The 121,558-nt window shown below is 34.5% G+C and overlaps 25 protein-coding genes and 1 pseudogene across 26 annotated transcripts; 10 read left to right on the plus strand and 16 right to left on the minus strand.

The window, feature by feature from the left end:
* Positions 1-1,478: 1,478 nt before the first annotated feature.
* LOC148173837 (brachyurin-like) lies at positions 1,479-2,713 on the minus strand. The gene is made up of 7 exons (XM_088035662.1): positions 2,528-2,713; positions 2,450-2,477; positions 2,252-2,399; positions 2,033-2,199; positions 1,893-1,979; positions 1,704-1,843; positions 1,479-1,652 (listed from the first exon to the last, which is right to left on the minus strand). Exons 1-7 carry the CDS (start codon positions 2,576-2,578, stop codon positions 1,479-1,481), a joined length of 795 nt encoding a protein of 264 aa, XP_087891788.1. The 5' UTR covers positions 2,579-2,713.
* Positions 2,714-4,693: 1,980 nt separating this feature from the next.
* LOC148173838 (brachyurin-like) lies at positions 4,694-5,718 on the minus strand. Its single transcript, XM_088035664.1, has 6 exons — positions 5,662-5,718; positions 5,447-5,613; positions 5,227-5,393; positions 5,094-5,180; positions 4,904-5,043; positions 4,694-4,861 (listed from the first exon to the last, which is right to left on the minus strand). The coding sequence occupies exons 1-6, from the start codon at positions 5,716-5,718 to the stop codon at positions 4,694-4,696; spliced, it is 786 nt and encodes a 261-aa protein (XP_087891790.1).
* Positions 5,719-8,483: 2,765 nt separating this feature from the next.
* On the plus strand, positions 8,484-9,500 carry LOC148173839 (brachyurin-like). The gene is made up of 6 exons (XM_088035665.1): positions 8,484-8,556; positions 8,604-8,751; positions 8,803-8,969; positions 9,019-9,105; positions 9,152-9,291; positions 9,342-9,500. The coding sequence occupies exons 1-6, from the start codon at positions 8,484-8,486 to the stop codon at positions 9,498-9,500; spliced, it is 774 nt and encodes a 257-aa protein (XP_087891791.1).
* A 2,170-nt stretch (positions 9,501-11,670) lies between these two features.
* LOC148173840 (brachyurin-like) lies at positions 11,671-13,846 on the minus strand. The gene is made up of 5 exons (XM_088035667.1): positions 13,647-13,846; positions 13,432-13,598; positions 12,077-12,163; positions 11,891-12,030; positions 11,671-11,841 (listed from the first exon to the last, which is right to left on the minus strand). Exons 1-5 carry the CDS (start codon positions 13,844-13,846, stop codon positions 11,671-11,673), a joined length of 765 nt encoding a protein of 254 aa, XP_087891793.1.
* Positions 13,847-14,126: 280 nt separating this feature from the next.
* Positions 14,127-15,093, plus strand: LOC148173841 (brachyurin-like). Its single transcript, XM_088035668.1, has 6 exons — positions 14,127-14,142; positions 14,185-14,332; positions 14,380-14,546; positions 14,595-14,681; positions 14,737-14,876; positions 14,929-15,093. Exons 1-6 carry the CDS (start codon positions 14,127-14,129, stop codon positions 15,091-15,093), a joined length of 723 nt encoding a protein of 240 aa, XP_087891794.1.
* Positions 15,094-18,153: 3,060 nt separating this feature from the next.
* Positions 18,154-19,209, plus strand: LOC148173842 (brachyurin-like). The gene is made up of 6 exons (XM_088035669.1): positions 18,154-18,252; positions 18,306-18,453; positions 18,500-18,666; positions 18,724-18,810; positions 18,859-18,998; positions 19,045-19,209. The coding sequence occupies exons 1-6, from the start codon at positions 18,189-18,191 to the stop codon at positions 19,207-19,209; spliced, it is 771 nt and encodes a 256-aa protein (XP_087891795.1). The 5' UTR covers positions 18,154-18,188.
* A 650-nt stretch (positions 19,210-19,859) lies between these two features.
* LOC148173843 (brachyurin-like) lies at positions 19,860-20,920 on the minus strand (annotated as a pseudogene).
* Positions 20,921-23,266: 2,346 nt separating this feature from the next.
* On the plus strand, positions 23,267-27,594 carry LOC148173844 (brachyurin-like). Of its 2 annotated transcripts, XR_015770110.1 has the most exons (8): positions 23,267-23,375; positions 23,422-23,569; positions 23,626-23,792; positions 26,192-26,278; positions 26,328-26,467; positions 26,518-26,696; positions 26,796-26,881; positions 27,377-27,594. XR_015770110.1 is itself a non-coding variant. In XM_088035798.1 (6 exons), exons 1-6 carry the CDS (start codon positions 23,312-23,314, stop codon positions 26,680-26,682), a joined length of 771 nt encoding a protein of 256 aa, XP_087891924.1. In that variant the 5' UTR covers positions 23,267-23,311; the 3' UTR covers positions 26,683-26,765. The 2 variants fall into 2 exon arrangements, 1 of the variants encoding a protein (XP_087891924.1); XM_088035798.1 differs by lacking the exons at positions 26,796-26,881; positions 27,377-27,594 and having other exon boundaries at positions 26,518-26,765.
* A 447-nt stretch (positions 27,595-28,041) lies between these two features.
* LOC148173845 (brachyurin-like) lies at positions 28,042-29,315 on the plus strand. Its single transcript, XM_088037056.1, has 6 exons — positions 28,042-28,193; positions 28,243-28,393; positions 28,435-28,601; positions 28,649-28,735; positions 28,785-28,924; positions 28,974-29,315. The coding sequence occupies exons 1-6, from the start codon at positions 28,127-28,129 to the stop codon at positions 29,142-29,144; spliced, it is 783 nt and encodes a 260-aa protein (XP_087893182.1). The 5' UTR covers positions 28,042-28,126; the 3' UTR covers positions 29,145-29,315.
* A 5,279-nt stretch (positions 29,316-34,594) lies between these two features.
* On the minus strand, positions 34,595-36,250 carry LOC148173846 (putative cytochrome P450 6a17). Its single transcript, XM_088036732.1, has 3 exons — positions 35,150-36,250; positions 34,858-35,103; positions 34,595-34,808 (listed from the first exon to the last, which is right to left on the minus strand). Exons 1-3 carry the CDS (start codon positions 36,225-36,227, stop codon positions 34,639-34,641), a joined length of 1,494 nt encoding a protein of 497 aa, XP_087892858.1. The 5' UTR covers positions 36,228-36,250; the 3' UTR covers positions 34,595-34,638.
* Positions 36,251-40,334: 4,084 nt separating this feature from the next.
* On the plus strand, positions 40,335-45,121 carry LOC148173847 (uncharacterized). The gene is made up of 17 exons (XM_088036601.1): positions 40,335-40,594; positions 40,638-40,790; positions 40,839-41,003; positions 41,055-41,369; positions 41,674-41,916; positions 41,966-42,058; positions 42,110-42,201; positions 42,249-42,741; positions 42,792-43,030; positions 43,090-43,153; positions 43,204-43,385; positions 43,439-43,863; positions 43,918-44,104; positions 44,157-44,244; positions 44,302-44,369; positions 44,418-44,800; positions 44,857-45,121. The coding sequence occupies exons 1-17, from the start codon at positions 40,339-40,341 to the stop codon at positions 45,107-45,109; spliced, it is 3,699 nt and encodes a 1,232-aa protein (XP_087892727.1). The 5' UTR covers positions 40,335-40,338; the 3' UTR covers positions 45,110-45,121.
* Positions 45,122-50,406: 5,285 nt separating this feature from the next.
* LOC148173848 (anionic trypsin-like) lies at positions 50,407-50,747 on the minus strand. The gene is made up of 2 exons (XM_088035671.1): positions 50,634-50,747; positions 50,407-50,585 (listed from the first exon to the last, which is right to left on the minus strand). Exons 1-2 carry the CDS (start codon positions 50,686-50,688, stop codon positions 50,407-50,409), a joined length of 234 nt encoding a protein of 77 aa, XP_087891797.1. The 5' UTR covers positions 50,689-50,747.
* A 3,678-nt stretch (positions 50,748-54,425) lies between these two features.
* On the plus strand, positions 54,426-55,434 carry LOC148173849 (brachyurin-like). Its single transcript, XM_088035672.1, has 6 exons — positions 54,426-54,492; positions 54,539-54,689; positions 54,735-54,901; positions 54,951-55,037; positions 55,085-55,224; positions 55,273-55,434. Exons 1-6 carry the CDS (start codon positions 54,426-54,428, stop codon positions 55,432-55,434), a joined length of 774 nt encoding a protein of 257 aa, XP_087891798.1.
* Positions 55,435-58,887: 3,453 nt separating this feature from the next.
* On the minus strand, positions 58,888-60,286 carry LOC148173850 (brachyurin-like). Its single transcript, XM_088035673.1, has 5 exons — positions 60,093-60,286; positions 59,890-60,040; positions 59,716-59,842; positions 59,348-59,515; positions 58,888-59,297 (listed from the first exon to the last, which is right to left on the minus strand). The coding sequence occupies exons 1-5, from the start codon at positions 60,157-60,159 to the stop codon at positions 59,130-59,132; spliced, it is 681 nt and encodes a 226-aa protein (XP_087891799.1). The 5' UTR covers positions 60,160-60,286; the 3' UTR covers positions 58,888-59,129.
* A 3,649-nt stretch (positions 60,287-63,935) lies between these two features.
* LOC148173851 (brachyurin-like) lies at positions 63,936-65,054 on the minus strand. Its single transcript, XM_088035630.1, has 6 exons — positions 64,929-65,054; positions 64,731-64,881; positions 64,515-64,681; positions 64,379-64,465; positions 64,191-64,330; positions 63,936-64,144 (listed from the first exon to the last, which is right to left on the minus strand). The coding sequence occupies exons 1-6, from the start codon at positions 64,993-64,995 to the stop codon at positions 63,971-63,973; spliced, it is 786 nt and encodes a 261-aa protein (XP_087891756.1). The 5' UTR covers positions 64,996-65,054; the 3' UTR covers positions 63,936-63,970.
* A 2,726-nt stretch (positions 65,055-67,780) lies between these two features.
* On the plus strand, positions 67,781-68,782 carry LOC148173852 (brachyurin-like). Its single transcript, XM_088035674.1, has 6 exons — positions 67,781-67,844; positions 67,889-68,027; positions 68,085-68,251; positions 68,297-68,383; positions 68,428-68,570; positions 68,618-68,782. Exons 1-6 carry the CDS (start codon positions 67,781-67,783, stop codon positions 68,780-68,782), a joined length of 765 nt encoding a protein of 254 aa, XP_087891800.1.
* Positions 68,783-70,886: 2,104 nt separating this feature from the next.
* On the minus strand, positions 70,887-72,021 carry LOC148173853 (brachyurin-like). The gene is made up of 6 exons (XM_088035675.1): positions 71,940-72,021; positions 71,743-71,893; positions 71,535-71,695; positions 71,397-71,483; positions 71,212-71,351; positions 70,887-71,163 (listed from the first exon to the last, which is right to left on the minus strand). The coding sequence occupies exons 1-6, from the start codon at positions 72,004-72,006 to the stop codon at positions 70,999-71,001; spliced, it is 771 nt and encodes a 256-aa protein (XP_087891801.1). The 5' UTR covers positions 72,007-72,021; the 3' UTR covers positions 70,887-70,998.
* A 302-nt stretch (positions 72,022-72,323) lies between these two features.
* On the minus strand, positions 72,324-73,192 carry LOC148173854 (chymotrypsin BI-like). The gene is made up of 5 exons (XM_088035677.1): positions 73,066-73,192; positions 72,852-72,992; positions 72,720-72,806; positions 72,534-72,673; positions 72,324-72,488 (listed from the first exon to the last, which is right to left on the minus strand). The coding sequence occupies exons 1-5, from the start codon at positions 73,190-73,192 to the stop codon at positions 72,324-72,326; spliced, it is 660 nt and encodes a 219-aa protein (XP_087891803.1).
* Positions 73,193-76,909: 3,717 nt separating this feature from the next.
* LOC148173855 (chymotrypsin BI-like) lies at positions 76,910-78,083 on the minus strand. The gene is made up of 6 exons (XM_088037295.1): positions 77,937-78,083; positions 77,741-77,891; positions 77,524-77,690; positions 77,385-77,471; positions 77,198-77,337; positions 76,910-77,146 (listed from the first exon to the last, which is right to left on the minus strand). Exons 1-6 carry the CDS (start codon positions 77,998-78,000, stop codon positions 76,985-76,987), a joined length of 771 nt encoding a protein of 256 aa, XP_087893421.1. The 5' UTR covers positions 78,001-78,083; the 3' UTR covers positions 76,910-76,984.
* Positions 78,084-80,045: 1,962 nt separating this feature from the next.
* On the minus strand, positions 80,046-81,066 carry LOC148173856 (brachyurin-like). The gene is made up of 6 exons (XM_088035679.1): positions 81,003-81,066; positions 80,803-80,953; positions 80,586-80,752; positions 80,455-80,541; positions 80,266-80,405; positions 80,046-80,216 (listed from the first exon to the last, which is right to left on the minus strand). Exons 1-6 carry the CDS (start codon positions 81,064-81,066, stop codon positions 80,046-80,048), a joined length of 780 nt encoding a protein of 259 aa, XP_087891805.1.
* A 325-nt stretch (positions 81,067-81,391) lies between these two features.
* LOC148173857 (brachyurin-like) lies at positions 81,392-82,391 on the plus strand. Its single transcript, XM_088035680.1, has 6 exons — positions 81,392-81,455; positions 81,502-81,652; positions 81,699-81,865; positions 81,913-81,999; positions 82,046-82,185; positions 82,233-82,391. The coding sequence occupies exons 1-6, from the start codon at positions 81,392-81,394 to the stop codon at positions 82,389-82,391; spliced, it is 768 nt and encodes a 255-aa protein (XP_087891806.1).
* A 1,943-nt stretch (positions 82,392-84,334) lies between these two features.
* On the minus strand, positions 84,335-85,303 carry LOC148173858 (brachyurin-like). Its single transcript, XM_088035681.1, has 5 exons — positions 85,080-85,303; positions 84,866-85,032; positions 84,732-84,818; positions 84,549-84,688; positions 84,335-84,502 (listed from the first exon to the last, which is right to left on the minus strand). Exons 1-5 carry the CDS (start codon positions 85,301-85,303, stop codon positions 84,335-84,337), a joined length of 786 nt encoding a protein of 261 aa, XP_087891807.1.
* A 4,453-nt stretch (positions 85,304-89,756) lies between these two features.
* LOC148173859 (brachyurin-like) lies at positions 89,757-90,955 on the minus strand. Its single transcript, XM_088035682.1, has 6 exons — positions 90,822-90,955; positions 90,615-90,765; positions 90,402-90,568; positions 90,193-90,279; positions 89,998-90,137; positions 89,757-89,945 (listed from the first exon to the last, which is right to left on the minus strand). The coding sequence occupies exons 1-6, from the start codon at positions 90,880-90,882 to the stop codon at positions 89,757-89,759; spliced, it is 795 nt and encodes a 264-aa protein (XP_087891808.1). The 5' UTR covers positions 90,883-90,955.
* Positions 90,956-99,081: 8,126 nt separating this feature from the next.
* On the minus strand, positions 99,082-102,558 carry LOC148173860 (chymotrypsin BII-like). Its single transcript, XM_088035683.1, has 6 exons — positions 102,468-102,558; positions 102,382-102,417; positions 99,621-99,716; positions 99,487-99,573; positions 99,301-99,440; positions 99,082-99,249 (listed from the first exon to the last, which is right to left on the minus strand). The coding sequence occupies exons 1-6, from the start codon at positions 102,532-102,534 to the stop codon at positions 99,082-99,084; spliced, it is 594 nt and encodes a 197-aa protein (XP_087891809.1). The 5' UTR covers positions 102,535-102,558.
* A 2,404-nt stretch (positions 102,559-104,962) lies between these two features.
* LOC148173861 (brachyurin-like) lies at positions 104,963-105,984 on the minus strand. Its single transcript, XM_088035685.1, has 6 exons — positions 105,915-105,984; positions 105,717-105,867; positions 105,503-105,669; positions 105,359-105,445; positions 105,173-105,312; positions 104,963-105,121 (listed from the first exon to the last, which is right to left on the minus strand). Exons 1-6 carry the CDS (start codon positions 105,982-105,984, stop codon positions 104,963-104,965), a joined length of 774 nt encoding a protein of 257 aa, XP_087891811.1.
* An 11,742-nt stretch (positions 105,985-117,726) lies between these two features.
* On the plus strand, positions 117,727-121,145 carry LOC148173862 (brachyurin-like). Its single transcript, XM_088035694.1, has 11 exons — positions 117,727-117,787; positions 117,833-117,975; positions 118,018-118,198; positions 118,243-118,329; positions 118,376-118,438; positions 120,138-120,170; positions 120,226-120,382; positions 120,425-120,591; positions 120,647-120,733; positions 120,780-120,919; positions 120,981-121,145. The coding sequence occupies exons 1-11, from the start codon at positions 117,727-117,729 to the stop codon at positions 121,143-121,145; spliced, it is 1,284 nt and encodes a 427-aa protein (XP_087891820.1).
* The last annotated feature ends 413 nt before the right edge of the window (positions 121,146-121,558 follow it).

Here is a 121,558-nt window from a genome sequence, read left to right on the forward strand (position 1 = left end):
GTACTTTAATTTTAAAGAAAAATAACCTTTCTATTTTAAATGGAATAGCCTATACATATTTTTTATCATAGATTGGCGTCAAATTAAGATTTCGAAGAGTTTCAAATAATGGTTCAAGAGAAGAAAACATTTCTTAATGGAAATTTTATTAAATATTTGTTTGCCCTAAATAGTATATATTTTTTTATTTGTAGCAGAGGCATCGATATTATTTCTGTATTTCTGATATCAGTTAGCACTAAAGAAACTTGACACCCAACATAAAGGTTAACAGGCATTTTGTGCTATAAGTCTGGTATTTCAAATCTCACTAATTAACGTTAGTCAAATACAAAAATGACCATAAAAAGTTTATATTGATTACAGTTTTTGAGAAAAACAAAACTGAAGTTCAAGTTAGCAAAGTTAGCAAATCTATACCTAGATACCATAGAAAACAAATATTTTACATTAAAGTGTTAATGACATCAGTTTAAGAGTGTTATAAAACAAAATTTTGGCTTAGGCGAAATGCAATAAAATCCGGAAATAAAAATGTTAAGATTGAGCAGATTTCTTGCTGCATGTTTATTTGATCATAAGCGACAAAGTCAAAAAAAAAGGTTAATTGCCTATATAAAACTTTTTTGGTGGCATACATTTACCACTGATAAAGAAAATTTTGAATTTTTATTATTATTATTTCGAAGACTGTTACCAATTTGGCATTTTTCTTATCAATAGCTGTATTAAGCAAACTCAGATTAACTAGAAGTGATGATAATTACTTATGGCACAAAAAATTATTTTGGATTTGTTTTCCAGTGTTATGACTAGAATTAACAAAAATACAATTTATTCCCAAACACCAAACTTCGTCAAAAACTGCTGACGCCCGTTTGATAGCAATGCTACATCATCAGAGCGATGATTAAACTTAAAAACTAACAAATAATTCGTCCTTATTATACTAAAAGCGAGTCGACCCGTCCCCTTTGCAACAGGTAGAAAAGAGTAGAGGGAGGAGGAGGGGATGGGATAGGCAAGTTTTTTTTGACGTAATCTTTGTAGATCTAGAATTTTAAAAGTTTTTTCTCTACGAATGGATACTTTATAATTTATTTTGCCTAGACCAATTCTTTAAAATTAAAAAAAAATTTTGTGCATGCTAAATGGCATTATCTATGGGGTACTTCCTGTTGATGCTCCTAATTAAGTTAAATTAGTTAAAACTAATTAGTCTTTAGCCAATTCAATTCGTAGGCACACTGCAACGTGTGTGAGATAAGCCGTTCTTGCATAAAAGAAATTAAAAAATCTGTAACTTTCAAAATATAGATTTTTTTAGTTTTGACCTTAAAGCAATAAAATAGCATTGCAACCAAATGAATCTTTGAAAATTACCCACCTTCTAAAGCGGATAAAAGAGGTAACAGTGGTTGCTTGGCTCCAAAAAAGGGATAAAGGGTAAAACAATAATTTTTTTCTAGAATTTTTTATTATAGTGCTATGTTAGTGATATTAGTGATCCAATTCCGAAAATTATATGTTCTGGTATAACCTGATGGATCAAGACTTTCGCATCCATTCGCACTATTAAAACTTGACAGACCCACAAGGCGTAAAGCTTTACTCATGTAATCAAAATGCAAAAGGGCACCTCCGCTGTCGCCCTAAAACAACCTTTAAACATAAATAGACTGCAAAGTTAACAGAAAACCCACCGTGCACGTTCCTTCATTATAGTCACCAGCAACACAAACCATATCGTCTGTTATTTGGTCAGCATACGTCAGTTTACATTCTTCATTGGACACTACAACAAAGTTAGCGTATCGAAGTTCGTTGGACAAAGTTGATTGAGCTGCAAAAAAACACATAGATTGGTAGATAAAAGAACTGAACTGGTATACCATCACTGGTGTGACCCCATCCTAGTCCAATAACTTGATCAAAATCGTTTAAACCTAATCTAGCCAAGTACACATTTTTTATGTAGTCTACAACAAGTTTGATTTCTAGAGATTTAGAAACATGGCTCAAAATTACAGACCTGTATAAATTACAGGAATTCTAAGTTTTATCAGTCCGATGTTGTTTTCTAACGTTAGGAGATTGTAATCTGGATGAACGAAATGTTCCGAAGTGGCCAAAGTTAACCGGTTTGGATCTTCGCTTTCCAGCAAGTTAGAACCCAAATATATGGTAATTGAAGCGGCTCTAAAAGTTTTGATTTAAAATTTTCGGTAAAAACATTAGTGAAGGCTTATACTCGCTTATACACTGCGCCACAGTTAGAATCCATTCTGCACCAATCAAAGATCCAGAACAGAAAAATCTACCATCAGCCGTTGTTACGTAAATAGCTGCAGCAAAAGGGTACTGGCCGACTGTAGCGGGCTTACCGCCGATTATTCGTCCTAAAAGTACGTTTTATTGATATGGTTCTAATGTAAATCAGTTGTCTTACCATTTTTGGTCGCAAGTTTTTGCTGAAACTGCAAGAAAGTGGTTTAGATGGGAATAGAACGAAAATGTTGAGTAATACCTTGAAGGCACTTGAGGTTGATGCTAGTAGAAATAAAAGCCCGATTTTCATTTCGACAAATGGATAATGATTAGCTAGTTATTTGTCGAATGTTCATGTAATTTATGACAATGATAAAACTGCCATCAGAAATCTTGGTGTTAAAGTAATAGAATTGTGGAAAACACTTTTTGAAGTGAAGTGAGCTGCTATCTACATAAGGAAGCAGATCGAACTACATTTCAGGTTTTCTTATCATTCTAGAAATTTCCAGAAAATCTTTTTTTTTTCATGTCACTAGTAGATAAAATAACTCGAACTAGTGTTGTGTACAGAGTTGTAAAGCATGCAATTTAGATTATCAAAGCTGTTAATTTTGGAGAAGTCACATTTCGTAAATTATTGGTTATTAAATCTACTGCAAAAAAATAAGAAAACAGGAAGCAGAAGTTTTATAATCTTGATAAAAAATGGTGGTTTTGTAGATTTCAAGCTTTTTTTTGCAAATCCAAGCCAGAAAACCGCGAGAATCAGCGAGAAATCGTCGTTTAGCATCAAAATAAGCGGATTTCTCTAAGAATTGTGATGATTTCGTGCAGATTTCTGCTGTTTTCTTGCAATTCAGCCGTTGAATCTTGATAAAAATTGGTGGTTTTGTAGATTTCGAGCTGTTTTTTGCAAATTCAAGCCAGAAAACGGCGACAATCAGCGATAAATCGTCGTTCAAAATCAAAATAAGCGGATTTCTTTAAGAATTTTGATGATTTCGTGCAGATTTCTGCTGTTTTCTTGCAATTCAGCCGTTAAATCTTGATAAAAATTGGTGGTTTTGTAGATTTCAAGTTTTTTTTTGCAAATTCAAGCCAGAAAACGGCGAGAATCAGCGAGAAATCGTCGTTTAGAATCAAAATAAGCGGTTTTCTCTAAGAATTTTGATGATTTCATGCAGATTTCTGTTGTTTTCTTGCAATTCAGCCGTTGAATCTTGATACAAATTGGTGGTTTTGTAAATTTCGAGCTCTTTTTTTGCAAATCCAAGCCAAAAAAACGGCGAAAATCAGCGAGAAATCGCCGTTTAGAATTAAAATAAGCGGTTTTCTCTAAGAATTTTGATGATTTCGTGCAGATTTCTGCTGTTTTCTTGCAATTCAGCCGTTGAATCTTGATACAAATTGGTGGTTTTGTAGATTTCAAGTTTTTTTTTGCAAATCTAAGCCAAAAAACGGCGAAAATCAGCGAGAAATCGCCGTTTAGAATTAAAATAAGCGGTTTTCTCTAAGAATTTTGATGATTTCATGCAGATTTCTGCTGTTTTCTTGCAATTCAGCCGTTAAATCTTGATAAAAATTGGTGGTTTTGTAGATTTCGAGCTCTTTTTTGCAAATCCAAGCCAGAAAACGGCGACAATCAGCGATAAATTGTCGTTTAGCAACAAAATAAGGGAATTACCGCCGATTATTCGTCCTAAAAGTACGTTTCATTGATATGGTTCTAATGCAAATCAATGGTCATACAATTTTTGACCTCAAGTTTTTGCTGAAGCTGCAAGAAAGTGGTTTAGATTGTATTAAAACGAGAATGTTGAGTAATACCTTGAATGCATTTGAGGTTGATGCTAGTAGAAATAAAAGCGCGTTTTTCATATCGATAAATGGATAATGATTATAGCTAGTTATTTGTCGAATGTTTATGTAATTTATAACGATAATAATAAAATAGTGAAGTGAGCTATCTTCATAAGGAATCAGATCGAAATATACAGTATTTTTGACACTCTTGGTTCTGAACTTGAAAGATTGGTTTAATAAACAAAAAACGTGTTCAAGTGACGTATCTACATGTCAGGCAGAATTAAGTTATTTTAGTATCTAAATATATCAGGTTTTCTTATCATTCTATAAATTTCCAGATAATCATAATTTTTTCATGTCACTAGTAAATAAAATAAGTTGAACCAGTATTGTTTACAAACAGAGCTGTAAAACATGCAATTTAGATTACCAAAGCTGTTAATTTTTAGTGAAGTCGCATTTCGTAGATTATTGGTTATTAGATCTACTTCAAAAAATAAGAAAACAGGAAGCAAAACTTTTATAATCTTTTAACTGGTGCAATTCACGTTTAGGATAATGAAATATATGGATAAAGAATGTCAATAATAATTAAGTCGTTACTTTTATTTTCGTTTTACAGAGACGTTATGTTTCTTATCCACTCTCTAAAAGAATAAGTTTTTGTATAACCCGAAGGATCAGTGCTCTCACACCCATTTCCACTGATAAAACTGGCAATACCAACATGTCGCAGACTTCGGCTCACAGGATCATTGTCCACCAGAGGACTTCCAGTATCGCCCTAAATCTTCCTCAATTATTGTCACTTTTGATAATGACTTACCTGACACGTTCCTTGATTATAATCACCAGCGACGCAGATCATGATATCGGAGATTTGATCACCATAGACGGTTTTACAGTCTTCGTTAGAAATAGCAACTAGAGTCACAAATTGGAGGTCTTCGGACAATCCCTCAGCAGCTGAGGATGATAAAAAAAAAATTGTAGTGATAAGAGAAAGAGAAACTTACAATCACTGGTTTGTCCCCAACCAATTCCAGTCAAAGTTGTTTCATCACTTGTGAAATCGTAAGCCAACAAAATGCGTTGAATGTACTCTACGAAAGTAATAAAAATTTAGAGTCTAACTTAAATAAATCTCACCTGAGTAAGAAACCGGTTGTCTTAACTTAATGAGCCCTACATCATTTTCCAAAGTAAAAGGATCAAAATCTGGATGCAGCTCAAATTCGGAAGTTGCGACAATCACACGATTGGAATCGTTACTTTCCAAAGTGTTGGAGCCTAATTGGATTGTAAAAGACATTGCTCTAAAATTCTTCTACTAGTCAAACAAATAAACGAATGAATGGAAGAATCGAACCCATTAACGCATTGACCAGCTGTCAGAATCCATTGGTTACTGATAAGAGCCCCTCCACAAAAATATCTTCCGTTTTCAGTGGTAATGTAGATAGCCGCTGAGAACGGGAATTCACCTGCTCTTGCCGAGTTTCCCCCAACTATACGAGGAATTGAAAGCGGTTCCGCCTAAAACAGTCAAAAGTAGAGGCAAAAAGAAGTGATGTAGTGTCTCACCAAAGAGTAGAGAAGGGGGAACAGAGCAACAAAAAACAAGATTGCCATCGTAGTCATTGTAAGAGATCTCTGCGATAAAAGCGAAGAGAGACTAATCGAGAAATTGGCTGTAATAATTATTTTATTGTAATCTAGCACCGGTGGATTTATTTTATGGTTTTCACGACTTGTTATTCTCTCTCTATTCCTTTTAACCTTTCCATTCTCTTTAAATTTGTATAAATTTTTCAAGTATATATGCTATTTTTGAGGTAACTTCTCATCTGCTTTCAATACCTTTTTTTATGGCTTGCAGAAAACCTTCTTTCTTTATGTTTTAGACAATTTTTAATTAATTCTGTTGCCACAGACACAAGACAAGATAACCTTTTTTAATAGAATTTAAGATTTTCGGCAATAAATCTTATTTAAAGTGAACAATTAAAATTAGAATGCACCAGGAGAGTTGTCGGATGATAAGAGTGAAAATTTCCACCCAAAATTGATTTTTCGAATTTCGAAGCGGTTTTTTCTTTAAAATAAAGATTTAGTGGTCTGAAAAACTGTATCCAAATATAATTTAGAAATTATCATTTTTGATAAAGTTTTAAAGATTCAGATTTTTTTGCAGCTTACCATAAAAATGCATTTTTGTTGCAAACTACAAATGATACAAAAAAGTAAAAGAACTTTTACTGACCTACGGGTAGATTTCAAGTCACTGCGTTAACGCAAATTTGCAACCGTTGCCAAGGTATGAGCAATGTGATTGGCGTTGCAATGTTGCAAATGGGATTTGCAGTAACGCAAGTCACACTTGAAATCGACCCCCTAGTCACTATAGACACATCTATAAAATAAATTAAAATTAACAATTTATTATTTTATTATTTTGTCTGAAAAAGCATTTGAAAACATTAAAAATTAAAACTTAATAAACTTCTCATATGTTTATCTAGAAAATTAAAAGCGCAACTTATTCTACTATTTACTGTGTACAAGTTTTGAAAACAACATTTTTTTTCTCTTCACAAACAAAAAATTATATCTATTTCATATGTAGCGCGTCTAGCTACAGTCGATTTTATAGCAATGCCAAGACGGACGTGTGACATTATGTAATATATGGGGATTTCAAAGCAAAAGTCCATAAATTAGAACTAATTTAATATAAGAAAAATTTATTGTTTTAGAAAAAACACGCAAACGAGGGAAACTAAAAAAAAAACGCTGTTGACACACTCCACTTGGCTTTCCACTGTGTCAATTGTCCCTCCGCCGTGTCATTTAACGCTCTTCAAGTTTAATATGAGTTAGATTTATTGAAGCCTGTCATTCTAACGTCAATCAAATTTACAGTGGACCCGATTGTTTATACAATATTCAAGGGATAAAACTTAAACTGGTCTCCACGTGAGTGTCATGTCTTTTCTCAGTTTCTGTTGGAGCTGGAATTTTTTTGCTAGCAATTTTACATTTTCGCAGCTTTTTCCGATATTCCCGGTGTTTGGGTAGGCATGAGTTCTGGAACACCTGTATAATAGTTGTATAATATTTCAATATATAAAAAAGTAATAGATCTGTTAAACTTTTCTGATGGGGCTGAATTCCAATACAAAATAAATTAATATAACAAAATAACTTACTTAATCGCGAAAAAGAATTTTTGTATATCAGCTGAATGGAATTTTTTTGCCGCCGCCCACGGGTGAAAGAGCTTGTGATAGTGTTGGCACATTAAGGGTGTTTTGTGTAAATCAAGCAAGTCTATTTCTGCTAAATTATAAATGCATACATTTGAACATTTTTTTACTCATAATTAATTCGTATTTTTTATTGCTTTTATTCGGTAACAAATTTAGTCCTCTTGTCTTAAGGCTACGTAACATTTTTAGTCCAAACTAAACACTAAACGAACATTTGTTTGATGCATATATTAATTAACGCAAAAATATAAATTTATAGACAAAGGGCCCGATTTCATGTTGACTTGCGGCATTGCAAATCAGAGTTGCGCTTTAGCAACCCCAATCAAACTGATGCTACCTTAGCAACAGCGTCAACGCAATTTTGCGCCACTGACTTGAAATTGGGCCCTTATTGCCCACTTTTGCGGCCAATAATAAATAACTAAATAAGAAACTCAACTGCAATAAACAATAAAATCTGCTGTCGCTAGACGCGCTACGACTCCCCACCACAGATAAAATGGGTATAACTTTTTTATTTATGCCAAGAAATGTTTTTGTTAAATCTTGCATACAATAAAACGTAGAATATGTTTATAAGTGCGCTTTTAAATTTTTGGCTAAACAGACGAGAAGTTTATTAGGTTTGCATTTCTTTGTTTTTAAAATGCTTTTTTTCAGAAACAATAATTGTTTTATTGTTTAATTTAATTTATTTATTACTCATTTTATAGATGTGTCTATAGTGAATAGGTCAGTAAAAGTCTTTTTTTGTATCTTTTGTAGTTTGCAAGGAAAATGCATTCTTCTAATTCGTTGCAAAATAGTTTAAATCTTTATAACTTTATCAAAAATGATCATTTTAAAATAATATTTAGATATAGTTTTTCAGACCGCTAAACTTTTATTTAAAAAAAAAAAACCGCTTTGAAATTTGAAAAATCATGTTTTGCTCATGAGTTTTGTAAAACGAAAGAATAATGCACCAAAAAGATAGAAGAACAGGCTTCATGATGTCGTTGATCTTTCTACAGGATTAGTAGTAAATACAGCTAAATGCTTTATAACAAGATAGTCAAATAAAGGATTTAATTTAATGACCATATATCTTAGCTAATCCGATAATTACATTCAAACGTATCGAAATTGAACAAGATGGAGCTCTTCCAAGTGCTTTCGCTCTACTTCCTGTTTTTAGCTTCTAATGCTTCTACCTCCAGTCTTGATGGTAAAGTCTGTCCTAAGGTAGATCACCTTGCAACTTGTCTTTTTAAGCTAAAATAATCGGAGGAGAAGAAACCAACGCGGGTGAGTATTCATGCGTCGCTGCCATCTATGTTCAAACCAACGACAGCAAGTTCTTCTGCGGAGGCGCTGTCGTGGACCAAAGTTGGATTCTTACTTCCGCTCATTGTGTCAACAAGTAATGTTTAAACACTAGGTAGAGTAGAAACTCAGCTCAGCGCTGTTTTAGTGCTGTTCTTTTTACCATCCAAGTGGGTTCCAATACTTTGGAAGGTGAAGACCCCAACAGAGTCACTGTTGCAACTTCCGAGTATATCCAGCATCCGGAATTTGATCCAACGACATTAGCGAACGATATTGCTTTAATCAAACTGAGAATGCCGCTTACGTTCGGAAGTACGAATTGATACCTTCTTGTTCAAATTTAGATTTGATCGACTTTTAGCTTATCTTAGCCGATGCTTTTTTTCGACTTTTGATATTCATCCTAGTGATAGAGTCATTTTGGTTGGTTGGGGTCAAGTTGATGATTGTAAGTACTTTTTTCAATTGTACTAAAATAAAGTCGAAATTTGTAGCTCAAAGTGAACTTTCTAACATTCTTAGAGAGGTAAGAATCACGGCTCTGTCAAATAGCGAGTGTAAGTCGTACTATGGCGAGCAGATCAATGATAATATGGTGTGCGTTGGAGGAAACTACAACGAAGGAGCATGTGTTGTAAAATTTTGTCCAGAAGTTTATTTTTTGTGGTAATAAAATGTTGCCAGGGCGATACTGGAAGTCCACTGATTGATCCAAAGTTTTGGCCCTACATAAATGGGATTGCTAGTTTTATAAGTGGGAATGGTTGCGAAAGTACAGATCCATCTGGGTACACGAGGATTGGACCATACAAGGATTGGATAAATGAAATTATGTCAAATTGAAAATTAAATAAATATCTGATCCAGAAGTGTAGTTGTGTATCTGTTTTTAGAGAACTTTTCTAACTCGTAAATGGTTGAAAAATTATCTGATAATGAATAAGGTGTTTATTTCATCATAAATTGTTATAAACGTATCTATGACCCAGTGTCTATTGGTGTAAATGTATATTCTGCATCCCCAATTGCTAGCAGAATTGTTGAGATCGTCTTATAGTTGAAGAAACTTGAATAGTATTTTTATTCACCCAGTCATGAAATAAAAGATACTCTTTTTCGTATGCATTTTTGTACTTGTCTTTTTTGAAACATTTTGCTTTAAATAATCTTCTGGTTTGTTTTAGAAAATATCTGGAAGATCACACGGTGTTTTATAGACAGTTTAAAAGATTCGGTTTATTAAATCCTCACTCCCTTCGGTCGTTCGGATTTAAACTGAGACTTCGTCAATCTATAAAACACATAGTTATCTTAATAGCTATACAGAGTGATGAAAAAGAGGCACCCATAAGTGGAAGTAACATGTCCTTTTGTGTGAAACCATCTCAGAAATGAAAGCAAAATTAATCTAAACTTATGTATTGTTTTTTACAATATGATTTTTTTTCAAAGGAAAAAATTGACAATGCCACCCAACACTTTCGAATAAAATTTTACATTTGGTAATCACCGTAATTAATAGAAAAAGCTTTGCAATGTTGCAACATTGAAAATTTTTCTACAAAAGACAAGAAATGGTACTTTTAAAAGTTTAAGAACGTTGGTTTAAAGCATTTTTTCTTTTTTTTTTGATGCAGAATATCATTAACTGTAAACAATCTAATCACTAACAATAAAATTCTTATAAAAATTTTAATCAAATAGAGTTTGATCGTTTAAAAAAGAAAGTTTCTATCTTAAAGCATTTTGACACGATCACATTTTTTCTCAAATGCGCCAAGTGAAGAGAACAAATCCCCAAATCGCTGATTTTGGAGGTTAGCAAACAGGAAACATTTTTCTGCATTAATTTTTTGACAAATCTAGAACGTCAATTTGACAGAAAAATTGTGATCGTGTCAAACAGCCTTTAGTTAAAAAAGCAACAAATTATGTTTTGGTTTACAATTTTGGGCTCTGAAAAGAATTAGCCGCAAATAGGTAGCATGGGCGCCTTTTTTCATCACTTGTATAAAAATTAAAATATCCCTAAAAATGAAAAAAAGTGAATATTTAGCACAATATTGTAGATACAGGGTGATGAAAAAAAGGCGCCTGTGCTACCTATCATGTTGCAGTTAATTCTTTCCTGAGCCCAAAATTGAAAACCAAAAGGAAATTTGTGCTTTTTTAACTAAGATAGAAGCTTTCTTTTATAAACGATCAAACTCTGTTCGGATAACTTTTTATAAGAATTACATTGTTATACATTACATTTTTTACAGTTAATAATATTCTGAGTCAAAAAACGGACAAAAAATGCTTTAAACCAAGTTGCTTGAACTCTTAAAAGTGCCATTTCTTAGCTGTGTAAATTTTTTTTAACGTTGCAACATTGTAAAGCTCTTAGTATTAGTTGCTTAGTTACGGAGACTACCGAATGTAAAATTTTATTAGAAAGGATTGAGCGGCATTGCCAAGTTTTTCTTTTGAAAAAATCCATATTGTGAGAAGGAATAAGTTTTAATTAATTTTGCTTTGATTTCTGAGATGGTGACATGGTACTTCCACTCATGGGCGTCTTTTTTTCATCACCCTGTATACAGAGCATTTTTGAAATACACTACCAAAAATTTAACACGGTCTTTAGATGCCTTAAGGAATCGAATAGACAATTTTTAATTTTTATTAAACGATAAAAAGAGAACACCTTTTACCACTCACTTGGAACACCACTAACGAAAATATCCACCTTAAGCAGCAAACCTTGGATTGTTGCTAAACAATCAAGATTCTATTCTTTAATCCTTTAGCGAACTGGAAATTTTTGACCAAATATTCGGTTAATTTTAACTCGAAAACAAAAAGACTTTTGCATAAAACATTTTTGTCAATTGATTCTACTTTGTCTTCCCCAATTACCATGTTTGGAAATGTATATCAAAAACACCTGTTTATAGTTGTGACAGGAAGAAAATTTGCCAAAAAGGTATTTATTTATTACTCCTGTTTATTATTATTTATCACTTTTCTCTCACGAACTCGTTGCAGTAACATTTTTTATCCAATCAACGTAAGGAAACACTCTGGTAAATCCTGAAGGATCGGTACTTTCACATCCATTTCCGCTAATAAAACTGGCAACTCCAATTATGTAATGGAAACGATACATGTAGAAATCCAGCAGTGGACTTCCAGCGTCACCCTGAAAAGTCACGTTAAATTTATTGAACAAAAGGTGGTACTGAGGATACCGTGCAAGTTCCCTCATTGTAATTTCCTTCTACGCAGACCATGTTTTCGGTGATTTGGTTTCCGTAGTACAACTTACATTCATCGTTTGATAACGCCGTAGTTGAAACATATCTGAGCTTATTAGAAAGATCGGGCTCAACTGGAAAGTACAAAATAACTTTCACAAACAGAAGTACAATACATACAGTCGCTAATTTGACCCCATCCAATTGAAATGCCAGTTTCGCCATCGGCGATTCCAATGTAAGGCAGGTACACTGGTTGAATGTATTCTAAAAAATAAATAATGATATATTAAATAACGTGTTTTATAATGGCCAATTTGATGCACGAGTTTCCGGTTTGTATGGGACGAGTGCACCAATGCAATTATAAAACAAGTCTTTTATACTATTTTTTCGAATTTGCACCATTTTTTATAAGCAAAAAAATTAGGTGGATTTAACGTAGATATTTTTTTTCTATTTATTTACCCAAGATTGCACGCTTTTAGGTATTTATTTCGAAGATATTATGTATTTTGTAGAATAATTAATATTTAAGCAAATGTAAAAGATTACAATGATTTGTCAAGCTAGCGCCCTTTATATTGACATATCAAATGTTCATACCAATTTTTGTGACATTCTATGAAGATTTAGAGTATAAATTATGAAAAAAACATGGTTAAAAACCTGTTTTTTTGCTTTAATTACGATACAAAAAACTGAACCAAGTTATAACATAGCATCCTCCCTACAAAATCAAAAATTACACATTTTGATGTATAACATGTCCATATTAGTTTAAAATTAATAGCCAAAAAATCGAAAAAAAGCAAAAAAAAACACGTTTTTTGTTTTTATATTGTTATAAAAAGTGAACCAAGTTATAACATAGCATCCTCCCTACAAAATGAAAAAATACACAGTTTGATATATAACAAGTTGATATTATTTGAAAAAAAGTGGCAAAAAAAGCGAAAAAAAGGATTTTTGTCACTCCCGAGCCACCGTAACAGGAAACAGGTGACAGCCAGACTAATTGGTTCTGCCAACTTTGTAAAAACAAAATTTCCTACTTTGAGTTCTCTTATATACCACAGGTCATTACTATGGGTCCACTCATTAAAAAGTTAAGTTGGCAGCAGCCCCTAGGAATTTTTATCTGTATCAATTGGCAGTAAAAGCGTTTGACCTGAGGCCACTGTGGCAAGCGTAGAAGCTAATCGTCTTGCACAACATTGCCAAAACTTGTTAAATTTCTATTATAAACTTCCTGTTGCAACAAATGTTAAATTAGTTATTGATTAATACACTCAACTTTGACAAGGTGTTAACCTCAAAAATCGCCACCTTTAATTTTTCCCTAATTTTCTCCCTAAAGAATTGAAAGCCTGATTTACACCCAAGAATTTTCAAAAATTTACACAGGAGAGTGGACTGATAGCAATGAGCTGGACTTTAGATACCTATAAACGACTCCAAATTGAGCACTCTAATGGACCTATTAAAGCGGCAAATTCGAAAAAATATTTGCTAAGCCTTTGTCTTATACTTACGTGTATATTTCAAAGACATTCGCAGATGGATCAAGCCGATATCATTTTCCATTGTCTCTGGATTGAAATCTGGATGTACCACGTACTCAGAGGTCGCAACAGTATTGCGATTCGCATCCTCTCCTTCCAAAATCGTAGATCCTACTTGAATGGTAAAAAGAATAGCACTAAAATGTTTAATTTGGGAGTCGTTCATGTATTTTTAGATTAATTACTCGTTAACACAATGACCAGACGTAATTATCCAATCTTGATTTAGGATAGCTCCACCGCAGAAGAATTTACTGTTGCTGGTTTGGACATGGATAGCGGCGGCGAAGGGGTACTGTCCGGCGCTTGTTTCTTGTCCTCCAATTATTCTAGCTTCTGAGACGCAATTAGAAATGAGTTGTTCTTCTAGAAATGTACTCACCATGATTTTCGGAAATAACAAAGTTTACGTGTGTGATAACAATACACAAAACGCAAAAGTTTAGAAGGGTCATCTTGGTGCGAAAAATCCGCAAATATGTTTGACGACGTTAAATTGAGGTAGCATGGGCTATCTCAGAGGGATTAAATGATTAAAAGTTGATTTATTAAGCTTCTTTGGTAATAAATATCTATAGAGGGTGTTAATGGTTGATAAGATCATTTAAACACAATGAAAATTTTGTTTGCTCTTACTATAATTTTTGTCAATTTTAATTTAAATTATGGTTATCACTGTAGGTAACTTTAAAAATTTAACAAGTTTGCGATTTATCTTTTCAGCTCGCATTATTGGGGGTGAAGTGGCCAGAGCCGGAGAATTTCCGTTTTTGGCTGCTATCTACAAAACAACAGCAGATGGACAGTATTTTTGTGGTGGAACTCTGACTAACCAAAGATGGATTATAACTGCAGGCCAATGTGTCGACCAGTAATGTTCTTAATTTTGGTTAATTTAATTTTTATCTTGTTTTCCAGAGCAATTTTATTTACTATATATCTGGGAACTAATAATATAAAAAATCCGGATTCAACTTCTTTGAAGTTCGCAACTGACGAGTATGTTCTGCATCCAGAATTTGATCCAATGACTTTACAAAATGACATTGGTTTGATCAAATTGAGAATGAATGTATCGTATACTGGTAAGTGGAAGAAGCGTGAAATTTAACAGAATGGAATCAATATTTTAGATTATGTTGCTCCCATAAGCATAAGTTATTTTGATTTAAATAGTGGAGCGGGTATGCAGGCTGCTGGATGGGGACAAACTAATGATGGTATAGATACATAAATTTGTGTAGTTTTTTTACATAGTAAAAAAACATTTTTCAGAAAACGGACTTTCGGACGAGTTGCGCTATGTTAGTTATTTGACTATAATTTCAAACGAAGAATGTAAAATAACTTATGGAAATCAGATTAGTGATAATATGGTTTGTATCGTCGGAAATTACAACGAAGGAATTTGTCATGTGAGTTGATAATCGTTTATTCTGTTTATCATTTGAAAATGTTTACGTTTAGGGCGATACTGGAACTCCATTGCTCTTCTTCTATCGCACTAGTTATTTGCTTCAAGGAATTGCAAGCTTTATAAGTGGAAATGGATGTGAAAGTACTGATCCTTCTGGATATACAAGGATATATCCTTACAGAAATTGGATTGCAAACTACACTACTATTGTATAAATAATAAATTAGAAGCAAAGTAAGAATTCAGAGAGTGATAATGAAACAGAAATGTTTTTTCTGAGTTTGGCGAAAACAATTTGTAACCTTCCTTCGCTCCTCGAGCCTTTGCTACTCTTGACTTATCTCCCACCATAAAACAATCAGCTTATATAACAGAATAAATTTCTCAAAGCAGATTTTAGAACCTAGAGATGCCCTTTCTTATTTGTTTCTTTAGTATTTAAAAATACTGGATTTTTTATAAAGCAAGATGCATTTTTTTCTCGTTTTTACATCTCGGGAATGAAGGTGCGTCATAATATATTCCAGGTATATTAAATACAGGGTCCGGCAACCCTTGTGTCCACCCTCAAAATCGTCTTTAATTTTAAAGATAAAATTTTAAAAATTTGCTTACGCTTAATAGTTGACAAAGCTCTAAACGCTGACAAAAAAATTTTTGTTTATCACTGATAGTTTTGGCGTCGCGACGTCGAAGAAGTATATTTTTTAGCGATTTTTGAGTTTTTGCGGAACTATTCGTGAATTAACTTTTCTAAACATAACTGCGATACAAATATTTGGGTTTTTATTTTAAATTCAATGCAAATTGTGTTTAAAATTTGCAAAAAAAAACGCTGATTTATCAAGTTAGTTTTCAAAGTTATGACGGCGCAGTGGCAAACTACGTTTACACCAAAATTTTACAAGTCACTTGTATGAAGGTCAATTTTTAGAAACTAGAGCATGTTGCACTTTATGGACAACAGAAATTATTAATTAACATCGACAAAGCGACAATTTCACTTTTGTTACAATCTAAAGCGAACCAAAGGATAGATGACATTTGTGACACAAGATGTTGACAGATGGGTGTAAACGTAGTTCCCAATTTTGACGTAATGAAATTGGAAACTAACTTGATAAAACAACCTCTTTTGAATACAATTTGCATTAAATCTAAAATGACAACTGAGATATTTTAAGCACATTTATATTAAAAAAAATTAAACTAGCGGTTGATTTTACAAACTCTTTCAATTAGCTGAAAATTACATTTTTAAGGCGTCGTGACGCCAAAACTAACGGTGATAAAAAACAAATTTTTGCGTCGGCTTCCAGAGTTTTGTCTATTATGACCGTATGCAAATTCTCAAAATTTTATCTTTAAAATTAAAAACGATTTTGGGGGTAGATACAAGTGTTGCCGGACTCTGTGTAAAATAATGGAAAAAAGTGATTAAAATCGTGACTAACTGATTGAAGTAACATGAGAGCACAAAACTGCCTAATTTATATTTTTTAAATTAAAAAAAATCCAAAACTAGTTGGAAAACAAATATGCGCTTTTTGTTCAAATGCTTACGGCTTATGGTTGATTAAGTTCAAGAATATAAAGTTTTTTTATCACTGTCAGCTTGGCGTCGCGACGCCCAATAAGTGAAATTTAGAGTTTTTGTAGAAACACTTGCTAATCTTATTTTTTATATAACTGTGATAAAAAAATCTGTTTTTATTTTAAATTTTATGCAAATTTTGGTTAAAATTTGAGAAAAACGTTTGTTTTCACTATCAAGACGAAACACTTGCAAACTACATTTATTCCAAATTTCACAAATCACTTTATTTATTCGTCTGAAGATCATTTGCATTTGAGATCGTACTGCTTTACTTACATTTTTAGGCGAACTAAAAGATCGTTTGGTGTATAATTTGATAAAAACGCATTTTTCTTTAAAGTTCAAAAACAATTTGAATCAAATCTGAAATGACAACTGAGATAAGTTTAACCCATTTATATGTATTAAAAAAATGAATTAGCGCTTGGTTCCACTATGCCTCAAAAATGGCTAAAATTTACAGATTACAATTTTAAAGCGTCGCGACGAAAAAATTATTGGTGATAAAACACAAATTTTTGCTTTCTATTATGTATAACAAATGTATAGGAACGTGAAATAGGAAATTGTTCCTTATACAGAAATCCTTATTAATATAAGAGTTTTTTTTACATTTTTCCTGTGGTCCAATAATGCAGTGCAAAGATGAAAATACAGTTCTATTATTTTCCTATTGTTATTTTGAAGAAAAAGCTATTACTTCATAAACAACTAGACCTCTTGGCTTCTTCAAACTACCTGACCCTACCTTAAGTTTTATATTTGCGGATTATAAAATTTCAGCCTAGATTTAAAGTCTAAATCGTTTTTATACAATTACTCCCTTAATTATAAGAATATTTTTTTAAACTTTGGACGCTTGTATTCAGAACAATTTATTCTACAATCAATGCAGATACAATTTTGATTCAACAACCTAAGGCGAAGTTACAGTTTTCACCCAAAATTGATGCAGTGTAATTAATGTTAGAGAACTCATATCAAAAAATCCAATGGATAATCTGTAGACAATTGTAAGGACACCATATATTCAAAATTTCAATTCTCTATGTCAAATGGTTTTCGAGTTATGATAGGAAGATTTTACTTTGCATTGCTTATTAGGATTTTAGGTAGCGACCGCTCTTAAACAGTTAAAAACTACACGATAGGTTATGTTCAATTACAACTCTTGTTTTTCAGTCTCATTGTGAGTTATGAAGATCGATCTTTTAAACAAAAGAAGTTCTACACATAAAGAACAAAATCATTGACTTTGATAAAAAACTTGACAACTTTAATTGCTTGTAACTTGAATACTATAATTGCCTAAATTTGATAAATTTTGATTAAGAATTTTCCATTAAAGGCGAGCGTTCTGGGACATCTGTATGTTTCGGATTTCGAAAATTGTTTTTTTTTAAGAAATTTGATCGCCATTGCTTTTCCCGCACTTCTGTTGCTTAGAATCATCTCTCAGATATTCAAAATTGATGGGTTCATTTTTTTGTAAAATTGTAGAAACAATCTTCTTTTTCTTACTCGTGCGACAAAATATCTATTTTAATCCTTTGTTCTTAGCGAATCTATTTCGTTATCTTGGCAATATTTTATAATAAAACAATTTATTTGTAAAGATAACAAGTTACAGTAACACTAAACAATTGCATGATAATTGATACAATCATTTAAACATTTATCTAAACAACTTATAAAACGCAATTTTCCACAACAATGAAAAATTTACTCATTCTTGCCTCAATTTATGTCTACTTCAATTTAAGTTGTGCTCATAAATGTAGGTATTCATAGATAATCAAAATTTTACCAATTATCCTGATTTATTTCTAGCTCGCATTATCGGGGGCGAAGTGGCCAGAGCCGGACAATTTCCATTTTTGGCTGCTATCTACAAAACTACCGCTGATGGCCAGTACTTTTGTGGTGGAACTCTTACTAACCAAAGATGGATTGTGACTGCAGGCCAATGCGTCGACCAGTAAAGTTGTTAAATTTACAAATAATATTTTAATCTTGTTTTTCAGAGCTCTTTTATTTACAATCTATCTGGGGACTAATAACATAAAAACTCCTGATCCGACTTCTTTGAAACTCGCAACTGAGGAATATGTTCTTCATCCAGAATTTGATCCCTTGACTTTAAACAATGATGTTGGTTTGATCAGATTGAGAATGGAAGTGTCATATACTGGTAGGTAGAAGAAGAGTGGAATATACCTACTGTTGTATTTTATTATCAATATTTTAGATTATATCGCGCCCTTAGGCTTGAGTTATTTTGACCTAACTAGTGGAGTGGGTATGGAGGTTGCTGGATGGGGCCAAACTAATGATGGTAATGTAATAATAGGAAATATTCATGTAATAAAAAAATATTTTACAGAAGATGGACTTTCTGACGAGTTGCACTATCTTAACTATTTGGTTTCAATTTCAAATGAAGAATGTAAAATTACTTATGGAGATCAGATCAATGATAATATGATTTGTTTAGTTGGAAAGTATAACGAAGGAATTTGTCACGTGAGTTGAAGGTTCTTTCTTTTTATCTTCTAGGATTTATGTTTAGGGCGATACGGGTACTCCAATGCTGATTTTTTATCGCACTACGTATTTGCTTCAAGGGATTGCAAGCTTCGTAAGCGGAAATGGATGTGAAAGCACTGATCCTTCTGGATATACAAGGATCTATCCTTATAGAGATTGGATAAGAAACTACACTACCAATGTATAACTAATAAGTAATCAATAAACCGATTGCCGATTTCTCCATTTCTCTATTGAATCTTGCTTGTATTTCGATCTCTACTTTGCGCATACATTCTTCAAAACCGCAGAAATTTCGTGGATTTCATGCACATTTCTGCCAAAACTGTCACTAATTTTTTGAGAAAAACTTGAAGAACAATAATCTTCCGCAACCACAAATTAAAGAAGTTTTGTTGTCAAACACCTTCACGATATTAAAAAAAACGGAAAACGTCAATCAACACTTTCGTTTTTACATTTATAGGCTGATGGATTGTAAAAATATGTGAAACAAACACTTTTTCAAAATTTCTAAAAGTACCTACTTAAAAAAATAAAAAAAAATGATATTTTCTAAAACAACAAAAAAAGAAAAAAATGCTCTTAGCATCAATGAAGTATATAAACATGAAAACAAAAAACGCCAAACAAAAGCGGAAGAAAGAAATTATTTTGGAGTTACCTAAAAAAAAGGTTAGTGGGCAAATACTTTTGAACGGGAGTGTACAATATAATATTCTAAAGCTGAGAGCGAAAAGTAGACGTAACAAAGAACCAACACTTCCTTGTTAACTGACTAAAAATTAAGAAGATTGAACGCCACAAAAAAAGTTTTATTATTTTAAGTTTCATATATTACGAATCGGTAACATTTTTAATCCAATTCACATAAGGATACACCCTCGTATATCCGGAAGGATCCGTACTCTCACATCCACTTCCACTTAAAAAGCTTGCAACTCCTTGAAGCATAGGATAAATACCTATGTAAAACAATACCATGGGAGTTCCAATATCGCCCTAAACAGAAATCCTTCACTGGTAAAAAACACAGAATACTACAAACTCACGTGACAAATTCCTTGGTTATAAGTTCCAACCATACAAACCATATTATCAGTAATTTGATTACCATACGTAATTTTACATTCTTCATTCGAAATTGAAGTTAAAAAGCGAAGATAGTGTAACTCGTCCGACAGCCCGTTTTCTGAAAAATCGTTTCTATGATAATGCGAGAGTAACAGGAAAGATGAAAACTTTACGATCATTAGTTTGTCCTCATCCAGCTACTTGCAAGCCAGAGCCGGCAGACATATCAGCAAACGGTAAACTAATGGCACTAATATAATCTAGAATATTCATAAATAATCAAAATGTAATCTTTGGGAAAGCACGTTTTACCAGTGTAAGATACATCTATTCTCAATTTGATCAAACCAACATCATTTTCAAAAGTCAGAGGGTTAAACGCTGGATGCAGAACAAATTCATCAGTTGCCAGTTTCAAAAAGGTCAAGCTTGGAGTTTTTATGTTATTTGTTCCCAGGTAAATTGTAAACAATGTGGCTCTAAAATCGTATGTTAAAAAGGTATGTTAAAAATTTATAAAATTACCTTTCGACACATTGACCTGCGGTCACAATCCATCTATGATTGATCAGAGACCCACCACAGAAGTACTGACCATCAGATGTAGTTTTGTAAACAGCGGCCAAAAATGGAAATTGTCCGGCTGTGGCTATTTCACCCCCAATAATGCGGGCTAACCACAGAAATAAAATAAAAACTCGTATTATATAAGGAGCTTTTAAATTAGATTATGAAACTGGCCCTAAAATTCAACACTTACGTTTACGACTGGCACATAAATGTAAAAACACCAAGAGAAAAACAGAAGCAACGAAGACTTTCATTTTTGTAAAAAAATTGCGATTTAATGTGTTCGACAAACTTTTAAATAATCTGGTCGTGGAACTGTTGGGTACTTCTTATTTTATCATTGAGATTAAGACATGTGAACATCACACAATTTTTTCATGATGAGATATGATGATTTTGATCGGAGAAAAAGTTAGCATTTTTTTTATTACTAAATTGACCTATTAACATGAAGGAATGATTTTGATGATTTTTGTGAATCTGGTCAAAATAATACCACACAGTTTTTAATAATAAAAATGTATTATGTTATTATAAGTTGGGATCCCAACTGCTAATGTCTGAAGATTAATTGTATTGCGAGTTTAAATTAAATACAGAGTGTACCCGAATTAAATGCAAAGATTTTAACTCCAATATCAGACCACACAATTTGACATGATGGCTTAATTCCGACGCTTATGGTCAGGTTATGAAATAATAAAAAAAATAAATAAGCGAAAAAAATTAATTTTATCGAATAAAGCTCTGCTTTAATTCGGTCCTGAAAATTTTAAATTGATATACAGGGTGTTCAAAAAATAGCGGACCAACTGATAAGAACGTCAAACTGTAAGACGCTGTGAATTGGAAATGCTGTTTAAAATTTTTATTTGTTCTCTTCTTGGTGTGCGAATAGTCCTGGGTCCTCCATGATCCTGATAAATTTGGTTCCAATAGGCCCATCTCACGTATCTGTTGATAAACTCGTTGAAAAGTATTCTTGAGGGAATTTGCCAGTTAGGAAATTCACAAGCCTTACTGCCCCTTACTGCTTCTCGACTGTTTCCTTCACGAGTCGGTATATTCAGCAAAATTATACATCATTAGAGAAATAAACTCCTCTAGTTTGTGACACCTAAAAAATGTTTGACTTTTCTAAAAAAATGGTCATTGTCAGGCACTAGGCAACAATTTATTACTGAAATCTTGAAGTGAAATGTTGCCAGATTAATTTTGCACTTTTGAGCTTAATTTTAAAAGTGAAAAATAACGTTTTGCATCAACATTTAAGGCATTTAAAGACTGTAGGTATGTAAATATCACCCAAAACATGAACTCTAGTAGAATTTTGTAAACCTTGAGTTCATTATAAGGAAAAATTTGTGCCATAATTAGCGCCCCTTTAAGTGGCTGTAGATTTCTTACGAAGCACTCAATAATTGAAAAAAATTAATTTAGCTACTAGTTATTATTTGAAGATTCACGTAGTGAATAGTTGGTCCGCCATATTTTGAACACCCTGTATGTATTAAAACAAATTATCAATTAAAAAAAATATATCTCTAGGATTAAAGTTTATTTTTTCTGAGTAAATCAAAAAAAAAAACATATCGAAAATTTTTTAACGACTTATGATTTTTTAAAGTTGTTACTATCATCTTCTGTCATCTTTTTATATATTTTTTTACCTCTTCTCGAGGGTGATTTTAATAATAACTTCCACAGTTCATTTTTAAATCTTTCAAAGAATTTTATATCAAAAATTCAAGTATTTACCTCAAAATTCGTATTTAAAGGCTTATTTTCTTGGACTAATTTGAAAATCCTATTGAGCGTTTTTTCTGTCAAAATCATATCTCTTCACGAAAAAGCGTGACAATAATCACATATTGTAATTCTATAAATAAGAAAGTCAGACCACCAGTTGTCTGACAAGATTATTTAAACGTTATCCGAAAATATATAATTTTTCTACAAAATGAAGACTTCGCTTATCATTTCTCTTTTACTTATTTTGTCTATACGTTTATGTAACAGTCTGATTTATAAAATTCATAAAATAAATAATCTGTTTTCAGCTCGCATAATTGGAGACGAGAAAGCTGCAACCAGACAATTTCCATTTTTAGCTGCAATTTATAAAACTACCTCTACAGTAATCAAGTTACGGATTATATGGTTTGTTTGGTAGGAACTTATAATCAAGGAATTTGTCACGTATGTTTGTAGTTTTGAAGGGTTTTTGGTAATAAGATATTTTTGTTTAGGGAGACACCGGTACTCTTTTGATATGGTATTATATCGGCGCTTATCCCTATCTTCAAAGAGTTGCAAACCTTTTGAGTGCATTAGGATGCGAAAGTACTGATCCTTCGGGATATACAAGGGTTTATCCCTACTTGAGTTGGATTCAAAATGTTACAAATGCGTAAACTAAAATGTAATAATAAGAAAAAATATGCAAATATAAATGAAAATAAAATAAATTATCTCATACTAAAGATTCATCGACTTTTAATTTAGAAAGATAAATGGAAACATTAGCGTATAGAGAATTCGCTAGATAAGCTCAAAGATAACCACAAAAATATCTTTAATAGATTAAATGATTACCTAAACGACAGTTTGAACTAAACACGGTCAAAAACCAGTTTTCTGCAAAAATGAGAAGTTTAAATGTTCTTGTTCTTATTTGTATATGTTGGGATTCCTCTTATGCTCAACAAAGTAAGAATGACCACAAAATTTCCCTAATTTATCTAATTGTTTTTAGATCGTATTGTTGGAGGTGAAATAGCCAGAGCAGGACAGTTTCCATTTCTAGCCGCTATTTATAAAACAACAACTGATGGTCAGTTCTTTTGTGGCGGTGCTCTAGTTAATCAACAATGGATTATAACTGCGGGTCAATGTGTCGATGGGTAGTAATCTAGTGTAGTTCATTTACGTAAGTAGGTCTATTTCATTTCTGTTTTAGAGCCACTCTGTTTACAATTTATCTAGGGACTAATAGTCTAAAAAATCTAAGTTCGACCTCCTTGAAATTGGCAACTGATGAATATGTTTTGCATCCAGAATATAATCCATTGACTTTAGAAAATGACATCGGTTTAATCAAATTGAGAATGGATATAACTTACACGGGTTAGATACAAGATGTTTATAAATGTTTATAATCAAGGGTGGCTATGAAATGTTAAAAAAATTTGCCGCTTATTACAAATGCGGGTTTCGATTTTTCAACTGACATTTGCAGTTAACCTCAAACATAGAGCAAAGTAAATTTTGAGAAATAAACTGTTCTAGTTGTGGTTTAAAACCTGAAAATTTAACCAACTTGGACCAAAACTGTAACTGAAACGTCATGAATGTAATAAATAATTTTCAAGATAGTTATATTCAATATGAAAACAAAGCGGCAAAATAGTGCACGGCAGGAATTTCAGAGCCACCCTTGATGCTAAAAACATTTATAAACACCTTGTACTTGTTACTATAAATGCAGAGCGTCCATTTTATCTGCTCATTCTCGAAAATTTTTGCATAGGCAACCCATTATACATATTGTATGCAACTTTACCCAAAATATTTTTTTCGAATTTGCCGCTCTAATAGGTCCATTAAAGTACTCAATTTGGAGTCGTTTATAGGTATCTATAAAAGAACTCAAAGTAGGAAATTTTGTTTTTAAGAATTGGCAGAACTAATTAGGCTGTGACCTGTTTCCTGTCAAGTTCTTGGTGAATTTGGATTTTACGATTCGTGTTTAATAAATTGCTGCGTGAATAAAAAATGTATCAATATAATTGAATTGTCCTTTGCGGTCAACAATAATTGTACCTAAATATAATAGATGTGAATACTGGTTGTAAGGTTAGGTTACGTTAAGTCAAAATTCAGTGATAGTGAAACTCAATAAATGTCAAATTTTAAATTGAATTTGAAAATCAAGTGGCAAGTCGTGGTTACAAAACCATTACCAATCGTGTAAAACGAAAAGTCTTAGAATTTGAAAATCTAAATTTTTTATTAAAAAGAAGAGACAAATTCGAAAATGAAACGCGTTTCATAATGAACATTTTGCCGCACGCACGTTTTTAGGACACGACGAGCGCAGCGAGGAGTGTCATAGAGTAGTAAGTGCGGCAAAATGCATTATGAACAAGTATCATACGCTATTTTTTCTATTTCGCCTTATTTTAAACGAAAAAACTTGATTTTGAAATCTAGGGAATTTTAAGGTAGTTGGCAATTGCAAAATGTTCAGGGAAAAAATCGAATTAGCCAAATCTAATTTCAGTCAGTTTGACAGGTGTGACGTTTTGAGGTTACCGGAGCGCAAGAGAGCGAAGATGTTGATCATGATCATGATGGTTCTCTTGCATCCAAAGAGTTTTTCTCTGATAAAGTATTAAGCCAAGTGCAACAAGAAATAATAGTGTATTGATCGATTTATCATGGTTTTTTAAAACCAAAATCTAAATTGTCAACGTTGACGGTAGGGTGACGGTTTGTCTACTGCAAACATAAGAAAAATATAAGTTCCTGGAAATATTGACACGAGATTGGTCCATTACGATACCGAAATACGCTCAAACGCGTATCGAAATATCTTCATTATGAAAGCGAAATAGAAAAAAATAGTATAAAGGACTTGTTTTATAATGACATTGGTGCACTCGCCCCATACAAAACGAGCCGTAGGCGTACACCAAATTGGCCATTATAAAACACTATTTTTCTACTTTGCGTTAACAATACTTTCATTGTGAAACGCAAACGCGTTTCACAATAAAAACAATTGTTTTTATTATAGCACGCAAAACAGAATTTTTTTTTGGTTATGTTGGCTATGTTATTATGCCGATACTTGAACGTTGAATCAAAATCTCAATGATGATCATCATCATGATCACGAAAATATGAATTTAGGAATAATGAACCAGAAGAAAAGCAAACGTTGTAATACCTAATTTTGTAAAATTAAACAGAAAACATCAGTAATTATTTGAATTGAAATTTTGTTAGGCAAATGTCATTACCTCTTTTGACACCAACCTAACTTGTCAAAAATCCCTAATCGAAAAAAAATTCTTTCAAAAGCAATTTTTAAATTTATTAACAATGCAAAGTAGAAAAAATAGTATATTACACTCATTTCATAAGACGACTTGTAGCACTCATTCTATTTGACCACTCCTCGCTGCGCTCGTGGTGGTCAAAACTCATTCGTGCTACAATACTCGCCTTATGAAATACGTGTAATAATGTACTATTTTGCTATTTCTTCATTCGTTTTCAGTGCTGTAATATCCCATTTCGATACGCGATGCTATAATAGCTTTGTTTCCATATCAACATGGGAATCTTTAAAATACAAATTAGAATTTTTTTTTTACAATTTGTGACTACTAGATATTTGAAACCAAAAGCCACGAAGTGCTTTTATGGAACGTATAATGTGTTTTGTCTACACCAAATAGGTCAGGCATGGTCAGATAAAACGAACCCCCTGTAATAGTATGTTGTAAACATAATTTTAGACTATATTTCCTCCATGAGTTTAACAATTTTTGATCTAACCCCCGGAGCTACTGTTCAGATTGCAGGATGGGGACAAACTAACGACGGTATTTCAATGTGGTAGAATTTGTATTTGCAACTAATATATTTTTTTAGATAACGGCCTCTCGGACGAGTTATATTATATCAATGCTCTAGCTATAATTTCAAATGAAGAATGTAAAATTACATACGGAAACCAGATTATTGATAAAATGGTTTGCTTAGTTGGGAATTACAATCAAGGAATTTGTCATGTAGGTAAGTTGTCGTCTTGTTGTTTTCTATAAGAGATAATTTTGTTTAGGGTGACACTGGAACTCCAATGATAGTTTATTATCGTGGTGGTGTTCCAATGCTTCAAGGAGTTGCAAGCTTTGTCAGTGCTAATGGATGTGAAACTAGTGATCCTTCTGGGTATTCAAGAGCTTACCCTTATGGGGAGTGGATTAGGAATTACACATACACATGAGCAATGTACAATTTGTACGTAAATTTTATTCTTGCAAGATATTATTAATTATAATAAAAAACACATACTTTTCTTGTAACATATTTTGATGGATACTGACGATTGACCTATAGGCTTAAGCGAGTTGACAAGCATACAATGGCACTAGAGAAAGTGTGCATTTGCTTTCTGATTGGTCCCATGGTATAAAGAATTATAGGTAAGATATTGGGCATCTCACTATGACGTTATCTTGAGACGAGCGCCTATTAAATTAAATTAAATTAAATTCCTATAAATGTTTAAGGGTGATCATTTGCGTTTTTATCAAAACTGTTTCGTTTATTTTGCCAAAATTGTGATGCACTGTGTTTGGTTTTTATTTAAAGAATTACTTAAAGCACCCCGAAATAAATGTTGAGATTTTTTTATTCTTAGAAGACCATATAGACTCTGGTAACTTTTATGTCACGCCAAAAATTACTTTTAATGTTTAAATTATAATTGATCAAGTTGTAGAACCTGCTTACAAAAATTTAACAGTGACGTCATAATTTTCGAAACATGATAGGTATAATTCTTAAATTTTAAATACAAAATACATAAAATCTAAAGTAATAGCCTACAAATTTTTAATACAGGTATACTGAAAATTGATTAGGTTAACGATTGTTTTCATAAAAATCTTAAAATCTCTAAAAATTGCATTTTTTAGACGTCGCGACGCCAAACTGTTGGTGATAAAAACAAGTTTTTGCATAACATTCTAGAGTTTGATCTACTATAAGCGTATGGAAATTTACACAACTGTCCGACGAGTTACGATATGTTACCAATTTGACCACAATTTCATATGAAGAATGTAAGATCATTTATGGTAATCAGATAAAAGATAACATGATGTATACAGTTGGTAAGGAGAAAGAAGGAATTTGTCAGGTAATGTGCCATAATTTTGGTTCTTGATGGTAAAATATGTTGATAGGGTGATACTGGAACTCCACTGTTGCTAAATTACATTGGTAGTCCTTCATTGCTTCAAGGAATTGCAAGTTTTGTAAGTGGTAATTCTTCTGGATACCCAAGGATCTATCCATATGTGGAGTGGTTAAAGAATATAACAAATAATGAGTAAACAATGACAAAAACAATGCAACATCTATGTAAACTGTATTTAAAAAAAATTGTGAGATTTTCCGATTGGGAAGCATAAAAATATCTTCTCCAGGTTCATTTTTTTCTAGTAATAATTATACTTTCTACTGTTTGTAATGTTTGATTTTTTAGATGTGTAGCACAGCAAAAATTCCTCCTTGGAGATAGCTGCACTCGATAAATCAAACACTCGAGTTTAAGATCAAACAGATTAAACACAATTAAGGTCATAGATCAAGCAATAGTTTTTAACTATAAGTATATTAGGTACATCAGTCAGTGGCACGCTTTTCTTATATACAAACTCATAATGAAGATTTGTGTAAATTTACTGATCGGCGTTGCTCTGCTTGTAGTTAAAGTAGACGCTAAACCTGGTAGCTACTTTAAAAACAGTGAACTCTAACACAAACGACTTGTTTTTAGACACAAGGGTCATCGGTGGAGCTGCTGCTCGAGCTGGCCAGTTTCCCTTTGCTGCTGCTATTCATATCCAAACAACAGATAGCAGATATTTCTGTGGAGGTGTCCTGATCACTTCTCGATGGGTTCTAACTTCAGCGACTTGTGTCTACAAGTAAGTTATCTTATGAAGAAAGTGCTTCTATTCTTGTTCAGTGCCACTCTGTTCACGATTCAACTAGGATCGGCCAGTCTAACTCTTCCTGACGAAAATCGGCAAACTTTTACCTCGTCTGAGTATGTTATTCATCCTGAGTATAATCATTCAACACTTGTAGCTGATGTTGGACTCATTAAATTAAGAATGAATGTAACTTTCTCTGGTATGTATTTTGAAAGCTGATATAATGATAATAAATTCTCATTTCAGACTATATTAAGCCTGTTTCTTTTAACTACAACACTATAACAAACGGAGAAGACCTTGTAATTATAGGATGGGGTCAAACTAGCGACTGTAAGTACCTCTAACTTTGGTCGGTTTGAAAATTAAGAAAACACTCTAGCTGAACCTGGGCCCGTTGAGCACTTACAGTACGTTGGCGGAGCAGCTTTGACCTTCGAAGGGTGTAGTGTGTACTACGGGTCTCAAGTAACTGAAAATATGCTTTGTTTTGAAGGAAATTACAACGAAGGAGCATGTATAGTAAGAGACTACACAAATGAGTGTTATTTTAATCAACGGATTATTTTAGGGCGATAACGGTGGTCCGGTTCTTACGTACCACAACGATAATGAGTATTCAATGTATGGAATTGCAACTTTTATAAGTGGAAATGGGTGTGAAACCACTGATCCTTCTGGATATACCAGGACAAGGCCTTACTACACCTGGGTTTCAGAAACTATAAATGCAGAAACTTAGCCAGTTCAGATATTTATTATACATATAGGTGTTATACATTATACGTAGTTATCTGTAGTTCTGTAAATTTGAACGGTTGATGAGCTAATAAGGAATAATAAGTACACAGAATATCAATATGTATAAATGTACAAAATTATTTTTGATCGATAAATGAAAATTTCAGAAATTTGTGATGAGCGTGTGTTAAAAAATTGGTCTTTTTTTTATAAACATTTCGGAAGACTGCAGTAATGGCGGAACCGTGCATAAAAAGCCGAATTATACAGAGTGTCTCAGAACTCATGACCCCAGAGAGCAAGACCGGGAGCAATACAGCAATACAACTTGTTACTTTGGGTATGGAAGATTGGCAGTACTGTCCTTCGTGACTTACTTAAAATTTTGTTCAAATATTATAGATACATTTATTTCCTTGTATAAAAGATTATTTCTATCTAAAGCAAAACGTTATACCTTAATAACAGTTAAAAATTAATAAAAAACCGATAATCATTAGGTTTCTTGCACTCGTGTAATATCTACAATCACACTCGTGCGAAATTGGTCACTTTCCGCACTTGTTATGTAAGTATCTTTTCCTACGACCCCATATGAAAGTGACATTTTCCACACAGTTAATGACTCCGAAAGTTGATGTTTTCGTACATCCATTTCCGAAAGTAAAAGTCACTAGTGTGATATGAATATATCCGCACAGACCTGTCACAATTGACAGTTATTTTCAAATACAAATGTAACTCCTGAATTTTGTCTCAAATATCTAGACGATTACTGTAAAACAACATGCATAATGGTAAAAATTAATTGGTTAGGTCGTTTTTGACAAATTAGTTTTGACCGGTTTGTGCGGATATATTCATATCACACTTTTACTTTCGGAAATGGATGTACCAAAATATGGACCATCTAAATATGTGGCATACGTCACTTTTTTATGAGGTTGTAGAAAAATGGCATTTAGAATAGATAAGAAATGAACTATTGTCGAAACTTATGGTTTCTTCCTGATGATGAAAGGTCGTAGAAAAAATAGTGTACATAATTCGTCGGAAAGTGTCTTTCTTGTACTCGTGTAATATCTGAATTCGGCTGGCGCCTCGTGCATATACTTTTACACTCGTGCGAAATTGGTCACTTTCCGTACTTGTTATGTAAATATCTAATTTTCGTGTTCTGTAAAATTATTAAAATAGCATTTACAAAGTTTTGTAATGGCAGGTTTTATTTATTCAATTGCTGATATTTGAATGGTGTTATGCAAAAAAAATCCAACTTTCAAAATTTTTCACCATATCGTCAGTTAAGAGTGTTAACCTGCTAACTCCAGTCAGGCAAATTTTACAGGAGGTGAAAAAAACTTAAGAATTTTAATAAAAATAGATTTATAAAAGAACTTAGATTACGAACGGGTTAATACTATTTGGCTACGAATTATACATGGTTGAATATAAAAGCGGTAAATACAAATAACTTCAAATATTTACTGAACAATGTTTTATTAGTTGTATTCGGAAAATTTAATAATAGGAGTAGTAATAATTATTAAATTTAAAATGAATGTATTGTTGTAATAATTATTATTTACCGTTAGGTACAAAAATTTTTTTTTATGTCACGTCTTAAAAAAAAGCAGTATTAAGACGTAGAGGTTCTCGACAGTAATAAAACATTTTTGTGACTCTTATTTAAATAAATATTACAAGAACCAACTGTTATAACTATCTAAAATTTATTTTTAAACACGTAAAACAATGTCTCCCTATGCCCTGTTAAATCTTCTTTATATTATAGAAAGTGGCCTTATCATTAAGCTAATTTTCAAAAACAAATTTAATTATTAATTTTTTTGCAAACTAAAAAGAACAAGAACAACCAAGGTCAACCTTGTAGTTGTCACCCCGCTGACGTTAATTAAATTTGCAGCGGACCAGATGGTTTATTCAATTATTCAAAATTAAAAAAAAAATACAATTTATCATTTATCATCAAACAGAAATTTTTAGGTCCCAAAAGCAACCTAAAAGAAAGTCTTTTCTGGACGCAAACATAATTTAACATATTACATAAAGATACCAATATTACCCGTAATTTTATAATTATTTGGGTAAAATCAAATCGACAAACTGCTGTAAAATACAAGAAAGACGAATTATTGAAAATGAACATGTCTAGCAGGGCTGCTGCAACAATATCAAAAAGCACATCAAACCTAATTCATACAAATTGTGAAGCTAAACATGCCAAAACTGCAAATGTAGATAAAGAAAATATGAACTTTTCTGAAGGATTCATAAATATTTACAATTATTTAGTTGTTATAAATAATTAAATCAATAAATCATAAATAAAAATTAATTAACTTGTAAATTTAATATCGCCTAAAAAGTCTTGTGTGTAACACGGTCAAAAAAAAAACATTTTTTGGCTTTGGTACACAAATAATTATTGTGGTGTCACGGATGTGACGCGTACAAATTAAATTTATTGTTTTTTAACATTTTTCTATATTTCTGTGAATAACAAAACTTTGATTCTTTTGTTTCTTTTGTTTTGAATTTTTTGTCAAATGTACAACACGTAAAAAAAATAAATCCCAATTTGCACCATCGAAGGAGATTCTATATTATAGTTATCGAAATGTTCTGCTATTCTATGATAACGGAAAAAACATTTGAATAAAAATTATTTGTTAATTTTGCACTTATTTCGAATATTAATTGTCATGATCAACCTAAACCAAATATACAAATTTTAGTAGACTCAAAACACTTTTATAATTAATATAATACAGATGGTAAATTTCAAAACAAAAAATGATTAAGTTTAATAGTACCTCTTCGAGAGAGGATAAAAAATTAACAACCAATTTCGGAAACTTATTCTAGAGATTGAGTAAAATATCCTTGGAAACGAGAGTGTAATGCTCATATGACTATGTGTCCATAGTTACCGATTTTCAAATACTGTTCTGCTTCAAGATTAGCTACCGTTTTTTCGTCTTAACTCGATTATTTTTTGAGCTAAAAAAATTTTGATTCGAAATTTTGGTTTAGAATTGTTGCCTCCATAATCATTTTTCTCTGTGTTACGAGTTCTGGGACACGCTGTAAACTCCTCATTGAAAATGGCGACAAAATTCAAAATATCCAAAATAATGATGGTTTTTTCGAACATATCTTATATTAACATACTGCATGCCGTTGTTGTACTTCTTATAGTTTTATCTTGTAATAAAAGGTTTTTTTTTGGAACTTTTTCCTGTTGGTAATTTTTTAAATGTGATGCACAGCGACCAAAAATTCCGTCTCCTAGATAACACTCTATAAACCAAACAATCGAGTTTAAAATCAAACAGATTAAACACCATTAACGTCATAGATCAAGGATCATAGGTCTTATGATTGCAGTGTACAGCCAAAGAACCACCCTTGGAGTTAAGCCCCAGGTAGTGCCAATGGCTGATCGACATTGCCAAAAAGCCCTATATGCTTTTTCGGTTTTTACTTCAAGGTGTCTACTCCAGTTCAGCTTACTATCAAGTGATGCCCAGATATTTTACCTCTTTTGCAAGCTGTAAGGAAGTACCGAAAATTGAAGATAGACGCATAGGGGCGGGCCTTCTTTTGTTTGTGAAAAGAACAAGCTCTGTTTTGTGAGGATTCACTGTCAGACTGTTCTTTTCACACCATTTCTGAATTATCGAGAGAGCTTCTTGCATTGAGTTGCACAGGACTCCCTCAAAGTTTCCAGTAATCATGATAACAATGTCATCTGCATACCCGACGGTATAAAATCCATGGTCGTTTAGAATTTCAAGTAGGCTGTTAATCACTATGTTCCATAGCAACGGTGACAAGACTCCGCCTTGCGGACAGCCTCGTCCCACTACAGCCTTTGTATTTACGGCTCCGTGGCCTACTGTGATTGTCCTCCACTGCAACATGTGTCCAATTCACTCGACAAGAGTCGGGGAGACGTTATATTTTAACAGGGCGGTTCTGATTGAAGAGAAGGTGGTTTTATCAAACGATCCTTCGATATCTATAAATACTCCTAGAGTTGACTGCTTCACCTCCAAGGATCTCTCAATTCTGCCTACCACTTCGTGTAGAGCAGTTTCGGTAGACCTGCCAGGGGTGAAGGCATGTTGCCTAGGGTGTAAAGACATTTGCACTCTTTCTCTCAAGCCCGTTGTATTTAAATTGTTTCCGAAAAGTTTTCTTACGTAAAATTAATTACAAAAAGTACTTTTGATTTCTATTTTTTTAGTTAATAATAATAAAATATAAATAAAATACTTTCAAATACATGCAGACTCCGGCAACACTTGTGTCCACCTCCAAGATCGTCTTTAAGATGAAATTTTGAAAATTTGCATACGCTCTTAATTGACAAAGCTTTAGAAGCTGACGCAAAAATTTGTAGCGATTTTTGAGTTTTTGCGAAAATTCTCGCGAATTCAAATTTTTTCAACATAAGTATCATACAAATTTTTGTTTTTTTTTTTATTTTAAATCTAACACAAATTGTGTTAAAAATTTTCGGAAAAAACTCTATTTCATCAGTTAGTTTCCAAAATTATGACGGCGCAATGGCACTACGTTTACACCAAATTTTAAATCACTTTGATTTTGATTAACTCGGGCATGTTGCATTTTTTGATTACCAGAAATCGTTAATTAAAATCGACAAAGCGACATTTTCACCTAATAAGATTTTTGTTACAATCTAAAGTAAACCAAAGGATAGATGACATTTGTGACACAAAATGTTGAAAACTTGATAAAACAGACAAACAGACAAACTTGACAAAAATTATCCAAAAATACAATTTATTCTTAACACCAAATTTCGTCAAAAAATTTGGTTAATGTATAATCATCGCTCTGATGTTGATAGCATTGCTATCGAATCGCGCGTCAGCGTTTTTTGACGAAATTTGGTGTTTGGGAATAAATTGTATTTTTGGATAATCTAAGTTGCTATGGAAACAAAGCTATTATAGCATTGCGTATCGAAATGGGATATTATAGCACTGAAAACGAATACGGAAATAGGAAAAATTGCTTTGTTTCAAGAACAAATTAGGAAAAATAGTATAAAAACCAAGTTCATAAGACCATTCAGGCACTTAATTTTCTACATATTTTAACGGTTTATGTGTGGCAATAATTCACAAAAGATCGAAATAACAAACCATAAGAGAGTCAGAATAAGTTTCTGTAATTTTGAATATCATAGTCAAATTGAAACAGAAGTTAGGGACGTCCAAAAAGCTATTGAAAATGTTGGCTTACTTTTTGCTCTTTTTCTTGGAATCTAGATTTGCAATATGGTTGATTTTCAGCAAACGCGTGTTATTATCGCCCCTTTATAAGATAAAACATTATTAAATGGTTTCAGGTTAAATTGAGACGAAAACATAGCCTTAGATAGGCCATACTGTATATGTTAAATTGTATAATTTGATTCATAGAGAACTTTATTTTTATTAAATCTTAATAATTCGCGTATGTATCCCACCTAAAACATTCATTGCAATAGTGGTGGTACTGGGATCTAGCACAAGATGTCGTGGTGTTTTAGGACTAGGAAAGAACTTGTAGTTGGTCAAAAGTGTAGCAAGTCCTAACTTAGTTTGCATGTACCCAAATCTCAAACCTAAAAAAAACTAAATTACATTATAAATTCTCGACCCTTTTTTACGTACCAATACAGTTTCGTGGTCCTGTTCCAAAGGGCATATAAGTGTACGGATTAATTTTATTTTCTCCATTGAACCGCTCTGGATCAAATTTCAAAGGATCTGGAAAGTACTCTGAATCCCGTTGAAGTCCCAACAGCGGAATAATAACAGGCGTTCCTTTCTCTATGACAGTCTCAGTGCCTGGAATCTTGTAGTTTTTCACACAAATTCTGTTTAACATGGCAGCTGGTGGGTACTTTCTTAGAGCCTCTAGAAATTGAAAAATAGTACTTGCTACTATAGCATCAGAACTAACCTTTTACGATCTTGTCAAGACAAGGCAGTGTCATAATGTCTTCATAACTATATTTGGAACTATCAAGTCCCAAACTCTTTTGCACCTCTTCTCTAATACGATCTTGAAGTACCTCGTTGTGCGCCAACTCGTGAAGACAATAACTCATTGTGAGTGTGGAGGTTTCAAAACCGGCAGTAAAGAAGAGAAACGATTGAGCGACAATCTCAGTCAAAGACATTTCTTCAGAGTCTCGGAGTTGAATGAGAATGTTCAAGAAATCGTCTCTAGTGATTTTATTTTTGTCTCTGTATTCTACTGTTTCTCTCACTAAATTCGTGAAATAAGTTTCTACAATTTTATCGCTATGTGAGATTTTGATGATATTTCCAGGATTTTGAAGGCCTTCTTCTAAAGCCACTTTCAGCAACTTCCAGGTGGAGTGACTAAAAATTCTTTCAACCATGCGCATGAACTCAGCTTCCGGATTTACGAGTCCATTACAGTCGATGCCGAAAGAAGTAGAACCGATAATGTCGCAAGTGAAACGTCTGCACACATCTTTGATGTCAACTTCGCAACCATTTAAAGGCTCCAACACTTTCACTAAGTTATCACAATATTTCACCACGATACTGTACATACTTTTCATTTTTCCAGAAGTGAAAGTCGGAGACATCTTCATTCTTATATTCTTCCATTGCTCGCCTTTCATGGAAAAAACGTGCGAACTTAAAGGCAGTTTCTCGGAATTTTCGTACATCCCTCTATCTACAAAGTGTTCAAAATCCGTCACTAACACCCGCTTAATCAGATCTGGATGGATTGGTACGTAGATGGGTCCGTTGAAGAAGTAGATGCCACCATGTTTATGACCTCTGGATTTGAACTCGTGGTAAATGTTTTGAAGGCGAATGAAGATACTTTCTTTGCCCCATGCTGCTAAAGCGAGATCTCCTGTTGGAAACGTGGGACGAAGAATTGGAAGGCCTTTTTTAGTCCAGTAGCCGAAACATCGCCGGTAGTAAACGTAATAAATACAAATTACGAAAAGAAGAAGCTCGCACGGAAATAAAATCAATTGGAAGAGTGAAGTCATGATGATGAGGAGTAAAATCGGTTTCTTCAGTATTTATTTCGATTTGAAATTGTTCAAGTCACGGTGGTGTCGGTTAAAATTGTTTTCAACATGCTTGATCTGATATTATAGCAAATAGGCAACAATTTTAGAATTCTTGTATAAAAACGAAAGAGGTTTTAACCTCCAACGTTAATTTCTATGAACTACAATGCTTTTCTTGGCGATTGGCGATTGGCGAGCGTCGTAATTATAATTGTAATAATTGTATTTTATTTATAATTTGTCTGAAACTAGAAAGAGCGACTTAACTTATGGCGATGAGCATATTATTAAAACAAGAGGTCAGCTTTATTTGATGTTATCAAAATTTTTTTAGATTTCAACATTTCAAGGTCAAAGTTTAATAAATCTGTTTAGTGATTAAATTATTTAATAGTCATGTACCAAGCTGGATTATTGATTTTTTGTATCTTTCGACACCTTTGAGGCAAATTGTCAAAAAAACGTTTTGTAAATACAGCTTGTCCCAAAACTCATGCCTAACCGAAAACTGGAGTTATCGGGGAAAGCTGTTATTGTGTAAATTGCTAAAAAAAAAAGTTCCAACTCTAACAGAAACTGAAAAAAGACATGACCAATCACCAGTTGACCAATCACAAGGCCACGTGTAAATTGTCTGGACGATACACTCGCATGTTGCTAGGAGACCAGTTTAAGTTTTATCCCTTGACTATTATATAAACAATCTGATCTACTGTAAATTTGATTGACTTTAGAATGACAGGAATGATCCACTGGTTGACGAGCGTTGAATGACGAATGACCCGGCGGCAGGACAATTCACACAGTGGAAAGTCAAGTGGAGTGTGTCAACGGCGTTTCTTTCGGTTTTTCTCGCTTGCTGGTTTCCTAATTAGTGTTTGGTGTTAACAAATATCTTAATACGGCTCAGGATGCACTTGGCAGCAGAATGCCTCAAAACATGTCTTATTTTTGGAAAGTACGATCGAAAATCGGCGTTAGCAGTTAGAACGTATCCAGAAGGTTTTCCAGGTCGTGATCATTATCCGGACAACAAAACGATTCTTCGTGTTATTTCTAGAGCTAAACACACTGGTCAGTTATTAACAGATCGGCGCGAAGTTGGTGGAGCACCGAGACAGGCCAGGACTGTTGAAAGTAAAGAAGCGGTTGATGAAGACCCCACGCAAAGTATTTGAACTGTGGCACGGCAGTTAGACATCGGAAGATTCTCTGTACAAAGAATCCTTGCGACTGATCATAGGCACCCGTACCCACTATACCAGGGTTCAACATTTAGTTCCTGAGGATTATCCGGTCAGAAGAGATTTTCGCGAATGGCTTATCACCGAAAGCCACTAGTTATTTATGAGGTGCCGCTAAATGCTGAAGCGGAGCTCAAACAACGCATTCAGGGAGCTGTGGATGGCATTACGCAGGACATGATTCAAAATGCATGTCAAAGTTTGGTTAGAAGAGGTCATCTGTGTGTCCAAAATAATGGTGGTTTGTTCAAGCATTTGATTTAACTCTTATACCATGTGCCTCGTTCTGTTTCTTGTTTTAATAAAACGGTTCTTTTTAGAACCGCCATTGTGTGGTTTTTATCTGTCAAATTGACATTAGAAGTCAGTTATAAAAATATAGTGGATCAAATCAATTTATCCTCTTTAGGATTTAATTATAAAACCTAGCAACATTAATATTTTTTGTGCTTTCGCTTCTGGGATTGGTCATTTTCGTTAAGTAATTTCTCAATTTTAATGCACATCAGAACAAAACAAATTGCATTTTTGACGTCCTGATTGCTGTCGGCATCCGCCTTTTTTCGGCTAGGCGCGAATTCTGGGACACCATATATCAGAATCTTTTTAATTTTATCTATATTTTAGGTTCCAGTCGAACATGGCATGGATTATAAGACTTCTGTTCGCGCTTTCAACACTTTTAAAGGCAAAGCTAACAAAATACTCGCAAGATTTATTTCCATTGATCTTACTTTTCATTCCACAAAGACGTATTAGTTGAGACAAACTCCACAGTATATTACAGACTAATTCCAGAACCTAGAGAATTTAATGAAAAAAGGTAATTGGTCCTAAAATTGCACTACTATAAATAATAAACTTTATCTTGAGGAAATTTAAGATGCAGATTAATTTTATCATTAAAGTGAATTTAAGTCGTAAATAACTTGAGATTATTATTTTATTTTTAGCACTTACAAAATTTTGGTAATACCATTTAATAAAACAAAAAATGTTGATACAAGAGAGTTCTTGTCAAGTAACCTGGTGGACCAAGAATATTTAGGCGTAGATTTAGATAATGATGCTGTAAGACAATCTCTCTAAAAAACTCGTAAAAATTATAGTTTGAAGTTTCAAGACGACAATGGAAAATCGTTTAACATTTCGGGCAAATCGGCAATCCTAGAAGAATCATGTTTATCATGGCAAATGATACTGTTAATTTAATTATCGTTATTAGCAACTTCATTAGCACTTTACATTTTAATCAAGTAAGTAAATATTTTATTTAGTACTTTTTATAAAAAATTTAAGACTTGATTTTTCTTGTAATATTTAGACTGATTTGATAAAAAATCTTTTAGAAAATACATAAATAATATGCAGGTCCAAAACGTTTGTTGTAATTTCTAATTTTGTAATTAAACTTATTAAACTTAACAACCAAATCAAAATATTCTTCTCGATTTTTGGAAAGTGGTCATTCAAGATAACATCAAAACAATTGTACAGTTCAATATAATATTATTTTCACAGTAAAAGAAATAAAGACAAAGAAAAGTTCACCAATAAAGCTGTCCGTAAATGTGTTTCAATCAACAAATAATTACGTAAGAGTGGTATAATAATTAATAAAATATGGGCTAATTAGAAGAAAATTATTTTAGATGCTTTTTGGGAGGGAGATTGTAGTTAGTAATCCAAGCAAATAACTACGATCAAGAACTGTATGTTAATAATACTAAAGAATTTATCCGTATTCTTGAGACAGTTGATGAAAATTATGACAGATGTGAATAATTGCCGTTTTAGTGTTCGATATCTGAGATCAAATGTTTAGAAAAGAATTAAGAAAAACGCCATTGCTCAAAGTCTAATTTACATTATAGAAAATTAGAGAAAAATCCATGATAACGAAAAAATCGCTCACATTTGGCTGTCGCTAATAGTATACCTACCTAAAAATTAAAAATTAATTTATTTGTTTATACCTTCTACCAACTGTTAACAAAAAGTTTACAAATCGTCACAAAAAATACAGAACATAAGTAATATAAATGGTATAACAATAACTAACAACAAGAATTAAGATTATTACTGTCATTAAATTTGACGTCTCTTAATTTAATAATAACTTCCTCTATGTTGTAAAATGCATGCTTCACGAGAAAAGGTTTAATGTCTTTTTAGAATTTCAAATATTTCAAAGTTTAAATAGAATCAGGTAATTCGTTGTACAAATGAACACTGTAGTTGTATCGATCTACAATATATTAAAATTTTTGAAGGGTTAGAAAGATTACGTCAAATTGTAACATTTTGTGCTCCCGTTTGTCTATGCAAATTAACGCGATACGTAATTTATTCGGTAACATTTGTTTAGAGCGACATCCCTTGTTTATGATACAAATCGCAAATAACGAATGCTAATAATTCTTATAGTTTACTAATAAAAATTAATAAATGAATTAAATTCTATAATTATTATCCAGCGCAATGCCTGAGACCAGTCGTTTCTTTCGGTCGTTGAGTAAAACGAATTTCTTTAATGTCAGATTCTTGTATTCACATTCTCTTCACCAACGTAAATCCCTACAAAATGCTGTTTTTTACGAGCCTCTTTCAAACTGATTGATTGTAAATTTCTGATTAGATCCATAACAATTATTGACCAATATGTACTTAAAAATTACAATGTTTAGATAGCTATTGCCTATACAAAACCAACCATGCTTTTTTATAATCGTCGTTATCAAAACCAATTTGTAGTACCTACTTATCTCATAGATAATTTTGAAAATTGCATCGCTTGGATACACTAGTAAATCCTATATTTCTGTTTTATTCCCTTTAATAAAATGTTGCTTCTTTCATTCCTTTATATTCTTACAACATTGTCATTAGTTTTTAGTGAAGTGATAACATTAATTAAAGACGAAAATATTACTTGTATAGTAACAGATGATTCTGTATACTCGGCTGTTTATGTTAAAAATTGCGAGAATTGTGTCATCTATAGAACGAATCAAGAAATAACAAATTGGTATAGCACTGACTGGATTTTCAATAACTCTGTTAACAACTTTGAGATTGTAACTGACGAACGGTGGATGGGTGAGTTACAAGTTACATCTAATCAATAAAAAGCTCTTTTCAGATTTTAGCTTTAAAACATCTTTCCTGGAGAATATGCCAACAAGTTTGTCCATTTGCTTAAATGATGATAGTTTAACTTCCCTTGTTTTAAATTCAAATCGCTTCAAAGAATTGTCTAATCCCGGAATTACATTTTTTAAATCGGTTTTGGCATGTAGGTTGATATTTGGTTATTGCTTAGTTTTGGTAATTTAAATTGTAGATTTTTTTAAAAACCAATCTGAAAGTAAACTAGCAACACAAACATTTCATCGAAGTGATTTTTGTAAATGGAAACATATGAGAAAATCTGGCAGCACTTTCACATATGCTGGTCGTACTTACAATATTGAGCCGCAAATGTTGCCTAAATTCAAAGAACACACATGTATACATTTTGTTTGTTTGTTGACCAAAATATTTATTCTTTATTTTTTAGATGAATACTGGCACTCAGAAAAAGCCAGTTCTGATAAATCTACTGTTAATGTTGGATCAAATAAATGCATTTCAATGTATATATCCATAGACAAAGGTAATTACTTAAACATCACTCTTGAATCCTACACCAAAATACTCAAACACAAGACTATCGACGGTTTTAATGCAAATAATGAATTTAGAAAATGGAAAAGAATTGAAATTGAGAGCGACAGTGAAGTGGAAAAGAACATTTCCTTTGTTCGAGTAACATATCACTCTGCTCATGGTTATTGGGCCATAGATGAAATTAAGGCTTGTTATCCCAAAATAGGTAATTAAGTATAGGTGTCTAATTGTAAACAGTTTTAGTTCTATACGTTTTGAGGTAGTATTTTTTCTTATGATTTTGATAACATTTGAGACCAACACCGCGAAATCAACAAAACCACTTAAGACAATTTTAAAAGTCTAAGCCATAACCGCTCTAGTTTGTTCCGTGCTCACCTCTGTGTTCATAAAACGATTAACCCTTCAATGCCAATGAAAGTCGCAACACTATCAAAATCTTAGAAAAACAATTTACACCCATGGTTTCTCTCATACAACTTTAATAGTTATTTAATTTCATTTTATAGTTTCTTACAGTACACAAATTTATGGAAAAAAAAAATTAGACTACGTTTGTGCAGTTTTGAATCCAACAAATCGAACCAATCTTTCAAAAAGGACTTGTCAGCTTCCCTATATTGGAACACACTGTAATATAACTTGTACTCAACTTTTGGGAAAATCTTATGCTTACTGCGAGGGTCACCGCATATGCGTAGAAAGCAATTGCCAGTGCGCTTGGGGATATCAAAAACCATACTGCAATGAAGGTTAGTCTAAAATTCAATAAGAATTGTATGGTAGAGATTTTTGATTTAGCTTGTAAAATGAACCATTCGGGTTTAAATTGTCAACAAAAATGTAACCAAGAATGTAAAGGAGACGAACTTCAGCAAGAAAATGGTTGCTCTAGTAAGTGAAATTACAAAACTGAAAAATGAAAATCAGTACAACAAATTGTAGAATCTCTATGTGCAGCTGTACAGAATAACTCTATCCAATTATCGTGGAATCAAGCTTCTAAAATTGTAAATAACTATGTGATAACCTATGCAGTGAGTAAAAAATTTAGACAATTTAGATATCATGATTTTACTTTTAGTGCCGCAGACATTTCTGCTCTAATAGTACAGAAGATGTTAGTGGTTTATTAATATTAAATAACACAATAGTGAAAACAATAATAGATCAACAAGAACCATTTTCAAATTGCACAATTAAATTATATGGTGAAGTCAACGAAAAAACCTTTTTAATCGACGAAACTATTACTGGTTCTTCAAACTCAGACAAAATTAAACTAATGGATGAATTACCAAAATCTTTGATTTTAGTCCCAAATGGCGGTTCTCTAGAATTGACCGATTGTAATCATTTCAGTGGACCAATTAATTATACAGTCACATTTACATGTCGCAGCAAATGGTGTTACCAAGAAGAAGTAAAAAAAAGTCATGAGTTAAAAACCTATAGTCCCTACATTTTAAATTTTGTATTACTGCCGTATACTTCCTATGATGTATCAGTTGTTGCTAGAAGACGAGAGCAAGAAGAAAAGAGAAAGTTTTTTACAATGGTCGAGACACCTCCAAGCAGTACGTTTAACAACTTTACGTACTTTTAAAATAAAGCAAGTTTATTGTAGGTCCTCTTCCAGTAGCAAATCTATCAGTATACCGCTACCACCAAGACACCTTGTGGATAAAATGGATGGAACATTATCCACCAACTGGACGAATAGAAACGTACAACATCACAGTTCGAAATGAAGAAAATAAACTCATAGCTCGCGTTAATTCAACATTTATTTGCAAAATCTGGGAGGGTTATCAATGTGCTCATGTTCCATACCCTAAGTACCATACTAGCAATCTTTACCTTTCGGTATGTGTAAAGTTTTTTTAGTTTTATGCCCTTGCCATGCTAAAATCTTAAACACACAGGTATCGTTCAAAAATTACGACGTTGAAGACTACAGCCCACAAAAAGTCATTCGTATTCAAACAAGTAACTTATTTTTATGTATTGTACAGGATTTGTGTAATGGTCGATTTTAGCCCCTCAAACAAGTGTCCCGACAAATTTGTCAGTTAAATATCAACCCGAAAAAGCAGTCACTTTGACATGGATGTATCCTCTATACACTTATGGTAAACCCCTCGAAAAATTCTTGGTCTTAGTTAACAATAACAGTCCAATTTCAATTAACATTACCAATGAAGAGCAGTATAATCAAACAGTAAAAAAATAAGTACATATTAACATGTATGTTAATGGATTTACGTGTTGCAGATCTCCATCAAATATGGTAAAAAATATAACATTTCCGTTTGGGCAATAAATGAGTTTAATGGAGAAAAATCCAACATTTTACTTCTTGTGTCTTATCCAATTGAGAAGTTTTCACCAGATCCCTTTGTAATTTCTTGTGTAGAAACGTGCTATTTAACACCGCCTGAGCCTGGACCTGATAATCCAAAGCTACATTTTATAATAAACAACATTGACGAAGTAATATGTGAAAGAAACAGGGAACAAATAGATTTAACATGTAAACTTGATAATGAAATGACTGAAAGTTACTCTTTAAATATCATATACAACGGAAGCAACATTGCTCTAAAATTTAGGAATGAAGATACAATACAAAGTTATGTCATCATACTACTGTTATTAGTAGTAACAGCTTTATTAATTTTTATTTTCTGCTGTTATGTGTTAGTAGTTTCAGATGTTTCAAACGTCATAATTAACAACATTTATTATTGCAGATTTAAACATAAACGGAATTCCACCAAAGAAGAAAACATTAAAATGTGTGAAAAATTAGATTTGATAGAACATTCTCAAAACAGTCATTCTGCTTCCAAAGCTATCCACATTAACAAATTTGAGGATTACCTTAAAACGACTCTTCTAGATCATGCATATGACAATAAAATAGTTCGACAATTTCAGGTTTTTACGAATTATTTTTTTATATTGAATTATAAAAGCGTACTTGTTTTAGAGTGTCCCAAAAATTCAAACTGGGCGATGCAAATTTGGATTGAAAGTTATAAATTCCACGAAAAACTGTTACAAAAATGTAATTCCATGTAAGAATTCACTATAAGTTTGAACACTGCAGATAAATACAAATTTACTTTTTTTAGATGACCATAACCGAGTAATTCTCCGATTGAACTCCGAAACAGACTATATAAACGCAAGCTATATTAATGTAAATAATAATTTTGAACTTTAAACTTAGAATAAGATAATTTTTCAGGGATATGAATGTGAAAAAGCTTTCATTTCGACCCAAACACCCCTCGAGTCTACTATTCACGATTTCTGGTCGATGATTTTTCAAGAAAACGTTGACGTTATAATAATGTTAAACGAGACTAATAATAATTTTGTTCAATACTGGCCAAAACACAAATACAAGTTTGGACCATTTTTAACAGAATGCATTTCGACCAAATACACTACAGATTGCATTCATCGAGAGATACAAGTGAATTTCAATGATCAGACTCGTTTAGTTCATCATTTTCAGTACATAGCGTGGCCAGAAGGAGGTTTGCCCACAAGATATCAAAGTTTGATTGGTTTGATGGAAGACATTCAAAAAGTCAGACGTCATACACCTGTAGTTGTCCATTCTAAGTAAGTTTTAAAACTTCTATTCATTATTCTAATTCTTCAATATATTAATATTTTAGTTCAGGATGTGGCAAGACTGGGACATACATTTTATGTGACATTGCAATGAAAATGGCTGCTACTAAAAAAAAGATTGATTGTTATGGAATTCTTCAGCAGCTACGAGATGAACGACCTTACATGGTTAGCAGACTGGATCAGTATATGTTTGCCCATTTTTTAATTCTAGCGTACTTAAATGGTAATACAGATCAATTTAACGAAATGTTTAAAATATATAAAGATCAATCAGTGTATGTTTCAATAGATTAATGTACATACATATACCAGAGCTCATTACTATCGGTCCACATATTAAAAAGTTAAGTTGGCAGCAGCTCTTGGCGATTTTTATCGGTAACAATGGGCCCGTTCAGCGTTTTTTTTTTATTTCATAATTTGAAAGTACTTTGCGTAAATAACCGATTCCCAAAAAATTAAATTTTTTCAGCAATTCTTTCACCCTTAAAAAAAAATCCCAAAAGTGTAGATTTGGGAAACGGGGCGTGGCTAGCCGTGACGTCACACCACGGTACTCGGCGCACTCCATACTGATGTCAGATTTCAGCATTACTGATTCCAAATTACTGTTGTTTTAAATATCCGAGAGCCTAGCGTATTTTACATTATAATGTGAATTTAAAAAATGCCATACAAAAGATATGTAGTTTCCCAATGTAACTAGAAACACATCGGTAATAGCACCTGCTACACAATTTATCAGTCTTCTTCAAAATGAAAAAACAAGAATAACTTGTTAACGAGTTATGCGGCAAAGTGATTTTGTTTCAAATAAAGGCAGTAGATTATTGTCACATTTTTTTAATACAGTCAGAAGAAGATATTGAAAATTATATGTTCTTAAAAACGAAAAGTGGTAAAATCATAATGAAACCCGACGTTTTACCACATAATATTTGACTGTCAAAAATGCAGATATACAACACTATTGAAAAAACTTTAGTCATTCTTAACGGCACAGGTGAAGTCGTAAATAAGTACATACAATACATAATACTCCTATCATTTTTGTTTCAAACTTGCCCAAATATCTGTGATAGTGCATTACAAAAATAGCACTTTTTTTTCGGCGATATAATTTTCTTGTAGCTCGAAAATATCGGGCATCCAATATTTTTAGCACCGTTTTGGATGGTTTCATACCGGTATTTGATCAGACGAGCTTGTATAAAAAGTGATAACTGATATATAATGTCATTATCAGCACGCTGACGAATTTATGAAAGTTGAGGAAATGGACTTGCAGGCTCCAAACTTTGCTCCTTTGATACTGTTTTTCCCACAATGTTCATCCTAAATTCGACGATTTGTACACAGTATTATTTAGAACAGGAATTGATTTGTCCAAAAACGAAGGAAACCGGAGCTTCTTTGTAGGTCAAAAAAAGTACGACGATCATGAAAGAATGAGGATTTATGGTGAAATAAGTAAAAATATTTTATAAATCAAAGTATACATGTATTGGATACTAAATGGCATATATCAAAAATAGATGTTGGTAAATAATTTTAAAAACAAATGGCTGAGTGACAAAATTGAGAGACAGATTTACAGTTTCTCAATTTTAGACATAGAAAATCCAAAAATCATTATTATTATACCGCAATTTTATAACTCATAAAAGTGTTAAATACATAGAACATCCTATCAAAAATGTCACTTTCGGAAAAAGAGATTTTTCCGCTCCGCCGCCGCCTTACTGTGCGTATATCCCTAAAATATGAATACATACTCTCACTCGATTAGTTTTGTAGGCTTATTTTTGTACCCAAAATTTCAAATTCCGATCGCTTGTTGTTTTTGAGAAAATCACGTTGAACCATTCCGTATACAGATTAACTATTTTTTAATGTTTTTTTGAAAATTTTTAATAACAAATTAATAAGAAACTTCAAAAATTGTATTTGTATTTTTATTTATTTTTGTTCTTATACTTCAAGATAATTTTTTTTTTTGCATAATTAAATAAAGCAAGTTAAAAACATTAACTCAAAAAATTTCAATCATTATCTTAAGCCGTTTAGGTGCTATGATTTTAGTTCACCCAGAACCATGCGAATTGCCCACGGCCGGCGCTGAATTAACCGTGGTGTGACGTCACACGACATATTCAGAACTTTCAAAATTCCCAGCCGTATAACTTCGGATCTAATTGATGAATGGTTTTCAAAATTTCAGGAGGTCTTTAGATCACCTTTTGCTATCGAAACATACAGTTTTTTCTATTAATTTGAAATATGCTAAACGGGCCCATTGGCAGTAAGAACGTTTGACCTTGAGGCAACTGTGGCATGCATAGAAGCGTCGCCTCGCCCACTTCATCACATTTAGCAATGTTTTTTCATTGGAAAATGTTTGTGACTATTTGAAGGGTACATTTTCTAGTCGTAACTTTAAGGAAGGCGAGGGGTTGGTTAATTCTGAACATTTAATTTTATGCGAAGCGGGTAGCAAGGAGACTGATCATGTTGTTAACATATTTGCGCTCTGCTTAGAACAGCTTTCAAGATAATGTAGCGCTGACCTGCTCAGATGATTAGACTTTTAAGAGTTTTTACGACGATGCGGTTGGGGTCTATAAATTTCGGCTCTGAAGCCTGGGTTGACACTCAAACACTGCTTATTGTAAACCCAGTTGACATACACCTAGTAAATTTTATGGCCACATTATGAGAGGACCGGGCAGTCTAATCCTTGCGGTTGGGGACCATAAAATAGACGCACGCCTATTCAACCATCGGTTATAGTTCAGCCAAGTTAGTCTGAGCTACCATAAAATCATAAAAATTAGACGGCAACCGCAACCGAACAGTTTGCGGTATTTTGTCATTTATGACGAGACATCTGGCCTGTTTAGGGATGCTGTTCTTATCGCAGGGTGCAAACTTGAGCAAATAAACCCTCATTATGTGCACTTGAGAATCTTTTGAAGCTGTCCCGTTGCGGTAGCCCGCAAATTTTTATGCTTTTATGGTAGCTCAGACCAACTTGGCTGAACTATAATCTTCTATCTAGACATTTGTCGGCTACAGTTTACAACACCCAGTTTTATTTCTAAGGGTGGTTTGACTTAAGCCATAAAATGTTTACTAGGTACATATATGTCAACTGGGTTTAATATATGTGGTTCGCATTTAGAAGTAGTGATTGAACGTAGACAAAACGTTCGATTTTTTAGGTTTGTAGATGTCATTTTGACGTTTCAAAAGAGCCAGTAATTTGTTGCATTTAGAAATGTCGACATTTTTATTAATCTGAAGCGTACTCTTCAGTATTGAGTACGTCAACCACTTGAAGCCTTCTATGCCTTAAGAGCGGTCGCTACCTAAAATCCTTATGGGCAATGCAATCCATCATAACTCAAAAACGGTTTGGACTAGGAAACTGAAATTTAGAATATATACTGTCCTTGTAGTTATCTACAAACGGCATGCTTTTTTTTATTGATATCACCCCTGGAACAGTAATTACACTGCATCAATTTTGGCTGAAGACTGTAACTTTGGTTTGCGTTGTTGTTCAAAAATGAATCCAATCGGATTGAAAAGCAAGTCGTTCTGAATACAACAGTCCTAAGTTTTAAAAAATATTCCAATAATTAAGCGAGTATTATTAAAATTTTGGATTTTAAATCGAAGCTGAAATTTTGTAATTTACAACCAGCAATTGCCGGCAAACCACAGAAATTAGTACTTCTCCACAAGCACAAAATTTATGATGGGGGTCAGGAGTTTGACGAAACCAAGAGGTCTAGCTGTCTGTATTAGTCTAACACCAATTTCGAATTTTATTTCAACTTAAAAAATAGGAGTATAAATTAGTCAGTTTTGTAGCCTTAGACTCGATTTTTATCAATTTCGGTCAGCCAACTCTTCTATAATGAGCAGACTATTAACAACATTTATACAAGAAAAATGGATTTTGAAGAAGCAATTGATCAAAAAAAATTACTTTTTGCAAGAAAGATCAAAACGGGAAGCTAAGCATTAATAATAAACATGATTGGTATTTTCAAATACAAGGACAGCTCGAAATTACAAACAAAAACCAATGTATTTTGGGGGTTTGACTCGGCCCAAAAAAATTAAAGATAGCAGTAATTGAAAGAGACCCTACGTTTTGGCAATCAATGTTTGAAAAGTTAAGACCATTTTATTTAAATTGTTTATTGCCTGAGTTGGTCGATCTAACATGCCGATTCGGGATATAATTCTTTAAACATTTATTTATTACCGTTTTTTGTTTAGTAATTGGTACCTACACATATAGATATGTGTAGGTATTCTCATTTGTTGAATGTAATTAGTTGTGCTATTTTATTAACCATGTGAATGCCATTATCTCATGTGGGAAAATTGATATATTTTTTGTATTATATGTATGTTAATAAATATATATGTTTTAATCAATGATTTATGCAATACAAATTATTATTCGCAATACAAATTTTATTTTTTAATTTAAAAAATAGTCCTAATAAATTAGCCATCTTCATTCTGTAAAATTTTAATCAATGTGCATATTTTGAACGTAACGCAACAGAGACTTTTTTAAAGCCACAAGCATTTGAACAAAAAGCACATATGTATTTGTTTTCCAACTAATTTTGTTTTTTTTTTAATTTAAAAAATATAAATTAGGCAATTTTGTGCTCTCCTGTTACTTCAATCAGTCACTATTTTCCATTATTACATATATAATATAACTCAAATATATGACGCACCTCTATTTCCGCGATGTAAAAACGAAAAAAAAATGCGTCTTACTTTATAAAAAATTCCGGTATTTTTAAATGCTAAAGAAGCAAATAAGAAAGTGAATCTCTAGGTTCTACAATTTGCTTTGAAAAAATTATTATGTTAAGCTGATTGGTTTATGGCGCTTACTAGACCTAAGCACTGGCCTGGTCATTTTTGTGACAGCTCATTGCCGAAAACGAAATCTGAAGAGCGGGCTAGGTAGCGACCGCTCTTAACCTAAAGGAAAAAAGAACACAACCCTGCTTTAAATATTCAAACTAAAATTAGTTTAAAATAACTTACTTGTTCACCAAAAAATGCGAGCATTATCATTACATTAGCCCCTGAATTGTTTGTACGTTTTCTCGTATCTGTTTTTGAATTTCAGCACACTCGCAGAAGCTTTTTGTATCTAAAGGCATGTTTGTTGGTCGATTATTTATAAAATTCATTGTGAACTTTTCAAGAAAACTTTCACCTACTTAAATAAAACATCAAATTTAAAAATTTATACGAGTTGTAAAATATTGGCTTATGCGAAAAAACAATATTCGCGCCTCGTTAGAAAAGTCAAGTTTTACTAAACGTAGTAAACGAGTGAGCGAAGCGAACTATACGAGTTGTGAGAAGACTTCCACCTGATACAGTGTTAACAATCTATAGAAAAAATAAGGTTTGGTTCTAGTGCATCCTGTAGGATCAGTACTTTCACATCCGTTTCCACTAACAAAACTTGCAATTCCATACATGGAGTAATCATTCTCACCGTGATATTTTAGAAGTGGACTACCATTATCACCCTAAAAATGTCAATTTATTAAGAAAGTTCTTATAAATTTAGTGTTTTCCATGCATATTCCTTCGTTGTAATTTCCTTCAACACAAAGCATGTTTTCAGTAATTTGATTTCCATAGTACAATTTACATTCTTTGTTAGTCAAAGCTGATGCTTCAGCGAATTCGAGATGCTCCGAGAGTCCAGGTTCAGCTAAAATCTTACCTCAAATTTCAAAACAAAGAGAATCCGTATACTTACTATCACTGGTTTGACCCCACCCTATAATTACAACTTCTTCTCCATCAGCGCACATTGCAGATGACAATTTGAATCTTTTTGAAGAATGGAATAATTCTCAATACACATCATTTGTGATTCGAATCAAATCAACTTAACAAAAATAGAGTAATCAACAACTTGACAAAACTAATCTCACAATGACAATCTAAACACGTATGGAATTATTAGGCATAAAATGCTATAATTATTTATCAGATGAAAGAAACAATAGTACTCAGGTACTTTTAAAAGATTTTTTTTAGATTTGCAGCTTGGACATAAAATTTTAGACGTCAATATCATTTAATTGTCACTGTGTAAAACTTTCAATAAGAAGATTTTACACAGTAGATAATAGATTTATCTTACTCGTATTTTTTTCCATTGTTAAGTCGTTCCTTTTTTTACTTTCTACTCTCTTTAAACGTCGTAAATGACAATCTATTACACCTCATTTATTTTGAATACTACATTTCAAAGTAATAATTTGTGAAAATTGTGCTGCTCTACGGAAAATTTGAGAAGATTTAATTGAACATAAACGAGTATACTTACTTTATGACACCCAAGCTTTGACCTAAATTTTACAGAGTCTTTAAAAAATGACGGATTATCTCTTTACCACTTTATCAGTTACAAATAAAACAGTAATTAAACAATATCAATTGGGTGCATAAAAAATAACGCTACGTTTTACTAGAAGTTATTTTGACAATGTACGTTTTATATTGTTTTTAAATTCAGCGAACAAACTGGATCTTTAAAATGTGAAAAAGATTTTATCATTCTAAAGAACGTACTAAAGAGTTATTCCGCCATTTTTTAGACACCCTATATAGAGAATTTATGGGGAATATTAGTTAAAAATTTGCAAAAGAGAAGAGACATTTATCAAAATAGGGATGAGCGCATGGATTGAATAACTGATGCTTGGAACTTGGAATAATCTTTTCCAGGACTATTTTAGTAACTTTTTTTTATCAATGCCAACCGCCTGGCTAGTCAGATTGACTCCAATCGAGAATTGAGCAACTAGTAATTAAGTCATTCAGTTTACACTTGTTTTTATTATTTTGTTTTAATGTTTCTTTAAGCGTAAATAATAGTTTTTATGTTGTGCCTTATTACACTTTTATTAAACAGGCTGTTTTTAAATATACAGGATGTCCCAGAACTCGCGCCCCATAGAGCAAGGGAGGGTGCCGACAGCAATACAGATGGTAAATTTCAAAACAAAAATTGTCTAAGTTTAATAGTATTCAAGAACTGATATAAAATTAATAACCAATCCTGAAAGCTTATTCGAGAAGTGGAGTAAAAGGCCATTCCAATTTCCTAGGCAACGAGAGTCTAATATTCATCTGACCAATGGATGATAGTATGTGTCCATAGTTACCAATTTTCAAATTCTGTTCAGCTTCAGGATTGGCTACAGTTTTTTTGTCTTATCTCGGTTATTTTTTGAGTTAAAAAATTATAGTTTCAAAATTTTGGTTCAGAATTGTTGCCTCCATAGGCCCTTTTTCTCTGGGGCGCGAGTTCTGGGACACCCCCTATATTGAGACCACTATAAATTAAAATAAATCTCTTAAGTTTTAAGAAATGTATCAAATTATACCACACCAAAATATTGTTAATAGAAGATGATAAAATTTTATTGTTTTACTGTACTTATTTTAAAAAATTAACTGATAGACTGTTTTTATAGGGTTATGTGTTTCGTTCTTGTAAAAATATAAGGAAACAATTCTAGAAAGTTATTAAATAGGATTAAACTAACTAAGTACACAAGAGCAACTCAGTGACTAACTGAAAAGTCAAGTAACGTTAAGAAACATTAAATAAGTTGTCAAAAAGTGGTTGTCAAAAGTGATAATGAATGACTTGTACTATTTTTGTGCAAAACTGTAGATGTGTAACAATGTTTTTCTATGACTATTACAAATCTGTGCCTTGTTGCAAAATTATTATGGATTAGTTATCAAATGTCAGTCATATGTCAATTTATTCGTAGGTCGTTAGTCGTAGAAAAAGTATAGTCTATTATCTTCTTTGAAATAGCTATTCCGAAATATGTGCCGGTATGCAAACCATCCACTTGTGTAGAATATGGGCTTTTTCAAACTTGTTATAGAATAGACTAATATACTTGTAAAGCCCGTTTTTTTTATTAAAAAACCACCAACACCGCACTCTCCCACCACTTTACAACTGGCAACGTCGTCGCTGGTGACTTTTTGGTGATAAAATCAAATAGGTTAGCTGCCTAATTGACAATTTGATTACACATAACGGCCTTTCAGACTGTGGCGAGTCTTTTCACTATTAAATCCTTTGATTTGCGATCCAACAGGCTGTAAAAAAAACGTTTTTAACGGAAACACTGCCTAATTTTCAAAAATGTCAAAAATTTGACATTTTCTCACCAAAAATCTCCCTAGGCAACGTTGCCAGTTTTAATGCAGGGGAAGATTGCGGTGTTGGTGGTTTTTAAAAAAAACGGACTTTATTACATATTAATGAAGTTATTTCACTATTTTGCATTTGCATTTTTAAAAAAATTAATTGAAACTCTGATTTTGTTATTTTCTGTCAACTTTTTAGATGTAATTGTTTATATTGCTTGATAAGTATTTACTCTCTCTGTTCCAAAATAAGTGACGGATTGTGGATTTTTATTTGTTTCAAAATAAGTGTCCACTTTTAAAAAAAAAAGAGATTTTAACGTATATTTTCACAACTACCTAAACATAAACATAAAAACATTTAAAAATTAACTAATGTAACTAACATTATTAACAAGTTTAAGAACCAAATGATACAAGAGAAACTCGATCGATATTATTAATTGTGGATTCAGAACAAATTACATTGCGTTACAATGTATCCTGCAATCGGTTCTTGTTCTTGCTCATGTGAGGAAATTAAACAATAAAGCCTAAATAAAATGTCATTCGATACAAAAATTAACAATTAAACATTTTTACCTGTTTACGTCAAAAAAAAAGTTGCAGCAACCTACTAAAATATTTTTTTTTGTGCTTAAATTAAAGGAATTAATTCATTTATCTGCATAATATCAATAACTTTTAGAAAAAGTAAAATCGAATTTTGGAACAGAGGGAGTTTTATTACTTCATTATTAAACTTCAGAAGTTTAAGAAGTTTCTTCGAATTTATAACAGATACATTACATTATAACAGATGTTTTACTCGCCATATTGTCAATAAGAATCGTATATTACATATTCCGAGTTTAAATTTTCAAATTTTTCGAGAAAATCAGGTTTCTAAGTCTAATTCGGTCGATATCTTGCTTATTTTATTCTCAGAGCAATGCTAAACAATTAGTGCTCATTTAAAACAGAACAAATATATAGAATTTTTCGAAATACAAGATTAATATAATTAATTGACTAACCCGGCCTGCCCGGATATTCGAGGTCGTACTGTAGTGTCACTTTTTCAATATTTTTGAAAGTATTTGTTACGGACTTTAAACAGCGAGGCAAAAACATTAAGACAAACACTTACGATATTTAAAGAACTTCATAAAAAAAAATTGAGTTAATCGCCGCTACTGAGCTTGAATTTGGTTGGCATTAGTTGTCCGCATTACATGATAAAAATTATTTTGTTTAATTTTTTATAAAACCAATTGTACAAAATGTTACATAATTTTTATCTAAAAGACGTCAATCATAAAATACTTCTCATCTGTATATATGTGAAGTAGAGAGTTCACACGACGTTGTCGTCCAGATATTAACGATGAAAATCTTCGTAAATTTAACAATTGGGGTTCTTTTGCTTCTCACCAAAGTAGAGGCCAAACCTGGTATAAACTCTAAAACTTGAACTAGAACACGAGATACTGTTTTTAGATGCTAAAATTATCGGTGGAACAACGGCTCGAGCTGGTCAATTTCCATCCGCGGCAGCCATTTATATTCAGACAGCAGATAGCAAACATTTCTGTGGAGGTGTCTTGGTGGAACCCCAATGGGTGTTAACTTCAGCGACCTGTGTCTACAAGTAAGTAAAGTAAAAAAAGAAACTATTTTTAATAAGTTGGTTTAGTGCAACTCTTTTTACTATTCAACTGGGATCGACAAGTTTAACTCTTGTTGATGAAAACAGGGTAACAGTTGCCTCGTCTGAATATTTTGTTCATCCTAACTACAACCCTTTAACCCTGGAAGCAGATGTCGGGCTTATTAAATTAAGAATGACTGTAGATTACACAGGTAGGTGACTTAAATTGTAAAATTAATACTAAATGAATTAAAATTTTAGAGTATATTGGCGAAGCTTCTTTTAATTTGGGCACTGTAGAAGACGGGGAAGATGTCGTGGTTATAGGATGGGGTCAGACTAGCGATTGTATGTATCCAAATCCTCTTTTAAAAGTAACTAATTGAAAATATTAGCTGATGCTGGACTGTCAGAGCACCTCCAGTACGTTGACGTCAAAGGTTTGAGTAACGAAGAATGCAAAATGTATTATGGAAACCAAATCAGTGAGAACATGGCGTGTGTTGAAGGAAATTACAACGAAGGATCATGCATTGTAAACATCAGAATATGAGTGTAAATTTTTATCAATGAGCCATTTTAGGGCGATACTGGTAGTCCACTACTTGTATATCATGGAGGGGATGATTACTCCATGTATGGAATTGCCAGTTTTATAAGTGGTAATGGATGCGAAAGCACTGATCCTTCCGGCTATACGAGAACTAGTCCGTATTTCGAATGGATTGTTAGCATCATGAATTAATTCCGACGATAGTTCTAAATGAAGGGATCAAAAAAATATTTTTATTTATCTTAATTTATTAAAAGTAGAACTTGTTAGATAATATATCAACTTTTAATGAACACTTTAAAACCTTTACTCAATTTTATTTTTTTTTTATTACATCCCTTTTCCTGGTGGCCGAAGAAAAGTGAATAATCTCTTCATAGCGGGACATTAACTGCAAGACATTTTTATTACTTTCTTTTCAAACTCGGCTACCCTCTTAGACCACGGATACCCCTTTCATAAAACTGGTTTGTCTTAGAAAAATTGGGAACAATGAAATAAGAAAGTAGTAAGCAAAGAAACAACCATAAATGGATCATAAAAATATTTAAACGTTAATTGTAGGATTAGAGGAATTATTGATTTTCGCTCTGATAGACTGTACCCGTTAGTTCAAAGTGACATCTAAAAAACAATTCATTTTGTAGTGTAAAAGCTTCAATTTCAATATACAGTAGACTTTCGATGATTTAAACTTTTTTCCCGGTCCCCTCAATTTCTCTCGATAAATTGAAAAATTTCAACGTATTTTGGCTCCCTTGTCAATTTGAAGTAAAATCGAGAACTTTTTTCCCGTCAACATACAGTGATAGATTTCGTCAATTTAGAAACGCAAAAATCAACCATTATTAAATTTTGTTGTTTTTCTTAAAATAATTATTAAAAGTTTGAATTTTAACATATCATGCGGAATCATGCGGAAAACCAATACATTTGTCTCCAACCCTCCAAAATAACTGGAGAGTGTATTTATTAGCTCTCATCCAAACTAATCCTAGTTACGTATATTTTCATGATACTAGAATGTTTAACAAGCAATCATTCGAATTTACAGAATTTGTGATTCCTATTAAAATAATAATAGATATAAACAAATTAAACATTTTATTTAATGTTTTTTTTTAACAAATAAAATTTATATTTAAAATTCAAATGCAAAATTAATCTATTATTAAGTATTAAATTAATAAAATTTTAATTATCGGAGTGTTTATTATCTGATTCATCAGACTCACTTTCTAATTCACCTGCAGAAATGGGGACATTTAACAATAAATTTATTTTATTGAAAAACATTGGTTTAATTTTTTTGGATGGTAATTTCTGATTTGACTGTGACTTTGCAGATACCTATAACTATTTCCGAAGAGTAGAGCAACGCATGAAAAATTTTTTTGTGTTGTCTTGCCTATATCTTCTTAAATCTTTATTCCTCGCTTTCACTGCTTCTTCAGAAAGTTTTCCAATTGGTAATTCAGCTGCCTGTATAATATCTGCCTCAGCCATTCGGATTCCGCATTTAAAAATTTTTCAAGTAATCGACCCGATTTGATCCATTTTGATTGAACCTTGCTGGTGAAACTTTTGCCGTTATTTTTTAGTTTCAATATAATTTTGCTATCAGTTGGATATAAACCGTTGCTGTAAAAATGCGTAAAAAGCTTAATTTTTGTGCTCAAGGGATCTTATTTGTTTTCAAATATTAAAAACCTCAAGTGGCGAATGTACTTCATAAACCAATAAATATGCTCATAAAAAGATCTAATCGAACACGTGCGGATTTTTAAAGTTTTAACTTAAATTGTTTTTCGTTTTACAAACAAAATATAATTTTCTTTTGTTGTTTATTGTAAGAAACAAACATTGTTATTAAAGGAAATGTTAAAAAAACATGCCAAACTATAATATTTTAACAGAGGTTACTTACATCCGAAACGAGCGGTCATTTTAAAAATAAAAATTATTGGTGTTAGAATACCCTCAACTAAAACCACGTTGTTCAAATGCACGTGTGGAAGTGAATTGAGGATTATTTGAAACTGTGAATCAAGTTTTTAATTCCAAGAAATAGTTCTGCTTTTATCGCCAGTGAAATCGCTTTAGTATAACTACTTTCAATTTTTGATTTTTGCTCTGCTAAATTGATCACTGTGCAAAACTCTATAATTTGAATTTTTTTCTCCCGAACTCTCGTTAATTTGAAGTCTCTCGCAGGGGCGTACAAGAAAAACAGAAAACTTTAGAACAAGGTATATATTCTTCAAAATTTCATTGCAGTTTTAAAATCACATGTTACATTTTTTTTTCTTTTTGGTGTTGTAATTTTCTTCAACACTAATTTGGTTTTCATAATACAATTTGCACTCTTCGTTACTTAAGCTTGTTACGTCAACGAATTGGAGGTGCTCAGAAGGTCCAGCATCAACTAAAGCGTTTTTGACTTTACTAAAATGCAGAATGGTGATACTTACAGTCACTGGTTTGGCCCCATCCTATAATTACGACTTCTTCTTCTTCTTCTACAGTGCCGAAATTAAAAAAAGCCAATATAATCTAAACTTAAAATATTAAAATTAAATCGTTTTTACTAGACCTCCCACTTACCTGAGTAAGTTACATTCAATTTTAATTTAATAAGGCCGATATAATTTTCAAGTCTTAAAGAATTAAAGTCAGGATGAATAACATATTCAAAGAAGGCAACAGTATTTTCATCAACAAGGGTTAAAGTTGTCGATCCCACTTGATCCGTGAAAAGAGTAGCACGAAATAATCAAAATAGAAAAATTTTCTTTATAAAATACTCACTTATTGTACACAGCTGAAATCTGCACAAAATCATCAAAATTCTTAGAGAAATTCGGTTATTTCGATGCTAAACGACGATTTCTCGCTGATTCTCGCCGATTTCTGCCGTGGATTTGCAAAAAAGAGCTCGAAATCTACAAAACCACCAATTGTTATCAAGATTCAACGGCTGAATCGCGAGGCAACAGCTGAAATCTGCACAAAATCATCAAAAGTCTTAGAGAAATTCGGTTATTTCGATGCTAAATGACGATTTCTTGCTGATTCTCGCTGTTTTATAGCTTGGATTCGCAAAACAGTGCTCGAAATCTACAAAACCACCAATTTTTATCAATATTCTACGGCTGAATTGCAAGAAAACAGCAGAAATCTGCACGAAATCATCAAAATTCTTAGAGAAATCCGCTTATTTCGATGCTAAACGACGATTTCTCGCTGATTTTCGCCGTTTTCTGGCTTGGATTTGTAAAGAAGAGCTCGAAATCTACAAAAACACCAATATTGATCAAGATTTATCGGTTGAATAGCGAGAAAACAGCGAAATCTGCAAGAAATCATCAAAATTCTTAGAGAAATCCGCTTATTTCGATGTTAAACGACGATTTCTTGCTTATTCTCGCTCTTTTCTGAATTGCAAAAAAAAACTCAAAATCTATTTTTTATCAAGATTCAACGGCTGAATTGCTGAAGTTAGAACCCATTGCGGTTCTATTAGCACACCTCCACAGAGAAGTCTGCTGTCGTCTGAACAGCAATTGGAAATTGTTCAGCTCGAGCAGCTGATCCACCGATAATTCTCCTATCTCTATCTAAAAGAAGTTTTATTTTGTTGTTTTACTCTATATGTTTCTTGAATTAATTACCTAATTTAGTCTCTACTTTACTAAGAAATTAAAGCACACAGATTAGTACGTTTACGTTGATTTTCATTATAAATTTGTATCTCAAAATCTAAAGGGCCTAAATCGATTTGGCTATTTTCAAGATTAAACAGACTTATAAATTTGCTTTATTTTGACTTTAAATTTATTAGGTACCTACACCTAGTCATTTACATCAATTCTAAAACTTCTAATCTGTTACATAGTAGCCATGGTGTCTCGAATCCAGTAGTAATAAGGAGTAGTTCTAGTATAACCAGAAGGATCAGTACTTTCACATCCATTGCCACTAACAAAACTTGCAATTCCCACTACATAGTATAAAATACCACCAAAGACTTGAAGCAATGGGCTACCATTATCACCCTAAAATTTGGTCTTACTTAAGGTACCATTCAGAGTTTAGGGTTTCTTACAGTGCAGGTTCCTTCATTGTAGTTCCCTTCGACACAAACCATGTTATCGGTTACCTGATTTCCATAAACCAATCGACATTCTTCTATTGACAAAGCAAGTGTATTGACATATTGAAGGTGTTCGGAAAGTCCAGCGTCAGCTAAAGTCGACACGTTTAGAACAATACACTAATGTAGGTATTTTACATACTTACAGTCGCTGGTTTGTCCCCACCCCAAAACGAGAACTTCTGTTGCTTTTGGTAAAGAATCTACATTAAACTCGGCAGTGTGAAGGTAATCTGAAAGGAAAATTCAGATTTTTTTTGACTGCTCATATCTAATTTAACTAAAACCTGTATTAGTCACATTCGTTCTTAACGACCAACGTCCGCTTCCAGTGTTAGAGGATTATACTCCGGATGAACAATATACTCAGAGGACACTACAGTCAATCTGTTATCATCAGGAGTTGTCAAACTTGTGGATCCTAATTGAATTGTGAAAAGAGTAGCACTACAATGTTGGTTAAGACACAATTTTTGATTTATTTAAAGACTTACTTGTAGATACACGTCGCTGACGTAAGTACCCACTGAGGTCGCATGAGAGCTCCTCCACAGAAATGTCTGCTGTCTTCTGTCTGTACGTAAATCGCTGCGGCGAAGGGAAACTGTCCGGTTCTGGCATCTGTTCCTCCAATGATTCGTGAACCTTAAGTAAGAATGAATGGAGATATTTTGTATGAGCCGCATTGTTCACTCACCATGTTTAGCGGTTACTTCACAAAGCAAGAAAGAGGCACAAATAAAAAAAGTTAGCTCGATTTTCATTATTACAGAGTAGACTAAACAGTGACGATAAGGCTTATCTACTAGAATTTGTTCTAATCGTTTATGGTTCTAAAATGCTATGTCATCATAGAGTATTGGATTAAGGTATAAATTAATCTGCATCGTTAGACTAAGACAAAACGAGCTTGGAATTTAAAATCAGAAGACATGCAATTTACTGGATGTATTTTTAAAGTGACACTGTGAAAAGTATTTATTTATATTTAACAAAATTTGTTTTATGTTAATAAATTATGTATTGATATATGGCTGATTAAATGTAAGATACATCCAAATATTGCATTTGTTAAAAGACATAAATAAATGTTTGTTAGCAGTTAATATGCTACTTTTTATGGTTAAACTTTTATTATAACTTAAGGTGTTTTATAATTGTAGTAATAGCCGATTTCTTAAACGATAAGAAATTGCTATGATAGAATTTAGAGGAGAATTGTTCTAAATTAACAAATTTATTAAAATTAAATTAATATACAGGGAGATGAAAAAAATCGCCCATGCACCTATCATGCTGCAGCTATTTCTTTCCTGAGCCCAAAATTAAAAACCAAAACGAAATTTGTGCTTTTTAACTAAGATAGAAGCTTTTTTTTATAAACGATCACACTCTTTTGATACATTTTTTATAACAATTTTATTGTTGGAGATAACATTTTTTACAGTTAATGATTTCCCGTGTTAAAAAAAAGATTAAAAAGTGCTTTAAACCAAGTTTCTTAATTGTTTATAAATACCATTTCTTGGCTTTGTAGAAAATTTTTCAATGTTGTAACATTGTGAAGCTCTAAGTATTACTTTCTTAGTTACGGAGACTATCGAATCTAAAATTTTATTAGAAAAGGTTGAGCAGCATTGCCAAGTTTTTCCATTGAAAAAAATCCATATTGTGAAAAGGAATGGGTTTAAATTAATTTTGCTTTGATTTCTGAGATGGTTTAACTGAAGAGGACATAGTATTTCCACTCATGGGCGCCTTCTTTCATCCTTCCAAGTACTAGGAACATTGCACAAGACTCGTTTGCAGAAAGTTGCAAACAAACAAATGAAAACCTAACAAAAGTCAACTTCATTGACTATTGTAAATCAAATTTTGTAGTTTCCGTAGTTTCATACGTTTTTAACAAAGATGTGATTATACGGTGTTGCCATGTTGTATAAACCTTTGTTTCAAATTTAACATTTTCAATACCTAATGGTAAAGACGTTTTGATTATTTAAATTGGTTGCATTCGTTGCAAATGCTTTAAAACTTCATTATTATGGTTACAGCTTTCTTTAAAGTTTACTGAATTTCCTAATAAAAAGGTATTTATCTGCTTGTTACAATTGCTTCTATCTTAAGAAGTGAAACTGATATAAGAACAAAAACCACGTTTTTATGTTTTTTAAGGCCGGCCTTTATAATTCGTCAAGTTTATCCGCGACTTACGACACACCTGTATAAACGTCACAAAAGAAACTAATAAATAATTTGGTGCATTATTTAAAAAAAATCATTGTATGTTAATTATATCCAACATAAAACCGAGTCATTATACAGGGTGTCCCAGAACTCGCGCCCCAGAGAGCAAGAGAGGGTGCCGACAGCAATTCAGATGGTAAATTTCAAAACAAAAATTGACTAAGTTTATTAGTATTCGAGAACTAATAAAAAGTTAACAACCAATCCCAAAAGCTTATTCGAGAAGTGGAGTAAATGGCCATCCCAATTTCCTAGGCAACGAGAGTCTAATGTTTAACTGACCAATGGATGATAGTATGTGTCCATAGTTACCAATTTTCAAATTCTGTTCGGCTTCGGGATTGGCTACAGTTTTTTTGTCTTATCTCGGTTATTTTTTGAGTTAAATAATTATGGTTCCAAAATTTTTTGTTCAGAATTGTTGCCTCCATAAGCCCTTTCTCTCTGTTAATTGCGTATAAAGATGTCCCAGAACTCATGACCCATAGAGGAAGGAAGGGTGCCGATAGCAATACGTAAATTTCATGGTAAATTTCAAAACAAAAATTAATTAAGTTTAGTATTATTTAAGAAAGGATAAAAAATTAAGAACCAATCGCGGAAGCTTATTCTAGAGATGGAGTAAAATAGCCTAGGCAACGATAGAGTAATTTTCGTCTGACCAATGGATGATAGTATGTGTCCATAGTTACCGATTTGTAATTATTAATCTGCTTCGGAATTGGCTACCTTTTTGTCGTCTTAACTAGATTATTTATTGAGCAAAAAAATTCTTTCAAAATTTTGGTTCAGAATTGTTGCCTCCATAAGTCTTTTTTCTCTGGGTCACAAGTTCTGGGACACTTGTATAATCCTGTAAAATCGTTTAATCGCATTCATTTTACTGCATAAACAAAGCATTTAGAAAAAAAAAAACAAAAATATTTTGTTTAAATTAAACTCAATTAAATAAAAAAAATAGAAAAAAAATCGACTCATTCTCGGATATGCGGAAATAATCGCAAAATTAATTGTAGTTTTCTTTAAGAAATAAAAAAATTGCAAAAGTTTCATTAAATTTATCATTTTAATTTTCTGAAATTTTTTCTTTTTTTTTTAATTTTTTTCTGAAAAATACATTTCAAAACAAAAAATTAAAAAAAATTGTTTCGATAAGTTATTTTTGAAAAAGTTCTAGAAAATAAAAATAGCATTTTTTGGAAAAATTCATAACTTTCTTTGGATTGGGTAAAAAAATCTGAGAACTGTTTTTTATCGGGTAGAAAAACATGAAAAACTTTCAGTCAAATCGATAAGGGTCGGAGTCAAAAGTGGTCAATTTGGTGTGGAATACCCTATATATTTTATCTAAAAAATAAATTATTATTATTGATTCGTTGGCAAAATGTTGATCAAAATTATCGGGAATTTACAAAAAAACAAGAAAGCAATCTCATTTTTATTATCAATAATATATCGTTATGTTTAACTCCACAAAATAATACTTTATTATCTGAAAACAAAAGAAATTTGACTTTAACATGCGCATGTTTATTTGAAAATAATTTACATTAAAAGTTACGCTGAAAAATTGACAATAATAGACACTTATTAACAACCAGTTGATATTGTATTAATAATTAAACTAAATTTAGTCCAACTAAACAAAATTCGGTAACAGTTAACAAATGTTTAGTTACTTTGCTTTACCAGCAAGAAGCAACTTGTTGCAAATGCTATAAAGCCCATAAAAAGCATAATTCATATAGCCTTTCGACCAAACAAATAACTTGTCGCTGAAATCAGTGGCGTCAATAATAGGAAGAAAAAGTTCTGCAATTTTGTTTAAATATCGAAAAAACAACAAATTTTTTATAAATGTTTAAAATAATGATAATTTTGAATGTTACGGCCGTAATAACGATGGCCGTATTATGCAGCAAATAAGTTTATTTTCACAATTAAAAACCAACTACGCCACTGGTATAAAGTTATAACTGTCAGTCTGATATTAATCAAAGAATTTCCTAGAATGACTTTGATTTAAAATTCTCCTTTGCAAATTGATCTCTGATTGGTTACAAATAAAGCCTTACAGCTTTTAATTTTTTTTGAGCCATCTGTTGACGCCCGAGTAACTTCTAATCATAAATAAATTCATAATCCTTTCATCCTCTTTTTTATGGCTAACTTTATCAGTTCAAAGCCATTCATCCGTCCAATTGGGAAGATCGGTTAATCCAAAGAGTGCGATAATTAGTACCAAATGAGAAACTCACTATGAAAATGAACAAAAACACTACTGGATTGTAAAATCTGCTCGTTTCAACATTTTATTTCATCTCGTTTTCAAATAGTGTCTTTTCCATCCATGGTGTTTCGTATCCAAACAAAATAAGGCGTAATTCTTGTATATCCAGAAGGATCGGTACTTTCACATCCATTCCCACTCACAAAACTGGCAACTGCTACAATCAAATATCTAACTCCTGATTTTTGGAGGAGAGGACTTCCATTGTCGCCCTAAAATCATTGTCAAAACTGGATATTATTTCTGAGGCTACCATACAGTGCACGTTCCTTCATTGTAGTTTCCCTCAATGCAAACCATGTTGTCTTTAACTTGACTTCCATAATACAATTTACATTCCTCGTTAGTTAAAGCCAAGGCGTTGACGACTTGAAGATGCTCAGAAAGTTCAGGTTTAGCTAAAACGGTACTAAACAATTCCTGATAAAAAAGAATGAAATGCTTACAGTCGCTGGTTTGACCCCATCCAAGAATTAAAACTTCCGTGCGATCCTTAATGTTGCCCACAAGGAAATTACCATTTTGGAGAAAATCTGAAAAAGATCTCACTGTTTTTCTTTGCCTGTCCTATAAAATACACACCAGTATAAGTGACATTCATTCTTAATTTTATAAGACCAATATCAGCTTCGAGTGTTAATGGATCGAAATCCGGATGAAGAACATACTCAGAACTGGCAACTGTAACTCTATTTTCATCAGCAGTTGTAAGAGTTGATGATCCTAGTTGTATAGTAAAAAGAGTTGCACTGAAAAAAATAACATCAAAACTTATTCAATTTTTTTGCATCGATTTACTTGTAAACGCAAGTTCCAGATGTAAGCACCCAGTTTTGGCGCATAAGGGCGCCTCCACAGAAATGTCTGCTGTCTGGTGTTTGGACGGTTATGGCGGCAGCGAAAGGATACTCACCGGCGGCGGCATCTTGACCGCCAATAACTCGCAAATCTACGAAAAAAAATTTATTGTAATAAAACTTGGTGTATGATAGCTACCAGGTTTCGCGGTTATTTCAGCAAACAGAAAAGTCGTTAGACATGCGAAAATCACGTGAAATTTCATTGTTGGAAAGCGATTGAAATGTTTATAACGGCTTCTAAGGTGGTATTTAATATAACCGAATGAGGTTTTATTGATTTATGAGATCAAATATCATTTTTTATTGCGTGATCATTAATTTTATCTGCAACTTCATAGAACTACTTGATTGATAACGTAAATATGGTATTTTATGAAGGTGCAGTTTAGGTAAGTATATAAAGTAATGATAATAATAACTAAGAAACAAAGAATGATGATAAAGCAGTTTGGAATAGATGCAAGAGAAATTAAATATCGCTGTAGAAAAGACCACAAAAACAGATTGTAGATTTTAGGTAAAATGAAAAGAAGAATTATTCGGATACAAAAATGAAGAAGAAAAAGGCAGGCTGCTGCTGATCAAGAAGAAGAATTTAAGTTGATCATAATGACGAGTTGTCCGAATAATTCCGATCCAAATTATTATCTCACCTAGATAGTGAAAAAAGCAAAGAAAGTTGAAAGAAAGATATGAATGTAAAGAATCGAAATAAAAAAAAATCAGGAAAAGCTGAGCGTTGAAAAAAATTGGAAATGCGGGACTTTAAACGTTTGAAACAGAAAAAATATACAGAATCTATAAAATACGTGTAATCTTGATTAAAATTGGTGGTTTTGTAGATTTCGAGCTCTTTTTTACGAATCCAAGCCAGAAAACGGCGAGAATCAGCGAGAAATCGTCGTTTAGCATAGAAATAAGCGGATTTCTCTAAGAATTTTGATGGTTTCGTGCAGATTTCTGCTGTTTTCTTGCATTCAGCCGTTGAATCTTGATAAAAATTGGTGGTTTTGTAGATTTCGAGCTCTTCTTTGCGAATCCAAGCCAGAAAACGACGAGAATCAGCGAGAAATCGTCGTTTAGCATCGAAATAAGCGGATTTCTCTAAGAATTTTAATGTTTTTGTGCAGATTTCTGCTGATTTCTCGCAATTTAGCCGTGAATCTTGTTAAGAATTAGTGGTTTTGTAGATTTCGAGCTCTTCTTTGCGCATCCAAGACAAAAAACGGCGAAAATCAGCGAGAAATCGTCGTTTAGCATCGAAATATGCGGATTTTTCTAAGAATTTTGATGATTTCGTGCAAATTTCTGCTGTTTTCTTGCAATTTAGCCGTTGAATATTAATAAAAATTGATGGTTTTGTAGATTTTTAGCTCTTATTTGCAAATCCAAGCCAAAAACCGACGAGAATCAGCGAGAAATCGTCGTTTAGCATCGAAATAAGCGGATTTTTCTAAGAATTTTGATGATTTCGTGCAGATTTCGGCTGTTTTCTTGCAAATCAGCCGTTGAATCTTGATAAAAATTGGTGGTTTTGTAGATTTAGAGAAGCCCAAAAAAGAAAGAATTTAATGAAAATATCTCTGAAAATCTGTAAATCATAAAAATCTTAGAACTCCTGAGAACATCTCAAGCATTTCAAATACTTGAGAACCCTAAAGATTAAAGAAGCACTTAAGTTTTAAGAATGTCAAATACGGCAACGCGATCCACAAGATTTTTTTAAATCTTGTTTTTCAATAATTGTATCAGTATCAAAAATTTGAATCTAATGAATAAAAACACTGGACAATCTGAATATAACAAAAAAGTGTAAAACTTTAAATTTTATTTAATAGAAAAAAAAATTCGATAAGTAGAACTGAATCCATAACATCATAACAAAAATTTGCATTCATTGCTAGACAAAGCTGACACATTAGCGATTTGAAGCTGTTCAGAAAAACCGGACTCAGCCAAAACATTGTGATGCAATTTAATTAACAAAATTGAGAAACAGACTCACAGTCGCTGGTTTGACCCCAAACGAAGATAAAACTTGGGTACCAGAAGGAGTGTCGTCTATTAGAGAAAATTTCCATTTTTAAGGTAATCTGAAATTTTTTTTAATAAAGTATGTATTTCGAGCGCGATAAATTACCGGTGTAAGTAAAATAATTTTTTAATTTAATGACGCCGACATCGGCTACAAGTGGAGCAAAATCTGGATCAAAAGTAGAGCCAGAAAACGGCGAGAATTTGCTAAAAATCGTCGTTGAGCATCGAAATAAGCGGATTTCTCTAAGAATTTGCTGATTTTGTGCAGATTTCAGCCGTTTTCTCGCGATTCAGCCGTTGAATCTTGATAAAAACTGGTGGTTTTGTAAATTACGAGCTCTTCTTTGCGAATCCCAGCCAGAAAACGGCGAAAATCTGCTAGAAATCGTCGTTTAGGATTAAAATAAGTGGATTTCTCTAAGAATTTGCTAATTTTGTGCTGATTTCAGCCGTTTTCTCGCGATTTAGCCGTTGAATTTTGATAAAAACTTGTGGTTTTGTAAATTTCAAGTTCTTCTTTGCGAATCCCAGCCAGAAAACGGCGAAAGTCTGCCAGAAATCGTCGTTTAGCATCAAAATAAGTGGATTTCTCAAAGAATTTGCTAATTTTGTGCTGATTTCAGCCGTTTTTTTCGCGATTCAGCCGTTGAATCTTGATAAAAAATGGTGGTTTTGTCAGTCATACATGAAAATTCTTCCAATTAATGAAATGTTTTACATAGCTACCAGGCTTGGCAATGACACAACACACAGCTATGAAGCTGGCAAATATTCCGTAAAGATTCATTTAATTATGTTTCCTGTATAAAAAAAAATGTAGCATTTAGAGTAGAGGAGAAATTTATCAATTTATGATGGTAAATTTTTTATATCTACTCATAATCTATCTATAAATCTATAAAGTTTAGCCAGAGATATCTTAGCAATGCTTTGTTTCCACACACGATAAAAATGAACACCATTCTTCTTATCGCTGCAGCTTGTCTGCTTTTTGTTGGAGTCAACACGAAATCTGGTACGTCAAAAACTTATTAACAAACATAATTCGCTTTTCTGCAGATTCGCGAGTCATTGGCGGCACTGGCGTTATAACCGGTAAGATTGCTTTTGGTGTTGCTATAACTGTTCAAACGCCAGACAGCACACTTCTGTGGTGGTGTCCTTATGCGCCCTCAATGGGTACTAACTTCAGGAACTTGTGTTTATAAGTAAATCTTTAAAATGAAAACTCACTTTTAAGAGATTGACATTTCAGTGCGACTCTTTTCACAATTCAGTTGGGATCTCACACTCTAACTATTCCTGATGAAAACAGAGTGACAGTAGCTACATCCGAATATGTGATTCATCCAGAATTCAATCTTTTAACACTTGAAAATGACATCGGTCTCATTAAATTAAGAATGAATGTTACTTACAATGGTTTGAATTTTGAGCACCAATAACCAATTTGACTTTTAGTTTCAGATTATCTTAAAAATGCGAACTTTATTGTGGGTACTCTTCCAGATGGTAAAGAATTGACAGTAATTGGATGGGGTCAAACCAGTGATTGTAAGTAATTGATGACCTTTAGGTGGGTGTAATCATGTTTTCAGCCGGATCTGGTCTTTCTGAGCATCTCCAAAAAGTAAAAACTTTAGCTCTGACAAACGAAGAATGTAAATTATTTTACGGAAATCAAACTTATGATAACATGGTTTGCGTTGAAGGAAATCACAATGAGGGCACATGCACTCATGTAAGGAAATAAATTTATTTGTTATTTGCTATAACTCTGGCTTCTAGGGTGATAATGGTAGTCCACTTCTTGATTTTTTTCGTAGTCAATATTACGTGGTGGGAGTTGCAAGTTTTGTCAGTGGAAATGGATGTGAGAGTACTGATCCTTCAGGATTTACAAGAACTGCTCCGTACTTTGTGTGGCTTACTAATACCATGGACGCCGGGTAAACCGACCTCTGTTAATAAATAAAGATAACCGAATATGACCGGTGAACCGGCAAAGCACGTGACTACAGCATCATCAGCGAACACAAAAAAAAAGAATAAAAAAATAGAAAATTAGTACTGTAATAATGGGACAGGCAAACTCGTTTAGTAAAATGACACTTTTCTAAATTTGATTTGTAATCTACTATTAATGCTAATACTGACTAAAAACATTAGAGGGTGGAAATCTTTGACATGAATTATTATTTTTTTTGAGAAACACAATTAGTGACTATTAAACACAAGTCTTCGCTAATCTATTGGAAAGTGAATGTCACTGAAAATTCATTTTTTGTATCTTTACTTGAACTTAGGCAGTAACCGACAAAAATGCTTTTAGAAATGTTTGTGTTGCTGCAACTCAGCTCCGCAATTTCACTCAGACTTCCAAAACAGCAATTTCCGGACTTGTGATTCAAATTACTATTTTGCAGAATTCAAATAATTTTTTTTTTTTTAAAGATATGATTTCGAATTTGCCGCTTTAATAGGTCCATTAGAGTACTCAATTTGGAGTCGTTTATAGGTATCTATAAGAGAACTCAAAGTAGAAAATTTTGTTTTTAAAGATTTGGCAGAACAAATTAGTCTGGCTGTCACCTGTTTCCTGTCAAGTTCTTGGTCAATTTCACCATTTACGATTCGTGTTTAATAAATTGCTGCGTGAATAAAAAATGTATCAATATAATTAAATTGTGTTTTGCGGCCAACAATAATTGTACCTAAATATGTATAATAGATGTGAATGCAAAGTTAAAATTCAGTGATAGTGAAACCCAATAAATGTCAAATTTTAAATTGAATTTGAAAATCAATAGGCAAGTCGTGGTTACAAAACCATTACCAATCGTGTAACACGAAAACTCTTAGAATTAGAAAATTTAATTTTTGGTGCAGATAGTATAAAGGACTTGTTTTATATTGGCCATTATAAGACACGTTCTTTAATATACTATTTTTTTCTAAAACTCATTCGATATTTTTGGTAATGTAACTTCTACATAGCAAGGGGGATATAATCACTTGTTTAACACATCATTAGAAAGTAGAGATTTCAGCTGTTATAATTACGTATCACAATAAAAAATCAAAGTACCGATTTAGGAGTTTTATGGAAAAAAGTGCCAAAAATTCCGTTTCATAACACATGCTGCAGGCTATCGAGACTAGAAATATTTCGTTTGATCTTCAGAAAGTTTACATAGTAAAGAACAAGTCTGTGTTTGCGCTAAACAAAGAAATACTATATCTAAAACAAAAATTTTATTTTATTTTTATTGTGTTATGGCATCGAAATATATCATACGAAATAAAAAGTATTACTAACAGTTTTTGATAGCTTTGTTCTTGATACGGGATTATAACTGAAAAACAGCAATCAAAATCTGTCAAAATACTTTACTAAAGTCCTGCCCATTCGTATCAGTCCACTCTCCTGTGTAAATTTTCGAAAATTTTTGGGTGTTAATCAGGCTTTCAATTCCTTAGGGAGAAAATTAGGGGAAAACTGAATGTAGCGATTTTTGAGGTTAACAAGTTGCAAAGGTTGAGGGTATTAAACAATAACTTATTAAAAATTTGTTGCCAAAGAATAATTTTAATAGAGATTTAACAAGATTTGGCAATGTTGTGAAAGACGATTAGTTTCTAAAGTCCTTTTTTTTAAACCACCGCAATCTTCCCCTGCATTACAACCGACAACGTTGCCTAGGGAGATTTTTTGTGAGAAAATAGTTGTCAAATTTTTGAAATTTCTGAAAATTAGGCAGTATTTCCGTTAAAAATGTTTTTTTTACAGCCTGCTGAATTGCAAATGAAAGGATTTAATAGTGAAAAGACTCGGCACAGCCTGAAAGGCCGTCTTGTGTAATCAAATTGTCAATTAGGCAGATAACCTATTTGATTTTATCACCAAAAAGTCACCATCGACGATGTTGTCGGTTGTAAAGTGCTGGAACAGTGCGGTGTTGGTGGTTTTTTAATAAAAAAAACGGACTTTAAGCACGCCACAGTTGCGTCAAGGTCAAATACTTTTGCTGCCAACTGTTATTACGAATAAAAATTGCTAAATTAGAGCTGCTGCCAATATTTTAATGAGTGGACCGATAGTAATAAACAGCTCTAATATATAATAAATAACTCATTTACAAAATATCGAACAAATGTCATAAATCGGTTTAGCCCTCTAATATAATGTTCCACATCCAAATGTAGTAAGGAGTAATTGAAGTGTAGCCAGAAGGCTCGGTGCTTTCACATCCGTTTCCACTGATAAAGCTGGCAACTCCTACCAAAGAATAAGCCCCAGCAAAATATTGAATCAAAGGCCCACCATTATCGCCCTAAAACCTCAAAGTTAAAAGAATAAACTCAAACCACTCTCTTCTTACACTGCAGGCGCCTTCATTAGAATTTCCCACAACACAAATCATTCCGTCTATAATTTGATCTCCATAGTAAGATCTACAGTCTTCATTTGATATTGAGGTGACTTGAGCATACTGAAGATATTCAGAGAGATCTTCTGAAGCTAGAACTCACTGGCTAATATTGAATTTGCAATTTCTTTGCTTACCATCGGTGGTTTGACCCCACCCCAAAATGGTAAAATTTGTCCCTGGTTTAGTATCATCTATCAACCAACCAACAGATTTAATACTATCTGAAACCATACCATTAGGTGTGTCTTTTACAAATCTAACTTAGTAGTTACCAGACAGACTAGCGTTAAATTTAATAAGTCCCACATCAGCGTGGAGAGTCATTGGATCAAACTCTGGATGAACATAAAATTCTGAAGACTCTGCGATAACTCTGTTTTCGTCGGGAGTTGTCAAGGTTATGGACCCTAATTGGATTGTAAAGTGCACACCACTAAAATTTGATAAAGAAAACAAGACAACACAGAATAACGAGATTACTTATAAATGCAGCTTCCTGAAGTCAACACGAAACGAACATCAGTGAGGACACCACTACAGAAATGTGTTTCATTTTTTGTTTGAACTCTAATGGCAGCAGCGTATGGAAACTGATTAGGTTCAGCAGTTTGTCCACCAATAATGCGTGTACCTGCATGAAAATAATTAAATATTTTTTAATTCTACAATGATAGTACCAGGTTTGGCGGTGGCTTCGATGAGCAGCAAAGTTGTAACACTTAGAAGAACCAAAGTAAGCTTCATTGCGAATTAACAAAGATTAGACGACTGATGAAATCATAAGTAGTAACCAGCAAAATTTTGTCTATCACGTTTCTTAAGCTCCAATCAACTTTTGATAACATTTTTGATAATAGTTATTTATGGTATAAGTGGGTTATTGTAGATATTGCTTGCGAAAGGTATAGTTGAACGTATGCCATACAACAGTTTATCCAATATGTCGCAATTTTACTTAATAGCAATAATAAATAATGCATCCTTCGATTGAAATATTTTATATTTAATTACTAACGCATTTGGAGTAATTGAAAGAGTTGGTAGGATTTAAAAAGAGCTTCTTAGTTGTCATTCAGTATCTCTTGTAGCCAGGGATAATAAGGACTCAATCTAGTGAATCCAGAAGGATCAGTGCTTTCACAGCCATTTCCACTAATAAAGCTAGCTACTCCTACTAAAAGATTCAGACCCACTAAAGTTTGAAGAAGTGGTCCACCATTATCACCCTACAACACCATGAGAACACAAACTTAAAAATATACCATTCTTACAGTACAAGTGCCTTCATTGTAATTGCCAACAACACAAACCATACCATCACCAATCTGATCCCCATAATACAATTTGCATTCTTCGTTAGACAATGAGGTGGTTTCAGCATACTGAAGATGCTCAGAAAGTCCAGACGTGGCTAAAACCGTCTTTTTAGAACAGAAAAAAACATTATTTTTTGTTACAATCGTTAGTTTGGCCCCATCCTAAGATAGTAAGTTTGATTCCGGGTGTAACATTGGCGATTAACCAACCAACATTATTAATGTGATCTGCAAGGAAACTCAAACAATCAGGCTTAATCAGGTGATACGTACCACTTGAAGACACATTCATTCTAAGTTTTATAAGTCCAATATCATTTTGCAGCGTTACCGGGTCAAAATCTGGATGAACAAAATACTCGGAAGTGGCAACAGTGACTCTATTTTCATCAGAATTTGTTAGAGTTGTCGACCCTAATTGGATTGTAAAAAGTACACCCCTAAAAATTTTCTGGTAAAAACAAAACCTTTAACTAAACAAAAGTACTTATAAATGCAACTTGCTGAAGTGATGACAAAGTGATCGTCGGTAAAAGCACCGCCGCAGAAATGTCTTCCATCGTCTGTCTGAACTGTAATGGCGGCGGCGTAGGGAAATTGGTCAGTTCGAGCATTTTGTCCGCCAACAATGCGTGGAGCTTTAGGAAAATAAACAAATTTTATTTTTAGATTGAGATGTTTAACATACTTGGTTTGGCGGTGTCTCCAAAAAGGAGAAAAGTTGCGGAAATTAGAAAAAAAATAGTAATTGCCATTATCTAGAAGTTAAACACTGCTATGAAGTTTTTAGTTAGAATTTACGATTAAATGTAAGTTACGCTTATTTCTCTTGACTCTTAAAGTTTGTTAATCTTTAGATTAAACGATTTTGTGGTAGGAGATTATATTATGTTTTGGAGATATTTTTTTCAACGCTATAATAAAGAGTAGATACAAATTTCGTATTCAGCGGTGAAAAACCATACTAAAAGATTTTCATTCTGACACCAAAAATTGTATGGGATTGAACCATTTTTAACATCGTGCTGAAATAGGAAGTTTTAAATCATTTAAGAATGATTCATTACAGCACTATTTTTAATGTCAGAGTTTAGTATAATTTTTGAACAACAACTGAAGATTTTATTTTGAGACATTTTTCTAAAATTATTATTGGCAAAGTTGGTAAACGTCACGGGTCAATTGGCATCAAATAACGTGACAGGAGTGCCAACTAATAAGTGCCTTAAGAAGTTATATGATCGAAAACCGTTGAAAAACGTTACTATAACGTAACTCTTATTAAAGCACCGAATCATAAAAACCAGTTGAATGAACCTTTATAAATTCATTATTTCTTGTTGCTAATTACAAAACCGGCTTCATATTTCTTCTTATTTTGACCCCACAAATAGTGGTAGAAATAGTCATTTTCAACATCGAGCTGAAAAAGTCACGACAAATCGTTTAAGAATGAAATCTGTTTTAGTATGATTTCTAAACATAAAATAATTTTATAAAATAAACCTTTTCCTATAATTAACGGTAAAGTTGGTGGAACGTCAATCAAGTGTCAATTGACAGCAAATAGCGTTTATTATTGAATGCATTTCATAGTAGACAAGAGTGCCAACTAACACGTTGCTTTAAGGAGCTTTTTAAATAATCGAAAACAATTGAAAAACAATGCTATAATGTAACTCTTAAAGTACCGAATAATAAAAACCGGTTTAACGAACTTTGATAAATTACTTCTTGTTGCTAAGTTCATATCAGATCATAAAAACTATTTTACTTAGATAAACTGCCGTAGATATCTTTAACAACTAGTAAATTCTCATTTTATTTTATTTATTTCTTCAAAAATGAAACATATTCTGAAACAGAATCACTGTTGCCACCTTTGAGTAGGGGAGAGCGATGAAGAAAAGATCTTCTGAAAACCCTATAATATCGAAAATAATAGATCGACATTTCTGACAAACAATAATTCTAACATTGGACTACGTAATAATGTAAAAGTTTTTGAAAAATCTTGAGTACATCTTTGTCAAAAAATTACTTTTTCGTGAAGTGTATTGCGTGAAATTACCCCTATTGTATAGGGTAATTTGGCGCATGTCAAACAATAATGTCAACGAAGTTCTTTCCTTTAAAAAATGAGGATAAATTCAAAAATTAAATGTTTATTAATGAAGTAATTATAAAATTAAGAACAAAAATTGTACTAAATTTTGAGTGTCAATTATCATCTCTTTTGTACCCCTTATCGGCAAGCGCGTGTCCCAACAATAAATCATGGTTTGCCTGAACTTACCAGAACCGGCTTAAAATATTTTAGTAATCATAAAATTAAGATTTATCTGCGGTGCTAAATTTACCATTTATTACATTCTTTAAGGAAAACAATAGAAATGTGGGTAATCTGCGATTAATAATAATCTCTTTGTCCAAGTTTGATGTAATTCATGCACATGTTTCTATAATTTTTAAATATTATTATGTCGGGACTGGTCGAAGTGACCAAAGTAAGCGCTGCGGTACAACCAGATGGTTTATAGTAACCTCAGTTGACATATACCTAGCAAACATTTTATGACTTAAGTCAAACCACCCATAGAAATAAAACTGGGTGTTGGCGACAAATTTCTAGGTAGAGGATTGACCGATGACTGAACAGGCCCGGACTCATTTCGTGCTCATTTATGGTCCCCAACCGCAAGGATTAGTACCGCCCGGTCCTCTCATAATGTGGCCATAAAATTTATGTCAACTGGGTTTACAGTACAAATCTGGGATGTTTTCTATTGTAGACAAGTTAACTTTTACACAATGGGATAATTTTATTGCTGCTATATAGCCTTATACCTTTTGGGTTACTTTATGCTGATTTGTTTTGATGCCAAGACGCAAGCGAAAATCGACCATACTGGGTGGAACACAAGCGAAATTCGACCATCGCTGAGTAGATTTCTCTATCAAGAATCTTCGTGTTTTTACGCATCAAGACTTTCGAACAGACAGTGGCGTGGTTAAAATTTGCTGTCCTTCTTTGATTAACAAAAATTGTTACAGTTTTCTTTTTGAGAAAAAGAGGGTTAAGAGTATCAGAGCGCTTATACAATAGGTTAGTATGAATTCTAAATAATCATTGCAAGGCCATCATAACAGTAATTAGTTGCATTTTTTTTTAATTCCAAAATCTGACCCGCCAATGAACTACGTTTGTTTACCAACTACAACCTCTTGACGCCCCAACCCCTTTATCTAGAAACATGTTGGCATCGCTGCAGTATACCATCAAGGTATAGCACGCTGCTTCTAGTTATTATAATTTCTTTGAGTCTGTCCAACGAATAAATAGATGACAGTTTTCTAATCAAATCTGTGCGATAAAAACTAGTACCAACAACCGCCAAATTTAAAATAGTTGTCATAATGCTAATTTTAAAATTCATTATTTTTACTAAATTTACTGCAATAAAAATGGTTCCTATTTCTTGATTATAGAAAGGGAATCAACAAACTAACTAATTCGGTGTTTTGTCATTAATTTGTTAACGTAGAGAAAACCTCAAAAACCCTCAATTTTTGCACACTTTAAAGCTGGGTGCTGGGAAATCGAGAGGCACACAAAACTTTATTAGTAGTCCAATTGTTACAAATCTTTCATTATCAACATTCTAATTAGGAAACTCCGGTCAAGTTAACCAACAGATTTTGAATTTACTCATCATGTAACTTGCAAAAGACAGTTTGCACAAGAGAAATGCGAAAAACTAGTAATTAGACACTATTTTACCAACAAAACTCAAGGAACAGGGCAAACAGTAGATCTTAAAGTGGTCAAGAATGACGAATGTCAGTAAATGTCAAATCATTGACAAATTTCTAAAAAAGGCGGGAAGGCGTAGTTGCATAACCAACTTAAACCGAGATTAATATCCCCAAAAAGACGGAAAACTTTAGAGTATTTCAAGTTGCCATGTTTCATGCCATACAATTCAAATCATCCTATTTACTCGCAGGATTTACTATAACAACAACGCAGAGTACCTATTCATAGGAATCAATTTCTTTTATTTTTTTCTTGAAACTGAGACAGCAATGTAAAAAACGAAACCTACTAACTTCCTTCATTTACAATAAGCTGTAATGGCTTTTTTCGCCTCTATTTCAAAATCACCTTGTATATTCTTATTTTTAAATAAATGTTTATTAGCCCGATTTTTTCTTCTGATGGTGCAAAAAATGTGATAAGCACCACGTGCGGTATAGTTTTAGAAGGTTCGGATAATATTAAGACTTTGGAACAAGTCTTCGGTCTAAGAAAGATCTAATTATTAGGTATATTTGCTTTATATTAATTTATTATTCCAATTTTAAGTACTGTTAATATTACCATACAAATATAACTTCAAATATATTTATTGATTTACAACATCTTTCAACCATGGAAAGTAACTTTTCATTCTGGTATACCCAGAAGGATCAGTGGTTTCACATCCGTTTCCACTTATGAAACTGGAAATTCCGACAAAATAGAATTTATTAAGAAAGGTTTGAATCAGAGGACTGCCAGTATCGCCCTGAAATTCCAAATATAAACAAGTATTTTTACACTTATGGATTTCACTTACAAGGCAAGTTCCTTCATTGTAATTTCCAACAACACAAACCATCCCTTCGTCAATTTGACTTCCATAATACAATTGACATTCCTCGTTTGACAATGCAACGCCCTCAGCATACTTAAGATGTTCAGAGAGTCCAGACGTGCCTAAAACATGTTCGTAACATGTAAAACACAACAAGTTGTTTATTTACTGTCGTTAGTTTGACCCCATCCTAAAATTATAACGGTGGTTCCTTCAGAAACATCACCTGTCATCCAAACTACATTATCGATGTAATCTAAAAACACAGATTTCATATTTTTCGTTGTAACAGATGTAATTTACATTACCAGACAACTCCACCATCATTCTCAGTTTGATGACTCCAACATCAGCATGGAGTGTCATTGGATCAAACTCTGGATGAGTGAAGTATTCTGAAGAAGCAACAGTCACTCTGTTTTCATCCTCCAGTGTTAGAGCTGAAGATCCCAGTTGGATGGTAAAGAGAACACCACTTAAAATTTTAACAAGGAATATGACAATCAAATATTCTGGCGTAAATACCCGCTGATACAACTTGCAGAAGTAACCACATATTGGCTGTTGGTTAAAGCACCACCACAGAAATGTCTGCCGTCTTCAGTTTGGACAGTGATAGCGGCGGAGTATGGAAATTGGCCAGCTCGAGCTTCTAATCCGCCAACAATGCGGGCACCTGAAATCAAAATTAGAGGCTTGTGGTCTTCGATTTAGTGTTTACCGGGTTTGGCGGTGACGTGAATTAGCAGTAAAGTACCGAGAGTTAAATAGATTAAACACTTCATTTTGGTATAAGTAATTGAAAAAAATGGAACTATACAGTAATATTTATAGTGATTTTATGGTGGGATAGATATGTAAGTGCGTACAATGAAATTCTTTCTTTATAGATAGGATCTAAGTTTGCACTTACCTAATTGGTGTTGCAGGTACTGTAAAGTACTGATCTTATCTAGAATTTATCTAAGAGACAACACTTTTAAAAATTGAAACTCTCTACTTTATAACGTAAAGGTGTAAAGAAATATGTTTTTATTGGATAAAAGTGTGAATAAAAATTCTCAATCAATTTCTGTGTCAATTTTTAGGTTAAGGTCTTGGTTAAGATAAAATTTAGAAAATTTGCTTACGCTCTTAATTGACAAAGCTCTTAAAGTTTGTTTTTTAATTATTAATTTTAGCGATTTTTGAGAGTTTGTAAAACTAGTGGCTAATTTAATTTTTCATTTTTTTTAATATAAATGGATTAAAAATATCTCAGTTGTCATTTTAGATTCTATGCAATTATATGCAAATTGTATTTAAACTTTGAGGAAATAATGCTGTTTATTAAACGATTTGTAGTGTCCAAAAAAGAAGCACACCTGCGTTAATTAAGGTCAACTTGACCTTCATTCAAATTGCATTTCTTTGACTCTCTGAATCATAAAGGTAGTAACACAATCGTACCACTTTAGAATTGATAAGTTCACTTATCTGCAACTTACATACAGTGTTTTTGAAATACACTACCAAAAACAAGCCGTTAATTGGTGAAGACAAATAGAGTCATTTGTCAAAAAATGCTTTTCGTAATAGTATATTAAAACACCGAGTTTCATAAGGCAAATTTTAAGGCACGAATCCAAGTTTATAAAACGAGCGGGGAAGCGAGTGTCTTAATGGCCTTATTAACGAGGTTTTTATACTATTTTTCGTAATTTGTTCTTATAACAGAGCTATTTTTGCTATTTCCTCATTCGTTTTCTGTGCTACAATATCCCATTTTGTTAAAGGGGGTTGGGGAGTAGATCGAACGACTGTTGTTTCTATACTGAATTTATTTTATAAAAAATTGTGATGATTAAAAACTTAACAATACATTGAACTTAATTATGAGTAGTAGACAATTTCGTAATATTGCCTACATGTACGATTGCTGCTGGTCACTGACCGGGTTGAAGAACCTGCTGAACGACAAAAATGCACATATTGCATTTTGGCAAATCGTAAAAATTATTAATCTGTTTAAGCGATTAAACACATTTCGATACGCGATGCTATAGCTTTGTTTCCATAGCAACATGGGAATCTTTAAAATACAAATTAGGAAAAAGTTTTTTTGTTTTCGGGCCAAAATTTTTTTGAATATTTGGTCAAAATTTCCAGTTCGCCACTGGATTAAAGGTAATTATAGGTAGAATGTATCTTGATTGCTTAGCAACAATGAAAGGTTTGTTTGTTAAGGTGGATATTTTCATCAGTGGCAAAAGGCGTTTTTTCATTGTCGTTAAAATAAAATAAAAAATAGCCAATTTGATTCCTTAAGGCTGCCAAAGAGCTTGTTTAATTTTTGGTAATGTATTTCAAAAACACCCTGTATTTCAAAAACACCCAGCACATGGAACTTCTCCAGCTAGAGCATCTCGTCCATCCATAACTGCACTTGAAGAAGCATTGACTTCAACACGCAAAATCGAAAAAGGAAACAAGAAATTATGTAAATTCTTATGATGTTTAAAACTTCTTTGTTACTAAAATAGTAGTTTTATGGTTTTTATCAGAATTAAAAGATTTATAACGTTATGCTTCTATCTGTCTCCATTATAGTCGTTTAGTAACTTTTATCTTTGTTTCGTTTTCAAAACAAATTAGAATTCAGATAATAAATAAACTAAACTGTTTCATGTTTTTATGATTGATAAATTGGTGTTATAAATTAACAGTAAGCAATAAAACTAGTACGGAAGCGGCTTTCCCGCCGAAACTCCTAATTCAAATAAAACACACATTTTCGTGATAAATTTATTGTTTCAACTGAATATGATATTTTTGGTATTTTTAATTAAATTCACCATGGGTATAGACCGATTTGTTGTCGGATCCACAGATAATAAGGACCAATTCTGGTAAAACCGGAGGGATCAGTGCTTTCACATCCGTTTCCACTGATAAAACTAGCAACTCCTACCACATAATATCTGTTCCATACAATTTGAAGAAGAGGACCTCCATTATCACCCTAAAATTGCCATAAGAAAAATTGCTCTCTCAAAATATTGTTTTCTTACTGTACAAGTTCCTTCATTAGAATTTCCCACAACACATATCATGTTATCGCTAACTTGGTCTCCATAATATACTTTACACTCATCATTTGACAAAGCGGAAGTTTCAGTATACAGAAGTTGTTCGGAAAGATCATCATTGGCTAAAATACAAACCATTTGAGTCAACACAAAAAAAAGAGACTTTCTTACAGTCACTAGTTTGACCCCATCCCAAAATCGTCAGTGGCGTCTCAGGTTTAAGGGTGTCAGGACGCATGTTAATGTTCAAAAGAGTAGCTAAAACACAGACTATATTTTTGACAATCAAATTTAATACTTACTCCCCATAGTTACTTGCTTTGGTAACTTAATAAGTCCAATATCATTCTGAAGCGTGATCGGATCAAAGTCTGGATGTACAACAAACTCGGAGGACTCAAAAGTCGCTCTGTTGTCGTCGGGAGTTGTTAAGTTCACAGACCCCAGCTGCATTGTAAAAAGCACACCACTAAGAAATCACACGTGAGAAAACGATTTTGCTATCTTTTTATACCGAACTTGTTAATGCAGCTCGCAGAAGATAGAACCCATTCAAGACTTAGAAGAGCACCACCGCAGAAATGTCTGCTATCTCCTGTTTGTACGTTGATTGCGACAGCGAATGGAAATTGACCAGTTTCAGCGGTTTGGCCTCCAATAATGCGCGCATCTAGAAAAAGAGTAAAGTTAGTACAAAAATAAGACAACGCTGGTGGTACCACTTTTGGCGTTGACTCCAACTATAAGCAAGACGATCGAGGAAAGACAAAGTTTGAGCTCCATTTTTAGCTGACTTTGCAAGTTTCAATTCGGATTTAGCTATGGCACGGTACTTTAAAATTTGATCTTTTTATTGCCGTTTGGTCGGCAATAAAGATTTTATAACGCACTTTATTTACGACCATAAAGGGCTTGGTACTTTTCCAGGATCTCTTGACAGTTTTGAGATCAAACTTTTTCAGAGATCAAATTTTTCAATAAAAAACAGAAGGAAAGATCAACTTCTACTTGGTGGTGGAGCAACAATTTAGATAAAAAAAGTACCTCATAAAACTTTATTTCTTATAGACCACTATAAAATCAATCTTCTGATACGGTTTAGACGATCATGACGCTCCATGTGATTCACGTTATCTTCGCAGCTCTTTTGCTCGTCGTCGCCGCCAAACCCGGTAAGTTCGACGCGTTAGCTTGTAAAAAAATCAAAATTTTGTCCAGATGCCAGAGTTATCGGAGGAGATGACGTTCCACCGGGTCTGTTTCCATTTGCCGCCGCCATCAACGTCCAAGCTGGAAGCAGCAGATATTTTTGTGGAGGTGCTCTTCTACGACCTACTTGGGTACTCACTTCAGCAACCTGTGCCTACAAGTAATTGCTCAAGCGCAAAAACTTGGTACTTTCAATACTGTTTTAGTGCGACTTTCTTCACGATACAGTTGGGATCAAACTCGTTGACTGCTGAGGATGAAAGTCGTCTGATTGTTACCGCCACTGAATACGTCGTCCATCCGGACTATAATCCTAAGACACTTGAAAACGATGTTGGTCTTATCAAATTGAACGAAAGTGTTAAATATACCAGTTAGTAGAACAGTACTAATGGGAGTTTTACTGAATTCTGTTTTTAGAGTACATCAAAAATTGTTATTTTAATGTGGGTGACATTAGAGATGGAGATAGAGTTATAGTGATGGGATGGGGTCAAACTAGTGACGGTAAGTTATACGTTTCTTCATTTGTAGTTTCTAAAATCTCGTTTAGAAAACGAGGCACTTTCCGAAAATCTTCAATATGTGGATGCTGGTTCTGTTAATCTCGACGAATGCCGACAAATCTATGGAAATCAAGTCACTGACAATATGCTATGTGCTATAGGAATTAACAGTGAAGGAGCATGCACTGTAAGGATGAGAGTTTTTGGGATCTTTTGGTCATTCGTATGTTTTAGGGGGATAATGGTAGTCCCTTGCTACAGGTTTTTGCAGGGGATTTGTATTACGTAGTGGGAATCGCAAGTTTTGTTAGTGGAAATGGGTGTGAAAGTGGGGATCCTTCTGGATATACCTGGATCACGCCGTATTATCAATGGATAGTGGGAATAGTGTAGTTCAAAACACCAATTGTAATAAATTACGTGATGTAAAAATATACCCAATTTTAACCTTCCAGTAGTCTGCTAGTTCAGCCGGACGGTATTAGTCAATTTTTAGGCCTAAAATAAAATTCAATACTGCAATTTGCTTGAAAATGATGTAAAACATTGTAAATTGGAAGATTGTATTCAGTAAATTAAAAAACATATTTAATTACAACGTGAAAATATAATAAACTTGCAAATCAATAAATATCAATTTAAAAGTGAACAAACACACAAAATGATGGATTCTATGCAAATATATTCACTGTATAAGTCATTATCACTTAGATAATCAATTTTCCTTTCATCATTCAAAAAAAAATTTCTTTTTTTGAAACGACACTTTTTTCCGAAAACGAAAAAGTACATTTTTCATGTTCAAAGTCAATTTTTTTTTATGGTTACAATTTATAAAAAATCCACGTGTAAAAAATTCACATGTGACTCAAAAAAATAAAACATTTAGAGTTAGAAAACAATATAGACAACTTTTGAAATCAGGAAGAAATAATATCGCGTCTTCCGTCTGTTGGGGTCTGAGAGGCCCGGTCAATATATTTTATTACATATTTTATATTTTTGCACCGACAATGCCGGAATAAAAAACACGGTGGTTAGAATGAGTCAAAATAAGCAGCTATAAGAGATTTGGGCATTTTGAGTCAATTAGTTTAGATAGTGCAACGCTTTTTTTCAACCTCTGGGTCTGTCAGACCCCAGCAGACTGCTGGAAGGTTAATTTAATTGTTTGTGTGACAATCGTAGAGATAAAACAAAACCAAAAAACTTATCTTAGTAGAGACATCTAGTTCAGCTCTGATAAGACATCACACTAACCCTCAGTTCTCCAATGAACACATTTCTGTTATTATTAAGCACCTCAACTTTAGTGTTTGCAGCAGTACTCTCCAAATCTGATACGATGAACACGCGCATTATTGGTGGAACTAAAGCTCGTGCTGGTCAATTCCCATTTGCAGCAGCTATAACCGTTCAAACAGCCGACAGTAAATTCTTCTGTGGTGGTACTTTGGTGTACTCTCAATGGATCGTCACTCCAGGTCACTGCGTCTACAAATTAGTACTAAAAATTGTTTTTAATAGTAATCCACTGAAAATCTTAGTGCCAAAAATAGTAGGCAACCCAAAATACAGATTTCAACGATTTTTCTTTTGAGACGCGTCAAGTTTCTTTTCATTCATTCATGGTTTTGTAAAAAAACATACTGCGCATTTACAAATTACGGTAGGTATATAAAACAACGTTGAAAGGAAAACTCACAAATTTTACACGTGTTTACAGTTCACTACACTTTGTTACGAGTCATCCCTCCTACCAGATCATTTGCTGCCAACTGTACAAACACGAGAATTCGGTTACTAGTGGTTCTCCGTAGAAAAATCTACCATCGTCATGGGATAGAAGGAATTAGCTGATTTCTCCTTTGGTACCATGGTACCACTGATGATTTTAGATTCTAAAATTTGTTTCTAATTGTGATGATTTCTAAGATTATACTTTTACATTAACAAGGCAAAAGAATGAGAAATCGTGCTTGAAACAGAAGCGGATTTATTTTCTCTTTTTTTTAGGTAAACAATAGAATCTTATCTTGGCGATATACAGGTGTCCGAGAATTCGTGACCCAGAGAAAAAAATCCTATGGAGGCAACAATTTGAACCAAAATTTCCATACAAAAATTTTTTAGTTTTAAAAATAATCGAGTTGACTATTAATCGATACTATTAAAATTAATCAATTTTTGTTTTGAAATTTGCCATCTGTATTGCTGTCGACACCTGTCCTTGTTCTCTGGGTCATAAGTTCTGGGACATACTGTAGAATGGATTGTAAAAGAAATTAAAATAAATTGGACTGTTTACTTAAAAGCGTAGAACAACAAAAATTCTCTTAACCGCTACTCGTAATATTTCTAACCCAATTTACATAAGGAGCGATTCTCGTATATCCAGACGGATCAATACTTTCACACCCATTCGCACTAACGAAACTTGCAATCCCCCGAAGGAACGCTTGGTACCCTAGATAATAAGTCAACAACGGACCTCCAATATCTCCCTGCAAATCACGCTCAACGACTTTTCAAAACGAAATTTCAACTCACATGGCAAACACCTTCGTTGTAATTCCCAGCAGCGCAAATCATATTATCAGTGATCTGATTCCCATAAGTAATTTTGCACTCTTGATTTGAAAGACTGCTAAGTGAAACTACTCTTAAGTGATCCGAAAGTCCCTCAGTTCCTAAACAAATATGTTAAACAGAATTTGTTGGGGTGTCACATACCGTCACTGGTTTGTCCCCATCCAGCAGACCGTACTGTGGTACCTCCACCCAACTCATCTAGCGATAAAGAGACCGGCAGAATGTACGCTAAAATATGGAATAAAATCGTGCAATTAAACTTATTAGAAACTTACGGCTGAACACTACTTCCATGCGTAGTCTGATAACACCAACGTCGTTTTCAAGGGTGGCGGGGTTGTAATCAGGATGTAAAAAATACTCTTCAGTTGCTACCTCCACCATTGTACTAGCTGGGTTTTTAATGTCCATAGTTCCCAAATAAATTGTAAATAATTTAGCACTAAAACCAAAACAGTACTGACTGAAAATAAGCGCGTTCTGTTTTACCCATCGACACATTGACCAGCTGTTAGAATCCATCGCGAACCAACTACAGAACCACCGCAGAAGTACTTACCATCAGATGTTTCTTTTGTTATGGCGGCGAGAAATGGGTATTGACCCGCAGATGCCTGCCCACCTCCGATGATACGTTGAACTGTGTTAAAACCGGAGCCATCAGAGAGTACTAAAGCGACTCCTGTCAAAAAAAGAAGAATAAGAAAACTCATTTTTCGGAAATCGTTCAATATTGGTATTGTGTTTGTCACGATCTGACGTTGATTGGTAAGTTTTTGTGATCACATTATCTGTATTGGTACTATCAATGGTTTTTGTTATTTATTGGTGTCATAACTTATAAATATTGTATCTGAAGTTTTGCCAGATATATTTCATAAAATACCTACTCTTTTAATGTATGTATGTTGTAACTACAGCCTGTTAAAAGAGTTTAACATTTGTTCAGATAATGGTTGCAAATTAATTCCGCCCTGAACTTCAGAAAATTCAGAATTAGTTTCATTAGTCACAAACTCACCTAAAATTCCTTGTCAGATAAAACTAATTCCAGTTGGTTCATTTTGATAGATAACAATAAATCATCCAATATGTATTGTAATAACAGCTTAGCTCTAAACAAATAATTTCTAGCTTAACTATCATGAAGCTCAAATAATTTTTTTAAATCTGGTGGTCTTACTACTTGTAGATGCATCACAACATGGTACCACAAAACTTGGTCTTCCTTTCTGAATCTTCTTCTTACAGATTCACTCATCATTGGTGAAACAGGTGCTTGCCATATCGAATTTCCATTTGCGCCGCCATACATGTTGAAACAACAAATGACAAGTACTTTTGTGGTGGTGCTTTAATAGCATACTTGCAATAAAAAAGGTAGTTTAGGCATAAAACGACATTACAAAGTGACTGGCCTTCATTTAGCAGTCACATAACTTTCGAAATTTCGAGCGGCCAATACCTAATTTTACAATTTTTAATTCCATTTTTTGCAAATGACGTAATAACAGAATTCTAAAAATAATTTTCAAATTAAGAATTCTCTAGATCACAATTTGCCATTAACTAAATTTAATTTAAAAGTTCGGGACGCCAGGAAAAGAATAAAATTGTTATTTCCATATGTTCAGCAATTCGCAAAACATTCGGTATATGCAGGATCCTGCAACAATTCAATTAAAAAATTTGCTTCTTTATCACTGTTAGTTTTGTCGACAAGACGTCTAAAAACTGTAATGTTTAGCAATTTTTGAGTCTTTGTGGAAACACTCGCTTAATTAAGTTCTTTTTATTACTGTGATAAAAATATTTTAGTTTTTATTTTGAATTGAATGCAAATTGTGTTTAAAACTCAAGAAAAAATTATATTGATTATTTAGAATTAAAATTAAAAAAAGGAAAATTTAGATTCTTCTATTTTAAGTCGATTTTTAAATTTTTTTTCTGAAAATGTCAATTTGGCGAAACTGCCAATTTTCTAACGCAAACTATCCGAATATTTCCAAAACTCTTGATTGATAGAAGAAAAATTTTGTTACTCTTTTCTAAAGGTGCACTTTTTAATTTTTTCAAAAGTGTTAATTTTAAGACAATTGTCTAAATGCATAATTTTGGAGTTTTTCAAGCAGAAAGAAATACATTTTAGAATCAAAATTCAAAAAATTGAAATATTGAGACTCCTATTTCAAGTAAAATTTTTAATTTTTTTTTAGTTAGAATTTTACTTATACTACTATTCTTAAGAGAGCTGTTTATTTTCAACAAAATTTCTGAATATTTACAGAGTTGTTAAATTGGTGAAAAAGAAATTTCAGTTGTCTTATATCAAACTACATTTTCAAATTTCTTCTGAGGAAAATTGTCTATTTCGGGTAAATTTAAGTAACATTTAGTAAAATTATAATTCTCTAATTAATATTCACTAGATTTTTAATTTTTTTCTGAAAGTATTGTTAATTTTCAAATTACGAAATTTCCAAAAATTTGTCTATTTTTAGTAGATTTTCTTTATCGAAACACAAAATTTTGTAATTTTTTAAATATTTACAGAATTAAGAAACAACAAACTTTTAGAATCAAGATTTAGAAAAGAAAAAATTATTGAAAGAAGATGTTAGAATTTCTAAAAAATCCTTAAAAAGTTTTTAAGGAAGTCCTGAAGAATCAAAAAAAAGATATGCAAAGTTGCAAGAAACTGAAACATGAAGGATCTGAAGAATATCTAAAACAATTTTTAACGTTTTGAATTCTTAAAGATCTCAAATCATTCTTATGCATTCTAAAAATCCAGAAGAATCCAAGACTCTTCATGTATTTTTTACAAATTTTAAGGTAACATGAGGATTTAAAAATGCTAAAGAATGTTGAAAATACCTAAAATATCTTGAAGAACTCCAAAAAAAATCCAGAATATCAAAATGATTCAACTAGAGTCTGTATATAAAATTGATTTCCGATGATGAAAACAAAGTGACTGTTTATTGCAACTGAGTATGTTGTTTATCCTGGGTATAATAATAAAAAAATATTTATGTAGGCACTTAAATTTATTTTGATTGATATCTCACTTATTTCCCAAGAAATCTTAAGTTATTGAAGCTCATTTCACGCAGAATTTAACGCAGAATCTATCACATTCGCTAATCTTTAACGTACATATGTTTATAAATAACTTAATTGAAGCGATTAAAGTTTCAAAATAGTTATTTTTAGTTCCGAAAAGTTTTAAGCTCGATATCTCTGAAACTAACGTGTCGATTTCAAGTCACTGCGTTAACGCAAATTTGCAACCGTTGCCAAGGTATGAGCAATGTGATTGGCGTTGCTATGTTGCAAATGGGATTTGCAGTTACGCAAGTCACACTTGAAATCGACCCCTATGTCAGAGCGACAAATGGGGTTTTCAGTATGGTTTTTCTCGCGCTTTTGTTGCCTAGAATGCGCACTCAGATATCCACAATTCAATGGTCAATTTTTTCGGAAAAAAAAACACTGACGGTCAATATCTCATTTATTTCACTCACAATTCCAAAACTGTTCAATTTTTTCAAATACAGCAACAAATAACTGGATAAGAAGCGACTGCAATTTCAAATTGTCGCTAGAGGACAAAAATTTTGAAGCTTCAGAATATTTAGTGTTCGATATCTCCAAAACTAGGACAGATAGAAAGATGCGCTTTTCTCTAAAGTTTTTATCGCGCTTTTGCCGCTTAACATCCGCACTTAGATTTGATGGGCGATTTTTTCGAAAAAACAAATTCCAACTTAAACTAAAAAATTTGAGTTTTTGTTTTTTTTGATCACCGATTTGAGATTTAGCTAGTTAATACATCTCAAGCCAGTAAATGTGGAAATTAGATTATGTTTATGTTCCATTCAAATTAGATCTAATTGGATTAAATTTAATAAGTCTACGTAAAGTTGCCTATGAAATGATCAACAAAATTCAAATTTTTTATCCAAACATTCTGTATATAATTGATAAGCTGATAGTATAAAAGTGCGTTTACATGCTTAAGTCATTAGCACATTTTTTTATACAGGATGTTTTAGAAATACACTACCAAACAAATCATTAATTGGTAAAGACAAGTAAAATCAATTGACAACAAATTGTGACCTAAGATCTATAAGATTATAACTAACATTTGCATTAAATTGATCAGTGTTCACGTTATCAGTGATATCTCTTTAATTTATTAAGCATTAATTTAAAAAAATGGCAAATTCTATTGAAATCATTTTGGCTTGTTAAAATATTAACTCACTTCTTTTTTATACATCATAGGAAATGTTTAAAAAAATCGCAAAACAGAAAATTTAAATTTTCACAAAAAATCACTTAGAACCTAATAAATCTCACGTCGCGAAATGCTGTATCTAAAGGTCTTTTCGTTTTCGAGATAAAATAAATCAAATATTTGGTCAAAATTTCTAGTTTGCCACTGGATTAATGATTATACTCTTTATAGCTTAGCAACAATCCAAGGTTTGTTGTTTAGGTGGATATTTTCATCAGTGGTGTTCCAAGTAAGTGGTAAAAAGTGTTTTTTTTATCGTTAGAAAAAAATTAAAAAATAGTCAATTCGGTTCTTTAAGGCTGTCAAAAACCGTGTTTAATTTTTGGTAGTGTATTTCAAAAACACTCTGTATATTTTCATATCTAAAGAGCCATAGCGAAAGGAGTGATAGAGACAGCCATAAAAAGTAATGTTGCAAAGTTTTCTTTAGTTTTTCTTAAACCGTTTAAAAGCTGGAAGGCTTTATTTGTAACCAATCAGATATCAATTTGTAAAGGACCATTGGAATCAAAGTCATTCTAGGATTTTTTTTATTAATGTCAGATTGACAGTTATAATTTTATACCAGTGGCGTAGTTGGTTTGTAATTGTGAAAATAAACTTAATTGCTGTACAATATGGCTATCGTTATTACGTCGGTAACATGTTTGTATTATTCAAATTATGATAATTTTGAACATTTATTAAAAATATGTTTACTCTTCGTTATTTAAACAAAATTGCACTACTTTTTTTCTATTATTGACGCCACTGATTTCAGCGACAAATTATTTATTTGGTCGAAAGGCTTTTGCAAAATCCCAAATTTTTTTATTTTTTATTTTTTCCAAGATTTATTGAAACTTTATTTAAATTTTTAGTTAGCTTCTTGTGTCATTTCCTCCGGCCATAACACTGTCTAACCATGCTATGTAAGAAACAATTCTGGTAAATCCTGAAGGATGGGTGCTTTCACAACCATCTCCACTAATAAAACTGCTGACTCCTATAATAAAATTATAATTTTCTGGTGGTCCTGTCCTTATCATAATAGGACCTCCAGTGTCACCCTAAAATCAATAAAAGACTACATTAAAACACAAAAAATAAATTCATTTTTACAATGCATGTTCCTTCATTATAGTTTCCTTCACAACAGATCATGTTATCAGAAATTTGATCTCCATAAATTAACTTGCATTCTTCATTTTTCAACGATACAACTTCAACATGTTGGAGGTGCTCAGAAAGTCCGGCATCAGCTGGAATTTATATAGACTAATAGTGTCTTTCTTCATTCTCCTAATTGAAACTTACAGTCGCTGGTTTGACCCCAACCTATTACTGTAAAGGTGGCGTTTTCGAAAACATTTCCAGGAAACAAAAAGGCGCTCTTAATATAGTCTAAAACAACTCTAGCATCAGCTTAATACAGTAAATTGTTTATCTAGTCGGTTGTTACATGTTTTGATATCTCATTATTTGACGTCTTTATGTCAAATAAAAAAAGAATTCGGTTATCTTACCAGACAACTCCATTTCCATTCTCAATTTAATTAGTCCCACATCAGCCTCGATTGTCTCTGGATTAAAATCTGGATGAATGTAATACTCATCACTTTCAACAGTGATTCGGTTAGAGTCTGACTGTGTTAAAGTTGTAGATCCTAACTGAATTGTAAATAATTTTCCGCTGCAAGTGATTGATAATGAAAGTGCTAATAAGTTAAAAAACTAACTTGTTTACACAGTTTGCAGAAGTTAATATCCATTGTCTGCGAATTAGAGTACCACCACAAAAAAATGAACCCTCTGATGTTTGAATGTGGATAGCAGCAGCGAAGGGGAACTCACCTGCTTGAGCATCCTGGCCACCAATGATACGCTGCTCTGGAATAATAATTGAAAATAAAAATTGCAATTTTTTAGAGCTAAATGTAACAAACTTGGTTTTGCACTAACTCCTAGAAACAGTACCAAGTTGAATATAGACAAATTTAACCTCATCTTGTCAGGGTTCTCAACAGTCTACTCACTTAACTCTTATCGCGTTAAAAGAGATAAAATTTATTGCTTTATGATATGTTTATGATCAATTTTGTGCGTGATTGTAAGAAAACTGCTATTGCTACTAGAAACTATTTTTTTTATCTCAGGTCACTTTTGTTTCCTTGGGGTAGGAGATAGTGGATTATGGGGTATTCAGAAGCGCTTGGTAGAAACTAGTAAATTTGACCATAAATTATTTAAAGTTTAAAGATAACAGTATTATCGTGTACCTAAAGCGAAAAATGTTTTCAGAGTGTTGAGCTGAATTGAACTGGATTCAGTTATCAAAAATACAATTTGTTCCCAAACACCAAATTTGTCAAAAATTCCTGACGCGCTTTTCGATAGCAATGCTATTGTCACGTTGGCCGAAAAATCAAAAGTCTCGCTTGTAACAATAACAATTTTATTGTGCACTATAAACACTCTCGTACTTCACAATTATTCACTTTACAGGACTTCCAAATACTAGACTGTGTACAATCCTATCACTACTCCCCTATATACAGATATTCCCCTACCACTAGCCTAATGCTGGAGCGCTGCGAGAATATTCGGGAGTTCCGCCTATGACTCAGCGACCTTCTAGAAACGGCGACTCTAGTAGCACACGGAACGTTCCAGCGCTGGCGCTCGAAGCTTCCAGAATCTTCTCGTAACACTGCCCCCCTCTTAGTTCTGATCGTCCCGATCAGACCAAACACCTGATTCTCCGTGATATTTACAAAGTCTATTTAGATGAACCACTTTCATCTTTGAACGGGCGCTGCGTTGGATCCGATACACCACGTCGTTGATCCTCTTAATCACCTTATACGGTCCCTCCCATGTAGGTGTCAACTTCGGAGATAGGCCCTTCTTTCGCCGAGGGTTGAATAACCACACCAAGTCTCCTTCGTTGAATCCTTCATGATTAGCTGTCACATTATATCTGGACCGCATCCTATCACTAGCCATTTTGATCTTCTGCCTCACAAGGTGGTGTGTATCCAGTAGGGTCTCTCTCAGGTTGTCGACGAATTCCGGTACTTCCTTTCGTTCCGCCCCAGGCGAACCAAGCAGAAGATCACAAGGGAGACGCAGCTCTCTTCCAAAGATAATCCTCGCTGGTGTTTCTCCCGTGGTTTCATGAATGGCAGCTCTGTAGGCCATCATAAACAAGGGCAGTCAACGATCCCAATCCATCTGGTGCTCTTCCACTACCTTGGACAGGTGTTCCTCCATCGTCTGGTTGAATCTCTCGACCATGCCGTCGGATTGCGGGTGCAAGGGTGTGGTTCGAGTCTTCCTAATTCCCAGCAGCTTACACATCTCTTGAAAAACGCCAGACTCAAAATTCCTTCCTTGATCGGAATGCATTTCGAGTGGAACTCCAAACCTGCTGAAGAAATTATCCACTAGGACGCGAGCTACTGTTGTGGCTTCTTGGTTGGGAAGGGCATACGCTTCCGGCCATTTACTGAAATAATCCTGCACAACCAAGATGTACTTGTTGCCGTCGTCAGTCTTCGGAAATGGCCCGGCCACATCTAGAGCGATTCTCTCGAACGGGGCTCCCACGTTGTATTGTTTCATGCTTCCTTTAGTTCGCGTTCGAGGTCCCTTGCTCGCCCCACAAACTGAACATCTCCTACACCACCGTTCGACATCCTCCCGGCAGCCAACCCAGTAATACCGCTGCCTAATCTTACTTAAGGTTTTGTTCACTCCGAAGTGAGCGCCTGATGTTCCGTCATGGACCTCCTTGAGTACTTGGGGGACTCTATTCTTGGGCACTAGTAACTGGGAGGTTACTTTCTTCCTGTCTGCGCTTTCCCAAGCCCTTTTCAGTACCCCATTTTCTACTCGCAGTGAGTCCCACTGCGCCCACATCGCCTTCAACCCTGGACTCTTTTCCGAGACATCTTCCCAACGCGGCCTTCCATTATCCGCTTCCTTCCACTCCAGCAGTGGCCCAATTTCCTGGTCTGCTTGTTGATCCTTCCGAAGATTCTCCGTAGTCCAGTCATCATCACAACCGATAACCATCCTGTTTATCGGCAATGGCCCTTCAATTTTCGCGCACTGCTTGCAATCTTTGCAAGGTCTTCTAGAGAGAGCGTCAGCGTTATTGTGTTGCTTTCCTGGTCGATGTTTGATTTTGAAGTGGTATTGCTGCAACCGCTCAATCCACCTAGCCACTTGTCCTTCGGCGTCTTTCATCTGTAGTAACCACGTGAGGGCAGCATGATCAGTCCTTATCAAGAACTCGTGGCCAAACAAGTATTTGTGGAAATGCTCTACAGATTTTACAACGGCCAGCAATTCCTTTCTTGTAGCGCAGTAATTTCTCTCTTGCTTGCTCAACACTTTGCTGTAGTACTCGATCACTCTCTCTTCTCCATCCTGCACCTGCGATAACACTGCTCCAATGCCGATGTTACTGGCATCTGTGTCCAAAACGAACTTCCCATGAGTCCTGGGGTAGCTCAAAATCGGGCTAGTGCACAAAGCTAACTTCAGTCGCTTGAAACTGCTTTCGCAGTCTGATGTCCAGTTGAATGATGCCTTTGCTTCCGTTAGTTTGTGCAGAGGTGCAGCAATGTTGGCGAAACCTTCTACAAACCGCCGATAATACGTGCAAAGTCCAATAAAACTTCTCACATCGTGCTTGTCCTTGGGTCTGGGCCATTCCTTAATCGCCTGAATCTTATCTTCGCAGGTCTTGATTCCTTCAGATGACACCGTATGCCCCAGAAACTCCACATTCTTCCGAAATAGATGGCACTTTTTCGGATTAAGTTTCAAATTGGCACCCCTAAACCGGTCTACCACTTCTTGAAGGTTCTTCAGGTGTTCATCAAAGTTTTTACCCATGACCATAACGTCGTCTAAATAAACCAGACAAGTTTTCCACGTCAATCCACGCAACACACATTCCATTAGTCTTTCGAATGTAGCGGGTGCGTTGCAAAGCCCAAAAGGCATAACCGTAAAGTGGTACAGGCCACTTCCCGTGGAAAACGCTGTCTTCTCCTTGTCTTCGGGATGAAGTCCCACTTGCCAATATCCACTCTTCAGGTCTAAGGTTGAGAACCACGTCGACCCTGACAGAGTTGTGAGAGTGTCGTCAATCCGGGGTAATGGAAAACTGTCTTTCTTGGTAACATCGTTGAGTTTTCGGTAATCCACACAGAATCTTGTACTACCGTCTTTCTTGGTTACGAGCACAACCGGCGAAGATCAAGGACTGTTGGATTCTTCAATAATCCCTTCTTCTTGCATGGATTTTACCAACTGTTCGGCCTGCTCTTGCTTCGCCCACGGTGCCTGTCTGATGGGTTGATGGTCGCCCGTATTGATTCTGTGTTGAACGATGTTCGTTCTTCCTAGTGGCTCATTCTCAACGGCGAACACGTCCTTATTCTTCTTGATGAAAGCCTGTGCCTTAAGAGCCTCTACTTCAGAAAGGTCGCTCGTGTCTACCTCCAGATTTAACTTTTTCACGGTCTTCACGTTTTTCTTTGATGGCTGTGCGTCACTTATTCTGGAGATCGGAACACACACAGCAACTAGATCGCCCTTCCAGATCGTGACTGGAGTAGGGTTGATATTCGCCACCCGCACAGGTATTTCTTTCGTCACTTTTACTAGTGTCTTTCCAACGAGAATTGGTTTCGTCATGTCTCTAGTCGGTTCAATCATTCCAACGCAGCTCCCAAAGTTACTTCCTAAACGCACACTTATCACTTTCTCACTGTTCCCATCCACACAAGAATTTGCAAAGGCGAACGCTTTCACTCCATCTTCTTTTACTTCTGGGGTCGATAACACGAAGCTTTCGGTTCCAATCTTGAGGATCTTCTCGTTGTGATTAAAGGAAATCCCATGTCGTCCAATAACATCCATTCCCAGGATCATCTCATCCTCGATTCCTGCCACCAGCACCCGATGCCGAAACTTCATACCTCCCAACTGGACCGTGACCTCTGCCTCGGCACTTACTGTGGCGACATCTCCTGTGACTGTTTTTAAAATAGCACTCGTTGTTTCCAGAGATGTCCTGTTGTCCAACATGTCCTTTCTCACAAGGGAAACCATGGCTCCGGTGTCGACCGTCATCTTCACTTTTCTCCCATTCACACTTCCTTCAATTATCAAACTCTCAAAATTCCTCTTCAAACGCATAACGGAAATAACTTTGGGGCTTGTGCTCTGCCCAGCCAGTGTGTGCCCCTTGACACTGCTGGGCTTTAGTTTTCCGACTGCTGAGGACGTGACTGGGGACCGTTCTGGTCGTTCCTAAGAACAACCCTACAGTCACGTTTAAAATGGCCTGGTTTTCCGCAACGATAACAGGTCTGGCTAGTTCGCTGCTTCAGTGCCATCCGTAGCTCCCTGTTTCCTTGAGGATGTCGTTTAGCTCGGCTTTCGTGACGAAAGCGGTAGGTGTTGCCTCTTCTTCGTCAATGCCCACAGCTCGAATTCGTCGGTAATCGGGGACGTTCACAGAGCTCTTGAAAACGGCTTCCACCTCTAGAGCGCGCACCAGAGCTTCTTTTGCGGAGTGATAGCTGCCCAGTCGGACAGTTCTTTGTATTTCTGGATCTCGAATCCCTTGCAGGAACGTATCCACAGTTAGTTGTTCCACAAAATTCGCCGGAGCCGAAGGGTAGGCGAGCAAAACAAGGCGCTTGACATTTGCCTCAAATTCTTGCAGAGACTCTCCAATTCTCTGCCGCCGCGTCTTGAGCTCTGAGACGTATACTTGCTGGAGGTGTTGGTTTCCAAATCTGGCCTCTAATGCTGCCATCAGCTGGTCGTACCGCTCTTTGTCTCGACCTGGAACTGTCTCTAGCAGGTCCAGAGCCGCCCCTCTCAAGGAAACTATCAGAAATGAGGATTTTTCTTCTTCCGACCATCCATTTTGTTTGGCCGCCACTTCAAATTGCAGCTTGTAATTGTCCAGTGAGGTCGACCCATCGTAAGTCGGAGGTTTCATTTCTTTCGTTGTGGTCAGACCGGTCCTATTTGGAACTTGACGCCTTAAGCGAAGTAACTCATTTTCCATGTGCTGTTTAAATCGCTCCAGATCTTTAACTTCTTCTTTGACGCCTTGTAGTTCTCCCTCAACGCCTTCTAGACGCTCTGCTACTTCTTCTTTGACGCCTCGTAGTTCCTCCTTGACGCCTCCTATGCACTCTTCTACTTCTTCTCTGACGCCTAGTAGTTCCTCCTTAACGCCTCCTATGCACTCTTCTACCTCTTTTTGAATTTCATCGACCTTAACCATAATGGCTACGTTCATGTTTTGTTCCATGTCTTTAAGCTGGTTCAGGATTGCTGCATTCTCTGTTTGTCTTCTTTCTTCTTCTTCCAGTTTTTCTCTTTGTCTTCTTTCTTCTTCTTCTAGTTTTTCTTTTTGTCTTCTTTCTTTTTCTTCTAGTTTTACTTTTTGTCTTCTTTCTTCTTCTTCTAGTTTCTCTCTTTGTCTTCTTTCTTCTAAATTTGTCTCCAATTTTGCCATCATAGTGGTCATCAATTCTTGTAGCCCCTCCATTTCTGCGGCTTGCTGTCTGGTTTGAACAGGCATAAAAATTGTCCACAATCAGGTAACAATGTCACAGTCCGGTAATGTCACGAATTTTCCGATCGAAAATTCCAGAATTTTCTCGATCACAATGCTGGACGGGATCCCACTTTCTGACACCAGTTGTCACGTTGGCCGAAAAATCAAAAGTCTCGCTTGTAACAATAACAATTTTATTGTGCACTATGAACACTCTCGTACTTCACAATTATTCACTTTACAGGACTTCCAAATACTAGACTATCTACAATCCTATCACTACTCCCCTATATACAGATATTCCCCCCACCACTAGCCTAATGCTGGAGCGCTGCGAGAATATTCGGGAGTTCCGCGTATGAATAAGAATTATTCCACGAACCGCTCGCTCTAGAGCAGAGCGGAACGTTCCAGCGCTGGCGCTCGAAGCTTCCAGAATCTTCTCGTAACATTATTTATACAGTTGGCAGAAGTTACTATCCATTGGCTGCGTGTGAAAACGCCTCCACAAAAAAACGTGCTGTCTGCTGTTTTAACATGAATAGCAACAGCATATGGAAAGTCACCAATTTCAGCATCGTTACCACCAATAATGCGCGGTCCTGAAGTAGAAAATTTTATTTTCTTGCATTAAAATGAAAATGTATTGTCAGACCTGGTTTGGCAGTAACACCCAAGAACAGCAGCGCCACTAGATTAACAACGCACAAGTTTAATTTCATTTTTGCTAGGATTCTTCAAGCCTTTCTTCATACTGCCTTGTTTTTCGTTTTATACCTCATTAAAAAAGATAAAATTATTTATAATCATTTTGGGATCTTTGTGCAACATATCACAATTTAAGCTTAGTGGATATATTTATGACACCAATTGACAATTATTTCAGTTGGTAATTGACACGAAATTGTGAAACTGAGATAACCACAAAATGACACAGACTGACTTATGCAAACCAACAAAAGCGAGCAAATGGCTTGCTCAAACCAGTTTGCGCAATTAAATCGTTACGTGTAAATCCTGGCGTTGGCTTGTCCAAACTATCAAATTTGGCTTAAGAAAACCAAAGATTTGGTTCAAGTAAAATGTGTCACAGTCTCAAAATTAGCTTTTCTTCCAATTCAAAGTTTTTTATTTAAAAAATAAAAGTAGCAGTTACACTTTTGGTGCATCTCAATTTCGAGCTATATGTACCTTATATAGAACTTAATTATTGTAGTCTTGAGTAAGTTAATTTAATTGAACGATTTCAAAGCCATGTTAACTTTTAATATATTTACAGATTCTAAGGAAGTTTACCATCTTTAATTAGCCATATTAGTCTATGACTGTAACATTACCTTAACACTCTGTATATTATTTTAATTTAACGAAACACATTACTATGACATGCTGGATAAAATAAGTAAACGATCAAACGTTAAACGTCAGTTTAATATTTTTATGTTAGTATTAAAAATGAGTAAAATGGTTTATCTTTTTAATTGTAAACATTTTCTCCATCCAAAATATTAAGTAGCCAGTCGGAATCTGAATATAGATTTGTGAACCCAGAAGGATCAGTGTTTTCACATCCGTTTTCACTGATAAAACTAGAAATTATTGTTCGCAAATCTCTCAAATTGATGATTTCGTGCAAATTCCTGTTTTTTTCTCGCGATTCAGTCGTTAAATTTTGATAAAAATTGGTGGTTTTGTAGATTTCAAGCTCTTCTTTGCGAATCCAAGCTAGCAAATCGCGAGAATCAGCGAGAAATCGTTGTTTAGCATCGAAATAAGCGGATTTATCTAAGAATTTTGATGGTTTCGTGCAAATTTCAGCGGTTTTCTTGCAATTCAGCCGTTGAATCTTGATAAAAATTGGTGGTTTTGTAGATTTCGAACTCTTCTTTGGAAATTCAAGCCAGAAAACGGCGAGAATCAGCGAAAAATCGTTTAGCATCAAAATAAGCAAATTTCTTTAAGAATTTTGAAGTTTTCGTGCAGATTTCAGGGTTTTCTTGCGATTCAGCCGTTGAATCATGATAAAAATTGCTGGTTTTGTAGATTTTGAGCTCTTCTAATAACCATTTGCTTGAAATAATGTTACCTAAACTGTTATCTCAATTAAGACAATATTTCTATTTTTAAAGTCATATTAAAATATTTTTTATACAGCGCCATCTTGTGCACTTTTTGTGCACTAATTTCAAAATTGACAGAATTGACAGATGATGAAATTTATAAATGTCAGATGTGACAGTTCTCATGAATTTTGAAAAACTCAATTATTTAAATTAAAGTTTTTCGGCCAAAAAGTTTAATACAACTCTTGTGCGTTAACTATTTTACAGCGCTCAATCATTAAAGCACTCCGGCTACGCCGTCGTGCTTCAAACTGATTTCGCGCTGTAAAATGTAAGTTACCACACGCGAATGTAAATAACTATTTTGGCCTCATGAATTGTAAACGTCAAATTAACATTCAATTGACATCTTCGGAAACACTAGATTTACAAGCGCCCTGGACGTTTACACACGCCGTGCGGTAAAAATTGCCCAAATCGTCTGCTCTTCAGATGCGATTATAAATTAAAATCACTTTTTGTACAGCCGTTACTTTATTGAAAACGTTATTTTGCTCCTGACATAATGCCGCTCAACCAGGAGTAGTAAGGAGTAATTCTTGTATAACCAGAAGGATTCGTACTTTCACATCCATTTCCACTGATAAAACTAGCAACTCCCACTACATAATATGCCTGTCCTGATTTTATAACGAGTGGACCACCATTATCACCCTACAACTCATTATCTAGTATAAAGCCCGATTCACACAGTCACATTTTTACAGTGCACGTTCCTTCGTTGTAGTTGCCTTCTAGACAGAGCATGTTTTCAGTGATTTGGTCTCCGTAGATCAACTTGCATTCGTCATTTTTCAAAGACACCACTTCGACGTGCTGGAGGTGCTCAGAAAGTCCAGGTTCAGCTAATGCACAATTCTTTACAAACAATTTTTGCAAATGAAAACTCACAGTCGCTTGTTTGTCCCCATCCTAGAATCGTAAACGTAGCGTTTCCGGGAATGTTGGATATATAAAACGGTATATTTTTCAACAAATCTAAAACCAAAACGTTTTGTCTTGTCAATGATCATTGCGTATCTAACCATTTAAAGTCACGGTGATTCGCAATTTAATAAGCCCCACATCCGCCTCGATTGTCTCTGGATTAAAATCAGGATGAATGTAGTACTCGGAGCTGGCTAATGTTAATCTGTTAGAATCCGCCTGTGTTAAGCCTCATTTCCACGGTCCGTTCTAGAGAGAACAGAATTTGATTTACGATGGAATTTGAGTTATTGCACCATATTTTGCGGTCAGAAAATTTGCAAATCCTATTGCACCCTTGGTTTACAATCCTCTGTTCCGATTCGGGCGGACAAGCTGGTAGAAACGCCGAACCAACACACGGACTGCTACATTTGGTGATGACCAAACAGTTTTAATTACTCCAATTCTTTTAATTTGAACACTAATTTTTTTTCATAATGTTAATAAGGTAAATAACACATATAAATGTGGATTAATTTTAATAAATATGCTGATAAATGTAGATAAACATACTTATTTCCTGCATTGAAATGTACAGAATCATTGTATGAAAACAGGCGCGAATGAATGCAGGTAGGTACGTTTCTTATCTCTGTGAGTGGATTTACCCTTTTGAAATAACCGACAGGTCTGTATTTTTGTGGATTTGGTCAGTTATTACCTGAGGATTTGAATTTTTAATTTTGTTCTATGAATTAAATTTTCTGAATATTAGTGAAAGTTAACATACCAGACATATCCACGAACTAAGTAACTTGAAATATAAATAAAATAAAATAAATTTATGAACATTCTGTACTGGTTCAAATGCACGAACCATCTTGTCTGTTCGATGGACATTTCAACGCAGAACCAAGACAGAACGCACCGGACAGTTCAACACAGAACGCACAGAATAATTGAAATTAGCCGCTCCTTTGGAGAAAACTTTCAATAAACAATGCATTTCAGAATTTTTGTATAATTAATCTCGTTAAATAGGAATAAAAAAATGTTACTGTATTTCAATTGATTATTCCTGACATTATTTTACTGGTGGAGAAGTTATTTTAACATCAAGCTAAATATTGCAATGAAATATACAAAATTATTGTATGAAAACAGGCGTGAATGGATACAGGTATGTAGGTTTCTTATCTCTGTGAGTGGATTTACCCTTTTGAAGAAACCGACAGGTAGTATTTTAATTTCGTTCTATAAATTGAATCTTTCTGACTTACGAGGGTTTATATGAGAATTTACCTACAATACAAAGTTTACTGCTTTAATTGAACGAACTATCTTGTCTGTTCGACATCGGTTCGGCGGACATTTCAACACAGAACAAAACACAGAACGCACAGTAATAAAATTGGCCGCATAGAATGAACCTAACTTATGAAATTATTTTGTACGTTCGAAAAACAGGGATTTTTGTATGCTTGGTCTGCGTTCTATGAATTGAATCTTTTGGATTTTGGTCAGAGATATTACCTGAAGATTTAAATTTTTAATTTTGTTCTATGAATTAAATTTTCTGAATATTAGTCAAAATTACCATAGCTGACATATCCGTAATAAGTAACTTGAAGTATAAATAAAATGAAACAAATTTAAGAACATTCCGTACTAGTTCAACTGAACGAACGAACCATCTTGTCTGTTCGACATCGGTTCGGCGGACATTTCAACACAGAACCAAGACAGAACGCACCGGACAGTTCGACAGAGAACCGAGACGAAACGCAGAGAACCTAATTAATTTTTTTTAATTGCACTTCATGATTGCTGACAATTGATTGGTAAAAATGAAAGTTATTTAACATCAAATAGTAGCTGCAGTTTTCAGATTATAACTTATGAAATGGCCAAAAAAAAGTTCAAATGATAAGATTTAAGGTCATTCTCAAATATCAAACGTAGCGTATTTGATCAGTGGCTATTTAATTCTCCTAAAAATTATAACACGTCCGACGAACAAGTTGGTTCTGTCCGTTCTGTCTTGGTTTTGTATTGAAATGTCCGTCGAACCGATGTCGAACAGACAAGATGATTCGTTGAGTTGAACCAGTACAGAATTTATTTAATTTCATTGATCCTTCAAGTTTCTTATTTCGTAGATATGTTGTGTAAGTAAATTCTCCTAAAATCTATTTAGCAGATTTAATTTACAGGATCATATAAAAAATTTTACTCTCCAGGTAATAAACCCAACTAAATCCATAAGAAAACAGAGGCCTGTCAATTACTTCAAAAGGGTTAATCCACTTACATAGATAAGAAACCTACCTGTATTTATCCACCTTTTTTCATACAATGATTCTGTAAATTACAATGCAGGAAATAAATATTTCCACATTTATATAAGTTAACCTTATTAACATTATGATAAAAAATTAATGTTCAAATTAAAATAATTGGAGTAATTAAAACTGTTTGGTTATCACCAAATGTAGCAGTCCGTGTGTTGGTTCGGCGTTTCAACCAGCTTGTCCGCCCGAATCGGAACAGAGGATTGTAAACCAAGGGTGCAATAGGATTTGCAAATTTTCTGACCGCAAAATATAGTGCAATAACTCAAATTCCATCGTAAATCAAATTCTGTTCTCTCTAGAACGGACCGTGGAAATGAGGCTTTAGAGTTGCCGATCCGAGCTGAATTGTGAAAAGTACAGCGCTACAATTCTGTGTCAGTAATCAGCATTAGACAAATTATAACTTACTTATATACACAATGGCCGGAAGTTAATATCCACTGGGACCGCATTAGGGCTCCACCGCAAAAAAATGTACTGTCTGAGGTTTGAACATGAATGGCTGCAGCAAACGGAAACTCACCAGCCCGAGCGTCGACGCCACCAATAATGCGGGAATCTTAAAAAGAAAAGTGCATTCTGGATTTGTAAAAAACAATGTCAACACACCTGGTTCAGCAGACACTGTAAGAAATAGCAGTGCTAAGGTAGCGAAGAAATGCAGGTTTGGCTTCATTTTTTAAGATTGTCTCGATTTCACGGAGTGATCTACTGAAAGTAATAAAATAAAATAAAAGAAAGTATAAATAAAAACGAGAGATAAGATTATGATAACGATAGATTTTTAAGCAGTATAAAAGTCAAGCAATAGACTTAAATACTAAAGTAGAAAGAAATAGGAATATAGAAATGCCACTATAATAATAATGGGGGAAAACTGATAGAATATGTTAAAAAAAAACGAGATGAAAATAATACAACTTTGATCACAAAGACATTTGTAAAATAACATGGAACTTTGGCAGCAAGAAACTTAGCAAAAATGGAGAAAACTAGTAACAACACTAAGGAAAATAGAAAAATATTTTAAGAAAAAAGCAGAAGAGCAAAAAAATATATTGACAAAAGAACAGAATGCATCTGGAAACACAACATAGAGTAATAGAAAATCACTACAAAAATAAAGAAATACAAAATCAATATTTTGTTATTTTTCTGTTGCAAAAATAAATTCAAACCTAAGTAGCATTGTTAAGTATAATGTGAACTTGCAATTATAAAACTTTTATTATCAAAATTACAATTTATTCCCAAACACCAAATTTTGTCAAATTTTGACGCGCGTTTCGATAGCAATGCTATCATCATCAGAGCGATGATTAAACTGTTTAATGATTAATGATGACAGCATTGCTGTCGAAACGCGCGTCAGCATTTTTTGACAAAATTTGGTGTTTGGGAATAAATTTGATAATTTTTGTCAACACCAAGAATTGATACAATAAATTTTCTTTGATAAAACTTTTAATTAACTTTATAAACTATGATTCAAAAGTATGTAAAAATAAATACGAAATTCAATAAAACCTCATATTAATTTATCTAAGAATATTATAGAAGTTGTTTTATTAATTCGATTTTGCTTCGCCTAATGAGCTACAGTAAAGCCTCGATTATCCGGACTAATTGTTGCAGAGGTCATCAGTATAATCTATAGTTCTATTAATAGAATATATGCAAAAACACAAAAAATAATCCAAAACTTAGATTATTATAAAAGTTAAACATGTAAATACAAATATTATATAGATAAGTTTTTTTTGAATACTTTGTAATTGTTGTTTGATAGGTACAATTTTTCTTCTTAATTTTCGAAGTCTCGGAATACCAAGAAACTCTTGGTACTGGTGAGACCAGTAATCTGCAATACCAGAAAACCTTTCGCCACGTGTTTTTTTTAAATCGGTGATCCGGATAGTCGAGGTTTTACTGTAGTTCGAAAGGTAACGTTTTTTAATTCATTCCCTTCAAACAAAATTTATTTAAATAGGTGCACCATATTAGTAACTTAAGTAATTTAGTTAAAATTGATTCATAATTTTATTCAGTAGAGAAATCTAAATTACGTTCGAACTTGCCCCAATTTACCTTACTGCATAAGTAAAGAAGAAAAGTTACTTGGAGAAGACAACAAAAAATGAAAATGTTGAGGCAAATATAGACAAAGAACAAGAAGACACCAAAGAACCACAGAGCAAGAAATACGACAAGCGATCAAAGAGACAAAAAACTCATAAAAGCCCGAGCGATGGCTCTCGAAATTTATGCCATGACTTTAAAAAGAGATAAAATAGCATCTATTGCCACTTAATAAAGATTATCATCAAAATAGGATTATGATAATGATTGATACATTTTTCTACAGGGTTCTGCGGCTATTATTTTACTATAAGGTGTTTATAAATGTTTCTAGCATCAAGGGTGGCTATGAATTCAAAGAAATTTGCCGCTCATTACAAATGTAGATTTCGATTTTTCAACTGACATTTGCAGTTAACCTCAAACATGAAGTAAAGTAAGTTTAGAGAAATAAACTGTTCTAGTTGTGGTTTAAAACCTGAAAATCAAAAACTTAGACACAAAACTGTATTGAAACGTCATTGACGTAAATAACATTATAAATAATTTTCAAGATAGTTATATTCACTATGAAACAAAGCGGCAAAATACTGTACGACAGGAATTCCAGAGCCCCACTCTTGATGCTAGAAACATTTATAAACACCATGTAGTTCCTAGTTTCTGGTTGTCATATAATTTTTTTTTATTTTATTGTGCGCCTATTGTCTTTCTCTTATAATGAAATATTTTTAAACTAAGATAGATAAGGTTGCGGCTTTAGTGACGATATAACTGCTAATACTTCTAATTTATTATTTTATGTCTAGTTGTATATGTTTTACTATATCTTTTAGCGGCTATAATTTCCGAAATGATAAAGTAAAACTGTTGCTTGTCAAAATACAATTTAATCTCCTTTATGCGTAGTAAATTTTTTCTACACACTTCTGGACTTAATAGGGAAAAAGATTTTTTAGCTTTGACTTTATGGGAATTTGTATGACGAGCACATCAAAACAAAAATTTTACTCTTATTATTTTATTTATCCCATGATGCTTGACATCCAAGAGTAGTAAGAACTAATTCTTGTAAATCCGGAAGGATCGGTGCTTTCACATCCATTTCCACTAATAAAACTGGCAATTCCCACCGAATGATATGACGCTCCTACCTTCATAAGAAGAGGACCACCAATGTCGCCCTAAAATCAGTAAACGTGTACAAACAGATGTCAAATGTTTGAACTTTATACAGTGCATGTGCCTTCATTAGACTTTCCTTCAACACAAAGCATGTTTTCTTTGATTTGATCTCCGTAAACTACCTTACATTCCTCATTTTCCATCGACAATACTTCAACGTACTGAAGCTGCTCAGAATTTTCCGAGGCAGCTAAAACACATTTTTTTACATTTAATTTTTGGCAACTCTAACTTACAATCGGTAGTTTGACCCCACCCCATAATTGTATAAGTAGTGTTCCCTTGGACGATTGTTAAATAAAAGGGAATATTCGTGATAAAATCTAAAATAAGAATATGTTAGATTAGTAATTAAACTTCACAGCAATTTTTTATCATACCATTTAGAGTCACAGTTTGGTTCAATTTAATAAGCCCCTCATCACCCTCAAGTGTTTCTGGATTAAAATCAGGATGAATGTAGTACTCAGAACTGGATAATGTAAGTCTGTTGGAATCTTCCTGAGTCAAAGTTGTCGAACCTAATTGAATTGTGAAAACAGTAGCGCTAAAATTTGGTGTGAGTAGTCAAAAGTAGTTGACAAAAAAACTTACTTATATACACAGTGACCAGAAGTAACTATCCACTGAGAGCGTGCTAAAACCCCACCACAAAAGAAGGTACTGTCTGAAGTTTGAACACGGATAGCAGCAGCAAACGGAAACTGGCCGTTCTCAGCGTCGGCGCCTCCAATAATGCGGGAATCTAGAAGAGGAAATTAAATCTTCTTTTAAGAATTGTAATTGTTAGACCTAATTTGGCAGAGGCTTCTTGGAGAAGCAGCAATGCTGCTACAGCAAAGAAAAACAAGTTTAACCACATTTCCGTCGCTATTTTGGCACAGAAACATATATATGCCTACTGTTTAATATGTTTATACAACCTCTATAAAGATTAAATGTTTCCACAAGCAAATATCCTAATAATCCTATCATAAATCAAGAAATTTATATCTTCTGCAATAGTCTGGCTAGTACCTAACTAATTAGACGTAGCACAATGAACTTCTAGCTCAAAGTTTCTCTTTAAGTACAAATGTCTTTTCAAATTTTTTTTAAAAATTCCTCAGAAAATCACTAAAACAATTTAGTTCTTCAGAAAATTACTCAAACAATCCAAATAATTCTCTTCTCTATTTTTTTTAAGAAGATTTCAAAAAATCCATTTTGGAGATTTCGATGCTGCGTTTTACAAATCTCAGCAAATTCTCAGAATCAGGAATTCCTCAATTTTTGGTGGTTTTGAAGAGTTTGTTGAGACATCTTTAAAATCTTTAAGAGACTTTTTTGCATTTTTATTGAGAACCTTTTTAATACCATTTGCTATAGATTCTTCAAACTTTGTTTTAATTTTTCAATAAGATTTTCCAAAAAGAATACATATATCTTTTTAGATTTTTCTCAGAGATTCCTCAGAAAATTACTAAAACAACTTAGTTCTTTAGCAAATTACTCAAACAATGCAAATAAATCTTGTCTCAATGTTTTTAAGAAGATCTCAAAAAATCCGTTTTGGAGATTTCGATGATGCGTTTACCAAATTTCAGCAAATTCTCAGAATAAGGAATTCCTCAATTTTTAGTGGTTTTGAAGAGTTTGCTGAGACATCTTTAAAATCTTTAAAAGATTCTTTTGCATTTTTATTGAAAACCTTTTTAATCCTACCATTTGCTTGAGATTCTTTAAAACTTTTTTAATTTTTCAATAAAATTTTCCTAAATTCTTTTTACTTTTTAGAGGCTTAATTTTTTTTTATTTTCTTTTTTATTTTCGTTGTTTCTGCGTTGTTTTCTGGGTTTGCCATTTAATTTTTTTAAGAATCTAAGAATACAAATATCCAAAATCTTAGAAACTGTGGGATTTAAAATATCTAAAATTCTTTCAAAAATTGTGGCGTTTTATAAGAAATTTCTCAGAGTCATGAATTCCTTTGATTCTGGAGAAATTTCGTACACATTCTTTAAAAAATTTAGAAAAGTCAAAGATTGATAAAACATTTCTTAAGGCTGCTTAGCAATTTTCAAGAATTTAGATTTTTGAGTAATCATTTAAAAAGATACTTCGACATTTTTTAGCATGTATTAAGACTTTGTGAAAATTTATCGATTGTTTTAAACTTTTATTAGAAATAAAATTTCGCAAAGATTCCTTAGAAATTCTTAGATTTTCCGTTGGGACTTCTTAGAGATTCGAAAAATTTCAAGAATTTTTTAGTTACCCCAGGAATTCTTCAGGGAATAAATAGCTCAGGGTTTTTCTCTAGGCATTTCTAAGGAGTCAAGAATTTCTCAGATACAAAGTTCTTAGAAAATTTCTAAGGATTCCTCTCAGATTTTGAAAAATTCTTTAAAAAAAAATTGAAATTCTCTGAAAGTTTAGACATTTCGTTTAGATGCTTTAAAAATGTTTAAGAAAATTGTGAGGAATTTTGTACAAGTTCAGAAGTTTCGGGCATTTATTAACTTTTACAGATTTCGAAGAGATTTCCTAAATGTTTGTCGAAGATTTTTCAGATTTTTCATTCCTGCAAAAATTAGTAAGAAAATTTTCAGTTTTGAGGATGAGGTTGTTCAAATATGGTATAGAAATTTTGAAAAAAATTGCTTAGTTTCCCAAGGTATTCCTCACAAAAAAATTCTTTGATATTTTTAGTACATTTTTTAGCAATGTTTTGACACTCTTAGCTCTTTGCAGATTTTATTAAGACTTTTATCATAGAGATCCATAAAAGTGTTTCGCAATTTCTTAAAAATTCCCTCAATTTTAAGTGGTTTCTAAGAAGGGTTCATTCTCAATTATTTTTCAGAGATTTCTCAGCAATTACTCATTATTTGTTTTTTATTTTTTTTTAATTTCTTCAAATTTTTCGGTTATTTTAGAGCTATTACCGCATTCGTTTTGAACGCATTAATAGACTATTTTGAGAATATTTTTTGGATCTCCTTTTTAGATTCTTTGGCAATGAATTTAACTTGATTTAATATTTAAAAAGTCTGAAGCTCATTGATTCCTTAAAATCCACTAATGAAAAGGTGTCTTAACAGTGTCACCAATTTAAATTTTTGTACTGTTCAAACACGACAATCATCTAGTAAATTCTAAGCATGCGTGTTGAAAAATTAAAATTTCTCAAATTTTTATCGTAGTAGGTAAACCCATCATAAATCAACCAATTTATATCTTGTCACGCAAAAAAAAAAACAAACTGACCGACTAAAGTCGCTCGGGCCGGCTGGTGACAAAATTACGCCGGTAGCTCAGTCTGGGTGGGTTCGTTAAAACTCACCGACCCGACAATCTTGAGGGCGCCAGGATCCTCCGGCTACGACTTGCGAGTACCCGGATCCAAAGTACTCGGTGTAGCTTACCCGAACGAGAAAAAAAAAGAAAACGAAGAGAACTCTAACCAGGAACGAATATATTAAAAAAACACACTAATAAAACCTAAACAAAAAATACAGGAAAACAAAGACGTCGTCTTTACACCGGCAATCGTTGCTGTTAGATTTACGACGATTCGCTGTAGACCGAACGCTTGCGCAAGCCGACGGCACACCGAAAATCCGCGCAACAATTCGATCGTACAAACTCGCAATTACCGGGTCCCGACTTACAAGGACGTCTGTACAACAAAAAAACAGAAAAGAAATGACTAAGTGTGAAACGGTTGATTACAGTGAAGCTGTAATCTCCCAACTACTAATTACAAGTAACAATTAACAAGGACGGTTACGGTGAAGCCGTAAACTCCTACAGGAACAAGTTAACAAAACGGTGACACGATGACTCGAACAAAAACGTGGATAAAACGATCTGACCTTGACTCCTACAGCTCCTCCTACCGACTCTCCTCTAGGTGCTCCCGACTGGTGAGCCTTCCCGAATCCAACAGGGAAGAGGTTGTACGGCTCGGTCAAAACGGTCAGCCGCAATCCAGTTTCGAACTTCCAGTTCGCACCCCCAACCAAAAGGGAAAAAAAACGAAACAGAGAATAGCCCAGAATAGAACAGGCTAGAACCCAAAATAGAAGGCCCTAGGGTGGAAAATACCCTTAGGAAGATGAATACACTGGAATACTTTACTTACTACGATGGAAAGCGGCCTTAAAGTTTTCCACGTGGTTCACGTCGTGGTGGCTTTACTCGATCTCGAGACCCGACAAATTCCGGTTGCCTCCAGGAACCTTAGTGACCCAATCCAGATACCAATGTACCAATCAAACCAAAAAGGCCACTAAGTCACACTCCAAATTCCAAAATACCGAAACACTCTGGAGCACCGTACGCCACGAGATCTAAAACGCAAGAGAACCACGGAACCAGAATGGCTGCTATCGCTTCTTCGGCTCTACGTCACATTTCGTCATTGAGAAGGTGACCCCTTGACAGGTGAAAATTTGGGGTTATTCGAATCAAAACAAAGAATGAAAGTGATCGTAAAGAGCAGCAAAACGAAGCCAACGGTAAGTAAACAGCTGGAAAATTATTCATCAACCAATCGTAGACCTCAACGCACACTATGAACAAAATAAACAATCGCAAGAAGAAAAAAAATAGCAAGAGTAGCACCGTTGATGTTGCGGTCAAAAAGAAGAACGACCCACGACACGATCAACACCAAGCAGGCTAACGTGGTTGTGAAAAGGAAGAAAATAGAAGTTAGAAAAGTTAAAGCAAAGATGAAAACTAAAGAGTTGCAACCTAGACAACCCCGAGGAACTTGTAGCAGTCCTCCAGCTAAAATTCTGAGGCTCAAACGTATTCCTCCAGTCACCTCCGAACTGGTACCTAACAAACTGGTAACTATTAATCTAATTGAGCAGAATTCGTAACGGACAATGTAACTCGCCATGCGGCTACACTAAAATAGGCAACCAATAAATTACAGGCGTCAAAAGGTCACGAAAATCAACCCTTTCTAACACCTTCCCGTTTAACTCGAAATTGTCACGTCACAAATCCCTAACACAAATTTATACCGTTACATAAATCCCACCCTTTCCTCGTTAGAAATTTTCCCAAAATTTCTCAGTGTGAGGTATCGGCGAAATTTGTACTTCTCAACCTAATGTTCTCCACAACTTACTAAAACCCGAAAATATTACATTTGTTACGAGCGATTGGATCACCCTTGTGCCCACACTCTAAATTATGCAGCTACCTTAAAGGTTGGGCGCTTGATCCTCTCGTCAAAACAAAACCACTAAACAAAATCAAAATAAAACTCTCTCGAAAAGAACAATACAACGGAGTGTCAAAAGTTCACCGACGACCACGAAAATCGACCGGATCATCACAACATGAGGTCAAAGGCTCAGCTCGGACCCTCGACTCCTTGCATCATAGCTCCTTAGTGAGACAAAAGTTCTCAATACATAATTGTCAACAACAAAAGAAAAGAAGACGTAGCCGAACACCTGTATAGCCAATGGAAGACCGAATCAAACTCCCTAATCAAGGCGCCAATGCCAACTTCGGAACTTCACTAGCTGCATAAGAGGCTGAGGTACAGATCGATACGACTCAACATCCCGACTGCAGCGGAAAACAACCTAACGAATCGCACCTACCCGTACAAACTGTCAAATCCTAAACCAAAACGGAATCAATCACAATATACCAAAGAACAACCAAACCAAATTGCGAATGATCCCCAATACAGTAACACAGCCGATGGAATCAAAACTACACCTCATACAAGGACTAATCAACGTAGCACACCGCAAAACGAATCTCCACTCCACACAGGAAAATTCGGTGTCAACCTAGCCTTAAACAAAAGAGGTTTGTCGGCGTTGCGAACTATTTCGACTTTACGACAATTATACCATCTACAAATATCAACACCAAAACCATCAAGAAAACCACAGATCCAAAGATACAAAAATACACGAACGATGACACTATTAACGTCGCTCCTCTGGAGACAGACACGATAACAGCTCATTATCGGACACAACCACACGACCGCTTCTTCGAAGACAGACGCCGAAGTGGCTGATTTCGGTAGCCGACCACTCGGGTGCAGACGCTACTGAAATCCACACTGGGGAAACTGGCTGTACGGACTACCCATATCACCGTAGCAGGTTACCCTGGCCAGACATTGTTGGGGTTTACACGTCGGGGGGATCTCCGGGGTCTTCCTTAAGGTCTTTGATGTTCCAAACTCCACTTCTCTTACCTTGAAGGTCCTCTAATTCGTAATTCCAGGGGTTCAAGCGTTTCCGAATCACAAATGGCCCTACAAACTTAGGCAATAGCTTGGAGGTGACATACGCAGCGGCATTCGATTGTGCCATATTCCTTCGCCAAACCCGCTGGCCCTCCGAAAATTGTACCTTCCGGTGTCGTAGGTCGTAAATTCGGCGGTTGCGTTCAAAAGCCTTATCAAGTCGTTTGCGAATATCCTTGTACAGTTCTCCAAAAGCAGTAGCACGGTGTTCTGGTGAGGGTGGTTCGACTTCCTCCTCGGCTGTTGGTACAGAGCGGGGTCGCCCATCTAAACGAATTTCGCGACCGAAATTTATAAAGAATGGCGTTTGGTTGGTGGTCTCGTGTTTCGATGTCCGAAGACAACATGCCACCTTTTGGAGGTCTTTGTCCCAGTGTCTATGGTTGTCCGTCGTATATGACCTCAGAATCATATTGAGGGTCCGATGTCGTCTCTCCACCGCATTAGCCTGGGGATGATAAAGGGAAGTAAACTGCACCCGAACTCCATACCTCTGCAGCATGTCACTCAGTTCACGACTAACCAGTTGTTTCCCATTGTCACACACCAAGACTTCAGGCACCCCAAATACACAGAACACGTGATCTTCCAGTAACTTCGCCATAGACTTTGCGACGGCCTTACGCAGTGGGAATAACAAAACGAACTTACTAAAATAATCCTCCACTGTCATAATATACTCGTGACCCTGCGTCGAGCGCGGAAGCTTGCCAACAATGTCGATGCAGATAAGTTGCCAGGGCCTGGTGATGTTCGGTCGGCCTGCCATTTGTCCAGCTGGTGGCTTATTGTCAGTTTTGCTGGCGATGCATGTCCTGCAGTGCTTCACGTAACGAGCGACGTCGGCTCTCATGCGCGGCCAATAGTACCGTTCCGCGAGGCGGTGGTAAGTTTTGAAGACGCCGGTGTGACCGGCAAAGACGTCGTCGTGGTTCTCTCGCAGGAGGGTTAGTCGTCGGTCCTTCGGCACTACAATTTTCCAGGCAAACTCCGGGCCCCGTAAATCTGTGTTGGGTGTCTTCGTCCTTTTATACAAGACCCCATCCTCTACGCGCCACAACGGGTATGACAACGGCTTATCCTCGACCTCTGTCGTCATACGCTTGTGCCAAGCGTCACCATTGCCTACGACATCCACTCGAGGAACCGCTCGGGATAACGCATCAGGCACCACATTGTCCTTGCCCTTCCTGTGCACCACGGCAAAATCGTATTGTTGTAGGGTCACACTCCACCTTGACAGCCGACCTGAGGGCGACTTCAAACTATGCAGCCATTTTAGACTGTAATGATCCGTGACGACAGTGAACTTATATCCTTCCACGTAAGCTCGAAATTTCTCTATCGCAAAGACCACAGCCAAACACTCCTTTTCGGTGACCGTAAACTTGCGCTCACTCGCTGACAAGGATCTACTCGCATAGGCAATCACGTGATCACCATCAGGATAGTTTTGATAGAGCACTCCCCCTAGACCATAGTCGCTGGCGTCGGTTTGCACAAAAAATTCTCGCTCGAAGTCCGGACAATACAAAACGGGGGCGGAAACAAGTGCCTCTTTCAAAGTCCTGAAGGCGTCCCTGCACTCAGGTGTCCATAGGAATTTCTTGTTCTTCTGTAGCAGTGCGTTGATGGGTGCGACAATCGCGGAAAAATCCGGTATAAACCTGCGGTACCACGAAGCCATGCCATGTAGGCGACGCACTTCCCGTACGTTGTTGGGAACAGGGAAGTTAATGATCGCGTCTACTTTATCCGGATCCACCCGAAGGCCTCTCGAATCCACCACATAACCTAAAAACTTAAGCTCCGACCGACATAGACAACACTTATCACGACTGACCGTCAACCCAGCTTCCCTGAGACGACGGAAGACTTCGCCCAAAATCCGCATATGCGACTCGAAGTCACTAGAAACCACGATAATGTCATCCAGGTAAACGAAAACCGACGGTGCCAAGTCGAAACCTAAAACGTGGTCTATAAATCGTTGCCAAGTCGCTGGGGCATTATGGAGGCCGAATGGCATTCTTCGGAACTGAAAGAGTCCGCGTCCGGGAACAGCAAAGGCGGTTTTTGGACGACTTATTTCCTCCACAGGAATGTGCCAGTAGGCCGATTTGATGTCTATCGAGGAGAGGAAGGTAGCGTCACGGAGACGATCTAAAATTGTGCTCACCCGTGGCAATGGGTAAGAGTCTCGCTGAGTAACCGCATTGAGTTTGCGGTAATCCACGCAAAACCTGTAGCTATTGTCCTTCTTCTTGACCAGCACTATCGGCGAGCTCCACGGGGATGAACTCGGTTCCACAACACCCTCTCGTATCATGGTGTCAAGTTCTTGGTTTACGTGCTTCCACAACGCCGGTGAAATGGGGTATGTTCTTTGCCGTATAGGCTCAGCCTCCGTCCTGATCTTGTGTTCCACTTGATGTGTGACACCTATGCCATGGTCCGCGAATGGAATGGTCAACCTCAATTCTTCCAGGCGTCTGGTCTGCTCCGCTGTTAAACTGTGAGAGCTTTCGATGGCGTTGATTTGCGTTGGCTGACCCTTACTGTATACCCATTCCCCACGTCTGACATCTGGAACTAATCCAACGTTTGTCCAAAAATCTATCCCCAAAATCAGGACATGTGGGAGAGACGGTATTGCTAGAACCTCCAAAACATGCACACGATCCTTTACCCTAAACGGTACGTGAAAGATACCCTTAACCTGACATCTATCCCCATTAGCCACCACGCACGACGATACATTGGCGGGGTGGTCCAGCCTTAACCCTAACGATTCAAAGATGGAAATACCGGGTTGCCCAACGCAAGTCCTACTGGCTCCTGAATCCAATAAACCTAACACCCTATGACCTAAAACAACAACACTCAAATAAGGTCGTTCGTCTCCGACCGCACCTTCCAAAATAAAATCCAGCCGAGCTCTCAGCGAGGTCGCTAGCCTAACCCGATCACCGTTAGATCCAGAACCCACGGAGCGGTTGAACTTCTTGAAACCAGCCAGCCGCCCTACTGTTGGTTTCGTGCGTCGTTTCCCGACGTCGATGGTCTATCGCGGTTACAATCCGGGCAGTTCCTCGTAGTGACGCCTTCGCGCTGGCATCGGAAGCAACGTAGCCTCCGAGGTTGTCGACATTCTCTGGAGAAGTGGCCTGTTCGTTGGCAGTTGTAACAACGACGATCGTTGTCTGGAGTTGGTCGTTGGACAGCCGAAATTTCGGTGGGAGCCACGTACGCTAGCGAGGGTTCCACGAGATCGCGACTTCTTCGCGGTGGCGGCTGGTAGCTGTCTACTCGATACTTGGTTACCTCTAATCTAAGACATTGTCTCTCCAATTCCTCTAAGCTTTCCACAACTGGTAATTGTTGGACGTAGAACGGAGCGAGGTTACGGGTAAGGATGTCCAATCTCAGCTCCCTCGGAATGGCTCCATGTCGATCAAACAGTGACGTCATACACGCGAGGTACTCGATAAACTTCTCTTGCTCGCCCTGCTTCCGTGCCAAGATCTCTCCAAATAACCGGTGGCTGTAGTCCGGCGGCAAATAGTGGTACCGTAGCAGATCCACCAACTCTCCCCAATTGTGTACTCGAGGCCGTACCGAACGGAACCACGTTAGAGCCTTTCCCTCAAACAAATCGATGGCCGCAATGAATAAATCGCGTTCGGAGAACCTTCGTGCTACCCTCAACTCGGAAACCCTATCTAAAAATTCTGGCACCGATAATCCTGATGGCTCTCCCGAAAATTTGACACCCCATTTGTGTACGGGCATATCGCGATGCTCCGTCGGGCCTCTCACGACGCGACTGGAGTTACCCTGCGGGCTGCCCTCCGTGTCATCTAAATCACCAGACTCCTCATCCTCCGACTCCACGGATTCGTCCCCCGAAGGTGGAACCACTCCCATAATGGCGCTAAGGTTGAAGTTGCCAAGGCTGCGACGGGCCTTGGTTGCTTTATCCAGAGTTTCAAACAGCTCCGACACCTGGGAGACCAAGGAAGCCCGGGACGCTAGATGTTCCGCCGTAGCATCTTCCAACGGTGCGCGGTTAACCCTGTGGAGGAGGTGAAGCAACCGACTATAAATGCGTTTGAGCCTATTATCACGCGTCGAAGGTTCCTGATACACGTTGATCGCCGTCAGCAGTTCCTTATACTTGGCCTTTATCCTCGGCACCTCGACCTCATACTCATAAACGAACTGTGCGTCGGTAGGGTGAGAGGTACCGTCCGCTTCCGCTTTGAGAAATACCCCCAATTCCTCTCGTAACACCTCCACCGACCTCCCGCTGGGGTCTACTCCCCTAACCCGCAGTTCAAATTCGAGCTCGTCGCGTCTTAGGTGCCTTGCCTCCATCACCACGGCCGCAAAAAAAAATAATTTCCAAAAGAGCAGAAAAAAAATAAAAAAAAAAATTGAGTTAAATGAGCTGTCTCTACTTGTGCCCCACGTTGGGCGCCAAAATTGTCACGCAAAAAAAAAAACAAACTGACCGACTAAAGTCGCTCGGGCCGGCTGGTGACAAAATTACGCCGGTAGCTCAGTCTGGGTGGGTTCGTTAAAACTCACCGACCCGACAATCTTGAGGGCGCCAGGATCCTCCGGCTACGACTTGCGAGTACCCGGATCCAAAGTACTCGGTGTAGCTTACCCGAACGAGAAAAAAAAAGAAAACGAAGAGAACTCTAACCAGGAACGAATATATTAAAAAAACACACTAATAAAACCTAAACAAAAAATACAGGAAAACAAAGACGTCGTCTTTACACCGGCAATCGTTGCTGTTAGATTTACGACGATTCGCTGTAGACCGAACGCTTGCGCAAGCCGACGGCACACCGAAAATCCGCGCAACAATTCGATCGTACAAACTCGCAATTACCGGGTCCCGACTTACAAGGACGTCTGTACAACAAAAAAACAGAAAAGAAATGACTAAGTGTGAAACGGTTGATTACAGTGAAGCTGTAATCTCCCAACTACTAATTACAAGTAACAATTAACAAGGACGGTTACGGTGAAGCCGTAAACTCCTACAGGAACAAGTTAACAAAACGGTGACACGATGACTCGAACAAAACGTGGATAAAACGATCTGACCTTGACTCCTACAGCTCCTCCTACCGACTCTCCTCTAGGTGCTCCCGACTGGTGAGCCTTCCCGAATCCAACAGGGAAGAGGTTGTACGGCTCGGTCAAAACGGTCAGCCGCAATCCAGTTTCGAACTTCCAGTTCGCACCCCCAACCAAAAGGGAAAAAAAACGAAACAGAGAATAGCCCAGAATAGAACAGGCTAGAACCCAAAATAGAAGGCCCTAGGGTGGAAAATACCCTTAGGAAGATGAATACACTGGAATACTTTACTTACTACGATGGAAAGCGGCCTTAAAGTTTTCCACGTGGTTCACGTCGTGGTGGCTTTACTCGATCTCGAGACCCGACAAATTCCGGTTGCCTCCAGGAACCTTAGTGACCCAATCCAGATACCAATGTACCAATCAAACCAAAAAGGCCACTAAGTCACACTCCAAATTCCAAAATACCGAAACACTCTGGAGCACCGTACGCCACGAGATCTAAAACGCAAGAGAACCACGGAACCAGAATGGCTGCTATCGCTTCTTCGGCTCTACGTCACATTTCGTCATTGAGAAGGTGACCCCTTGACAGGTGAAAATTTGGGGTTATTCGAATCAAAACAAAGAATGAAAGTGATCGTAAAGAGCAGCAAAACGAAGCCAACGGTAAGTAAACAGCTGGAAAATTATTCATCAACCAATCGTAGACCTCAACGCACACTATGAACAAAATAAACAATCGCAAGAAGAAAAAAAATAGCAAGAGTAGCACCGTTGATGTTGCGGTCAAAAAGAAGAACGACCCACGACACGATCAACACCAAGCAGGCTAACGTGGTTGTGAAAAGGAAGAAAATAGAAGTTAGAAAAGTTAAAGCAAAGATGAAAACTAAAGAGTTGCAACCTAGACAACCCCGAGGAACTTGTAGCAGTCCTCCAGCTAAAATTCTGAGGCTCAAACGTATTCCTCCAGTCACCTCCGAACTGGTACCTAACAAACTGGTAACTATTAATCTAATTGAGCAGAATTCGTAACGGACAATGTAACTCGCCATGCGGCTACACTAAAATAGGCAACCAATAAATTACAGGCGTCAAAAGGTCACGAAAATCAACCCTTTCTAACACCTTCCCGTTTAACTCGAAATTGTCACGTCACAAATCCCTAACACAAATTTATACCGTTACAATCTTCTATAAAACTCTGGTTAGTAACTAAGATGTAGCACAATGAATTTCTACCTTCTCTATGTCTCCACGTTGCTACTTATAGAAGCAACCGCCAAACCTAGTACGTTTAAAAATTCCCTTTTAAAAAATAATCTCCGCTTTGAAGGTTTAAGAATTATTGGTGGTACCGATGCAGAAATTGGCCAGTTCCCATGTGCTGCCGCTATACACGTCCAAACACCTGACAGAACCTTCTTTTGTGGTGGTACCTTGATGCGGAGTCAATGGATTTTTACTTCAGGTCACTGTGTTTACAAATTGGTTTCAAAAATTTTAGTTTTTTATTCTTAGACGGAGCTTTTCAGCGCTGTGCTTTTCACGATCCAACTGTCGTCTATAACGCTAACGGAAGCTGATCCCAATCGTATCGTTCTTAACAGTACCGAATATTATATTCATCCGGATTTTAATCCCGACACCATAGAGGCTGACGTGGGGCTCATCAAGCTTGGAATAAATATCTCAGCGACCGGTAAGTTTGACCAGAATTTAGACAAAATAAAATTTTGATTCCAGAGTACGTTCAGAGTGCTTTATTTCACATATCCAGTATCCCAGGATCTGCACCATTCATAGTTGTAGGTTGGGGCCAAACCAGCGATTGTAAGCTTCGACCTCTAAAAACGTTTAACTAAAAATATAATTCTAGCTGAGTCTGATCTTTCCGAACACCTTCAATCTGTGGAGATCACAACTTTGTCAAACCAAGATTGTAAGAAAATTTACGGAAATCAGATTACTGATAAAATGGTTTGTGCTGAAGGAAATACAAATGAAGGGACCTGCACTGTTAGAAAGAAAATAATTAGTTCTCCTAGAGTCTCATATCTAATTTTAGGGTGACAATGGGGGTGCACTTCTTCAGAAGGAAGCGAACGGGTACTTTGTTGTTGGTGTTGCTAGTTTTATTAGTTCAAATGGGTAATGGGTGTGAAAGCACTAATCCCTCTGGATTTACACGAATTTATCCTTATTATAGATGGGTTAGTGATACCATGATGGGAAGAACTTAAAGGTTTGATTCGGTACCTTAGAAGTATAATGGTTTATCTGCATAAAGTATAGTTTTGAAAAAATAACAAAACAGGTATTTTAAAAAAATCACGGTGGTGTATTAATCTCTTTTCAAATATGGAATTTAAGAGCGAATTCCGAGTTATTGATGACTATTTATTTCAAATTGTGCGTAATAGTCGTAACCTTTGATCTAAAAATAATTTTTTGGGCATTTTTTTGACACTTGGTTCCTTATGCTTCTAAGAAAAATTAGATTATCTGGATTTAAGTCTCACTTAGTAATAGAAACCTAAAAAAAAAATAACAATGTTTTTACAAATAAAAATGTAATTTATTAGAAATATTGGCCAACAAAGATTATATTAAAATTAACCCAAGTTTGGCAACTTCTATGGACTATTTAACCTTAAAAAAACTCCCACAAATTTCGTTTTTGTGACACCCAAAATGTCGAAATTAAAACGCGTTAAAGTTTTTTTTGTAATTTTTTTTAGCTACTCGAAATAAAAATTTCAACAAATTTTCTTTTTCGCTCTAAATTTTTGCAAATCGGCAATGTAGATAAGACAGTCAAGAGTGATAATCTTCACAAATTTTGTTAAAAACACATAAAAAATAAACAAATTACAAGATCTTAAAAAAAATTGGTGGCATTTTTTTGGTCTTAAAACGAAAATTTCTAAAAATTCGACTTTTTGATCTAGATTTTTGCAAAGTAGTGATATTACTAAAACAAACAAAAGAACCAACATGCAGAAATTTCGTTCCTGTCGCACTAAAAATAACAAAATTACAGTGTTGAAAAAAAAATTGACATTTTCACAGTTGTCCAAATAAAAATTTCTAAATATTTTCCTTTTGGGTCTAATTTTTTCTAAATCAGTAATCTTAATAAGACAGTTGAGACTTATGAACTCCACAAATTTGGTTATAGTGGCATTAAAAATTTTTACTCACATTTTTTTTGGTCAAAAAACAAACATTTTCTTTGCTCCTCGAAATAAAAATTTCTACAAATTCTCCCTTTCGCTCTAAATTTTTGTAAATTTTTCTAGTTGTACTAAATCCGGACCTGACTAGATAGGGGTGTTCCGGAAGTGGTGAGTGAAGTTCGAGGAAAAAAATGAGTACGACTCTGTTATGAGAGTTAGTTTCGTAAATTCAGCGTTTCAGCGTAAAAATCGAATTACAGGACATTAAGTTCAGAACTTTTCTCGTGGTTTCAGTTCGTTTATAATAACGCGCTCATGTAGTATCGATATAAATAAAAGCAATAAAGCTTACTTACAGTTACTCACGTTTAATTGTAGTCATAAATAAAAAAAAACATGCCTTGTTGTTGGTTCAGTTTTCTTTCACAATGAGAATGCTTTTATTCTTTTTTTGCTTTGCAGTGTTGCATTTTATTGCAGTAACTTCCAATCATAGTAAGTTTAAAATTCACTGATTAACACAATATTCCTGTACTAAATATTTCATTAGATCTACGCATTATTGGTGGAAGTAATGCCGGGGCTGGACAATTTCCATATGCTGCAGCTATCCAGGTTCAAACAGCGGACAGCCTATTTTTCTGTGGCGGAACTTTAATGCGTAACAGGTGGATACTCACTTCGGGACATTGTGCCTATGTAAGTAAGTCCTCAAAACTGTATTTTTGTATCACCAATAAAATTTTTAGTGCTACACTTTTTAAAATTGAGGTAGGATCCACCGCTTTGTCAGAAACAGATCCAAACAGGTTAACTCTTGCAACCTCTGAATATATCCTACATCCAGATTTTGACCCAGAACAGATAGGAGCGGATCTTGCGTTGATCAAACTACGAATGAATATAACTCAAACTGGTAGGGTGATTTTACTTATTTACTCTTGAGAAACAGGTTAAAATGTGGTTTCCAGATTATATTCGCAGTGCCAATTTTTATGTGCCTCCAATTAGCGATAACTCTGAAGTGGTAACTCTTGGTTGGGGTCAAACTAGTGACTGCAAGTGTCTTTTTGAAAAATGTACGAGTATTATAAATTATTTTAGCTGATGCTGGACTCTCTGAACATCTCCAGTATGTGGAAATATCAACTTTAAGTAATGAAGAATGTAAGCTAGTTTACGGTAATCAAATTCTGGACGAAATGGTTTGTGTGGCTGGCAACTACAATGAAGGAACATGCATTGTTTTTAGTTTAAGTTTTTTTTACTTAGTGTTTAATGGTTCTTATGTTATTATAATTCTAGGGCGACAACGGTGGTGCACTTCTTCAGATGCATGGGCAATATTACGTGGTAGGCGTTGCAAGCTTTATTAGTGGAAATGGATGTGAGAGTACTAATCCTTCTGGATTCACAAGAATCTCTCCTTATTACAACTGGTTAACCGCCACCATGAATTCCTATGATTAAAAATCACATCAATCCAATCAATCCAATCAATGTTCAACAGTTTACAGTTTAATAAAATTACGAACCAAGCCAAAATAACCCTATTTTATTAAAAATTAATACTTAATTCTTTAGATTTCTCTCTTCCTTTCATTTATTAGATATATTTTTTTTTAATATCTGATATTCTTCTAATTGTAATATGTATTTATGTACTTACTTATGATTTTTATAATTCAGAACAAACAGAATAAATTTTAGAATATTTTATTTTTGAAAAAAAAAACAAATTGACGGGTTTACAGATGAAACATAAAATAGTTAGTTAAAAAATTAAAATAGGTCTTGCTTTCCGATAAACTCCATACGATTATGGCAAACAGTGGTATGAGCATCGATGAGGTGAAACGTCAGGTGGGATGAAAATCTTCGAG

Source organism: Gnatocerus cornutus, chromosome 5 (genome assembly GCF_029298725.1).
Source record: "Gnatocerus cornutus isolate USDA-ARS CGAHR chromosome 5, icGnaCorn1.1, whole genome shotgun sequence".
NCBI classification, from domain to species: domain Eukaryota; kingdom Metazoa; phylum Arthropoda; class Insecta; order Coleoptera; family Tenebrionidae; genus Gnatocerus; species Gnatocerus cornutus.

Coding starts and splice junctions, on each gene's coding strand:
- LOC148173837 (XM_088035662.1), bottom strand. CDS start 2,578: ATGAAAATCGGGCTTTTATTTCTACTAGCATCAACCTCAAGTGCCTTC. Junction 2,400..2,449: donor AAAACTTGCGACCAAAAATG/GTAAGACAACTG, acceptor ACGTACTTTTAG/GACGAATAATCGGCGGTAAG. Junction 1,980..2,032: donor AATTCCTGTAATTTATACAG/GTCTGTAATTTT, acceptor AACTTGTTGTAG/ACTACATAAAAAATGTGTAC.
- LOC148173838 (XM_088035664.1), bottom strand. CDS start 5,718: ATGACTACGATGGCAATCTTGTTTTTTGTTGCTCTGTTCCCCCTTCTC. Junction 5,181..5,226: donor ACAACCGGTTTCTTACTCAG/GTGAGATTTATT, acceptor TTACTTTCGTAG/AGTACATTCAACGCATTTTG. Junction 4,862..4,903: donor ATAATCAAGGAACGTGTCAG/GTAAGTCATTAT, acceptor AGGAAGATTTAG/GGCGATACTGGAAGTCCTCT.
- LOC148173839 (XM_088035665.1), top strand. CDS start 8,484: ATGGAGCTCTTCCAAGTGCTTTCGCTCTACTTCCTGTTTTTAGCTTCT. Junction 8,970..9,018: donor AATGCCGCTTACGTTCGGAA/GTACGAATTGAT, acceptor ATCGACTTTTAG/CTTATCTTAGCCGATGCTTT. Junction 9,292..9,341: donor ACAACGAAGGAGCATGTGTT/GTAAAATTTTGT, acceptor AAATGTTGCCAG/GGCGATACTGGAAGTCCACT.
- LOC148173840 (XM_088035667.1), bottom strand. CDS start 13,846: ATGGTGAGTACATTTCTAGAAGAACAACTCATTTCTAATTGCGTCTCA. Junction 13,599..13,646: donor TCTGGTCATTGTGTTAACGA/GTAATTAATCTA, acceptor TAAACATTTTAG/TGCTATTCTTTTTACCATTC. Junction 12,031..12,076: donor ATGGGGTCAAATTAGCGACT/GTATGTATTGTA, acceptor TGTACTTTCCAG/TTGAGCCCGATCTTTCTAAT.
- LOC148173841 (XM_088035668.1), top strand. Junction 14,333..14,379: donor GCAGGCCAATGTGTCGACCA/GTAATGTTCTTA, acceptor CTTGTTTTCCAG/AGCAATTTTATTTACTATAT. Junction 14,682..14,736: donor ATGGGGACAAACTAATGATG/GTATAGATACAT, acceptor AACATTTTTCAG/AAAACGGACTTTCGGACGAG.
- LOC148173842 (XM_088035669.1), top strand. CDS start 18,189: ATGAAAAATTTACTCATTCTTGCCTCAATTTATGTCTACTTCAATTTA. Junction 18,667..18,723: donor AATGGAAGTGTCATATACTG/GTAGGTAGAAGA, acceptor TCAATATTTTAG/ATTATATCGCGCCCTTAGGC. Junction 18,999..19,044: donor ATAACGAAGGAATTTGTCAC/GTGAGTTGAAGG, acceptor ATTTATGTTTAG/GGCGATACGGGTACTCCAAT.
- LOC148173844 (XM_088035798.1), top strand. CDS start 23,312: ATGAGAAGTTTAAATGTTCTTGTTCTTATTTGTATATGTTGGGATTCC. Junction 23,376..23,421: donor TTCCTCTTATGCTCAACAAA/GTAAGAATGACC, acceptor AATTGTTTTTAG/ATCGTATTGTTGGAGGTGAA. Junction 26,468..26,517: donor ACAATCAAGGAATTTGTCAT/GTAGGTAAGTTG, acceptor AATTTTGTTTAG/GGTGACACTGGAACTCCAAT.
- LOC148173845 (XM_088037056.1), top strand. CDS start 28,127: ATGAAGATTTGTGTAAATTTACTGATCGGCGTTGCTCTGCTTGTAGTT. Junction 28,736..28,784: donor ATGGGGTCAAACTAGCGACT/GTAAGTACCTCT, acceptor AAAACACTCTAG/CTGAACCTGGGCCCGTTGAG. Junction 28,925..28,973: donor ACAACGAAGGAGCATGTATA/GTAAGAGACTAC, acceptor GGATTATTTTAG/GGCGATAACGGTGGTCCGGT.
- LOC148173846 (XM_088036732.1), bottom strand. CDS start 36,227: ATGACTTCACTCTTCCAATTGATTTTATTTCCGTGCGAGCTTCTTCTT. Junction 35,104..35,149: donor TCTTGACAAGATCGTAAAAG/GTTAGTTCTGAT, acceptor TTCAATTTCTAG/AGGCTCTAAGAAAGTACCCA. Junction 34,809..34,857: donor AGGACCACGAAACTGTATTG/GTACGTAAAAAA, acceptor AGTTTTTTTTAG/GTTTGAGATTTGGGTACATG.
- LOC148173847 (XM_088036601.1), top strand. CDS start 40,339: ATGTTGCTTCTTTCATTCCTTTATATTCTTACAACATTGTCATTAGTT. Junction 41,370..41,673: donor GGCTTGTTATCCCAAAATAG/GTAATTAAGTAT, acceptor TTCATTTTATAG/TTTCTTACAGTACACAAATT. Junction 43,154..43,203: donor AGTCATTCGTATTCAAACAA/GTAACTTATTTT, acceptor GGTCGATTTTAG/CCCCTCAAACAAGTGTCCCG.
- LOC148173848 (XM_088035671.1), bottom strand. CDS start 50,688: ATGTGCGCTGATGGAGAAGAAGTTGTAATTATAGGGTGGGGTCAAACC. Junction 50,586..50,633: donor GTGGGGTCAAACCAGTGATA/GTAAGTATACGG, acceptor GTAAGATTTTAG/CTGAACCTGGACTCTCGGAG.
- LOC148173849 (XM_088035672.1), top strand. CDS start 54,426: ATGAAAATCTTCGTAAATTTAACAATTGGGGTTCTTTTGCTTCTCACC. Junction 54,493..54,538: donor CAAAGTAGAGGCCAAACCTG/GTATAAACTCTA, acceptor TACTGTTTTTAG/ATGCTAAAATTATCGGTGGA. Junction 55,225..55,272: donor ACAACGAAGGATCATGCATT/GTAAACATCAGA, acceptor GAGCCATTTTAG/GGCGATACTGGTAGTCCACT.
- LOC148173850 (XM_088035673.1), bottom strand. CDS start 60,159: ATGAAAATCGAGCTAACTTTTTTTATTTGTGCCTCTTTCTTGCTTTGT. Junction 60,041..60,092: donor TGAAGTAACCGCTAAACATG/GTGAGTGAACAA, acceptor TTCTTACTTAAG/GTTCACGAATCATTGGAGGA. Junction 59,516..59,715: donor CTCTAACACTGGAAGCGGAC/GTTGGTCGTTAA, acceptor TACCTACATTAG/TGTATTGTTCTAAACGTGTC.
- LOC148173851 (XM_088035630.1), bottom strand. CDS start 64,995: ATGAAATTTCACGTGATTTTCGCATGTCTAACGACTTTTCTGTTTGCT. Junction 64,331..64,378: donor ATGGGGTCAAACCAGCGACT/GTAAGCATTTCA, acceptor GTACCGTTTTAG/CTAAACCTGAACTTTCTGAG. Junction 64,145..64,190: donor ACAATGAAGGAACGTGCACT/GTATGGTAGCCT, acceptor CAATGATTTTAG/GGCGACAATGGAAGTCCTCT.
- LOC148173852 (XM_088035674.1), top strand. CDS start 67,781: ATGAACACCATTCTTCTTATCGCTGCAGCTTGTCTGCTTTTTGTTGGA. Junction 68,252..68,296: donor AATGAATGTTACTTACAATG/GTTTGAATTTTG, acceptor TTTTAGTTTCAG/ATTATCTTAAAAATGCGAAC. Junction 68,571..68,617: donor ATGAGGGCACATGCACTCAT/GTAAGGAAATAA, acceptor TCTGGCTTCTAG/GGTGATAATGGTAGTCCACT.
- LOC148173853 (XM_088035675.1), bottom strand. CDS start 72,006: ATGAAGCTTACTTTGGTTCTTCTAAGTGTTACAACTTTGCTGCTCATC. Junction 71,484..71,534: donor ATTTAACGCTAGTCTGTCTG/GTAACTACTAAG, acceptor GTATGGTTTCAG/ATAGTATTAAATCTGTTGGT. Junction 71,164..71,211: donor CTAATGAAGGCGCCTGCAGT/GTAAGAAGAGAG, acceptor TTGAGGTTTTAG/GGCGATAATGGTGGGCCTTT.
- LOC148173854 (XM_088035677.1), bottom strand. CDS start 73,192: ATGCTCGAACTGACCAATTTCCCTACGCCGCCGCCATTACAGTTCAGA. Junction 72,807..72,851: donor AATGAATGTGTCTTCAAGTG/GTACGTATCACC, acceptor GTTTCCTTGCAG/ATCACATTAATAATGTTGGT. Junction 72,674..72,719: donor ATGGGGCCAAACTAACGATT/GTAACAAAAAAT, acceptor AGACGGTTTTAG/CCACGTCTGGACTTTCTGAG.
- LOC148173855 (XM_088037295.1), bottom strand. CDS start 78,000: ATGAAGTGTTTAATCTATTTAACTCTCGGTACTTTACTGCTAATTCAC. Junction 77,691..77,740: donor TCTGCAAGTTGTATCAGCGG/GTATTTACGCCA, acceptor TAAAATTTTAAG/TGGTGTTCTCTTTACCATCC. Junction 77,147..77,197: donor ACAATGAAGGAACTTGCCTT/GTAAGTGAAATC, acceptor TTGGAATTTCAG/GGCGATACTGGCAGTCCTCT.
- LOC148173856 (XM_088035679.1), bottom strand. CDS start 81,066: ATGGAGCTCAAACTTTGTCTTTCCTCGATCGTCTTGCTTATAGTTGGA. Junction 80,406..80,454: donor ATGGGGTCAAACTAGTGACT/GTAAGAAAGTCT, acceptor TTTGTATTTTAG/CCAATGATGATCTTTCCGAA. Junction 80,217..80,265: donor CTAATGAAGGAACTTGTACA/GTAAGAAAACAA, acceptor TGGCAATTTTAG/GGTGATAATGGAGGTCCTCT.
- LOC148173857 (XM_088035680.1), top strand. CDS start 81,392: ATGACGCTCCATGTGATTCACGTTATCTTCGCAGCTCTTTTGCTCGTC. Junction 81,456..81,501: donor CGTCGTCGCCGCCAAACCCG/GTAAGTTCGACG, acceptor AATTTTGTCCAG/ATGCCAGAGTTATCGGAGGA. Junction 82,186..82,232: donor ACAGTGAAGGAGCATGCACT/GTAAGGATGAGA, acceptor CGTATGTTTTAG/GGGGATAATGGTAGTCCCTT.
- LOC148173858 (XM_088035681.1), bottom strand. CDS start 85,303: ATGAGTTTTCTTATTCTTCTTTTTTTGACAGGAGTCGCTTTAGTACTC. Junction 85,033..85,079: donor GCTGGTCAATGTGTCGATGG/GTAAAACAGAAC, acceptor TTTTGGTTTTAG/TGCTAAATTATTTACAATTT. Junction 84,819..84,865: donor CATGGAAGTAGTGTTCAGCC/GTAAGTTTCTAA, acceptor TCCATATTTTAG/CGTACATTCTGCCGGTCTCT.
- LOC148173859 (XM_088035682.1), bottom strand. CDS start 90,882: ATGAGGTTAAATTTGTCTATATTCAACTTGGTACTGTTTCTAGGAGTT. Junction 90,766..90,821: donor AGGAGTTAGTGCAAAACCAA/GTTTGTTACATT, acceptor TTATTATTCCAG/AGCAGCGTATCATTGGTGGC. Junction 90,138..90,192: donor TTGGGGTCAAACCAGCGACT/GTAAGTTTCAAT, acceptor TATAAATTCCAG/CTGATGCCGGACTTTCTGAG.
- LOC148173860 (XM_088035683.1), bottom strand. CDS start 102,534: ATGAAGCCAAACCTGCATTTCTTCGCTACCTTAGCACTGCTATTTCTT. Junction 99,717..102,381: donor TGGCGTCGACGCTCGGGCTG/GTGAGTTTCCGT, acceptor GATTAACATTAG/CCAGCTCCGAGTACTACATT. Junction 99,250..99,300: donor ACAACGAAGGAACGTGCACT/GTAAAAATGTGA, acceptor AATGAGTTGTAG/GGTGATAATGGTGGTCCACT.
- LOC148173861 (XM_088035685.1), bottom strand. CDS start 105,984: ATGTGGTTAAACTTGTTTTTCTTTGCTGTAGCAGCATTGCTGCTTCTC. Junction 105,670..105,716: donor TCTGGTCACTGTGTATATAA/GTAAGTTTTTTT, acceptor ACCAAATTTTAG/CGCTACTGTTTTCACAATTC. Junction 105,313..105,358: donor GTGGGGTCAAACTACCGATT/GTAAGTTAGAGT, acceptor AATGTGTTTTAG/CTGCCTCGGAAAATTCTGAG.
- LOC148173862 (XM_088035694.1), top strand. CDS start 117,727: ATGAATTTCTACCTTCTCTATGTCTCCACGTTGCTACTTATAGAAGCA. Junction 118,199..118,242: donor AATAAATATCTCAGCGACCG/GTAAGTTTGACC, acceptor TTTTGATTCCAG/AGTACGTTCAGAGTGCTTTA. Junction 118,439..120,137: donor AACTTTGTCAAACCAAGATT/GTAAGAAAATTT, acceptor TTTGCTTTGCAG/TGTTGCATTTTATTGCAGTA.